Genomic DNA, 101263 nt, shown 5'->3' on the forward strand with positions numbered 1-101263 from the left:
TTCATTTCCATGAGCAAGTTCTCCACTGACTCCCAGGACTCTGGTGTCAGGTGCTATCTAGAAGGCATAATCCATCTTCTGAGAGCAGAATGGTTACCTAACATGCAGGAAGCTCTGGGTTCAATCCTACAATAGAATAACAACCTCTCTTTAGGAATGCTGGCTATGAAGTTCCCAGAGACCCCAAACCATACAGGTCATGCTATTGCTATGGGTTACCACCAGGACCAGAGGGTAAGACCCTATAACAAAACACACCACGTCTTGGTTTCATGATAGAGAGAAACCATGCTCCAGCTTAGCTAGAGACTTCCTTTCTAACTATAGTTCTAAGCTGCTCTGCAGGCAGCTGCAGGACTGTTGTGTCTTGGATAAAATGTCCCTTTGTAGTTTGGGTGTTTGAACACTTGTATTCTAGTTGATGGCTGGACTTGCTGGAGGAAGTATGCCACTGGAGGCAGGGTTTGATGTTGATTATTATTATTATTATTTTGTTGTTGTTGAGACGGACAGGGTCTCTATATGTAACAGCCCTGGCTGTCCTGGCACTTGCTATGTAGAGCAGGCCTCAAACTCACAGAGATCTGCCTGCCTCTGCCTCCTGAGAGCTGGGATTAAAGGTGTACACCAACACCTAGCTTGGCTTTGATGTTTTAAAAGGCTCCTGCCATTTCTAATTTGCTCCCTCTCTTTTTTCCCTACCTATAGTTTGAGATGCAAGTCCTCAGTTTTTTATTCTGCCATGCTGGCAGCATTTTCCCGCTGTCATGTGATGGCCTGTATCCCGCTAATACTACCAACTCCAAATAAACCCTTCCTTCTGTAAATTGCCTCAATCATGGAGTTTTATCATAGTAACTAAAACAAAGAGAAAAGTCAGCAGTCTGCTCTCCAAGTCAGACCTTTCCACGGCGTGGTGATGAAAGACATAGAGAAATCCAGACCCTCCCCCCACCAGCAGGAAAAAATAGAGCCAAAAATCTAAGCAGGGAGAGAAGAATCAGAAATCTAGGATTAGCCGGTTCAGTTTCAGGAACTAGCTGAAGATAAAGTTAGATTGTAATCTTGAGTATAATCTTGAGAAACAGGGAGTTGCCCCCCTTGTGATCATCACTGGTATTTTCGTAATTTTCTGTGACGCCCTCCCTGCCCCTTTCAGATTACTGGGCTGTGGCTTCTTCCTTTAAAAACCCCTCTCCCAGTTACTCAGGGTCGAACTCCTCCTCTGTGTGGGTTATGAGTCTTGGCCCCAGTACACTGGTACCTGTCAATAAACCTCGTGTGATTGCAGCAAGGATGGTCTCTCGTGAGTTACATGGGGGGGGGGGCGGTCATGTTATCCCGAGACTTGAGTGAGAGTCTCCCCACACTGGGGGGTCTTTCATTTGGGGGCTTGTCCCGGGATTGGCGACCACCCTCGTCTCCAAAGACCCACTTGGAGGTGAGACATTGTCTGTGTGTCTTTGTGTTTTTGTGCCTGTTGAATTCAGGTTCAGTTTCTGTACATTCGGGTTTACAGTCCTGCCTTTGTGTTCCCGTGCTGGTTGAATTCAGGTTCAGGTTCTGTATCTTCGGTTTTGCAGTTGCTCGTGTCTCGGGAGGAGATGGAGGCAGTGATCAGCAGACATGCTAGATCACTGACTGCCGCCCTGGAAGATGTTCCGGGAGGTGAGAAGGGACCCAGGGACGCCTGGGAGATTCCCATCTGGGTGCTGGTGAGGATATGGAAGTTCTCCTGGATTGGAGGAACTATGTCCTCTCAGCTGTCTGTATTTCTGGAATGGTTTTGTCTGTCTTGGTAGAGACAGACATTTGTTTGCGTGTCTTGTGTCTTCGGTGTTTTGTCTTACTTGTGACTTTGACGATTGGGACAGACTGTGACGTTGACTCTGGATCAGTGGTTTTGTCTTTCTAAGTTTTGTTAGCCTTTGTCTGTATATCTTTGGTCTCTGTTTTGTCTTACAGGCAGGTAGCGTGTTCAGTTCTCCGGTGAGATACGTGGGTGGCGTTTCCCAGTTCTGTGGTGTGACACTTGAGTGGCGTGGTCAGTTCTCTATAGAGACGTGTGGATAGCGGTCTCATTTAGAAAGTGGGGCAGCCCACACCCATGAAGCAGCTTGAAGCTGTGTCTTTGGTTTGTTTGGCGCCTTTGTCCTGTATGTCTGTGAAATGTGTGTTGTGCTTTTGTCCTGACTTAGACTGACGCTGACGTACTTAAATCATGACTTCTTTGACTTTGATATTGTGACCACTTACAACACTTTAGAGATAGGACCACAAACATAGGGGTATATTTCATAAAAAAGAGTCAGCCTCGGCCCCAAGCACGTGGCTGCGGGCAGCGTGCTTGTATGGATGGCGGGGCTATTCAGCCTTGCTGTTACAAGGTATTGAGGCTGCCAGGCAGTTGTAGAAGGCAGATTACCCCAATAGGATTTCAAACACTAAACAAAAAAAATCTGAGGGTAATTGCTATGGCCTAAAGAGGTTAACAATTTTTCCCCCAGTGCTGCCCCGCCCCATGCTGATGGACAAGTTCCCTCCGCTGCCCTGGGAGCCGCACGCCTCAAACCTCTGGTCAAAGCTGACCAAGGCTTGGCTCCACCAGTTTAGAACTCTTTCAGATCCTATGGGTTATAAGTATTATAAGTATCTGTCATCATTTATAGGGGCTGGTTACAAATTATTGTTGGTTAATGTTAAATAAAAAAAAAAACCATTGCTCATCTCAAATGTTTCACATTGGTGCAGGATTTTACATGCTGCTGTTTACAAATTATTGTTGGTTAATGTTAAAAAAAAACTATTGTTGGTTTCAAATGTTTCACACTGGTACAGGATTTTATGTGCTGTTCTTATTTAAAATGTAGCCATACATCCCCACTGAGAAAAACCACAAGAAAGTGTAAGACTTTAAGACAATCCTGAAGCCATTTTTGACAATTCTGAATCCTCTCAGCCTCTGTGCCATAGTGCTTCCCCTCCTCCCCTGGGAACCAAGGACCTAACAGCTACACTCGCACGTACTCAGTTCCTGAACAATTACCCATATACGTATGTTTTGATTCAGTCCCCTGGGAAACGGGATCAAAATGACCTCTTACCTCATCTGATCTGGCAACAGCTCTCCAGTCAATTATTGGTAATAGCCCTTTCGAATAAGCCAATCAGAATAGTCAAAGAACAACCCCCCTTGCTTCTTTGGCCCCTTTAAAAGTAGACTGTACCAGCTATTCGAGGTCTCTCGGCTTCCCGAATGCTGGGGGACCCTGTCATGACAGAATTAAAATCCTCATGCTTTTGCATCGGCTGTGGTGTGTGAGATGGTCTCTGGGGGCGACTTCTTCTCGGTGTTTCGACGCTAGAGTCCAACAAAAGACTTTGGTAAGAGTTTTTATGTTGTCTAAAAGGCAAGAGAGATTTTTGATGTGTTGTTTAAAAAGCAAGAGAAAATTTTGGTGTGTTGTCTAAAAAGCAAGAGAGATTTTGGTTAAAAAATGTGTAAACAGATGTGGGCCTTCTCTAGTTCCCTGTGTCTGTTTTCAAGGTCAAACTTAAAGCAGGTAGGTAGCAGCTGACAGTCAATCACCCGCAGGGCTCCGCCATCTGTGTTTCTTAAACATTTAAAGGAGGCTTACACGCGTTATACTCCCTTTGACCCAAGCTCTGAGGGTCAGCAGTAGCTATGGCCTTCATAGGACAGTCAGCATCAGATATTAAGAAAAGTTACAGTGGTTAGAAGGGTTGCAGGATTATATTTTGCAGGATTTGGTTAAGGAGGCAGAAAAAGTGTTTCATAAGCGAGAGACTGAAGAAGAGAAGCAAGAGAGAGAGAGAGAGAGAGAGAGAGAGAGAGAGAGAGAGAGAGAGAGAGAGAGAGGCAGGCAGAAGAAAGAGAGGACCGGAGGGATTATAGACAAGAGAGAAATTTGATAGAATTTTGGCCGCAGTGGTAGGAGAGAAAGGGAAGACAGGACCTAGACAGATAGAACCTGGGCAACAGAAGACCAACGATGAGTGAAGACGGACAGAGGCACCCCTTGGACAAAGACCGATGTGCTTATTGCAAAGAAAAAGGACATTGGGCAAGAGAATGCCCAAAGAAGAAAGGAAGGACCTCTGAAGTACTAGCCCTAGAAGAAGATGATTAGAGGGGACAGGGCTTGGATCCCCTCCCCTGCACCTAGAGTAACCTTGACTGTGGAGGGAACCCCTATGGATTTTCTAGTGGACATAGAGACTGAGCACTCTGCTAAAACAACCATTGGGGAAGCTAAAGAATAAAAAGACTATAGTAATTGGAGCAACTAGACAGAAACAATATCTGTGGACCACCTTACGAACTTGGATTTGGGGGAAGGACAAGTGACTCATTCCTTCCTGGTTTTCCCTGAGTGTCCCATGCCTTTATTAGAAAGAGACTTGTTAACAAAGTTGAAGGCCCACATCAGGTTTACTCGAACCAGCCAGAGGTGATTAAAGCCTTTTGTTGACTGAACCAGTGACCTTTGCTCCCTCTGCTGTCCTCAATCCTGCTACCCTACTGCCTGAGACTTAAGACACCTCATCTACCCATCACTGCACTGACATTTTGGCAGAAGAAGCTGGTACCCGAAATGATCTAAAGGATCAGCCTTGGCCTGGAAGTCCGAGCTGGTATACGAACGGCAGCAGTTTTGTGGTTGAAGGTAAGTGGAAGGCGGGGGCAGCAGTGGTGGATGGGAAGCAAGTAGTCTGGGCATAGCCTCCCTGAAGGACGTTGGCGCAGAAAGTTGAACTTGTGGCTTTGATACCAGCTCTACGAATAGCAGAGGGAAAAGTCTCAACATCTACACTGACAGCAGATATGCTTTTGCCACTGCCCATATACATGGGGCACTATACAAAGAGGACTGTTGACATCTGCAGGAAAAGACATAAAAAATAAAGAAGAAATTTTGAGCCTCCTCGAGGCCATACATTTGCCAAAGAAGGTAGTCATCATACATTGTCCAGGACACCAAAAAGCTCGAGATGCTGTGGCTAAAGGAAATCAGATGGCAGACCTAACTGCTAAACAGGTGGCCCAGGGAGCAATGATCCTGGCAGTCAAAGAGCCTAAAGATTATCATGATATCAGTGAAACCAACGTTAGATACACCCCCGAGGACTATCAAGTTATGGGCAAATTAGGACTGGTAAAGAAAACCCCATAGGCCGGGCGATGGTGGTGCACGCCTTTAATCCCAGCACAGAGGCAGAGGCAGGCAGGTCTCTGTGAGTTCAAGGCCAGCCTGGTCTACAGAGCTAGTTCCAGGACAGGCTCCAAAGCCACGGAAAAACCCTGTCTCAAAAAATCAAAAAAAAAAAAAAAAAGAAAACCCCATATGGGGCAGTAGAGACAGAAGGAGGAAAACTAGTCCTCCCACAAAAAAAAAAGGGCACAAGTATGTTACCAACTTACATTACCTGACCCACTTGGGGGCCGAGAAACTAAAAGATGTAGTTAGGTCCTCCGACTATTATGTTATGGGACTCTCTGACTTGGCAGAAGAAGTAGTCAAAAGCTGCAAGGCCTGTGCTATAATGAATGCAGGACACTCCATATATACAGAGGCTCAGGGGCGACCGGCCTGGGGCCTACTGGGAAATAGATTTTACAGAAATTAAGCCAGCCAGATATGGTAACAAGTACTTATTAGTTTTTATAGATACCTTTTCAAGCTGGGTAGAAGCTTTTCCTAAGACAGCCAATGTGGTGGCTAATAAGATCATATAAGAAATCTTCCGGCGCTGGGTCCTAACCCAAAGCGGAGGGTAAAGGGGAGCTCGGTAGCTCCTTTGTCCCCATAGCCTGCCTGCAGCAAGCAGGGTGGGCCCTTTGTTTGCGAGCGAACCAAGCAGCACGGAGTTTCGATCAGGGCACCTAGTGAACCGTCATTGTGGTGAGTGAGTGCTGCGGCAACCGGGAACAGCCCGCCTACACTTCCTGATCAACCTACGGGGCTCTACTGCCTGGTACCTCCTCTCTCTTCCTATCCCATCCAGCTTACATCCAGATCCCCCCACCCCTGTCTCCCTCCCCCCCTCCCTTCCTTGGTGGCAGAGCGCCTCCATGCTCTGCCTGCTTGGGCGCTGGGTCCTAACCCAAAGCGGAGGGTATAGGGGAGCTCGGTAGCTCCTTTGTCCCCATAGCCTGCCTGCAGCAAGCAGGGTGGGCCCTTTGTTTGCAAGCGAACCAAGCAGCACGGAGTTTCGATCAGGGCACCTAGTGAACCGTCATTGTGGTGAGTGAGTGCTGCGGCAACCGGGAACAGCCCGCCTACACTTCCTGATCAACCTACGGGGCTCTACTGCCTGGTACCTCCTCTCTCTTCCTAGCCCATCCAGCTTACATCCAGATCCCCCCACCCCTGTCTCCCTCCCCCCTCCCTTCCTTGGTGGCAGAGCGCCTCCCTGCTCTGCCTGCTTGGGCGCTGGGTCCTAACCCAAAGCAGAGGGTAAAGGGGAGCTCGGTAGCTCCTTTGTCCCCATAGCCTGCCTGCAGCAAGCAGGGTGGGCCCTTTGTTTGCGAGCGAACCAAGCAGCAAAGAGATCCGAACTGGACTCCAGGAGAAACATCACTGGGGAGTGACATCACTGGGAAGGTACATCAGTCAGCAAGAAGACCTGATCCTGTAAAAGAAGATCCATAGGAGAATTTTGGGAGGAAGAGATGGGGAGATGCCAATGCAAGAATTCACCCAACAATCTGAAAAACAACACGAAACCACCAGAAGCCAGCGACCTCACAACAGGAGGACATGAACACCTTAATCAAGAAGAAGTAGAAAAAACTGACTTCATGACAGTGATTGACACCCTTAAACAGCATATAAAAAACGCCCTTATAGAAATGGATGAGAAGTATAACAGAAAGTTCGAGGAATTGAGTAAATCAGTGAATGATACCCTAGGAAAGCAAGGAAAAACAATCAGGCAGATAATGGAAACAGTTCATGACTTGAAAACTGAAATGGAGGCAAAGAAGAAAACACAAACAGAGGGCCGGCTGGACATGGAAAATCTAGGTAAACGAATAGAGACTACAGAAACAAGCATAACCAGCAGAATACAAGAGATAGAAGAAAGAATCTCAGATTCTGAGGATAACATAGAGAAAATAAACGCACTGATCAAAGAAAACAGCAAACTCTCATCACAAAACATTCAGGAAATATGGGACACAATAAAAAGACCAAACCTAAGAATAATTGGAGTAGAAGAAGGAGAAGAAGTGCAGCTCAACGGTCCAGAAAATATACTTAATAAAATTATAGAAGAAAACTTTCCCAACCTGAAGAAGGACGTACCTATGAAGGTTCAAGAAACATACAGAACACCAAATAGGCTGGATCAAAAAAAAACATCCCCTCACCATATAATAATCAAAACACAAAATATACAGAATAAAGAAAGAATATTAAGAGCCGCAAAGGAAAAAGGCCAACTTACTTATAAAGGTAAACCTATCAGACTTACACCTGACTTCTCTATGGAAACCATGAAAGCCAGAAGGTCCTGGATAGATGTACTGCAAAAACTAAGAGACCATGGATGCAAGCCCAGACTACTATATCCAGCCAAGCTTTTGTTCACTATAAATGGAGAAAACAAAATTTTCCAGGATAAAAACAAATTTAAGCAATACGTAGCCACAAATCCAGCCTTACAGAAAATAATAGAAGGAAAATCACTAACCAAGGAGTCCAACAAAGACCTCAATAACTCAGACATCTAGAGACCCTTCACCAGCGCAACTCAAAGAAGGGAAACACACAAACCCTACTACTAAAAAAGTGACCGGAGTTAACAACCACTGGTCATTAATATCACTTAATGTCAATGGGCTCAACTCACCTATAAAAAGGCACAGGCTAAGAGATTGGATACGAAAACAGGATCCAACATTCTGCTGTCTACAAGAAACACACCTCAACCACAAAGACAGGCACCTACTCAGAGTAAAGGGCTGGGAAAAGGCTTATCAAGCAAATGGAACTAAGAAACAAGCAGGTGTGGCCATACTAATTTCTAACAAAGTTGACTTCAAACTTAAATCTATCAGAAGAGATGGAGAGGGACATTTTATACTCATAACAGGAACAATTCATCAGGAAGAAGTCTCAATCCTGAATATCTATGCCCCTAATATAAAGGCACCCACGTACGTAAAAGAAACATTGCTAAAACTCAAGGCAGCCATCAAACCGCACACACTAATAGTAGGAGACTTCAACACTCCTCTCTCACCAATGGACAGGTCAATCAGACAGAAACCTAACAGAGAAATTAGAGAATTAATGGAGGTAATGAAGCAAATGGACTTAACAGACATCTATAGATTATTCTACCCAAAGAGGAAAGAATATACCTTTTTCTCTGCAGCTCATGGAACCTTCTCGAAAATTGACCACATACTCGGTAACAAAGCTAACTTACACAGCTACAAAAAAATATTACTAACCACCTGTGTCTTATCAGACCACCATGGATTAAAGTTAGAATTCAACAACAATGCTACCCCCAGAAAGCCTACAAACTCATGGAAACTGAACAGTCAACTACTGAACCATACCTGGATTAAGGAAGAAATAAAGAAAGAAATTAAAGTCTTCCTGGAATTCAATGAAAATAAAGAAACAACATACTCGAACTTATGGGACACTATGAAATCAGTCCTAAGAGGAAAGTTCATAGCACTAAGTGCCCACTTAAAGAAAACAGAGAAAGCTCACATTGGAGACTTAACAGCCCACCTGAAAGCTCTAGAAAAAAAAGAAGCAGACTCACCTAGGAGGAGTAGAAGACTGGAAATAATCAAACTGAGGGCTGAAATCAGCAAAATAGAAACACAGAAAACAATCCAAAGAATCAATGAATCAAGAAGCTGGTTCCTGGAGAAAATCAACAAGATTGACAAACCCCTATCCAAACTAGTCAAACGGCAGAGAGAAAATCTGCAAATTAATAAGATCAGAAATGAAAAGGGGGACATAACCACAAACACAGAGGAAATTCAGAGAGTCATTAGATCTTACTACAAAAGCCTGTATGCCACTAAACTGGAAAATGTAAAAGAAATGGACACTTTTTTAGATAAATACCATTTACCAAAATTAAACCAGGACCAGGTGAACAATCTAAACAGACCTGTCAGTCGCGAAGAATTAGAAGCTGTTATCAAAAACCTCCCTACCAAAAAGAGCCCAGGACCAGATGGGTTCAATGCGGAATTCTACCAGAACTTCCAAGAAGACCTAATACCTATACTCCTCAATGTATTCCACAATATAGAAACAGAAGGGTCATTAACAAATTCCTTTTATGAAGCTACAGTTACTCTGATACCAAAACCACACAAAGACTCAACCAGGAAAGATAATTACAGGCCGATCTCACTCATGAATATCGACGCAAAAATCCTCAACAAAATACTGGCAAACCGAATCCAAGAACACATCAGAAAAATTATCCATTATGATCAAGTAGGCTTCGTTCCTGAGATGCAGGGCTGGTTCAACATACGCAAATCTATCAATGTAATCCAGCATATAAATAAACTGAAAGAAAAAAACCATATGATCATTTCATTAGATGCTGAAAAAGCATTTGACAAAATTCAACATCCATTTATGTTAAAAGTATTGGAGAGATTAGGGAAATAAGGGTCATACCTAAATATAATAAAAGCTATATACTGCAAACCGACAGCTAACATCAAATTAAACGGAGAGAAACTCAAAGCCATCCCACTAAACTCAGGAACACGACAAGGCTGTCCACTTTCGCCATACCTCTTCAATCTAGTGCTGGAAGTTCTAGCAATAGCAATAAGACAACATAATGGGATCAAGGGGATTCGAATTGGAAAGGAAGAAGTTAAACTTTCGTTATTCGCAGATGATATGATAGTGTACCTAAGCGACCCCCAAAACTCCACCAAAGAACTTTTACAGCTGATAAACAGCTTTAGTAATGTGGCAGGATACAAGATCAACTCCAAAAAATCAGTCGCCCTCTTATACACAAAGGATATGGAAGCAGTGAGGGAAATCAGAGAAGCTTCACATTTCACGATAGCCACAAACAGCATAAAATATCTTGGGGTAACTTAACCAAGGAAGTGAAATATCTATTTGACAAGAACTTTAAGGCATTGAAGAAAGAAATTGAGGAGGATACCAGAAAATGGAAGGACCTCCCTTGCGGGATTGGGAGGATCAACATAGTAAAAATGGCAATTCTACCAAAGGCAATTTATAGATTCAATGCAATCCCCATCAAGGTCCCATCAAAATTCTTCACAGATCTTGATAGGACAATAATCAACTTTATATGGAAAAACAAAAAACCCAGGATAGCCAAAACAATCCTATACAATAAAGGATTGTCTGGAGGCATTACCATCCCTGACTTCAAACTCTATTACAGAGGTACAGTAATGAAAACAGGGTGGTACTGGCATAAAAACAGAGAAGTCGACCAATGGAATCATATAGAAGACCCGGACTTTATCCCACAAACCTATGAACACCTCATTTTCGATAAAGGAGCTAAAAGTATACAATGGAAGAAAGAAAGCATCTTCAACAAATGGTGCTGGCACAACTGGATGTCAACCTGTAGAAGAATGAAAATAGACCCATATCTATCACCGTGCACAAAACTCAAGTCCAAATGGATTAAAGACCTCAATATCAGCCCGAAAACACTGAACCTGATAGAAGAGAAAGTGGGAAGTACCCTACAACAGATGGGCACAGGTGATCGCTTCTTAGGTATAACCCCAGAAGCACAGACATCAAGGGCAACATTGAATAAATGGGACTTACTAAAACTGAGAAGCTTCTGTAAAGCAAAGGACACTGTCACTAAGACACAAAGGCAACCTACTGACTAGGAGAAGATCTTCACCAACCCCGCAACAGACAAAGGTCTGATCTCCAAAATATATAGAGAACTCAAGAAACTAGACTTTAAAATGCTAATTAACCCAATTAAAAAATGGGGCACTGAACTGAACAGAGAATTCTCAACAGAAGAAGTTCAAATGGCCAAAAGACACTTAAGGTCGTGCTCAATTTCCTTAGCAATCAGGGAAATGCAAATCAAAACAACTTTGAGATATCATCTTACACCTGTCAGAATGGCTAAAGTAAAAAACACCAAGGATAGCCTTTGCTGGAGAGGCTGTGGAGGAAGGGGTACCCTCATCCATTGCTGGTGGGAATGCAATCTTGTGCAACCACTTTGGAAATCAGTGTTTCGGTTTCTCAGGAAATTCGGGATCAACCTACCCCTGGACCCAGCAATACCACTCTTGGGAATTTACCCAAGAGATGCTCTATCACATGTCAAAAGCATTTGTTTAACTATGTTCATAGCAGTATTATTTGTAATAGCTAGAACCTGGAAACAACCTAGATGCCCTTCAATGGAAGAATGGATGAAGAAAGTGTGGAATATCTACACACTAGAGTACTACGCTGCGGTAAAAAACAATGACTTCTCGAATTTTGCATGCAAATGGATGGAAATAGAAAACACTATCCTGAGTGAGGTATCCCAGACCCAAAAAGATGAATATGGGATGTACTCACTCATAATTGGTTTCTAGCCATAAATAAGGGTCACGGAGTCTACAATTGGTGATCCTAAAGAACCTAATTAAGAAGGTGAACCCAAGGAAAAACATATAGTTATCCTCTTGGATAAGGGAAGTAGACAAAATTACCGGGGAGAAAAGTGGGATGTTGGGGGTGGGGTGGGATGGGGGTAAGGGGCGATGGGGAGAGAAAAGGTAGAAGGGAAGGAGGGGAGACTTGGGGAAACAGGAGGATCGGGATAAAGGAAGGTTGGATAGGGGAGCACGGAACCACAATTCTTAGTTAAGGGACCCACTTTAGGGTGGGCAGGAGACTTGACCCTAGAGGGGCTCCCAGGTGCCCAAGCTGAGGTCCCCAGTTAGTTCCTTGGGCAGCTGAGGATAGGGAACCTGAAATGACCCTATCCTAGAGCAATACTGACGAATATCTTGCATATCATCCTAGAACTTTCATCTGGCGATGGATGGAGATAGAGACAGAAACCCACACTGGAGCACTGGACTGAGCTCCCAAGGTCCCAACGAGGAGCAGAAGGAGGGAGAACATGAGCAAAGAAGTCGGGACCACGAGGGGTGCACCCACCCACTGAGACAGTGGAGCTGATCTACTGGGAGCTCACCAAGGCCAGCTGGACTGTTACCAAAAAAGCATGGGATAAAACTGGACTCTCTGAACATGGCGAACAATGAGGGCTGATGAGACGCCAAGGACAATGGCACGCGGTTTTGATCCTATGCAATGTGCTGGCTTGGTGGGAGCCTAGCCAGTCTGGATGTTCACCTTCCTAGATATGGACGGAGGGGGGAGGACCTAGGACTTACCACAGGGCAGGGAACCCTGACTGCTCTTTGGACTGGAGAGGGAGGGGGAGAAAAGTGGGGGGAAGGGGAGAGGGGTGGGAGAAGGGGGAGAAGAGTGGGAGGAGGGGGAGGAAAATGGGAGGCTGGGAGGAGGTGGAAATTTGTTTTTTTTCTTTTCTTTATTCTCCTTTTATCAATAAAAAAAGAAAAAAAAGAAAAAAAAAAAGAAAAAAAAAAGAAATCTTCCCAAGGTTTGGGATACCCAAGGGTCTGATAATGGACCTGCCTTTGTTGCCCAGGTAAGTCAGGGATTGGCCACCCAACTGGGATCAATTGGAAATTACATTGTGCTTACCGACCCCAGAGTCAGGTCAGGTAGAAAGGATGAATAGAATTCTAAAAGAGACCTTTACAAAATTGGTGCATGGGCCGGGAAGAGACCCGCGGGAATGACTGGACAGTCCTCCTTCCCTTTGCCCTGTTCCAGGTTTGGAACACCCCAGGGCGATTTAAACTCACCCCTTATGAGATCCTATGTGGAGAACCGCCACTGCTCACTGAGTCGGGTGGAATGTATAATCCTGATGCTATTCTTTCTGGACCTTTATTTTCCCGCCTAAAGGCCCTTGAAGTGGTGAGACGCCAGACTGGGGAACAACTGAAAGAAGCATGCATCTCTGCCTGGATCCACGCCTCCCACGTGAAGCGAGCTCCTGAACTACCCAAATCGCAGTATCTGGGGCTTTTGACAACACTACCAGTCAAGAGGCTTGTGTTTGGGGGACTAGTCAGTAAGGCTGACTCTTACTGAGGTTATGTAATGAGACTCTTAAGAGCCCTAAGACTCCTGACACCAGGTACTAGGTTCCCGGTTTAGCTAAATGGTGGGCATGTAGTACAGGCTTGACACCTTGCGTGTCGACATTGGTTTTTTTTTTTTATTTTTTATTTTTTTGGTTTTTTCGAGACAGGGTTTCTCTGTGGCTTTGGAGCCTGTCCTGGAACTAGCTCTGTAGACCAGGCTGGTCTCGAACTCACAGAGATCCGCCTACCTCTGCCTCCCGAGTGCTGGGATTAAAGGTGTGCGCCACCATCGCCCGGCTCGACATTGGTTTTTAATGACACCAAAGATTACTGTGTGCTTGTACAACTGGTACCTAGGGTCTTTTATCATCCAGCTAACACGCTTGAAGATGAGTTTGACAAGCACCCAACTCGCTTTTGACGAGAAACTATTTCTCTGACATTAGCAGTAATCCTGGGCCTCAGGGTAGCTGCCCTAATACAGGCCCCTCAGTACTTTAATGAATTAAAACTAATTACCTTCATTAGAGAAGGAATAAGTGCTGTTCAGATTTTGATGTTACGCCACCAATATAGTGCTTTACAAGGTCAAGAAGATACTGAAATCTAGTTCTATGATTAGAACTAGGTACTAGAAGAAATGGGGAGATGAAAGACCTGGATAACTCCAGATCCACCTAGCAGGAAAAAATAGAGCCAAAAATCTAAGCAGGGAGAGAAGAATCAGAAATCTAGGATTCAGGAACTAGCTGAAGATAAAGTTAGATTGTAATCTTGAGTATAATCTTGAGAAACAGAGAGTTGCCCCCCTTGTGATCATCACTGGTATTTTCGTAATTTTCTGTGACGCCCTCCCTGCCCCTTTCAGATTACTGGGCTGTGGCTTCTTCCTTTAAAAACCCCTTCTCCTAGTTACTCGGAGTCGAACTCCTTCTCTGTGTGGGTTATGAGCCCCAGTGCACTGGTACCTGTCAATAAACCTCGTGTGATTGCAGCAAGGATGGTCTCTCGTGAGTTACATGGGGGGGGGGTTGTTCCTTTGCCGAACTACAGTTCCCAGCATTCTCCTGGATACGGACATTTCCCAGAAGCCTTTGCATTCCCCGTTAAAAGCGAAGGTCTTTACGAGTTCGCCCCTTTTCCCTTCCCCCTTTTGCTCTCCTAGTGTATTACACACCTGTCCCTGCCTGTTGCCCCTCCCCCCATTAAAGTGCACCCACGTGGGACCGCCGCGTGTCTGTGTCTTTTCCTCGCATAACAGTCTTCGCCTTTTACCTTTGCAGCCAGAATTAATTAACAACAGGGTGGTCATGTTATCCCGAGACTTGAGTGAGAGTCTCCCCACACTGGGGGTCTTTCAGTAACAACAAACTCACTGGTACAATAGCGGCAGCACTCTTTGGGGGTAACCAGCTGATGTTGAATTAGATCTGATGCACGCCCTGAAGGAGTAAGATCATTCCAGTTCTGTGGACCTGGTCAAAAGCCATTGGATGGGGAGGTCACAGGACCTAAGGACACCTCCTACGCTTCATTTTATTAAATGGACATGTTGTAAACTGTCTGACAAATTTGTTTACACTCACAGGTTCGTGCTGTCCTCAGCCTTGATCAAAGCAGTTTCTCTTTGCAGCACAACGTCTTGTGAGAGACACTGTCAAGGTGTTGAGGATTAATGGGACACTGGCATCACTCCCTCCAAGGATCCTAGCATATCACAGAAGGGCCTGAAAGAATTTAAGAGCCCAAATGGATGGTCATAACATGGTTGAAGTGCTCAGAACTCAAACTAGCTGCAGTTACCCAAAGAGAGTTTGACCAAGTGTGAGGTAGTTAACATTATAGATAGGGGAGGTACTTATGTGGCCCATCCCACTCAGAGAAGCTCATGGCTGTGGGAGGAGAGGAAGCCATTGTCTTCAGTGATGCAGCCACTGGTGAGTTACCTATGCTCCAGTGGATAGCATTTCATACGTGCTCACAGGACAAGCCCTGGTTAAACCTAGTGGGTCTGAGTCACAAAGCAAATACAAAACAAAAAGACATGAACTGAGGATGAGGACCTGATGGAGGAAGGATGTGGGGACTGGCGGGGTAGGAAGAGGGAAAGAGGATGGAGGGTGAGTGTGACCAGAATATTATATTCATACATAAAACTGTCAAAGAATTAGTTGAAAAGCTAACAAAGAAAACTGGGTGTGGTGATGTGTGTCTGATTCCAGATCCTAGGTTGTGAAGAAAAGATAATCCTGAGCTACAAGAGACCTGGTTTCAAAAGGGGTGGTGGTGGCTGGAGAGATGGCTCAGAGGTTAAGAGCACTGGTTGTTCTTCCAGGGGTCCTGAGTTCAATTCACAGCAACCACATAGTGGCTCACAACCATCTGTAATGAGATCTGGTGCCCTTTTCTGGCCTGGAGGTATACATGCATACAGAACACTGTATAGACAATAAATAAATAATATTTTTTTTAAAAAGGCAAGGAACCAGTATAAAAATAGATACAGAGACAAATTAAATGGACAGAAAGGCACACACAAAATTAGCACACATGGTTAAGACACCCACAAGATTCCTTCCTTGAGGCTTTGTTATGGTGAGCACATTACAAAGAACAGCAGGCTGACCAGTCATAAAAATACTGCTTTCAGGCCACCAGCATGACATCTGATAAGGTGCCAAGAACAAGCAGCAGAAAAGACAGTCCCACCAATAGACACTGCTGGCAAAACTGGATAAACTTATGTGAGAGAATTATGCTGAATTATACCCTCTAAACATATGCAGAAATCAACTCAAAATGAGCCAAAAAGACTAAACAGGGCCTGATGTGCGGCTCAGGTGGTACAGTGCTCACCTAGCATGCATGCACGAAGCTCAAGGGCTTGATCTCTGGCACCAAATAAACTGGTTGTGGTGGTGCACACCCATGACCCTAACACTTGGAAGACAGAGGTACAAAGACTACAAGCTCATAGTGGATTCCAGGCCATTCTGGGATACAGGAGTTCCTGTGAAGAAAGCAAAAGAAAGAGAGGGAGAATGGAAGAAAAAGAGGGGCAAGCTGAAATGTAAAACCTGAAACCTGCCAGGTTACTGGTGGTGCACACCTTTAATCCCACTCTGGAGGCAAAGGCAGGCAGATCTCTGTAAGTTCCAGGCCAGCCTGGTCTACAGAATGAGTTCCAGGAGGGCCAAGACTACACAGAGAAACCCTGTCTCAAAAAACAAAAACAAAACAACAACAACAGAACCCCTGAAACACTGAGCAGCAGGACGACACGGGGAAACACTTCAAGGCATTGGCGTGGAGCGGCAGGTCTCAGCCAGTGGGTCAGGAACCCTCTGGGGTCAAATGACCCTTTTACAAGGTTGCATTTTAGATATCCGCAGTATCAGGTATATTTACATCACAACTCATAGCAGTAGCAAAATTACAGTTATGAAGTAGCAATGAAATAATTTTATGGTTGGGGTCACCACAACATGAGGAACTGTATTAAAGGGTCACAGCATTGGGAAGGTTGAGAAACTCTGCTCTGGACAATGATTTCTTTCCTAAGAAGCCTTCTCAAAGACTTGGGTGAGTAAAAATAGAACAAGTGTCTATCAAACTACAGAGGCAAGACAAAGACTGTGGAACCTGAAAAAGAGACCTGTAAACCATTCATTTGATAAGGGCTTAAATTTTGAAAACATGATGATCATACAATGCTGAACACTAAAACCAAATTAATCCAAATTTTACAATGGGCTAAGGAATCCAAGAGACACTTCTCCAGAGAACACACAGTTGTGTGTGTAGCTCTGAGGCAGTGTTTGCACAGCACATACAAAACATACATTTGATTTTCAGTATGAAGGGCCTGGAGGAGTAAAAGAAGGAGCTAGGGCACATGGTAATGGGCCAGAGACTGTAGTGCCTGAAACCTCAGCACTTGAGGCACAAGCAGGGGGCCAGGGGATATTTTTCCTTTTCTTTCTTTCTTTTTTTCTTTCTTTCTTTTTCTTTCTTTCTTTTCTTCCTTCCTTCCTTCTTTCCTTCCTTCCTTCCTTTTTTCCTTCTCTCCCTCCCTTCCTTCTGCCTTTCTTTTTCTTTTTCTTTTGTTGCTTTTCAAGACAGGGGTCCTCTGTGTAGCCCTGGCTGTCCTGGAACTCACTTGCTCTGTAGGGCAGAACGGCACCAACTTACAGGGATGCACCAGTCTGTGCCTCCTGAGTGTTGGGATTAAAGGAATGTGCCACCACCCCTGGCTGAAGCAGGGGGATTTCTAATTGGAAGACACCCTGGACCACAATGGTTATTTCCAGGCTAACCTGTAATTCATCCTGAGATATCTCAAAAGACAAACATTCTACCCAACAAAACCTTCAATCACCAATAAATGTATGAAACAGTGCCCAACCACAGTGGTTATTGAGACGTTAGAGATCAAATCAGGAGACCAAAACCAAATACTCACGTAACGGGAAGGGAACTCGTACATGCTGTTGAAGGGGATGTGACTAGCACTGCCGTTACAGAAAACCCTATGTAGAGTCCTCACAAAACACAAGGATAGGATCTATAAAAGATCTAGCAACTCCACAATTGGCTGTATTTCTGAAGGTAGACGATTATACCTTAGATATACAGCCAGCCTACTCATCTGCTATAATGTAGAGGGAACTGGAAGTCACACCAAGTGAAGTAAGTCAGACAGCAAGGGAAATAACGTGTGTTAATCCTCTGCAGAAACTGAAAAGTTTAATTTTGCTAAAGAGCAGAGTGAGTGGTGGTCACCTGAGGCTGGGTGGTGGTCACCCGAGGCTGGGTGGTCACCTGAGGCTGGGTGGTGGTCACCTGAGGCTGGGTGGTGGTCACCTGAGGCTGGGTGGTGGTCACCTGAGGCTGGGTGGTGGTCACCTGAGGCTGGGTGGTCACCTGAGGCTGGGTGGTCACCTGAGGCTGGGTGGTGGTCACCTGAGGCTGGGTGGTCACCTGAGGCTGGGTGGTGGTCACCTGAGGCTGGGTGGTGGTCACCTGAGGCTGGGTGGTGGTCACCTGAGGCTGGGTGGCGGTCACCTGAGGCTGGGTGGTCACCTGAGGCTGGGTGGTGGTCACCTGAGGCTGGGTGGTGGTCACCTGAGGCTGGGTGGTGGTCACCTGAGGCTGGGTGGTGGTCACCTGAGGCTGGGTGGAGGAAAGGGAGTAGAAAACAGTTCAGTAAGATTCACAAACACAGAGAATTGCTTCTAGTTTCGTTCCAGGTTTTGGCAGCACTGTGGGTAAACTGTTAAAACAATGTAATACTCTCCAAAGTTAGTCAAGAAGTATGATATCCCTGACATATACCGGCTAGAAATATTCCCCACTTTAATTACTGTGCATTGTTTACACATACAGAATGAATGCAATGCATCCCCTAGGGATACACAGATATATCGTGTGAAAACTTAGTGTGTGTCTGTACGCATACTTGCATGAGATCACGGGACTCTTGTGCATAGAGGCTAGAAGAAAGGCTCACACAGGTAATCCCATCAAATGTCAGGACCAGGAGGAAGATTAAGAGTTTCAGGATAGCCGGGGCTATCTGCAACACCCTGCCACATAAACAAAGAAGCACATACAATTCACACATAACCCTAGAGGATCAATGTATCAGGTGACTATCAAGAGGGTGACGCCTTAGAGATGCCAGCCACTGTGGACACAAACACACATATGGGGAGGGTACCATGCCATTGTCCACGGCCTCTGAGAAGCCAAATCTAGAGATAGGAAGGGTGACTACTGTCTTCCCCACAGGCTGAAACACACAGTTAAGGGAGTCAGCTCACTGGCCTGATCTAACAGCCTGGTCTCCCCTCTCTGAGTGCGTTAGGATGCGCCTGTCGATTGAACAAGGGCTTTAGAGGTCAGGACACAGATAACAGTGTGTGCACCTAAGGTATCTCCAGGATACTTGATCTGGAACATCTGGGGTTGGCTGAGCAACTGACAACAGGAAGGGTGGGAGAGCCGTGGGGGAGGGGTGTTCCGTATGGCCCTGCTGAGTGAGCCGTGGAGATGTTATATCCTCTTTTCAAGGTAGTCTCATGTTATAGAGTTCAGAGTCTGTCACGGTACATCTCTCCATCTTGTCAAAGGAACTGATCGATGGAGCACTAGAGCTGACTCTGAAAGAAGCCACCAATAATGGAAGCGATCTGAAAGGGCACAGAGGTCAGAGACACCAGGATGAGACCCAGTTAGCAAACTAAGTTCACAGAGGTGGGAAGTAACCACTACTTAACTACCCAGTGTAGCTGGGGGGTAATAGCAGGGGCTCAGTGTCGGGGAGAGTGGCTGCCACCACTGCTGCTTAATACACAGGCCCATAGCATCAACCGATTCAGGAGAGCCATGGTAGACAGGTCACAGTGATATACTCAGCCTCCTCTTTCACTTCCAAGTAAACCCTAGGTAGCTTTGTATAAAGGTTGCAGGAGCACTTTAGACTTGGGCTCCCAGATGGAGAGGCTAAGGCTAGGACAAATGTCAGAACATTTGTGTGTCAGGCTGGTGGCCATGTTGCTCCTGGTTCTGTTAATTTTTCTTCCAAGTACATTCTGTGACATAGGATCTGTATATTACTCTTCCTATGAAACGGTCATCCCCAAGAGACTGCCAGTCAAGGGGAGTGAAGATCCCGGAGGAAGGGTGTCCTACATGCTGTTGATGCAGGGCCGGCAGCAGCTGCTTCACCTGGAGGTAAAGGGAGACCATTCTGCGAGTAACTTCCCAGTCTACAGTTACCACAATGGCGTCCTGGGGCAAGAAATACCTCTCCTCTTACAGGGCTGCCACTATGAAGGTTACATGGAAGGGGTGCCAGGCTCCTTTGTCTCTGTCAACATCTGCTCAGGCCTCAGGGGCATCCTGATCAAGGAGGAAACATCCTACAGCATCGAGCCTGTGCTCTCCTCCAAAGAGTTCGAACACATCCTGTACACTGTGGCACATCAGCCTCGCGTCTCCTGCAGTGTCATTCCCAAAGACAGCCCAGGGGACACTGGCCAGCAACAGAGGAGCAGGAGACCCGATGACCTGCGGGAGCTGTCTGACTTGTGGTCACACACCAAGTACGTGGAGATGTTCATCGTGGTCAACCACCAGCGGTTCCAGATGTGGGGCAGCAACGTCACCGAGACGGTCCGGGCAGTGGTGGACATCATTGCTCTGGCCAACAGCTTCACTAGGGGACTAAACACAGAGATGGTGCTGGTGGGCGTGGAAGTCTGGACAGAGGGGGACCTGATAGAGGCCCCGGTGGACCTGCAGGCTACACTGAGGAATTTCAACCGCTGGAGACAGGAGGAGCTCCTGGGCCGTGTCAGGCATGATGTGGCACACTTGATCGTCGGGCACCACCCAGGAGAGAACGAGGGCCAGGCGTTTCTCGATGGTGCCTGTTCTGGTGGGTTTGCAGCGGCTGTGGAGGCCTTCCATCATGAAGATGTCCTGCTGTTTGCGGCGCTCGTGGCCCACGAGCTGGGGCACAACCTGGGAATCCAGCACGACCACCCAGCCTGCGCCTGTGACCCTAAGCACTTCTGCCTCATGCACGAGGATATCACCAAGGACAGTGGCTTCAGCAACTGCAGCTCTGACGACTTCTACCGTTTCCTCCATGACCACAGAGGGGCCTGCCTGCTTGACAGGCCTTGGCACCAAAGCCGCAAGCGCAGAGCTGCCCGTTGTGGAAACGGTGTGGTGGAGGAGTCGGAAGAGTGTGACTGTGGTAACAGCTGCCACAGTAACCAATGTTGTGATGAAAACTGTAAATTTAAGCAGGATGCAGAGTGTAATAATGAGCTTTGCTGTTTTCAATGTAAATTTAAAAAGAAGGGACAGGTTTGTCGTCCTGCTGATGGAATTTGTGACCTGGCAGAATACTGTAATGGGACCTCTGCAATATGTCCCGAGAACAGGATAGTGAAAGATGGCTCTGTATGTCATGAAGCTTACTTCTGCTTTGAGGGTCAGTGCCTGGACCCTAGCTCTCAATGCTCACGCATTTTTGGGTTTGGTGCAAAATCTGCCTCTGATGAATGCTACAGTTCCCTGAACAGCAGAGGGAACCGGTTTGGAAATTGTGGGCCTTCTTCTGAGTCTCCAGGAACATATATCAATTGTTCAGATCAAAACAGTCTGTGTGGGAAACTTATATGTACAAAGTTACAGTTCTTACCACCAATCAAACAGAAACATACACTGATCCAAATCCCTCACAAAGTGAACTGGTGCTGGAGCATGGATGCTCCTGGTGATGAGACAGACATCCCTGGCAGAGGCTATGTGAAGAACCTGACCAACTGTGGCTCAAATAAGGTGTGTCAGAATTTCATCTGTGAAGACAGCGACATGTTCTCCACCTCCCCTTCCTGCAGTAAGGAACTGTGTAGTGAACATGGAGTTTGTAATGATTTAGGGCACTGCCATTGTTCATACGGCTTTGCACCCCCTGACTGCAGACATAAAGGAACTGGAGGCAGTGTGGACAGCGGTCCCACTCCCGAACTATCAGATGAAAATCTTCCAGAAGCTGAGAGTCAAAATCTTGAAGATGAAGGTAAAGAGTTGGTACTTAACTTAAAACTGATAGTTCTTTCTGCTATTTTGATACTCACAATACTCTTTATAATTGTATGCATCATGATTGCGTACAGCAAGTCAGAGACTCCTTATGAAGTAGAGCCTTCAGTGTTAGAAAAGGTTCCGGAAGAGGCTGAGGAAGAGGAAGAGAAGGAAGAGGAAGAGAAGGAAGAGGAAGAGAAGGAAGAGGAAGAGAAGGAAGAGGAAGAAGAGGAGAAAGAAACAGAAGAGGAAGAAGAGGATGAGGGAGAGGAATAAGTAGGGGGAACATAAAGCCAACAGCCAAGCCTCTTGCAGCCCTGAGAATGAGAGGCTCAGTTAAGCAAAGGCTGCGCAAACTGCCAGCTGTGATCCCTCCTACGGATACACTTGCAAGTGAGGCAGGAGGCTCTGTCTTTACCATTTAGCTGATGGGTGTTTCCACAGTCAATATTTCAGGACTCTAGTTTTCATGTTTCATTTGAACTTGTCACATATATCTTTGGACATTCAGGTTCTTGTATCTTTGGGCTAATTCTTTTGGTCACCAGAAACTGTATTTTAGGACATGCTTTCTTCCACATTGATTGTCTGGTGCTCCTGAATTTATCACTATCTCCAGGATTTTTATTCCAACTAACAACTACCTATTATGTAAGGGCAATTTCCACAAGATTCAGTGTTCTGACTTGCCCAAAAATATATTCAATGGATGAATCTTTAAATAAAACTCTTAACATTAGATATGCCTTCGGGTTCCATGTAATGTATTTATTGAGTATGTTCAGTTCTGTAGCTGTGTGGTAAAGGCTGTACCTCCTCATAAGGAAGAAGGCCTAACTTTGAATCTTGAGTTAAGAAGTCAGCATTACAGACATCAGCCACATCCCCAGGACAAAGAGTGCTTGCTGTACAGTCATTAAGTTCAGATTCCCGCACTCACCTGACAAGAGACAAGACAGGGATCTTGCACATGCCCATAATCCAAACTGGAAAGACCAGGAGGTTCACTGGGGTTTGATGGTTTCTAGCCCAGAGAATGCAAGCTCTAGGTTTAGGGAAAGAATAGACCAAGAATCATAGAGAAGGACACTAAACACCTCTTCTACCCTGTATGTAGATGCATAGGCACCCCCATCCGCACATACATGAGCACTACACAATAAACAAACCATCGTATATTGAAGAGGAAGCAGCAGCAACCAGCACTAAGTAAGTATTGATGGTGCTGTTTGCCATATTGCCAGCTTTCTTCAGAAGGCTTAGCAAGGAGACTGAAAGTGTAAGGCCAGCCTGGGTTACTTAGCAAGACTTATCCTAAAGACAAAATGAAGCTGAACAGAATTACTTTGTGCTCTGACTGTAGAAAGGACAGCCTTTCTCATAAGTCATCCTGCCATGTGTTTGTAGCATCATGAGGAAGAAGTTCAGTAATTGATGCGTTGATGCTCCTATAGGACCACACTCCTCAACAGAGTCTGGCCATGTCCTGCCACCTTCTCCCTGCCGCTCTGGGCGCCTCCGGCTAGCCAAGACCCCAGCGCTTTCCTTAGTTTCCTAAAGCCAGTTCCAGATTCTAGATTTGTCTTCAGACTTGAGAGGAACAAAGGGAAGTTACAGTGTGGAAGAGATGCTGCAGTTAGTGATGCTCTCATGCCCAGGGGTCATGTTGTCCTTGGGGGTCCAGGAGCAGACCCGTCTCTCCTCAGGCTGACCTCACATCTTTTCTCACCCCATTAGTCAAGCTGAGCTCCCTTGTTTGGAGTTCAGTTGAAAAAAATAAATAAAATAAGGTAACCCCAAGTTGATACAATTCTGTGCTTGATGAAAACAAAGTGTTACTTTTGTTTGTTTTTGATATAGTGGTTCACACATGTAGCCAAGGGACTGACTTCCAACTACATAGCCCAGGTCAGCCTCAACCTCAAAGTAATCTAACTCAGCCTCTGGAGTCCTGAGATGACAGGTGTAAGATATCACATGGAGATAAAAGTGCTACATTTATTTGAAAAGGAACATGGCTTACTGTTTATCCAGATTTCTTCTGAAATGGAATTTTGTCATTATGATTGAGTGGGGAACAGCTTAGTCAAGTGTTTTTTCAAAGGGGAAAAACCATTCTTTTTCCATCAATAGAAAAGAAGTAAAAATAAGCTTTCACCCTGCTTTGAGAACCAGCTTCAAAATTCCCCATATCCTATCAATCATGGCTTCCCTGTGTGTGGGGAGAGGAGTCTTCCACTTCTCTATCCCATAAGCAAATGCCCTGCACCATCTAGAGTGTTATTCTAGAAGATGTCATCACTTCTGCAGGGGAAGCACTCCAACACCAGCCTTGATTCTGGGTCTTTGAAGTTTATGGACATAATGAAAGGATGAACTGTAATTAGAGGCATTTCAAAGGCTTATTTGTTTAATCAGAGCTACAGGCAAAAATTGTCTTTAAATATGAGAACATCTTTTTTTGTGATTTCACTTCATATGAAGGCAAATCTCAAACACTTCACTTTCCTAGAATGGAGAAGACAGGATTTCTAGACTTGACTCAGATTACAGCTGAACTGTTTTTAATGTGGATAGGTAAAATCCATACTTTGTTATGATGTTTACCTGCATTAAAAAAGAAAAGGATTTTAAGCTGGGTGGTGGTGGTGCATGCCTTTAATCCCAGCACTTGGGAGGCAGACGGGAGGATCTCAGTGAGTTCAAGGACATCCTGGTTTATAAAGTGAGTTCTAGGATAGCCAAGGCTACACAGAGAAACCCTGTCTTGAAAAAAAAAGAAAGGAAGGAAAGAAAAGAAAGGATTTTAATGTCACAAACGTTGGGAAGACAATGAGGTTAAAAGAATGTGGTTTAAGAATGCTGGAAGGCAACCTCATCTGGAGGGACATGGCCTAGGAAGTGTGCTCAGACCAACCACGAGCGTACCTTGTTAAGCCCGCACTGAGAACGCACACTCTTATAACACTGGTCTCACCTCTGTGCTCCTTGGATTCTGGATGCTCATCCCTTTATCAAAAGATATCTTCATTTCTCTTGCTTCCCTTCTGTATTGGCTATAGGTCTCTGAACCCTTGTTCTGCAAATCTCTGTGAACCTATTTCCACATTTTACAAATCCTTTCCATGTTCATATAAATATATATTTGAGGACCATCTTTTATAAATAAGCCTACTATTTTTTCTAAAGTGGGCAACTCACTAAGCCTTATATATCAATGATTTTTTTTCTTGTTTTGTTTTTTGAGACTGGGTTTCTCTATAGCTTTGGAGCCTGTCCTGAAACTAGCTCTTGTAGACCAGGCTGGCCTCAAACTCAGAGAGACCTGCCTGCCTATACCTCCCAAGTGCGGGATTAAAGGTCTTTGCCACCACTGCCCAGATGTTTTTTTTTCATATATTATTCTTTATTACTGGAGTTCCAAGGCATATTAGTATATCCATAGTTATTTACACCATGTTCTTATAAATAGATATGCATTCTGTTTTGACTTTAGCTATTACAGACTGAATGCAGACAAAGCCCACAAGTCAAGGCAAAGGGCTTTCTTTTGGGTTCTGTTCCATGCTGTCGGCTGGTACATTTCCCACCACTCCCTGTGGCAGAATTTTTGACCTGGGTGTGCTCAGGAAACTCACTTTAGGTCACTTCTGTTCATTATATAAGGCGGCTTCTTCTGACCTAAATCCTGGAGAGCTTCTGGTCTCACTGTTACCCATAAAACACTACCAGTATGTCTGCGAAAGAAGTGTTAGGAAACTGTTTAGATGCTGGACTGACAGTCAATGTTGTGGAGAAAGCAGAAAGCTGCCTTGAGCTTGGTGTAGGGCTCAAGGAATAATGATGTTGGGAACACTAAGAATCCTAGGGCTGGCTGAGCTGTGGTGACTACTGCCACTGTCCTGGGAGCCACGGCTCTAACTATGGGGCCTCTGTGGTTTTCATAGCAACTGTAACCAATTCCTCTCACCACGTATAGGACATACAATTCTGCCACCATAGCTCTATTGGTCACTAAAGAAGCTTTGCTTAGTCATAAATATTTCAGATGGATACAGCCACCAAATCTACTTATATTTTTAGATAAAGTTTAAAAAAAAATCGAGCCGGTGGTGGTGACACATGCCTTTAATCCCAGCACTCGGGAGGCAGAGGCAGGCGGATCTCTGAGTTCGAGGAAGGCCTGGTCTACAAGAGCTAGTTCCAGGACAGGAACCAAAGCCACAAGTCTCGAAAACCAAAAAAAAAAAGTTTTAAAAATTCTATATAAAATTTTTATAATAAACAACTTGAAAAACACTAAAATACTACAAATGAGGGATACGGCAGAGCATTTTGGCTGTGTGAGCATTCTCAGGTCTCCATGAAACCTCACTGCAAGAGCCCCAACTGCACACCTGCAAGTTGTTGCATGGCTTCCTACTTTCCTTGTTTTTGTGGAGCAGAGTTTGCAAACGACACACATATATGTGAACCTGAAATTTATTTTTTCTTGAAGAGATGTAAATAAATCTAGTATTTGAAAAAGTAATGAATCTCTTAGATAGAAAGTAGCTATACCTCCCTGAATGAGCACCTGGAGAGATCCTTCCTAATTCACTCAGAACCGTTACTGACCACAGCTTACATTCACTTTTAGTTCTCCAGTCTGGGGTATGCCAGAAAAGATGGGAGTGTTCCCTGCAGAATCCACTCACATGAAACATTCACTTCCGGGATGTTCTAGTTCCATAGTTTCAAAGAATGGTGGAAGAGCTGGAAGCAAAAGCAAGAGAAAACTCCGGTGGGTCTAGGCTCCTGCTATAGATTCTCTTCTGTGAGCACAGCAATGGGGTCTGAGTATCTGCATCACGGCGAGGCTCACGCTTTAGCTGCTGGAACTTGCACTGTGTCCAGCCATATATGCCACAGTTGATCAGACCCTGGGATGCTGCTGTGAGAGCCTGGAAGAGACGAAGAACGGTGGAGCCCAACCCTCTGTGCAGCGTCGTCACTGGAGCTGCTGAACTGTGCACAAGCTCATCTAAACTCTTCACATTGTGTCCTGCTGCGGACAGCTGACGGCTGTTATACTTTTTAGTATTTATGAGGACAAGAAAATGGCTTCAACTGCCAACTGTTCTAAAAAGTTTTCTTCTGATAATGGAGGAAAGTGGAAAAGCAAAAAATTCCCTTCCTGCTTATCACTCACTACACACAGGTAATTTGTGCCATTTGATTCACTCTGGATGGGAGAGCATCACCATCAGTGTCTCACAAGAATATATACCCTGGGAGACCTTATTCTACCAACCATATCTTCAATATATCAAAACAAAGTTGCCCAGAGATAAATGTGCTCCAAACTGGACCCAGAAACACTTAGACTAGCTTTCAGCAAATGGTTATATTCTTCATTAGTAACCATAAACATTAGATGTTCTCTTTTGCAACGCACAAATGAATATACTGAAGGGGGAAAACCTGTGTGCCCTCTAAATGGCAGTGTGAGAGAACCAGGCACAAAGGTGCAAGACAAAAGATTCTGGCTTTGGAAGGGGTTACCTGGAGCACAGAGAAAGCCATGTGCAGGGAGGTGTCCTGGGGCTTGGTCAGCTCTATGATCAACAGTGTGGCAGCTGCAAACACACAACGTGTAAACTGCTGTCAGCTCTCAGTGCACACGCCTGCACATCCCGTCAACAGAAGCTACAGGGAACTGAAGATCAGCACTGAGATTAACCAATTATGTAAACCACTGAGACTTTGGCCTTCATTTCTGGTCTGTACTGATTAAAACTTGCAGATTAATGCCAGGTGGACTTGTACATGTCTTTAATCCCAGCATTGAGGCAGAGGCTGTAGGTATACCTCTGGTGAGTTTGAGGCCATTGCCATTGGGGTCTACATAATGAGACCTTGTCTTAAAAAATAAAGCAATAAGAAATAAAATTTACAAGCTAGATAGGAATATGCAGTCATGATTTTAGTGAGATCATTTTGTTTGATGAAACCCATAGCCACCTCCTTCACCTCCAATTCCTTTTACTAAGATACCAACCTGGGCCCCAGCAGCATACAAAGGCCACCGGGAAGAAGCGCACTCGCTGGCCCACAATGTAAATCACTGCCCACTGCTCACTCTCCAGAAAGCCTGTCGATTTCACAAACTTCTTATACAATGACTGGGCATGGATGAGCAAGACCTAAACATGAGTGTAGCAGTGAGTAGTAGGCCTGTGGCTTAGTCAAATTTCCCAGCATCTTAGAAGGCTCACTCTGCAAGGAATGCCTGCCGGGAAAAGTCACTCTCCTTCTTTACCATGAGAGCAGACTTTGGAGAATTACCCAGTGGGAATTTTCATGTAGACAAACAGATACTAACCAAACTTTTAGTTATTATGTTCAGTGTGTGAACATCATCAACCCCGGGCTTTCCCAACCTTAAACAAATCACAATATATATGGGAAGGTGTGTTGTTTTCTTGTGGAAGTGGGAATCAAATCTACAGTTTAATAATAGGCAAGCATTGTACTAATAACTTGCATTCCCATCCAGGAAGTTAAAGTGAGTTCTAATTAATCCATCTCTTAAAATATCTTATTAGTGATTCTTTGAGACTATGTTTTATACTTCATGCCCTGAAGTTTATCAGTACAAAGGCTAATACTAAATTCTCAACTCTGAGTAAAAGAGGAGTTTTAAAAAAAATCTCTTCTTGCCGGGCAGTGGTGGCGCACGCCTTTAATCCCAGCACTCGGGAGGCAGAGGCAGGTGGATCTCTGTGAGTTCGAGACCAGCCTGGTCTACAAGAGCTAGTTCCAGGACAGGCTCCAAAACCACAGAGAAACCCTGTCTCGAAAAACCAAAAAAAAAAATTTAAAAAGAAAATCTCTTCTCGCTGGGCAGTAACTGCGCACGCCTATAATCCCAGCAATCAGGAGGCAGAGGCAGGCAGATCTCTGTGAGTTCGAGGCCAACCTGGTCTACAAGAGCTAGTTCCAGGTCAGGCTCCAAAGCTACAGAAAAACCCTGTTTTGAAAAAACAAAAGAGAGAGAGAGAGGGAGGGAGGAGTGAGGGAGGGAGGGAGAGAGAGAGAGAGAGAGAGAGAGAGAGAGAGAGAGAGAGAGAATATCTCTTCTCAGTCAACCAATGGTGGTGCACACCTTTCACCCCAGCACTTGAAGACAGAGGCAGGAGGATCTCTGAGTTTGAGGCCAGCCTGGTCTACAGAGTGAGTTCCAGGACAGCCAGGACTAAATAAATTGTCTCCTAGGTAAAAAAAAAAAAAAAGAAAGAAAGAAAAAAAGAAAAACCCATGTTTTCATTATCTGGGAAATTAAATCAAAGCACAGGTTCTATGTCACAGAATGTCACTTACATAAAGGATACATCATGTCGTGTGATCTTTCTACTCTGGGTCCTCATGGGAATCAAAGAAACACATTAATTCTAGAGTGAACATGATTGTCACCTAACTAATATAAGCTTTTTTTCCTGCTTATCATGTGATTTTGGGAAGTCCAAAAAAACAAAGGCAGTAATTACACTGTCAACAAATCCTTGTCACTTCCTTCCTTTCTTCCTTTTTTTTTTTTTGAAAGAATTTCATATACAGCCCAGACTGGCTATATGAAACTAAGGATGACTTTGAACTTCTGATTCCCATGCTCTCATGCATTCTAGGGAAGTGTTCTACCAGCTGAACTATATCCTCACAGTCATGGTCACTTCCCTGGTGCTGGACCATGGGAAACACCTCTTTTATATATATATATATATATATTATTTATTTATTATATATACAATATTCTGTCTGTGTGTATCCCTACAGGCCAGAAGAGGGCACCAGACCTCATTACAGATGGTTGTAAGCCACCATGTGGTTGCTGGGAATTGAACTCAGGACCTTTGGAAGAGCAGGTAATGCCCTTAACCTCTGAGCCATCTCTCCAGCTCCCGGGAAACACCTCTTGTAGTGTTCCAGTCTTGGAACACTGCCTATCTCTCTCTGTCCATCCTTTCAGCAGTAACAAACAGGTGGTACCATACCGTGATGAGGAGGAGGCTGAAGAAAAAGCTGGCCAGGAAAACAGTGACGCCATAAAAATAGAGCACACTGCAGACAGACGTGTTGGTGGAAGGCAGGGGTTCAATCATGGCTGATGGAGGCGAGTGCATTAGGAGACACCTGGGAAGAAAACCAATGGGCAGGATGTTACGACAATGACAACACAAGAGAAACAAAGCCAAACCTGAATGTCAGTGAGGTCACTACTGCTGTGATAAACACATGATCAGCAAGCGGGGATGAAAGGCTTTATTTGGTCTACTCTTCCACATCTTAGTCCATCACTGAAGTAAGTCAGGGCAGCAGCCTGGAGGCAGCAGCTGATGCAGAGGCCATGGAAAGGTGCTGCTTACCAGCTTGTTCCTCATGGCTTGCTCAGCCTGATTTGTTATAGAACCATGGGCCAACAGCTCAGCGGTGGCCCCACTCACAATTGACTAGTCCCCCCAACATCAATCACTAATGAAGAAAATGTCCTATAGGCTTGCCTGCAGCCCAATCTTATGGAGGCCCTTTCTCAATTGAGGCTCCCTCCAATCTGAGGCCATTAGTTTGTGTCAGGTTGACAGGAAACTACCCAGCACAGTGAGTAATGGGCTCTTACCTATAACTATAACACCCTATTCCTTCCCACAGATGAAATACCTTGAGTCACTCTGGACTGTCTATTTCCTTGTGTTTCTTCAGCCTGACTACATCATATTATATCTAGAACCCATTTCCAAAACAAGTAATTTTTTTTTTTTTTTTTGGTTTTTTGAGACAGGGTTTCTCTGTGGTTTTGGAGCCTGTCCTGGAACTAGCTCTTTTAGACCAGGCTGGTCTCGAACTCACAGAGATCCGCCTGCCTCTGCCTCCCGAGTGCTGGGATTAAAGGCGTGCGCCACCACCGCCCGGCCAAAACAAGTAATTTTTTGAGATAGGGTATGATGTAGTCCAGGCTAGCCTCAAACTAGTAAGTAGTTCAGATTGGCTTCAAAACTCTGACCTCCTGTCTCTATCTCCTATGTGCTGAGGTCACAAGTATGCACCACCACACATACTATATGCAGCTCTGGGGATCCAACCCAAGACTTTGTGTAAGCCCAGCAAACATTCTACTGCCTGGGCTAGCTACCTCCACAAGTAAAACAAATGGTTATGGCTAAAGAAGCTCCATTTTATGCTAGGTATTCATTTTGGTACCCACCAGTTTTCTGTTGATGACTCCAGTCCCTGGAAGATAAGTTCCCAGTATAAGAAGGAACCAAACTGAAGCCATTTTGAATAAAAATTCCATCTTGAAAAGCAAAGTGAAATAAAGTTTAAGTTTCCAAGACTTCCCTGGAGAACTGACATCACTAGCATCCTGGCTAGCAAGGTGAGACACGAATGGTGGGCACGCTGCTCCACCACACTTGAGTAGAACAACCAACGAGAACAAGGCAAGTGAACCAAAGAACAGTGTCCTTAGGAAAGTCCCCAATCCTTTCATCCAGGTTGGTGGGAAATATAAGTGCAACTTGGTACAGACGTTTGTGGTTTTTCTGTTTAAATACTTGCTGATCACATAGCAGAGACAGTACAAAAAAAGAAAAAAAGAAAAGAAAAAGAAAAAAAATCAATCATGCCACAAGGACACGTGCTCAACTATGTTCATAGCAGCTTTGTTTGTCATAGCCAGAACCTGGAAACAACCTAAATGTTCCTCAATCGAAGAAGAATGGATAAGGAAAATATGGTACATTTACACAATGGAGTATTACACAGCAGAAAAAAACAACAGCTTGAATTTTGCAGGAAAATATGTGGAGCTAGAAAACGTTTTTTTGAGTGAGGTAACCCATACACAGAAAGACAATTATCACATGTACTCACTCATAGGTGGTTTTTAATCATAAAGCAAAGAAAGCCAGCCTACAAACTACAATCCCAAAGAACTTAGACAACAATGTGGACACTAAGAGAGACTTACATAGATCTAATCTACATGGGAAGTAGAAAGTAGAAAAAGACAAGATCTCCTGAGTAAATTGGGAGCATGGGGACCTTGGGGGAGGATTGAAGGGGGAAGGGGGAGATAGGGAGGGGAACAGAGAAAAACGTAGAGCTCAATAAATATCAATAAAAAAATAAAATTAAAAACAATACTTGCTGAAATGAATGCTCAGTGACACAGTCAGCTCCCAAGTCTGTACTGCTGGATCTTGCTTTGAATGAGTTCTTGTGTATTTGGGTTGTTTGGGTCTTCTTGGACCCTACCAGTACCCCTGATTCAGTGATAGCTACCCAAAAATGTACAGCCATTGCTTTGTTGTTGTTGTTTCTGTAACTTACTTATGCAGACACCCACAGATTGTTCTGAGGTGCTTTAACCACTTAACTTGGCAGAACAAAGCATTCTTATTTGCTTACATAGATAGTGAAGGTGTTCATGTGGTTTCCTCTTTAATAATCTTCCTCATAACCCTCCTGCATGGCAACCTAAAATTTGCTTCAGAGATTGTTCACCCTGCTAGCAATTAAACAATACATATTTTAATTATAGTGGGATTGAATCTATGATCTTTTCCCAGAAGTCATAAACACCAAAGCAAAACATGTTGGCTAGAAAGTATGTAGAACAAATGAAAAGCTGAGTTAGTCCTTGCTCACCTGTAGCTCTGGCTAAAGTTGTGGAAGCATTCATTGACATTGCCCAGACAAAACACAGGTGTCATCAGCAGCAGAGGTAGCAGGCTGATAGGAGAAAATGGATTATGCCATTATCCAGAAATGTTCATGCCCTTCTTCCTTTTGTAAAATAGTCTCCTCCTCTGACTAGATTACCCCACCAACTCCCTATACCTGACCTACATGAAGAAAAACATCTCAAATACCATAGCTATACTTATTTTCTATTTCCCAAAGAACTTCATTGTAAAGTGGACTTTATATCTAACTTGACCTCTTAATAGTTTCTTGAGAATCTTTGGAATTATAGCCAGATAAAAATCTGCTAGGTCAGGCAGTAGTGGAAAGATGTTAAGAGCATTGCCTGCTCTTCCAAAGGTCCTGAGTTCAATTCCCAGCAACCACATGGTGGCTCATAATCATCTGTAATAGGGTCTGGTGCCTTCTTCTGGCCTGCAAGCATACACACAGAATATTGTATACAATGATAAATAAATAAATATTTTTTTATAAAGAAAACAAATCAGAATCTAAGCGATGTTGGCTTAGTGGTGCAGGCTTGTAATCTTAGCATGCAGGAAATTGAGGCAGGAGGATCTTGATTTTGAGGCCAGTCTGAGCTACATAGCAAAACTTTGTCACAAAAAAGCAAAACAAAACAAAATTTACATGAAAAAATCTACATGAAAGAAAACAATGGAACTGCCACGAGGTGGTGGTGCACACCTTCAATCCCAGCACTCAGGAGGCAAGAGGCAGGATCTCTGTGAATTTGAGAGGTCAGCCTGGTCTACAGATTGAGTTCCAGAAGAGCCAGGGCTACACAGAGAAACCGTCTCAAAAAACAAACAAACACAAAAACAAACAAACAAAACTATGGAACAGCTCTGCATGGTCTCCTTCACTCTGCAGTGGCCAGATTAATTCCTGTCCTTACCTTTCCTGTGTGCTTACTCTTTAAACAGACAATTGTTTATCCACTTAAAATACAGCCACTGACCTAGAAGGGATTTGGGAGCAAAGTTATAAAGTCTAAAACCAATGTGACCGCTTCTTTGTGTGGATCTGGATTCTTTCTGGACTAGGATTCTCACACAAAGGTGGACTGATCTTGAGAGCTGGGCTCAGCAGGTAAAGCCTGAGGACTGGAGTGGGGTACAGTGGGATGCCCAGACCCACATAAAAAACTGATAGCTCTTGAGGTCAGCCTGTTGTCTAGCATACTGGAAACAGAGATGTGAATCACCAGGATAAGGTAGCTTGGTCCGATGAGCAGGTATGCTAAGTTCTGGGTTCCATGAGAAAATCTCTTGGTGTATAAGAGAGAGTGATAAATGAAAGGAGCTGACATCAAGCTTCCTTCATACGCAAGCATAGAAAGTATTCACCCGAAACATAAGCATATATATACTCACATATATACAAATGCAAGAAAGAGGTTTGTTCAAAGCCACAAAGAATTGGTGTTATAGAGTTGGAGCTAAAACCCAGCTCTCTAATATCAAACTAGGGAAAGGAAGAAAGTAATCAATAATTATGTTTTTTGCTTCCTATCATTTAATGCTCTATAAAGACACAGGAGTGACAGTGGAAATGAAGAGTAACAGGCGTTTGTTCCTTACCAGCAAGAAAAAAATCTTACCTTGACAAAATGAACACTATGTGACTACTTTGACAAGTATGATTTATCACCTATGAAAAGATGAGAAGTGAAAAATGTTAGGACCAGTGTCAAAGTCACCAGTAAACATTCACACACATTTCCAGTAGCCCCATTGCTTTGTCAGTCATATTGTTTATAGAACCCATCAAAGTCAGTTCCTTTAATATAGATAAAACATGACAGTGTATAGATAAAACACGCCTTTAATCCCAGCACTTGGAGGCAGAGGCAGGCGGATCTCTGTGAGTTCGAGACCAGCATGGTCTACAAGAGCTAGTTCCAGGACAGGCTCCAAAGCAACACAGAGAAACTCTGTCTCGAAAAACCAAAAATAAATAAATAAATAAAATAAAAAGAAACAACAATAATAAACCCAAAAGACTACAGAAAGTAATTTAATCCAAAGCTCGAGTGCTGAAACAAATTCTTTTAGGCATAAAGGCATATTTGAAGTCATAGGATGTTTTTTTCTTTTAGCCCCAGAAAGGCACAAATGAATAAAGCCATGTATAAGTTGACCAGCACAAAGTATTAATTGGCCAGTATTGACATGAGAGAGTCAGAGGAGCCCTTGGATATAAGACTATGCTAGAGTATGGAACATTTAAAATCTGGAGACTTAGGAGACAGTTCAGTAGATAAAGTGGTTTTTGAGCAAGCATAGGAACCTAAGTTCATATCCCTAGCACCCACACAAGAAACCAGGCATAAGCAGCACTTGTCAGCAACCCTAACACTGTAGAGGAGGCAAGGGAAGACAGACAGACCCTAAGGGCTTCACAGGCCAATCAGACTAGCACAAATGGCAAATACAAGGTTCAGTAAGAAATATCTCAAAAACGAAAAAGGTGGAGAAAGTTAAGTGGTGGTGGCACGCACCTTTAATCCCAGCACTCAGTAGGCAGTGGCAGGCGGATCTCTGTGAATTCAAGGCCAGCCTTGTCTACAGAGCAAGTTCCAGGACAGCCAAGACTGTTACATAGAGAAACCTTGTCTTGAAAAACAAAACAAAACAAAGACGGTGAAGATCAACAGAGGAAAGCAGCTGGTGTTGACTACTGATCTCTACACACTGATGCACAGGCACACACACTACACACACAGACACACACACTACACACACACTACACACAGAGTGTGCTGCATTACACAGGGTGATGGAATATGTATTTATCATAGATAAGTCTTGGGTTCAAATCCATAACACTCCCAGACAGACAGATGAATACTCCCCACTTGCATCAGAGCCTAAACAATCTGCAGCAGCATAACTGCTATCATGATAAGCATAACTTGGTATCATGATGGAAAGTTCATGGCCTATGGGGTTTGCTTTTCACACTTGGCCAGTGGAGCCCCAGCTCAAGCCCAGGGCTTTGAGTGAAGTCGTGGGCAAAGCTCTGGGAGCTGCTGTGCTTTGAGGCACTTATCGCCCAAAGAGAAGAAAACAAACTCCCAGCTCTTTGCTTCCCTACAAACAAGCATAGAAAGGGGTAAGTAGCCACAGGCCCTTCCTAACCGGAGAGATCATGCAAGGTTAAGGTGCAGAAGACACCTATGCCTGTGGAATGCCCAGAGTGGGCAAGATTAAATGGCAGCAGAGAGAGTGGAGTTTTTGTTGTACACAGCAGCTACTATCCGCATATAGCTACTTACAGTAAAACTAAATAAAATGAAAATGTCAACTCCTGCCATGCATGATGGCATATGCCTCCAAAACCAGAATTTGAAAGGCAGAGGCAGTAGGATGGCTGCAAGTTAGAAGCCAGCCTAAAGTACATGGCAAGTTCTAATACTGCCCCAATCAGGGCTAGAGAGTAAGAGACTCTGGTTCAAAGCCTGAGTTCCCCAGTCAGTTCCTTCATTTTGCAGTTACATGACAAGCGCTCAGTGGCCACTGCGGCCAGTAACTACGGATACAAACACACTTGCTACCAGGTGTGGTGGCTACTCTGTTAGTCCCAGCACTTGGAGGGCAAAGGCAAGCATCTCCCTGTGAGTTCAAGGCCAGCCTGGTCTATATAGTAAAATCCTGCCTCCAAGAAGTTTCATTGAATGCTTTTGTAAAGACTGTAGTATCTTGTTTATGATGCTGCTTATGGGTACTTTTCATGTTTCATTTTCATTTATTTTTTTTTTTACCATGTTCTCTAGGAAGTGGGGACCAGAGGAAAAAAAGAGAGAACATTATTTGTTCCTACCCTTTCTTACCAGTGACTGTCTCAAACAAAGCTAAAAAAAAAAAAAAGAAAAGCCGGGTGGTGGTGGTGCATGCAGAGGTAGGCGGATCTCTGGGAGTTCGAGGCCAGCCTGGTCTACAAGAGCTAGTTCCGGGACAGGCACCAAAGCTACAGAGAAACCCTGTCTCGAAAAACCAAAAAAAGAAAAAAGAAAAAAGAAAGAAAGAAAGAAAGAAAGAAAGAAAGAAAGAAAGAAAGAAAGAAAGAAAGAAAGAGGAAGAAATGACATTTTCACGATCGCAGCATTTTGGTGTTGAAGAGGCAGCATGGATTATAGAGATTAATACTGAACTTTATGATGAAAACTTGATGCCTGTCTTGGCTACATACTGAGCTGTGGGCCAGCATGGGCTACATAGCAAGAGCCTTTTCAACAAACAAAACATGAGAGATGATGTACCCACGGCTATAAATCAGACAGTGACCCAGCCAGGCAGTAGTGGCATGCTCCTTTAATTCCAGCACTCGGGAAGCAAAGGCGGGTGGATCTCTGTAAATTCAAGGCCAACCTGGTCTACAAGAGTGAGTTCCAGGACAGGCTCCAAAGTTATACAGAGAAACCTTGTCTCAAACAAAACAAAACAAAACAACAACAACAACAACAAAAAACCAGACAAGTGACCCAGAACAATGCATATACATCATTTTGTGAAAACAAAATATATAGAAATTGGAAGCAACCTTCTAAAATTAATATTCACCATAAATATTGAACTCAATATTTGAATATTAGTTGATAATGAATAATGTTTGTGGGACTAGGAAGATTTCTCAGTGAATAAGAACACTGACTACTCTTCCGGAGGACCCTAGTTAAATTTCCAGCACCCACATGGCAGCTCCCAACTATAACTCCAGTTCCAGGGGATCAACACCCTTGTACAGTTAGACATGCAAGCAAAACACCAATGTACATGAAATACAAAAAAGAATAATGTTTGTTATCTGGGTCAGTTGGAGACAGTGACTTCAGCCCTTGTAAAGTCCTATTAAAGATCCTGTAACATTCCCACCCTGCCTCCTTAGGTGATACTTCTGTGCTGTTCGCTAAGAAGACATGGAAAGCCCTAAAGGAGGGACAGACAGACACAGGGGCAGAGTTACAAGACAGCCTCAGGCAGGCCCAAATTCAGACATACAACAGTCAGGACAGAAGGCACAGAAATCGTGAAGTAGAGAATTCAAATCTGGACTCACTCTTGTTCAAATGACTCCAAAGGGAAGTGCTTTTGTTTCTACCCTTAATGCAACACTGATGCGCTGCTGATGATTCTGACATTTCATCCACACGCTCTTCCACTTACTCAAAAAACAAACAGTCACTGGGCTACTCCCTGTGTCCACTGAGAAGCAATCTGCAGGTCCTAGGGAAGGGTGGGGCAGCTTTCCAGACTGTTTATCATCCTCCTAACAGAATTTTACTTTAAAAAAACATAAAGTGATAAATATTGCAGAAGTTAAGGTTAGAATATTTAGTAAGATGTGTAAGATGAAAACGGGCCTGTGTCCTGTAGCACAATTGGTGGAGTGTTTCCTAGCATTCTAGAGGTCCTGGGTCTAATCCCAGCACCACATAAACTGGGTTTAGTGGTCCACACCAAGAATCCCAGCATTTAGGAAGTAGAAGAAAGAAGATCAGAAGTTCAAGATCATCCTCGATTATGTAATCTGAGATAGCCTGGGCTACATGGGACCCTTTTTCAAAAACAAACCAACAACAATAACAAAAATATTAAGTCTAATGTGGTAGTGCATGCTTTTAACCCCAGTACTTGGGAGGCAGAGGCAGGTGGATCTTTTGAGTTCAAAGCCAACATGGTCTACAGAATGAATTCCAGGACAGCCAGGGCTATACAGAGAAACCCTGTCTCGGAAAAAAAAAAAAAACCAAAACAAAAAAAAATGTAAAGACATTTAGAAATAAAGACTGAGAAATCACCAACATATTACCCATCAGAATCAGTGATGTTCTCAAAGCATCAGAAACAAGAAACTCACTGGTCTATGAGCACACATACATAACTCCAGCACTTGGGAGGTACAGGCACAAGGGCCAGAAGTTGAAAGCCAGCTGCAGCTGGTTCAAAGCCAGCCTAAGCGCCTAAGCTACGTGGAACACAGTCTCAAAAAGAAAAAACAACAACAAAAAAACCCTACTAGAGTAAAAAAGTAAGACACTCGGGGGCTGGAGAGATGGCTCAGAGGCTCTTCCAGAAGTCCTGAGTTCAATTCCGAGCAACCACATGGTGCCTCACAACCATCTATAATGAGATCTGGTGCCCTCTTCTGCCCTGCAGTGATACATGCAGACAGAACACTGTATACATAATAAACAAACAAATCTTTTTTAAAAAAAGTAAGACACTCAGTTTACTACACAATGAAGTGCTACTTATTCGGCAGTAAAAAGACTGAGTGGTTTGCACATGTGAAAACGATGACCTTTACAGCACTGTGCTGCTCTTTGCTTTCTGCGTCCTTTGCTCTCCTTCCCACTCCTTGTACTCGCTCTCCAGTCTACACTTTCCCTGCTCTGGACTCTTCCAGTTGCCTTTGGCTGTTCTCTCCCTCATATCTATAATAAAATCTTTACCTTCAACCATAGTAAAAATAAAAATAACTAAAAGCACTGTTATAAATGAAAGCAAACATACATATACATGCACACACATACAGTATTATTGTTACATGAAGTATTCTGAAAAGCAGGTCTATAGAAAGGCACATACATCCAGGTGGTGGTGATGCACGCCTTTAATTCCAGCACTCGGGAGGCAGAAACAGGAGAATCTCTGTGAGTTCGAGGCCAGCCTGGTCTACAGAGCAAGTTCCAGGAATAAAGAAGAAAGGCACATATATTTGAACGCGTAGAGCAGAGAGTGTAAAGGACTTAATGGTAAATAGCACGAGAGATACCATTGGGGAAAGAAAACATCCTAAAATGATATGCTGATTGCACAACTTGACAGATTACTAAAATGTGGATCCAAATACTCAGAAGGAATGGACTGTGTGCTGTGTGGAATACACACACACACACACACACACACAAACACACACACACACACTAAGAACCCAGAAACACTGTGGGTTTGGCATTCTATCTTTTACTGTAATACTGTGCAGTGAAAAGTGTTCTCTGGATGCTTCCTGGCTTCTGACTGTCACATAAGCAACCTTTTGCCCTTCTGCAAAACAATAGCTCCCACTCACACATACTGAAGCACAGCAGAGAACATTCTCCCTTGACACCTGTCACTCTAAAACTCATGTCAGCAGACATAGCACCTTCCCTAACTCTTCTTCATGGCCTGTATTTTACTGACAGTGATGGGTGACACGGAGCCAACGCTTTCCCTTTGGCTGAATCAAGCTAAGCAAGAATGGCAGTAGCATCAACAATGTTCCTACATTAAAACATATTGTGTGACAGGAGCAGTGGTGATGCATGCCTTTAATTCCAGCACTCAGGAGGCAGAGACAGGCAGATCTCTGTGAGTTCAAGACCAGCCTGGTCTACAGAGCAAGTTCCACAACAGCCAGAGCTACACCTTGAATTAAAAACAAAACAGCAACCAACCAAACAAACCTTTTATGTGTCAAAGGAGGAGAGGAAGTGATAAAAACAGATGGAAACTATGGGAACATTATTCCCATCCGCTTCCACACACTCACTCAGTCAGTGCTGAGCACTTGCATGACTTACTGAGAACCTCCAGGAGTCCATCTCTGCTTACCTGAGCAGCTGTGCTCCGTCCACTCTGGCTGTCTCTCATCCTCAGCTCTGCGTACAGATACCAGATGTAACTGACGGTGCAGAAGAGGGAGGCAATGAATAGTATCTAGGTGAAAGTCAAGACAGCCCATCAAATTTGCCCCATTCCTATTTTCTTAAATTTACTCCGTTATTCTCAAGATGAGATCTAGCTTACCTAAACCACCCATCTTCATCTTACCCTGTGGACTGCTCAGAACCACAGATATCCACCTTCTCTACCTAACTGATCCACTTTTCTGAAGATTTTTCTATTATATTTTTAATTTATCATCATCATCATCATTGTGTGTGTATGTGCATCACAGCTCATATGAGGTGAGAGGACAGCTGTGGGTTAGGTTCTCTCCCTTCCCCTTGACTTGGGTTCTAGGGATGTAACTACTCAGGTCACCAGGTTTATGTGGAAAATGCTGTCACCTTCTGAACCATTTCATGGGCTCTGTGCTCTTTTTGAAATAGAAAAGGTAGTTAGAAGAATTTCAACTTTCAATAATAGTTAATATATTATTCCTTTTTCATTACTGTAACAAAAGATTAGAGGCAGGTTACTTTTGAGAGAGAGGGTATTGGCTCAAAGTTCTGGAGGTACAGGGTTTAGGGGGTCTCATCTTGTGAAGCTGTCTTGATGTTTGAATCCTGGGGTGGTGTTGATTACCTCAGCAGAGGATGAAGAACATGTATGCTTATCTGTACCTGTGTGTCTTTCATGATAAAGCCCCCAGAACCAACTCATGTGCTTTTAATAGTCTTACAGTTCTCATCATCGCCTGAAGATCCCCTCTAAACAGAAGAGCAAGTCTCCAACCTTCCAATGCCATGCTTATGAATGTACGTATGTAACATGGAAAAGTCAGTGTCTGTGCGTGTGTTCACACATACATATCTGCAAGATTTGAGTAATTAAAACTCTACACAAATTTTATGTGGACAAAATGTATTTAAGACACAGAAATGGCCTATGTTATTTTAACTAAACCTTTCATTCAAAACTTGGACTACACAGGCAAGATCACTTTAAAAAGAAAAAAGGGACCTTCAGGTATCCCATCCTGGACTTGAACTTTTTATGTAATCAAAAATGGTCCTTTATTTGGTTTTCTTGAGGAAGGGTATCTCTATGTAGTTCTGGCTGTTCTAAAGCTCACTATATAGACCAGGTAGGCCTCTTGATTTCACACAGATCCTCCTGCCTCTTAAGGGCTGGGATTAAAGATGTGGTTATCACATCTTTAATGATCTTCAAAACTGATCTTAAAACTCTTGATTCTCTTGCCTCCACCTCTCAGGTTTATGGAGTGTTGTGACTGAAGCCAGGGCATCAGATATACAAAAGCAAGTGTTCTATCAATTGATGCGTCCCCAGCACTGATGTTTAAAAGAGCTTTCAGAGAAGCAGGTGCTAGACGTGCTCACCAGGGAAAGTATTTACTGCCAACCCTGGTACTGGAGCTGAATTTGATCCACAGGACCCGTAAAGCAGAGAGAATAGATTCCTGAAATTGTTCTATGATCTCCACACACACACACAATCTGTGTATTGCCACATGGCTGTGGCTTACTGGCTAAAGTTCTGACCAGCATCTGTCTCCAGTGGCTCTATGTTGTCTCTCTGACTCCACTATTCTTTCTCCCAGCATTCAGTCCAGTCCTCCCCACCTACCTAAGTTCTGCCCTATCAACAGGCCAAGGAAGTTTCTTTATTCACTAATGGTAATCACAGCACACAGAAGGGACTACCACATCACTTTCTCTTTTCTGTTTAAATAAAAGAAAGGCTTTAACTTTAACATAGTAAAATTACATATAACAAAACAGTTATCAAGCAAGAATTACAGTTACAATGTTTATATCTACTTTATCTGTTGTCATAACTAAGGAAAACTATAACTATAACTTCTTCAACTTCATCAAAGACTCCAGAAGGGCACAATATTACCTAAGTAAACTGGAAGTACATTGTTAGCAACTTCCAAAACTCTAGAATTGACAGAGACATCTCGCTGCCTGGACAGTCACCCAAAGTTCTTTTGTAACACTGGGGCATCCAATCTTCAGCCTACAGGCCTCTAGTATCCAGCAGACTTTTTCACGAAGCAGAAAATTTCAAAGACTGTTCCACCTATACTGGCAGTTTGTTTGTCACATTTTTCTGTGTCCTGCAGAATATCTAGCAGACTCTTTCATGAAGCAGGAACCCCAAAGGATCATCTCACCTTTAGGAAAGTTTAGCAGTCATTTCTCTGTGGGTCTTGCATGTACAGTTAAGCAGTTCAGGCAAGAGAAGTTTCTTGCCCAAATGGCTAAGAAGCCTCTTTGATGCCCATCTTCCTCTAGAAGTAATTGGTACTGCCAGGAGCAGACGTGTCTCATTGTCATGAAAAGTCCTAATTTATTAAAACATTTTAAATGCCATATTCTGAAGGTCTCTGAATTATTTGAAGAACACCTATTTAACTGAAATGCATCTCTGTACATCTAGAAAATCTAACTAGCATGAATATAAGCTTGACTATTATAGATGATTATCTATTAACTAATATTACTTAATTATACCTTACATTTTTAAATGAGCTACACAAACACAATACCTTAATCAAGAACAGAAATACATATACATATAACAAAACTGACCTTAAATAATAATCAATAAACCAAGATCCATACCAATGCAAATTATTCATATCATATCTCCCTTTAATGTAAACAAACATTTATAGACAATATGGGGATATGGGCATAATTTTTTTCTCTCCAAACTGCTTCCTGCTGTTTTTTTGGGCAAAGTAATTTTTTGAGGGCACTTTTGAGGTGTTCATGGCAACCTTTTAGGGCATCTTGGTCCATCAAACCATATTAGCCTGGAATGAATCCACAGGTTCTCATTCTCTGTGGAGACAAAAGAAAAACCTCTTTTCCAAAGCACCATATCCTTAGACCCAAATTCTTAAGTCAAGATACCTTTATAATATACATTCTGGTTTAGCTTAGCAGCCCATAAAATGAAATGTCTCTCTGTACTTGGCTCCTTCACAGTCAAAAATTTCAAAGAAAACACAATATACATAATCCAGACTCTCTGTGTATAGTCCATCTTTACGTAGCTTATTTTTCTTTACTCCCTTTAATCTATGACAGTCTTTACTCTGTCTCTGTCTCTCTTTGGTTGTTCGAGATAGGCTTTCTTTGTAGCTTTGTAGCCTGTCCTGGAACTAGCTCTTGTAGACCAGGCTGGTCTCTAACCCACAGAGATCTGCCTGCCTCTCCCTCCCAAGTGCTGGGATTAAAGGCATGTGCCACCACCACCCGGCTTGTACTCGGTCTCTTTAAAGACTTTTTTTTTCTTTATGGTACCTGGAGGGACAGCTGTAGGGGTTGAAAACCAAGCTCTTATAGTTTTGGTTGTGTGTCTCGCCTTTAATGGCTGAACCACCCCTCCAGGCCTAAAGACTTTTTTTAAAAAACAATTTACTTCTTTCCAACTCTCTGTACTTTTTCTACTCTTTCCCAAACCTATGTACATCTATCCAACACTTTTATACATCCTTTTTATCTGGATTTTTCTTTATTGAATATCTATAATTATTTACTGTCCAGGAGTGCTTTTTATAATGCTAAGCACTTCTTTTTTTTTCTTTTTCTTTTTTTTAAAAAATATTTATTTATTATGCATACAATATTCTGTCTGTGTGTATGTCTGTCGGCCAGAAGAGGGCACCAGACCTCATTACAGATCGTTGTGAGTTACCATGTGGTTGCTGAGAATTGAACTCAGGACCTTTGGAAGAGCAGGCAATGCTCTTAACCACTGAGCCATCTCTCCAGCCCTGCTAAGCACTTCTTAAAACTTAAGTTGTGCCATTACTATGACATATACGGTACTTCCTGCTCCCTCAGCACAGTCCAGCATGGTGGAGCTGCTCACCATCTCTGAGACATGCACAGTGCCCCATCTCTAGGCACACAGCCTGTCCATGCCGTCATTAAGAAAGCTGCAGCAAGTATTATTTGTAATAGCCAGAACCTGGAAACAACCTAGATGCCCTTCAATGGAAGAATGGATGAAGAAAGTATGGAATATATACACACTAGAGTACTACGCTGCGGTAAAAAACAATGACTTCTCGAATTTTGCATGCAAATGGATGGAAATAGAAAACACTATCCTGAGTGAGGTATCCCAGACCCAAAAAGAAGAACATGGGATGTACTCACTCATAATTGGTTTCTAGCCATAAATAGGGGTCACAGAATCTACAATTGGCGAACCTAAAGAAGCTAAGTAAGAAGGTGAACACAAGGAAAAACATATCGTTATCCTCTTGGATAAGGGAAGTAGACAAAATTGCCGGGGAGAAAAGTGGGATCTTGGGGGTGGGGTGGGAAGGGGGTAAGGGGAGATGGGGAGAGAAAAGGTAGAAGGGAAGGAAGGGGGACTTGGGGAAATAGGAGGATCGGGATAAAGGAAGGTTGGATAGGGGAGCACGGAACCACAATTCTTAGTTAAGGGACCCACTTTAGGGTGGGCAGGAGAATTGACCCCAGAGGGGCTCCCAGGTGCCCAAGCTGAGGTCCCCAGTTAGTTCCTTGGGCAGCTGAGGATAGGGAACCTGAAATGACCCCATCCTAGCGCAATACTGACGAATATCTTGCATATCATCTTAGAACTTTCATCTGGTGATGGATGGAGATAGAGACAGAGACCGAGACCCACACTGGAGCACTGGACTGAGCTCCCAAGGTCCCAATGAGGAGCAGAAGGAGGGAGAACATGAGCAAAGAAGTCGGGACCGCGAGGGGTGCACCCACCCACTGAGACAGTGGAGCTGATCTACTGGGAGCTCACGAAGGCCAGCTGGACTATTACCAAAAAAAGCATGGGATAAAACTGAACTCTCTGATCATGACGAACAATGAGGGCTGATGAGACGCCAAGGACAATGGCACGCAGTTTTGATCCTACGCAATCTGCTGGCTTGGTGGGAGCCTAGCCAGTTTGGATGTTCACCTTCCTAGATATGGACGGAGGGGGGAGGACCTAGGACTTACCACAGGGCAGGGAACCCTGACTGCTCTTTGGACTGGAGAGGGAGGGGGAGAGGAGTGGGGAGAAGGGGAGAGGGGTGGGAGGAGGGGGAGAAGAGTGGGAGGAGGGGGAGGGAAAGGGGAGGCTGGGAGGAGGTGGAAATTTGTTTTTTTTCCTTTATTCTTTTATCAATAAAAAAAATAATCAAAAAAAAATTAAAAAAAAAAAAAAAGAAAGCTGCAGCAGTCTGCTTACAAGCCCCACTCAAATGCTCCATCTCCCAAGAGTAAGAAGTTGTGCTGGCAGCGTAGCCCAGAAAGCTGGCATTTTAAAATGGCTGTGGCTTTTTTCCTGCTATGGCTGAATCAGGAAAATCTCTCTTAAAGGAGCTGTGACATGCTGCCAGCAAACAGCAAGAAGCTGTGTTAAACTCTGTATTTTTGTGTCTAGAATTCCTTTTCAAACTCCCTCAGGTTTTAAGTGGATGTAGCTGGCCATGTGAGCTTTGGTTCAGTTCCCAGCACCCGCAGCAGACTACTCAAAACTGCCTGTAACTCCAGCTCTAAGGAGTTCTGATACCCTCTTCCGGACTGCATAAGCACCCTCATGCATGTGTACATAGACACATATTCATAAATAAAATAAAATGTATAGTTTTCCTTTAAAGGAACCAAAGAGCTAACTCATACAATAAAAAAGAAACCACATAATATCATGTAAGGGATGAATTCCTGCTCCTACACAGTTATGGTAACAGGATTTACTCTTCATCCTCATGTAAGCAAAAGCTGGAGCTGGGCAGACAGTTCACTGTATGAAACACTTACCACACCAATGAGGGAAATTCAAATCCCCAGCACCCACAGATAAAAGTCAGGCATAGGCCAGAAAGATGGTTCATCAGACAGAGGCACTGGTTGCCAAGCTTGAAAATCTGAGTTCAATCCTTGAATCCTTGGGATTCTCCCTCCTGCTCCCTTCTCTCATACACACACACACACACACACACACACACACACACACACACACACAATATATATATATATAATTGTGCATATATATTTATATAATTATAAACATTATATATTTGTATAAATAGAAGTATTTTGTATATACAGTTATATATTACATATGAATATATTGTATATATGTTTATAATTATATATACATTATTATATATATATGCAATTAAAAAAGAAGTCAGGCTCTGCTGCATGTGTTTGTGCTTCCAACACTGGAGGGCAAGGACAGGTGAATCCTAGAACCTTATTGGCCAGTCTGCCTAGTCACAGCGATGAGCTTCAGAGAAAATGAGAAACCCTGTCCCAAGAAATATGGCATAAAGCTATAAAGAAAGACAGCCATCATCTTCCTCTAGCCTCCACATACATGCTCACGAATGCATGCACATACCGTATGTGCATATGCACAGACCACGCACACAGATGTAACTAACCTAAGTGATTTTCGGAAACAGTATTTTGTCCATATATTAAAAGGCAAAAAGGGACTGGAGAGATGGCTCAGTGGTTAAGAGCACTGACTGCTCTTCCAGAGGACCCGGGTTCAATTCCCAGCACCCAGATGGCAGCTTACAACTGTCTGTAATTCCAGTTTCAGGGAATCTGACACCTTCACACCAATGGACATCAAATAAATTTCTTTTTAAAAAAGGCAAAAAGAACTGTAACAACACAAAAAGACAATTACTACATATAGAGCTTAGAGAGCCAGACCGGAGTGTGGTCTAGAGTAGTGGTTGATAGGGGCAAGGGGGAAGGGAGTATCTGTCCACCAATTCACTTTGGAGAGTGATGGGATAGGCCGCACAGGATTTGGGTAAGATTGTAATGTCTAAAATTAATTGGGGTAGTGTGTACTTGGGGTCTATACCTTATGAAAAGGTTAGTTGATGACAACCAAAAGAAGGGATGAAAATAGAGCTCTATTGCAGTAGGATGGTACTATTTTGTGAGTCAAACCCACAGAAATCAAGGTTAAAATGGATCCTCCACCACCAAAAAGAGAGATAAACTTAATATAACTATAAACATGCTGTGTCTTTCATTCTTTTCTTAGCTTCTTTAAAAACACATTATAAGCCGGGTTGTGGTAGCACACATTTAATTCCAGCACTTGGGAACCAGAACTCACTCTGTAGACCAGGCTGGCTTCAAACTCAGAGATCTACCTACCTCTGCCCAGTTACCACTGTTTTTTTTTTTAAAGTCTGTGGTTGTATTTTGTTTGTGCTATAACAAATAAAGCTTGCCTGAAGATCAAAGCAAAGAACTAAGCCACTAGTTAGCCATAGGGGCCGGGCAGTGGTGGCACATACCTTTAATGCCAGCACTACAGAGGTTATGGCTGGGAGGAGAGAAGAGCACACACAGCATTCAGTCTGAGGATTCGTGGAGACAGGATCTTGTCCACTTTGGTCTGAGGATTGGGTAGAGATAAAAGGTCTCTCCTTTACTTTTCTGATCTTTCAGCATCTACCCCAATATCTGACTCAGGGTTTTTATTATTTAGAACAACTGGAATTCATGCTACACATGTCCCCAGTAAAATGTGCAATATGATCTAGTCGACTGTTCTTCCCTTTTGCTGACCTAGAGAATGATCTTCTGTGATAAAAAATAAATAAATAAGCAACAAATCAGACTGCCAACGGTTACCAGGTATCAGGTCTGTCACCCCAGCACGTGGAAAGACAGGACAATCATGAGTTAAGGTCATCCTAGGCTGTACCGTGAAGAAACACGCACACACTTAGAGATTAACAAAGGAAACAATCTTTCACAATAGCACATGACCACTGTTCTGCTGGAACCTCCAGATCATTCCTGCTAGATTCCTCCCTCTCTCTCTCTCTCTCTCTTCAAATCCCACCCTCTCAGAGAAACTGCAAGAAAGAAAAGGTGCCAAAAACACAGTTCCACATTCTTGATGGTTAGGGCGGCTCCTCCCCTAAAGTTGCCAGCAGTCTAAGGTCCCGCCCAAGCATTCCAGCTTTTGACCAGACTTGGGCACAAACCTAGCTTGTGACACACTTACTTTATCATCTCTCACCTACAGGCTATATAAGCTTCCTGCTTTAGTTCTGGCATGTAACTTCTACCTTGATTTCTGGAGTTGCTTTGCTCAAATTAAACCTGTTCTTTTACTTTTTCAGTTCGGCTTGATCTGGCTTTCTGTGTGGGTGGAGAAACCTTTATCAGGTTATGGAAAACCTATTAACTACTAGTTTTGGCTAACACACAAGGAGAAACCATCTCAAACAGAGAACTGTGGCCCAAGGCTTATGGCCTTACCCTTAAATCTCTTTCATGTCTTGGCCTCTGGTCACACTTTGAACAATTTAAACAAAGACAGTAGACTCCAAGTCAGGCCACTTAAGCAGATGTGAGACTTACACAGCAAAGATATTGTCAGGGTTACTTAAGTACACCAAGAAATGTTGTTCTTGGGCTGGAGAGATGGCTCAGAGGTTAAGAGCATTGCCTGCTCTTCCAAATGTCCTGAGTTCAATTCCCAGCAACCACATGGTGGCTCACAACCATCTGTAATGAGGTCTGGTGCCCTCTTCTGGCCTGCAAGCATACACACAGAAAGAATATTGTATACATAATAAATAATAAATAAATATTAAAAAAAGAAGTGTTGTTCTTTTCAAATAGTTATTACCCAGGGTCATCTTGCCTGCAGGAACTATGCTTCTCCTGTTAAAGACTTAATGACAATAATAACCTTGCACTGGCCCTCTGAGCTGCCTATTGGAAGCCTGTTCTTTGATATAAAAGGGCCTAATGGGCTGGCTGTAAATCAGGGCTATCTCCTTTTGTTATAGAAATAGTACCTAATCAGAGGTCAATCTTGGTAAATAAACATTAGCAGAAACTTTCTCAAGTTCAGAGAGAGAACTCAAAAGAATGGGGTGGAGAAGACGTGAAGACACTGGATGCCCTTTTCTATACATACACACTCTCCAAATAGTACAAACACACACATGCAAACATGAGCATGCACGCACACACCACACACACACTCACACACGCCATAAGTGTTTGTATACACATAAACGTACACACATGCATGCACACTTATGCAAACACACACACCACACACATAGGCAAACACACATCCCAAAGTGGGAAGAGGATGAGGAGAAAAATAAACAGGATGAAGAAGAGAAACAGGTAAGCCAGTATGGTGGTTTATGCCTGTAATCCCAGTGCTTAAGAGGTTGAGGCAGGAGGATGGCTGTGAGTGCAAAAAATTACCTGGGATAAATACTGAGTTTCATTCTAACCTGTGTTGGAGTGAGAAAATATAAAGAATAGGTAATTTCACTTAAGGCCAGTAGAGGGAGCCAGGATATCATGAAACAGATTCCTGAATGGACTCGGGCACAATAAACCATCTTCTTTCATGTTCTTATAAGGAAAAGGAGAGGAATCTGATCAGGCCTGGGGGAAAAATTGATTAATTTTAAAAAATTAAAAATTTGGCTGTGCGGCGGTGATGCACACCTTTAATCCCAGCACTTGGGAGGCAGTGCCAAGCAGATCTCTGAGTTCGAGGCCAGCCTGGTCTACATAGGGACAGCCAGGAGAAAGCCTATTTTGAAAAAAATAATAATAATAAAGTTAAAAACCTAAAAAAATATTCTAAAAGCCTGAAAGGCAGTGTCATATTGTTTACTATTAACATTATTGTAGTTAATCTTTTTCTTGTTTTTGTTGTTGCTGCTATTGTTCATTTATTTGAAACAGGGTTTCTTGGACTCAAGAGAGATTCTCCTGACTCTGCCTCAGAGTGCTGAGATTAAAGGCATGTGACTCCCCTCCCACCCCCAGCAATGTTTACATTTTCGACATCAACGAGAACTAATGCAAGTCTATTATTCTACTTTGTCTTTTCTTATTTTATTTTATTTTTTTTGGATTTTTGAGAAAGGGTTTCTCTGTGGCTTTGGAGCCTGTCCTGGAACTAGCTCTTGTAGACCAGGCTGGTCTCGAACTCACAGAGATCCGCCTGCCTTACGTTGTCTTTTCTTAAGAGACTCAGAAATCATCTTTATTCTTCTGAATCAGGCAAGGGCCCATTTAATTACTATCACTTGGGGAAGGGAAGCAGGAGAGTCTCCTGCTCTCCTGCTCAAATCTGCATTTGGACTTTCAGTCCTTCAAATTAAACAGAGTGTAGGCTAATATTTCTCCGGATCTTATAAGAAGAGTAAAGCTTTTTATTTATTTATTTTTATTTTATGTGCATTGGTGTTTCGCCCGCATCCATGTCTATATCACTTTGAGCTGGATCAACAGACAATTGTGAGCTGACATTTAGGTGCCGGGAACTGAACCTGGGTCCCCTGAAAGAGCAGCCAGGTCCCAACCACTGAGCCATTTCTAGAGCCCCAGTAAAGCTTTTTAAACGGCTCTTTAAAAGGCTCATTACTTTTCACTTAGTATTAAATGAACATGCTAGACTAAGGAGATGAGGGATGAGCTATTAACCATATCTTCCCCCACACTCAATACAGTATGTGCAAACAGCCAATCCCAGAGTCTTGGTTTTCTTTATCTTTTGTTGGTTTTGTTTTTGAGGCAGGATCTCCTGTCACTTAGGCTGACCTTAAGATCACTATATCGGTGAGCATGACGCTGAACTATTACTCCTCCTGCCTCTACCTCCACAGTGCTGGCTACATACAGAACCCATAAAACCCAGTTCATAACCCTGATATTCAGTCAGAACTAAAAGATCTGAAATGTCACGTTGGTGGCACAGACCTGAAATCCTCACCCCTGAAAGTTGAGACAGGAGGACTGCCACACCTTTGAGGCTAGTCTGAGTCTCACAGTAAGTTCTATGTCAGCAAGGTAATGAGGTCCTGTCAAACAAATCTTGATATTTTTTTTTTGGTTTTTCGAGACAGGGTTTCTCTGTGGCTTTGGTGCCTATCCCGGAACTAGCTCTTGTAGACCAGGCTGGTCTCGAACTCCCAGAGATCTGCCTGTCTCTGCCTCCCGAGTGCTGGGATTAAAGGCGTGTGCCACCACTGCCAGGCTAAATCTTGATATTCTTACTAGCTTATTTACAAGATGAATGCACCTAAAATTCTTAGTAGAAATAAATAAATAGGTCAGGGTTATTACAGGGAATAGTTTTAAATTTATTCTTAAATTTTTGTTAGTTATTTCAATAATCTGAGTATCACGTTTTCAATATTGAAAAAATTATTTGTAGCCAGGCGGTGGTGGCGCACGCCTTTAATCCCAGCTCTTGGGAGGCAGAGGCAGGCGGATCTCTGTGAGTTCGAGACCAGCCTGACCTACAGAGCTAGTTCCAGGACAGGCTCCAAAGCCACAGAGAAACCGTGTCTCGAAAAACCCCCCCAAAAAATTATTTGTAATCCTTAATATTTAAACAATTGGAGGATCAAACAATCACCCAATGATCATGTTACCTAGCCCCTGACAGGTAGAGGGCATAAGGTCCTTATATTCACAATCACTGGAGAAATTAGGAATGTTACACACACAGGGTTATCGTCTCAATAGAGGTAATGGATACCTGATTTCCACCCTGAAGGCTGGATCTGGATGTAGTTCATAGTTTGGTGACCCCTGCCGACTGTAGGGCCAGGTCACATCTGAATCCCCCTAGACTATTATGTTTATCCCAGACTCTTCTTAGACCTTTCTTTATCTTGAGCATTGTTTCAAGTCAATAAAACCAATCTATATGGGAGATATCACTTACACTTTATAACAATTTAGGTAACATCTATGTTATCTGTAGGACCAGGCCCCTCCCAACTCCCAGTCTTTCTCCTAGACCCTTATCTTGAGCATTGTTGTGGTAGTTTGAACATAACTGGCCCCCATAATCTCATAAGGAATGGCACTCTAAAGAGGTGTGCATTTGTTGGAATGGGTATGCCCTTGTTAGAGGAAGTGTGTCACTGTGAGGGTGGGCTGTGGGTTTCCTATGCTCAGGATACTGCCCAGTGTCTCAGTTGACTTCCTGTTGCCCACAAGATGTAGGGCTCTCAGCTACTAGCACGATGTCTACCTGCGTGCTGTCACATACCACCATGGTGATAACAGACTGAACCTCTGAAACTGTGAGCAAAATCACCCAAATTAAATGCATTCCTTTATAAAAATTGCCATGGTCAAAAGGAGAGATGGCTCAGCAGTTGAAAGCATTGGCTGCTCTTCAAGAGAACTGAAGTTCAATTCCCAGTACACACATGGCAACTCAGAAGTATCTCTAACACCAGAATCCAACACCCTCACACAGACATACATGCAGGCAAAACATTAACAAAATAAAATAAAAACAGATAAATAAATAAAAGAGTTGCCATGGTCATGGTGTTTCTTCACAACAATAAAAACGCTAAGTTTCTGAGTCAGAGAACCTGTCTTTTAAGGAAGAGGTCATATGGACTCTATAAAAGAATTTCAGTGTAAATATGTCTTAAGCTTAGTTGAACACATAGGATTGAGTTAATTATCATTAGAAAACTCTTTTTCAAGATGGTGCCATGCTTAAACATGGCTAAAGTAAACTGCCTGAGATGAGGCCGTAGACGTTTGCCGCCGCACCTGTTGCTGAGGCATGCTGAACAGGATTACCTTCTTGCCTGTCAAGGAGCAGCACTCTGGGGCCCTGAGATCTGCAGAGACCTGCACACAAACTATTCTAAATTGTAGGGCTTAGAGTTAGGAGAGGTAAGCCCAAGGGGTCAGACAGGCGCTAGAACAAGCAAAGATCATTAACTCTCCAGCTTTTGTCTAACTTCACTGCTACCCTAAGAATCTATCATTTCTCCTCTAGTAAGTATGAAAACTATGACTCAGAGATTTTAGAATGACTAGAAAGTGCATGGCTACTTGTCATCATGAAGGTTTTTTAAAAAAAAAAAACTTAATTTCTGCTGTTTTGTGATGAGGCTTCTCCATGTAGCCATAGCTGTCCTGGACCTTATTCTGTAGACCAGGGTGGCCTCAACCTCAGAGATCTGCCTGCCTCTGCCTCTCGAGGCTATGTAGCTGAAGACTCTAAACCTTAACTCTAACCAACAAACATCATGTCATTTGCAACCCAAACTGACATGTCTACAGTATGTGACAGGCATGTTCTTTCAGGAAATAGAAACTGGACATTTCAGTCCAGTATACCCAAGAATAAAGACACGCCGCAAGGCATTTCTGACGTTATCACTGTTCCCTGCTCCTGTTTCTAACGGCAGCTGTTTCTGCCAAACAGAAGTCTGAGCAGAGCAGCACTCTGAGACCCTTTGGGAAAAGACACAGAATTTGTTCCTGATTCTAGCTTGAACAAGCAAGCAGCTATCTAGTGAGAACCCTTCAGTATCACAGACCATGAAACAGTAGAAGCTGCAGGTAAGGACAAGGACTCACTCATATGTGACTTTGGCACGATAAAACCTGTTTACTGCTTTTATATTATATTAGGGGCATAGATGTTCAGGATTGAGACTTCATCCTGATGAACTGTTCCTGTTATGAGTATAAAATGCCCCAATGATCCAACATTCTGCTGTTTACAAGAAACACACCTCAACCACAAAGACAGGCACCTACTCAGAGTAAAGGACTGGGAAAAGGCTTATCAAGCAAATGGACCTAAGAAACAAGCAGGTGTGGCCATACTAATCTCTAACAAAGTTGACTTCAAACTTAAATCAATCAGAAGAGATGGAGAGGGACATTTTATACTCATAACAGGAACAGTTCATCAGGATGAAGTCTCAATCCTGAATATCTATGCCCCTAATATAAAAGCACCCACGTACATAAAAGAAACATTGCTAAAACTCAAGGCAGCCATCAAACCGCACACACTAATAGTAGGAGACTTCAACACTCCTCTCTCACCAATGGACAGGTCAATCAGACAGAAACCTAACAGAGAAATAAGAGAATTAATGGAGGTAATGAATCAAATGGACTTAACAGACATCTATAGAACATTCCACCCAAATAGGAAAGAATATACCTTCTTCTCTGCAGCTCATGGAACTTTCTCAAAAATTGACCACATAGTCGGTAACAAAGCAAACATCCACAGTTACAAAAAATATTAGTAACCACCTGTGTCTTATCAGATCACCATGGATTAAAGTTAGAATTCAACAACAATGCTACCCCCAGAAAGCCTACAAATTCATGGAAACTGAACAGTCAACTACTGAACCATACCTGGATTAAGGAAGAAATAAAGAAAGAAATTAAAGTCTTCCTGGAATTCAATGAAAATAAAGAAACAACATACTCAAACTTATGGGACACTATGAAATCAGTCCTAAGAGGAAAGTTCATAGCACTAAGTGCCCACTTAAAGAAAACAGAGAAAGCTCACATTGGAGACTTAACAGCCCACCTGAAAGCTCTAGAAAAAAAAGAAGCAGACTCACCTAGGAGGAGTAGAAGACTGGAAATAATCAAACTGAGGGCTGAAATCAACAAAATAGAAACACAGAAAACAATACAAAGGATCAATGAAACAAAAAGCTGGTTCCTGGAGAAAATCAACAAGATTGACAAACCCCTATTCAAACTAATCAAACGGCAGAGAGGAAATTTGCAAATTAATAAGATCAGAAATGAAAAGGGGGACATAACCACAGACACAGAGGAAATTCAGAGAATCATTAGAGCTTACTACAAAAGCCTATATGCCACAAAACTGGAAAATGTAAAGGAAATGGACACTTTTTTAGATAAATACCATATACCAAAGTTAAACCAGGACCAGGTGAACAATCTAAATAGACCTGTTGGTCGCGAAGAATTAGAAGAGGTTATCAAAAACCTCCCTACCAAAAAAAGCCCAGGACCAGATGGTTTCAATGCGGAATTCTACCAGAACTTCCAAGAAGACCTAATACCTATACTCCTTAATGTATTTCACAATATAGAAACAGAAGAGGCATTGCCAAATTCCTTTTATGAAGCTACAGTTACTCTGATACCAAAACCGCACAAAGACTCAACCAAGAAAGAGAATTATAGACCAGTCTCACTCATGAACATCGATGCAAAAATCCTCAACAAAATACTGGCAAACTGAATCCAAGAACACATCAGAAAAATTATCCATTATGATCAAGTAGGCTTCATCCCAGGGAGGCAGGGCTGGTTCAACATACAAAAATCTATCAATGTAATCCATCATATAAATAAACTGAAAGAAAAAAACCATATGATAATTTCATTAGATGCTGAAAAAGCATTTGACAAAATTCAACATCCCTTTATGATAAAAGTATTGGAGAGATTAGGGATACAACGGTCATACCTAAATATAATAAAAGCTATATACAGCAAACCGACAGCTAACATCAAATTAAATGGAGAGACACTCAAAGCCATCCCACTAAACTCAGGAACACGACAAGGCTGTCCACTCTCGCCATACCTCTTCAATATAGTGCTTGAAGTTCTAGCAATAGCAATAAGACAACATAATGGGATCAAGGGGATTCGAATTGGAAAGGAAGAAGTGAAACTTTCGTTATTTGCAGATGATATGATAGTGTACATAAGCGACCCCCAAAACTCCACCAAAGAACTTTTACAGCTGATAAACACCTTAGTAATGTGGCAGGATACAAGATCAACTCCAAAAAATCAGTCGCTCTCTTATACACAAAGGATATGGAAGCAGAGAGGGAAATCAGAGAAGCTTCACATTTCACGATAGCCACAAACAGCATAAAATATCTTGGGGTAACTCTAACCAAGGAAGTGAAATATCTATTTGACAAGAACTTTAAGGCATTGAAGAAAGAAATTGAGGAGGATACCAGAAAATGGAAGGACCTCCCTTGCTCTTGGATTGGGAGGATCAACATAGTAAAAATGGCAATTCTACCAAAGGCAATTTATAGATTCAATGCAATCCCCATCAAGGTCCCATCAAAATTCTTCACAGATCTTGATAGGACAATAATCAACTTTATATGGAAAAACAAAAAACCCAGGATAGCCAAAACAATCCTATACAATAAAGGATTGTCTGGAGGCATTACCATCCCTGACTTCAAACTCTATTACAGAGCTACAGTGATGAAAACAGTCATAAAAACATAAAAACAGAGAAGTCGACCAATGGAATTGTATAGAAGGCCCGAATTTTAACCCACAAACCTATGAACACCTCATTTTTGATAAAGGAGCCAAAAGTATACAATGGAAGAAAGAAAGTATCTTCAACAAATGGTGCTGGCATAACTGGATGTCAACCTGTAGAAGAATGAAAATAGACCCATATCTATCACCATGCACAAAACTCAAGTCCAAATGGATTAAAGACCTGACTATCTGTCAGAACACATTGAACCTAATAGAAGAGAAAGTGGGAAGTACCCTACAACAGATGGGCACAGGAGATCGCTTCCTATGTGTAACCCCAACAGCACAGACATTAAGGGCAACATTGAATAAATGGGACCTACTAAAGCTGAGAAGTTTCTGTAAAGCAAAGGACACTGTCACCAAGACAAAAAGGCAACCTTCTGACTGGGAGAAGATCTTCACCAACCCCGCAACGGACAAAGGTCTGATCTCCAAAATATATAGAGAACTCAGGAAACTAGACTCTAAAATGCTAATTAACCCAATTAAAAAATGGGGCACTGAACTGAACAGAGCATTCTCAGCAGAGGAAGTTCAAATGGCCAAAAGACACTTAAGGTCATGCGCAACCTCCTTAGCGATCAGGGAAATGCAAATCAAAACAACTTTGAGATATCATCTTACACCTGTCAGAATGGCTAAAATAAAAAACACCAATGATAGCCTTTGCTGGAGAGGCTGTGGAGGAAGGGGTACCCTCATCCATTGCTGGTGGGAATGCAATCTTGTGCAACCACTTTGGAAATCAGTGTTTCGGTTTCTCAGGAAATTCGGGATCAACCTACCCCTGGACCCAGCAGTACCACTCCTGGGAATATACCCAAGAGATGCCCTATCATATGACAAGAGCATTTGTTCAATCATGTTCATAGCAGTATTATTTGTAATAGCCAGAACCTGGAAACAACCTAGATGCCCCTCAATGGAAGAATGGATGAAGAAAGTGTGGAATATCTACACATTAGAGTACTACGCTGCGGTAAAAAACAATGACTTCTTGAATTTTGCATGCAAATGGATGGAAATAGAAAACACTATTCTGAGTGAGGTAACCCAGACCCAAAAAGATGAATATGGGATGTACTCACTCATAATTGGTTTCTAGCCATAAATAAGGGTCACGGAGTCTACAATTGGTGATCCTAAAGAACTAAGTAAGAAGGTGAACCAAAGGAAAAACATATAGTTACCCTCTTGGCTATGGGAAAAATTGCCAGGGAGAAAACTGGGATGTTGGGGGTGGGGTGGGATGGGGGTAAGGGGAGATGGGGAGAGAAAAGGGAGAAGGGGAGGATGGGGGGAACTTGGGGAAAAAGGAGGATTGGGATAAAGGAAGGTTGGATAGGGGAGCACGGAAGCACAATTCTTAGTTAAGGGAGCCACCTTAGGGTTGGCAAGAGACTTGAACCTAGAGTGGCTCCCAGGAGCCCAAGCCGAGGTCCCCAGTTAGTTCCTTGGGCAGCTGAGGATAGGGAACCTGAAATGACCCTAGCCTATAGCAATACTGACGAATATCTTGCATATCATCATAGAACCTTCATCTGGCGATGGATGGAGATAGAGACAGAGACCCACACTGGAGCACTGGACTGAGCTCCCAAGGTCCCAACGAGGAGCAGAAGGAAGGAGAACATGAGCAAAGAAGTCGGGACCACGAGGGGTGAACCCACCCACTGAGACAGTGGAGCTGATCTACTGGGAGCTCACCAAGGCCAGCTGGACTGTGACTGAAAAAGCATGGGTTAAAACTGGACTCTCTGGCCGGGCGGTGGTGGCGCACGCCTTTAATCCCAGCACTCGGGAGGCAGAGGCAGGCGGATCTCTGTGAGTTCGAGACCAGCCTGGTCTACAGAGCTAGTTCCAGGACAGGCTCCAAAGCCACAGAGAAACCCTGTCTCAAAAAAAAAAAACAAAAAAACAAAAACAAAAACAAACAAACTGGACTCTCTGTGAACATGGCGAACAATGAGGGCTGATGAGAAGCCAAGGACAATGGCATGTGGTTTTGATCTTACGCAATGTGCTGGCTTTGTGGGAGCCTAGCCAGTTTGGATGTTCACCTTCCTAGATATAGACAGAGGGGGGAGGACCTAGGACTTACCACAGGGCAGAGAACCCTGACTGCTCTTTGGACTGGAGAGGGAGGGGGAGAGGAGTGGGAGGAGGGGGAGAAGGGTGGGAGGAGGGGGAGGGAAATGGGAGGCTGGGAGGAGGTGGAAACTTGTTTTTCTTTCTTTTCTCAATGAAAAAATAAATAAATAAAAAACCTGTTTACTGATTGGCTAGGCTGACAAAAGAAATAACCCTTTAAAAACCCCAAATATTCTATTAAGCAAAAACAAAGGTTATTCCTGATGGCTTGGTTATCTGATCCATTTTGCTTCCTAGTAAGATCTGGAACGGAAGCCCAGGTCTGAGTAAATGTCAACTTCTTCTATTCCAGCTCGGGTGAAGTGGCCTCAGGTACTCCAGCTTGGCCAAGCACATACCCTCACAGCTCTGAGCTCCATTACAGCCTTCCACTACGGCAGTCAAGTTCAGGAACAGCAGTCATATGATTGAGCTATGCAAACACAAGATGAACAAGTCTATTTTTCTTTTTTCTTTCCTTTTATTCATTTTTTTATAAAAAGAAAACAAACTTTTTTTCATTATACATACCAATCCAAGTTCCCATTCCCTATCCTCTTCCCATTTCCTCCACATACCCTCCCGCCCCACCCCCATCGAATCATAAAGAGGGTAAGGCACATTGCTTTGTGGAAGGCCCAAGGCACTCCCTACTATATCTAGGCTGAGCAAGGTTTCCATCCAAAGAGAATAGGTTCTCGAAAAGCCAGTACATGCAGTAGGGATAAATCCTGGTGTTGCTGCCAGTGGCCCCTCAGTCTGTCCCAGCCATGTAAGTGACAACCACATTCAGAAGGACCAGTTTAGTCTTATGCTTGTTCCTTCCCAGTTTGGCTGGTGTTGATGAGCTCCCATTAGCTCAGGCAAACTGGTCTTGACCTCTTTGTTTATATTTTCACTCCTCCTACTCTTCAATTGGACGTCGGGAGCTTAGCCCAGTGCTCTGATGCAGGTCTCAACCCTTGTTCATCCAGGCAGAGAAGGAAAATCAAGGAAGAAACTTCTTGAAGCTTCAGCAGTCTAGCCCAAGAACAACATTCATTGGCTGATAATGAAGCCGGTCTAAGAACACACAGAAAGGCGTCCACAATAATAATGGGTTTCTGATAGGGCTAAGTTTACTATTTATTTTTTAGAGATTTATTTTTATTTATGTGTATGTGTGTTTTTTGCCTTCACTCTGCATGCACCACATTTGTGCTTGATCCCTGAGAAGCCAAAACAGAGTATCAGACCCCCTGGAGCAGGAGTTATAGGTTGAGAGCCACCATGTGTTGAGAATGGAACCTGGTCCTCTGCAAGAATAAGTGCTCTCCCCCCTGAGTTGTCTCTTCAGCACTTTTTTTAAAGGGTTTATTTATTCATTATGCGTACAGTGTCCTGCCCAGAAGAGGGTACCAGATCTTATTACCGGTGGCTGTGAGCCACCATGTAGTTGCTGGGAATTGAACTCAGGAACTCTGAAAGAGCAGCCAGTGCTCTTAACCGCTGAGCCATCTCTCCAGCCTAAGAACCACTATCTTTGAGGTTATATTTTTACCAAGTTTCTCTTTCTCTTTTCTTTTTTTGAGACAGGGTTTCTCTGTAGTTTTGGAGCCTGTCCTGGAACTAGCTCTTGTAGACCAGGCTGGCCTCGAACTCACAGAGATCCGCCTGCCTCTGCCTCCCAAGTGCTGGGATTAAAGGCATGCGCCACCACCAAGTAGCAAGTTTCTCTTTTTCAAATGACATTTATCTTATAAATAATATTTTTTCCCCTTTTTGGCTTTTTGAGACAGGTTTCTCTATGCAATGGCCCTGGTTGTCCTGAAACTCACTTTGTAGACCAGGCTGGCCTCAAATTCATAGAAATCCACCTGCCTCTGCCTTTCTAGTGCTGGGATTAAAGACATGTCCAGCTTTTTAAAATGTTTTTAACTCACCAAAACAAGAAGTAGATGACATTATATCACCTCCAAGGGATTTTATTTTATTTTTATTTGTGTGGGGTGGGGTTTTTTTGTTTTTGTTTTTGTTTTTTTCGAGACATGGTATCTCTGTAGCTTTGGAGCCTATTTTAGAACTCTCTCTGCAGATGAGGCTGGTCCAATCTGACAGAAATCCTCCTGCCTCTGCCTCCCTAGTGCTGGGATTAAAGGTGTATGCCACCATTGCCTGGAGGGATTTTATTCTTATTCATCTGCAAAATTATAAAGTCTAAGAACCACCGAGTTCTTTGGCATGTCACATAGCTTTCCTAGAAAAGCAGCACTTTCCTTTTTTTTTGTTTTTGTTTTTTTTTTTTTTGAGACAGGGTTTCTCTGTGGTTTTGGAGCCTGTCCTGGAACTAGCTCTTGTAGACCAGGCTGGTCTTGAACTCTGCCTCCCAAGTGCTGGGATTAAAGGCGTGTGCCACCACCGCCCAGCTGAAAAGCAGCACTTTCAACAGTGGAAATCGAGTGTACATTTGGCAGGCAGATCTCTGGGAGTGGGAGGTCAGCCTGGCCTACAAAGCAAGTTTTAGGACAGCCAGAGCTGCTACACAGAGAAAACCTGTTTTGAAAAAAAAATAACAAGCAAACAAACAAATGGTTCCCATAGGCCCATAGGGAGTGGAACTATTAGGAGGTGTGGCCTTGTTGGTGGAAGTGTGTCACTGGGGATGGGCTTTGAGGTTTCAAATGCTCAAGTCTTTAATACCAGCATTTGGTAAGCAGAGGCAGGTGGATCTGAGTTCCAGGGAGGTTTGGTCTACAAAGGAAGTTTAAGGATGGCCAGAGCAACACGGAGAAACTATTTTGAAAAAAAAAAAGTCAAAAAATGCTCAAGCCAGGCTCAGTATCTATCTCTCTCTCTCTCTCTCTCTCTCTCTCTCTCTCTCTCTCTCTCTCTCTCTCTCTCTCTCTCTCTCTCTCTCTCTCTCTCTCTCTCTCTCTCTCCTGCCTATGAATCTGGATGTAGAACTCTCAGCTCCTTCTCCAGCACCATGTCTGCCTGCACACCACCATGTCCTGCCATGCTGATAATGGACTGAACCTCTAAACTGTAAGCTACCCCAATTGAACACTTTCTTTTAGAGGTGTTCTTGTTGTCTCATCACAGCAACAGAACACTAAGACAATGGGCAAGGATGGAAGGAAAGAAAGAAATTCAGGTAAATTTCAACATTATATCTCCCTGGCATTATGAGAACAAGCTGTCTTCGAGCTCACGCTGCTGCAGCAACCATGTTCTTTTAAGAAACCCATCAAGGTAGAAAAGACCCAACTCCTGAATATGGTTCTCTGACTTCTACATATGCAACACTGCATATGCACATGAGAGCATGTGCACACACGCACACACACATAGAACATGATCTAGAAATATTATAAAAAATGGAGACCAGAAGGTGGATTGTGGATGGAAGTCAGAGATGGAGAAGTGAACTGTCCAGAAGTTAGTCTCTCAACCTACATGGTCTCAAGTGTGTGCCTTGATGTAACAGGTAATGTTGTTAACTTGTTGGATGTAGAATCATATAGGAGCTGGTGAGGTGTACTTATCTGAGTGGAGAAGACTCATCCTGCATGTGTGCGTCACTGTCCCATGGGCAAGGATGGAAGAAAGAGGGGGAGGGAGAAAGCCAGTATTGAGTAGCAGCATTGTCCCGCCCTGACATGGTGTCATCTAGATCATGTTCCTGCTGCCATCACATTCTGCATAAATGTATGGAGCCAATGTTACACATCAGGACTGTTTATCATGAGCTAGTGTGGGTCACGACAAAATTATAACTTACAGCAATGGAGGGCTGGAGAGATAGCTCAGTGGTTAAGAGCACTGTCTGCTCTTCCAGAGGTCATGAGTTCGATTCCCAGAAACCACATGGTGGCTCACAAACATCTGTAATGAGATCTGGCGCCCTCCTTTGGCATGTGGGCATACATGGAGGCAGAATGTTGTGTACATAATAAATAAATAAATCTTTTTAAAAAAACTTACAGCAATGGATAATTCAGATGTCAACCCACCTGAGAAATTACTCTCAGATGGAGGAACCCTGCCTGGTAAAGCCAACAGGGCCACTGACTCAGAAAACTGTGGCTTTCATCTGTAATTTTGCTTTTGCAATAACAGCTGTGGTATCTCCCCATTACCAATCATTTTCATATAATATGTACATGTAGACCTAGGACGGAGAGGGCCTGAGGAAACAAGCTGCACCAGGAGCAGAAGATGTAAGCAAATTCAGTCCCAGGAACCAACCCAGCCCCAGAACACTGGCAGATCAGGACTGAAGGAGGGACCAGATCCAGAGTCAGCGATCTCCACCAGAACAGATCCAACTCCAAGCCAAGGACTTCTGCAGGGAGATCCAGACCAGGATTTACAGAAAGAGATCAAAGCCAATGTCCTAGGCCAAAGTAGGCCAGAGACGGCAAACTCCAAGGGAGCAGAGCAAGTACAGGAGCACTGAGCTCTCTGGAACAGGAGTAACCAATGGGGTAACTAGAACTGTGACTCTGACTGAACCATGAGGAACAACCATCTGAGCTTTGGAATCACTGGCACAGAGAAGATTATTCAACAGAATCTCAGACAGCCCCAACCACATCTATTAGAGGGAAATATGAGTAGAAAAGGCAAGACCACATGCTACACCACAAGGAGCAACCAGTAAAAACCTAAAGACCCTACAACAGCAAGACCTGAACAACCAAATATGGATGAACCAGAAAAAAATGAGCTAAGAAATAACTTCAAGAGAATGTTTAGAATTCTTAAAGATGAAATGAGAAATTCCCTTAAAGAAATTGAGGAAAAGACAAACAAAAAAATTGGAAGATATTAGTAAGTCACTTAAAGAAAACCAAGAAAAAGAAATCAAACATAGAAAAGAAACTATCCAGGATTTGAAAACTGAAATAGAAACAATAAAGAAAACACAAGCCAAAGAAATTACAGAAACAGAAAATGTGAGAAAAAGATAAGGAACCACTTATGCAAGCATGAACAGCAGAATATAAGAAATGGAAGAGAGAATCTCAAGTGCTGAAGATACAATAGAGGAAATAGACTCATCACTTAAAGAAAACATTAAATCTAACAAAAGCTGAACCCACAACATCCATGAAATATGGGACACCATGAAAAGGCCAAATCTTAGAATAATAAGTATAGAAGAAGGAGAAGTTCAACTCAAAGGCACAGAAAATTTATTTATCAAAATCATAGTAGAAAACTTTCCCTACCTAAAGAAAGATATGTCTATGAAGATGCAAGAAACTTACAAAACATCAAATAGACTAGCTGCAAAAAAAAAGTCCTCTCACCACATAATCATGAAAACACTAAACATACAGAGTAAAGAAAGAATATTAAGAACTGCAAAGGAAAAAGGCCAAGTAACATATAAAGGTAGACCTATCAGAATTACACCTGACTTCTCAGTGGAGACAATGAAAGCTAAAAGGTCAGAGTCAAGTATTATGCAAACATTAAGAGATCACAGATGCCAGCCCAGACTACTATACCCAGCAAAACTGTCAATCACCATAAAAGGACAAAACAAGAGATTCCATGACAAATCTAGATTTCACTAATACCTAGCAACAAACACAGCCCTACACAAAATACTAGAAGGAAAACTCCTACCCAAGGAAGATGGCTACACCAACAAAAACACAGACAATTGATGATCTCATTACAGCAAATCCCAAAGAAGAAAAAAAATACACAAGTTAACATCACCAATTAACAGGAGATAGCAACCACTGGTTATTAATATCCCTTAATGTAAATGGACTCAACTCACCTATTAAAAAGCCACAGGCTAACAGACTGGATACAAAAACAGAATCCATCCTTCTTCTGCATACAAGAAACGCATCTCTACCTCAAAGACAGACATCGTCTCAGAGTAAAAAGTTGGGAAAAAATATACCAATCAAATGGACCCAAGAAACAAGCTGGTGTAGCTATCCCAATACCTAACAAAATAGACTTCAAGCTAAAATCAGTCAAAAGAGACAACGAAGGTTATTTCATATTAGTCACAGGAAAAATCCATCAAAAGGAAATTTCAATACTGAACATCTATGCCCCAAATACAAGGGCACCCTCATATATCAAAGAAACACTTCTAAAGCTTAAATAATACACTAAACTCCACACACTAATAGTGAGAGACTTCAATACTCCCCTCTCACCACTGGACAGGTCAATCAGACAAAAAATGAACAGAGAAATAAGAGAACTAACAGATGTTATGACTCAAATGGACTTAACAGATATCTATAGAATATTCCATCCAAACAGAAAAGAATATACCTTCTCAGCACCTCATGGAACTGTCTCAAAAATTGACCACATACTCGATAACAAAACAAACCTCAACAAATACAAAAAAATTGGAATAACCCTATGTACCTTATCAGATCACCATGCTTTAAAACTAGAAGTCAACAGCAATACCAATTCCAGAAAACCCACAAACACATGGAAATTAAACAATGCTCACCTGAATCATCCATGGGTCAAGGAAGAAATAAAGGGGAAAATTAAAGACTTACTAAAATTCAATGAAAATGACCACACAACATACCCAAATTTATGGGACACAATGAAAGCAGTGTTAAGAGGCAAGTTCAAAGCACTAAACGCCTACATACAGAAGCTGGAAAATCACATACTAGTGATTTAACAGAATATTTGAAAACTTTAGAACAAAAAGAAGCAAACTCACCTAAGAGAACTAGATGGCAGAAAATAATCAAATTGGGAGCTGAAATAAACAAAATAGAAACAAAAAAAAAACAATACATAAAATCAATGAGACAAAAGCTGAGCTGGGCGGTGATGGCGCACACCTTTAATCCCAGCACTTGGGAGGCAGAGGCAGGCAGATCTCTGTTAGTTCGAGACCAGCCTGGTCTACAGAGCTAGTTCCAAGACAGGCTCCAAAGCCACAGAGAAACCCTGTCTCGAAAAACAAAACAAAACAAAACAAAACAAAACAAAAAAATCTGGCTCTTCGAGAAAATCAACAAAATAGCCAAACCTTTATCCAAACTAACCAAAAGGCAGAAAGAGAATATCCAAACTAACAAAATCAGAAATGAAAAGGGGGATATAACAACAGACACGGAGGAAATACAGAGGATCATCAGGTCATATTTTGAAAACCAGTCCTCCACAAAATTGGAAAATGTAAAGGCAATGGACAACTTTCTGGATAAATATCACTTACCAAAATTAAATCAAGACCAGATAAGCAAATTAAACAGACCTATAACTGCTGAAGAAATAGAAACAGTCATCAAAAGTCTCCCAACCAAAAAAAGCCCAGGACCAGATGGTTTCAGCTCAGAATTCTACAAGACTTTCAAAGAAGAACTAATACCAATACACCTCAAATTATTCCACAAAATACAAACAAAAGGAACATTGCCAGACTCTTTTTATGAGGCTACAATTACACTGATACCCAAACCACAGAAAGACATTACTAAGAAAGAGAATTACAGACCAATCTCACTCATAAACATTGATGCTAAAATACTGGCAAATCCAAGAACTCATCAGAACCATCATCCACTATTATCAAGTAGGCTTCATCCCACAGATGCAGGGATGGTTCAACATACGAAAATCTGTCAACGTAATCCACCATATAAACAAGCTGAAAAATAAAAACCACATGATCATCTCATTAGATGCCGAAAAAGCTTTTGACAAAATACAACATCCCTTCATGATAAAGACCTTGGAGAGAGCAGGGATACAAGGAACATATCTAAACATAATTAAGGCAATATACAGTAAGCCAACAGCCAACATCAAACTAAATGGAGAGAAACTTCCAGCAATTCCACTAAAATCAGGAACAAGACAAGGTTGTCCACTCTCTCCATATCTATTCAATATAGTTCTTGAGGTCCTAGCTAGAGCAATAAGACAGCAAAGAGAGATCAAGGGGATACAAATTGGAAAAGAAGAAGTCAAACTCTCACTGTTTGCTGATGATATGATAGTTTACATAAGTGATCCCAAAAATTCTACCAAGGAAATTCTACAACTCATAAACACTTTCAGCAATGTAGCAGGATACAAGCTTAACTCAAAAAAATCAGTAGCCCTCCTGTACACAAATGATAAAAAGGCTGGAGAAGCTGGGCAGTGGTGGCGCACACCTTTAATCCCAGCAATCAGGGGGCAAAGGCAGGTGGATCTCTGTGAGTTCGTGGTCAGCCTGGTCTACAAGAGCTAGTTCCAGGACAGGCTCCAATGCTACTGAGAAACCTTGTCTTAAAAAAAAAACCAAAAGGGGGGGGGCTGGGGAAGAAATCAGAGAATCAACACCCTTCACAATAGCAACAAACAGCATAAAATATCTCAGAGTAACTCTAACCAAACAAGTAGAAGACTTGTATGACAAGAACTTTAAATATTTGAAGAAAGAAATTAAAGAAGACACCGGTAGCCGGGCGGTGGTGGCACACGCCTTTAATCCCAGCACTCGGGAGGCAGAGGCAGGCGGATCTCTGTGAGTTCGAGACCAGCCTGGTCTACAGAGCTAGTTCCAGGACAGGCTCCAAAGCCACAGAGAAACCCTGTCTCGAAAAACCAAAAAAAAAAAAAAAAAAAAAGACACCGGTAGTTGGAAAGCTATCCCATGCCCTTGGGTAGGCAGAATTAACATAGTAAAAATGGCAATCTTATCAAAAGCAATCTACAGATTCAATGCAATATTCATCAAAATCCCAGCAAAATTCTTCAAAGACCTCGAAAGAATGGCACTCAACTTCATATGGAAAAGAAAAAAACCCAGGATAGCCAAAACAATCCTGCACAATAAAAGAACTTCTGGAGGCATCACAATCCCTGACTTCAAACTCTACTACAGAGCTACAATTCATAAATTAATACAATTAATAAATGGGACTCCGGAAACTGAAAAGCTTCTATAAAGCAAAGGATACGGTCAACAAGACAAAACAACAGCCTACAGAATGGGAAAATATCTTCACTAACCCCACATCAGACAGAGGTCTGATCTCCAAAATATACAAAGAACTCAAGAAATTGGTCACAGAGAACTCTCAACAGAGGAATCTAAAATGGCTGAAAGACACTTAAAGAAATGTTCAACATCCTTAGTCATCAGAGAAATGCAAATCAAAACAACTCTGAGATTCCATCTTACACCTGTAAGAATGGCCAAGATAAAAAACACTGATGACAACTTATGCTGGAGAGGTTGTGGGGAAAAGGGAACACTTCTGCATTGCTGGTGGGAATGCAAAGTGGTACAACCCCTTTGGATGTCAGTGTGGAGATTTCTCAGAAAATTAGGAACCAACCTTCCTCAAGACCCAGTAATACTACTTTTGGGTATATATCCAAAGGATGCTCAATCGTGCCACAAGGACATGTGCTCAACCATGTTCATAGCAGCTTTGTCTGTCATAGCCAGAACCTGGAAACAACCTAAATGCCCCTTGATCGAAGAATGGATAAGGAAAATGTGGTACATTTACACAATGGAGTACTACACAGCAGAAAAAAATAACAACATCTTGAATTTTGCAGGAAACTGGATGGAGCTAGAAGACATTATTTTGAGTGAAATAACCCAGACACAGAAAGACAATTATCACATGTACTCACTCATAGGTGGTTTTTAATCATAAAGCAAAGAAAGCCAGCCTACAAACCACAGTCCCAGAGAACTTAGACAACAATGCAGACACTAAGCGAGACTTACATAGATATAATCTACATGGGAAGCAGAAAGTAGAAAAAGACAAGATCTCCTGAGTAAATTGGGAGCATGGGAGCAACCCTTCGGGAAGGGTTGAAGTGGGGAGGGAAGAGGCAGGGAGGGGAGTAGAGAAAAAAATGCAGAGCTCAATAAATATCAATAAAAAATGTATAAAGAGAATTTTAAGAAAATGGTTGACAGACAAACCTCTATGGGTTAAGCAATGACCTTTAAAAATAGAGAAAATGCAGGCTTTAAAATAGCTGGTGGAGGAGCAACAAGATGGTCAACATATTAAAGAATCAACTAGCCCTTGGAATTATCCCATATTTGGTATTAAAAAGAAATCTGGAAAATGGAGAATGGTAACAGACCTAAAAACTGTTAATAAGGTGATTCAGCCAATGGGCTCTCTACAGTCTGGCATTCCTTTGCCTTCTCTGTTGCCGAAAGGATGGCCCTTATATTTTTTTTAATATTTATTTATTATGTATACAATATTCTGTTTGCATGTATGCCTACAGGCCAGAAGACAGCACCAGACCTCATTACAGATGTTTGTGAGCCACCATGTGGTTGCTGGGAATTGAACTCAGGACCTTTGGAAGAGCAGGCAATGCTCTTAACCGCTGAGCCATCTCTCCAGCCCAGATGGCCCTTATATTAATTGATTTAAAAGACTGCTTCTTCACTATATCTTTACAAGAAAAAACAAAAATTTGCCTTCACAGTGCCTACTTGTAATAATTCTCAGCCTGCTTAATTATATCAATGAGAGATTCTCCCACAGAGAATGTTAAATAGCCCCACCCTGTGCCAATATTTTGTAAGTCAGTCATTTGAAATATGTAAGCATTTTCCTGAATCTATAGTTTACCATTACATGAATGCCATTTTGATATCTGATTCAAATGTAAATACTACAGAGAGAATGCTTGAAGAAGTAAAGAAAATTTTGCCTTGCTGGGGATTACAAATTGCTCTTGAAAAATACAAAGAAGAGATTCTATTCAATATGTAGACTATAAAATAGGTTTACAAAAAATTAGACTCTGAAAGGTGAAAATTAGGAGAGATTGACTGCAGACTCTTAATGACTTCCAAACATTTCTAAGGAACATTTCCCATCTACAGTGCACTATTGGGATAGATCCTGATGACCTGGTTAATTTAAACAAAAGCTTAGATGGTGACAATGACTTAAAGAGACCCAGAGAATTATCAGCTGAAGTTCAGAGAGAGAACTGACTTTGATTGAAGAGAAATTACAGAAGGCACATGTGGATCATGTGAAACCAAATCTTAACTGCATTCTGGTCATATTACCCTCCAAACATTCTCCTATATGAATTTTAATGCAGAGGAAAGATATTATCTTAGAAGGATCCTTTTACCACATAAACCAAGTGAAACTTATAAACGTATGTGGAAAATGTCTCTGAGTTAAATATAAAAGGAAAATTGAGACTTTGCCAATTAGCAGGAATAGACCTAGCAGAAATTATAGTACCTTTTACTAGTGATGAAATTGACAAATTATGGGAAGGAAGAGAACACTGGCAGAGATCTTCTAGTAACTTTTTGGGAGACACTGACAACAACTATCCCAAAAGCGAGAGAATTTGACTTATTAAGAGAACTAATTGGACACTTTCTCACATTTTACAGGACACACCAATAACTGGAGCCCCTACATTCTATACTAAAGAAAATAAACCAGGAAAGGTAGGTTACAAATCATAAAATTTAAGTAAAGTGGAAAAAGCGCCTTATGATTCTGTCCAAAAGGCAGCATTATATGCTATTCTCATGGTACTAAGGGATTTTAAAGAATCTCTCAACATAATTACTGATTTGCAATATGAAGAAAGAGTTGTTTAGCATATTGAGACTGCTGAATTTATACCAGGTGATACAGAATTGACTTCATTATTCATTCAGGTACAAGATATAATCAGGAATAGGCATCAACCCATATCCGATCCCATACGGGTCTGCCAGGTCCTCTAGCACAAGGTAATGCAGAAATTAATCAATTATTGATTGGAAATGTGCTGAAGGCCTCAGAATTTCATAAAAACATCATGTCAACAGCAAAGATTTTTTTTAAAAAAAGACTTCTCCATCACATGGCAACACGACAAGGAAATTATAACAAAATGTCCTATTTGTTCTTTATACAACCAAACACCACACCCTGCAGGAAGTAACCCAAAGGGTACTCAGAGAAATAAAATCTGACAGATGGATGTATTCCATTTTGTAGAATTTGGAAAACAAAAATATGTATACCACAACATTGATATCAATTTAGGTTTTCAATGGGCAACTGCTTTGAGTTTGGAAAAGGCTAATTCAGTATTTGCTAGAAGTTATGGTCATCATGAGTATACCTGTACAAATAAAGACAGACAATGATAATATAAAGCACATTACATCTATAACACACAATACTACAGAGTAGGCAGTTTTAGAAAGACCAAATCAAACCCTAAAGGATATGTCAAACAGAAAGGGATGATGAAGACCCCAGAAATAGATTGCACAATAGTTTGTTACCTTTGAATTTTCTAACTGCTAATGAGAAAGGAACAACAGCTGCAGAGAGACATTGGATAGTAGAAAAAACTACGGAATTAAATCATCCAATATACTTGAAAGATGTATTGACCTCAGAATGGAAACCAGGACATGTGTATGTTGGCAAAGGGGTTTTACTTTAGTTTTTATAAGAGAAAAAAAGTTATGGATACCACCAAACATAAACATTTGATTTGAACAAGAGACACTGCTTAAGTAGAAGAGATGATAGTTCATCAAACATCTTGGCCTTTTAATCTGTACTATCCTATAAAACTAACAAATGGTTTTCATTTTATCAGATATAACTCGCTGAAAGAGAATCTCCCCAAAGTTCAGGCTGGGGAAGGGTTTTGTTTTCTGTCTTTTTTAAAAAGATTTCTTTATTAATTATGTATATACACACCCACCAGAAGAGGGCATCAGACCCCATTACAGATAGTTATGAGCCACCATGTGGTTGCTGGGGATTGAATTTAGGACCTCTGGAAGAACAGCCAGTGGTTTTAACCTCTGAGCCATCTCTCCAGCCCCCGTTTTCTGTCTTTTCAAGAGAATAAATGTACCCAGCTAAGGAATCTGAAGACTACTGGACAAACCAGACATCTGAAGAAAAGGGACAAATCATCGAGAACTGTTTCAAGAAAAAGAGTAAGTTGGCCTATTGGTATATCACATTTCTAAAAACTTTGTAAATCTTCCCAAATGTTTGTTTCTGCTGTTCTCTACAGACATATATACAAATGGTCTTTTGTAGTCTCAGTCCAGTTAAAGATTAAAGCTGGCTTTGGAGTTGTATTGTGGCTCTCTCCTTCTCTAAAACCAAGTATGCTTTATTAAAGTGAAATCCAAAATCTCCATCTCTTATCAGAAGAGCCACCCGATATGGGACAGAAGAAAAGCAAAATTTTAAGGACTTTTTTTATTGCTACTAATCTCATAATTCTTTGGTTTTATATTGACTCTTTAACAGCTTTTCTTAAGGTATAAGATTATATATATATATATATATGTTATGATATTAATGGTCATATAGAATACTACCTAATTCTAGAAAAAGATTTCGTCTACCTTCCTGTACATGATTATTTCGGGTTTCAGTCTCTATCAGTTTTCTACATTGAACCATGAGCATGCCTAACCGTGACCTTTGACTCCTCTAGGAATACGTTGACACCACTAAGCTGAAAAACAGCACCTAAAGATCAGCTTCTGGAATACAAACTGGTCAGAACAATTTCAAGATGGCTAGCTAAAATGATCGAGATTAACAGACTACTCTAGCCAGGACTAGGCAAGCCCTGCACTTTCGCATTATGCAGAGACTGGAGAACAAATAATAAAGCTATCTCTCTTAGAATCTTACAATTAACCAAAAATTTTCAGTATCCCCTAAAGATGCTGCCACCCCCAGACAGCAGGAAATAAATTTAAGAATATGGCACCCACATTCCCAAGAGGTGGGGTGGGTGGTTTTTGGTCATTCATTGGATTATGAATATTTGTCACTGTTTAGGGGGGTTGGTTACCAGTTGTTATTGTTATTATTGTTTATGATCAGGAGGAAATTTGAACAAAGGAGATTAGATGCAGAGTTCTTGTTTTGAAAAGAAAAACAAGATACAGATATGATAGAATAAAAGGGTAGAATCTACTTTGAAAAGAAAAAATGGGCCGGGCGGTGGTGGCACACACCTTTAATCCCAGCACTCGGGAGGCAGAGGCAGGCAGATCTCTGTGAGTTCGAGGCCAGCCTGGTCTACAAGAGCTAGTTCCAGGACAGGAACCAAAAAGCTATGGAGAAACCCTATCTCGAAAAATCCAAAAAAAAAAAAAAAAAAAGAAAAGAAAAGAAAAAATGGGTAATATAGATAAGATAAAAAGACGGATTATTGAATCTACTTTTAGAAAGCAACTACTAATTTTAAATGTTTTATATTGGATTGAACTTGATATACTGTATACTAATTTTGTATATTGATAGAAATTTGAGATTAATTTTGTTAAAACAGACTGCACATACGTTTCTTTTTTTTAATATTTATTTATTTAGTATGTATACAATATTCTGTCTGTGTGTATGCCTGTAGGCCAGAAGAGGGCACCAGACCCCATTACAGATGGTTGTGAGCCACCATGTGGTTGCTGGGAATTGAACTCAGGACCTTTGGAAGAGCAGACAATGCTCTTAACCTCTGAGCCATCTCTCCAGCCCCTGCACATACGTTTCTAATTCAAGGTATTATACCTACAGAGCTCATTTAACAATGTAATGCAATTTTCTAGTCCTTGGAAGTTATTATTACCAACTATTTAGGAAAATAAGAAATGTAGGTTAGCAATTAGTCACCGGTTACAATCAAACTTGTAGTCATATTAAGTATGCTTTCAAGGTCAAACAAAGATATATATTAAATAGATAGGTCATCTTCAACCACTTCACAGATATACAGAATATGACATTTAAGATATTTTAATAACATTGATTATTTTTTCTCTTTTTGAGACAATGAGACATGTCTGATCCTGGCAGCACCAATCTACTTCAGAGAAGATGATGGACATCGAAGAAACACCACATGGAATTTACTTTCTTTGTGGCAAAAGTAAGTCACTGGGCAAGAAAAATGTCCTTTCCTCAATTGCTGACAGATACTGTCCTAATGGGACAAGCAGAACACAAAAGAAGAGTGACTGCCAACCCTTGCTCAGACAAGCTGGTCCTTCAAAAACCCTGCTTCATAGAAAAGTCTTTCAGATAGTCTAGGCCTATAGGCCAAAGATGGATGCCCCAACATTGCAGAGGAACACTAGGTGACTGTTCAGGCAACCAGATGTTTCTGTCACTGCTCACATTTTTTAGAAGTCTCTTGCTTACACTTCCTGTTTACTCATTTAATATTATTTGCTTCTTGGGTCTCTGAGGGAGTTGAAGACTAGATAGTTTTAGTTATAGTTTTAATTGTTTACGAATATCAGAAAAGAAATTTGCTAAAGAAATATAAAGTATATAAAATTGAGAGATATCAAAAGATAATTTTGGATGATAATGCAAGTTATGATACAAAGTAAATTAGGTACAAGGTTTTGGACTCACCAAGATAGGATAGATATGGAGTATTTTCTCTAAATTTGTCAAATGCCATTGTTAATGTATTTATTATCTGTATATATTGTATACAATTATTGTACCTACTGTATATAGTTTTTCTTATATTAGTTAAAGCCTTTTTATTTTAGAGAAAAAGTGGAAATATAGTGATTTTTTTTTGGATTTTCTTTTTTTTTTTTTAAATATTTGTTTATTTATTATGTATACAATATTCTGTGTGTATGCCTGCAAGCCAGAAGAGGGCACCAGACCTCATTCCAGATGGTTGTGAGCCACCATGTGGTTGCTGGGAATTGAACTCAGGACCTTTGGAAGAGCAGTCAGTGCTCTTAACCACTGAGCCATCTCTCCAGCCCTTTTTTTTTGGATTTTCGAGACAGGGTTTCTCCATAGCTTTTGGTTCCTGTCCTGGAACTAGCTCTTGTAGACCAGGCTGACCTCGAACTCACAGAGATCCACCTGCCTCTGCCTCCCGAGTGCTGGGATTAAAGGTGTGCGCCACCACCGCCCGGCTAATATAGTGATATTTTATTTATTTATTTATTTATTTTGGTTTTTCGAGACAGGGTTTCTCTGTAGCTTTGGAGCCTGTCCTGGAACTCCCTTTGTAGACCTGGCTGGCCTCGAACTCACAGAGATCTGCCTGCCTCTGCTTCCCGAGTGCTGGGTTTACAGGCGTGTGCCACCACCGCCCGGCTACTTTATTTATGTTTTATAAATAAAGCTTTCCTGAAGACCAGAACGTAAAACTAAGGCACTAGAGAATAGGCAATGGTGGTACACAGATTTAATTACAAGATTTGAGAGACTGAGGCAGATGGAGCTCTGTGATTTCAAAACTATCCTGAGCTACACAAGATCAATGCAGAAACAGATCCAGGTGGTGGTGGCTCATACCTTTAATCCCAGTACTAGGGAGTCACGTGCCTTTAATTCCAGCACTAGAGAGGAATATAAGGCAGGATGAGGCAGAAACTTGCTCTCTTTTCAGTTAGAGGATTTCTCAGAGGTAGGAACTATCTACCTCTCTTTGGTTTGGCTGCTTTGCCTTTTCTGATCTTTAGGTTAAACCCCAATCATCTTTCTCTGGGTTTTTATTATTTGTGCTACATATCAAAGTGTAACAGTGGATGATGTGTCTGTATTTCCATAATGGATCATCTCTGATCTGAATGGTACTTATCTGAATCCACCATCCTTGCACAGTGTTGGTGGAGTCTAAGAATGCTCACCTCTCCGACTGTCTGCAGGTTATAGCAGATGCTGTCCTTGTGGGGTGCTGAAGTTCCATAGAGAAGTGCTTTTATAAGCCAGCAAATCCCCAGGAGCAGGTCAGAAAAGCTCAGATAAAAGAGTGGTTTTATCTGTCAAAAATCACAAAATCTTAATTCAGTAAGTGATGTAGCTAGGAAAAAAAATATAAGTTACCTTTATGTTTTATGCTTTGAGTTGAAAATTGGTGCCAAGGCCTCTGCAACTGTTTGTCTATTGATAATGTAAAGAAAGTTTCCCGATAGGAAGGGATCTCTAACCAGATCTTCAAAGTCCTGGAGTAAGAGAGCTTGTGAATAGCTCAGCACTCTCACTCAGAGGGACACTCCTTCCTCAGCCACAGGGGCCAAAGCTAGAACGGAGAGATGAAAGATTTACAGTAGAGCTGTAGCAAAAGCACTATGGATACACAGCCGACATATTCTAAAGTTAGAAAATGATGTCATGAGCTACGTGTTTACACATGTAGTCGAGGACTTAAAAGTGAGAGAAATCCAGTATGATCGATGTGCTTTCTTCTGCCTTCTGACTATACTGATGAAGTCTCCATATTTTCTTGGTTTTGTACGTATCTGTGTGAGTGTGGCATGTATTACATGTGCTCTGTGCATGGACATGAAGACAGAGGAGGGCTGCTCTACCAACTCTCCATGTTCCTCTGAGACAGGGTCTTCCACTGAATCTATGAGAGACTGATAGCCAGCAACTCCAGTGGTCCTCGTCTCCGCCTACACAGCATTGTGCACAGCCATGCACATGGCCAAGCACACCCTTTACCTGAGTGCTAGGATCTGAACTCAAGGCTTCATTCTTGCATGTGCTCTTATTCACTGAGCCCCTGACTGCTTATGTTTTGGTATCTTTGTGCCTCCATGGTTCCAATTACTTTTTTTCCACTCTATTTTATTATTTAGTTAATTTTTGAGACAGGATCTTACTCTGTAGACCAGGCTGGCTTCCACCTGCCTCTGCCTCCTGAGTGCAGGGATTAAAGACAGGCACCACCACACCCAGTTCTTTTCTGATTATTCTACAGAAGAAATATGTTTATTGAGATACAGCAGAGAAAATCTAAGAAATATGTAGTAATCATGGATGTAAGATACTATAATATGGCAGTTCTCTCTAAATGGATGTATAAATTAAATGCATCTTATTCTCTACTGATTTCCCCGTGGAACTTAACAAGCTAACTTACAATCTGAAACATGTATTAACCACGTGCAGCAGAACAGGCTGGTGATCATGGTGCTCAGCAGACACAGGCAGAGAACCAAGAATCTGAAGCTACCTGGACTACAGCAAGACTACCTGGGATTCATAACAAGATTATCAAAGAAATATTTAGAGTTTAAAGCACCGAGAGAATATACCTAGACTATAAAAAAATATTGTATATGCTCACTTCGGAGAGACTTGGTCTTCTGAAAAGCCTGGCTCTGCTACTTGGTGTGTAACTTAATCTTGGGCCTCTGCAGTTTCCTCAAGTGTGAACTGTGCCAAACCACAATCTTGATGGTTTTCCAGATCCAACAGCTCTCCAGCATACACATTAAACCACACTGTGGCTAATTCTGAGCCATTCAGTCTGATTACAGCAATAATTTCTCCCTGTCCTTTAAAGTCTTTATTGAGCTGGCAAGTAGACCACTCTTGCTAGCACTTCATGAGTGCAGTGGGGGGAGGGGGAAGGCACCAGCGCACATGTTGGCATGTATGTGTCTTATTCTGAGATGGAGTCTCACTGTGTTGAACATTTTGGTGTGATTATTTTTATAAAGGATGTATTTTTTTTTCGAAATGAAACTATAATTGCTGAGGAGGATGGGACCAGCAAACAAGTATGTTTCAAGCAAACAAGACTTGGAACTGCCTCTTGGCCACTCCAGTGTTCTCACAAGTCATGATCAGAAAGCTCACCTAGCCTGGCCGTGGTGGTGTACACCTTTAATCCCAGCACTGGGGAGGCAGAGGCAGGTAGCTCTGAGTTTGAGGACAGCCTGGTTTATAGAGTGAGCTCCAGGACATGTAGGGCTATATAGAGAGACCCTATCTTGAAAAAAAAAAAACAAGAAAAGAAAAAAAAGAATCATAGAAAAGGAAAAGAAAAAGAAAGACAGCTGCTCACCTGGAAGGAGGGCCTTACCACACTTAGCATCAAGACAGGCCCCAGGCTTCAGACAGCAGCTTCCTTAACCTTAACAATTTACAGTACAAAGAGGGTCACACTTAATAGTTAATCTCTAGAAACTGAAGGTACAGCTTGCAGTCTTGGCCAGAGGACTGCCCATCTATTATAATTAGGGACGTATTAGTAAATCACAGAACTCTCCACTGTGCACAGTTGGTGCTTTCCTGGCACTTACTTTAGAGGCTAAATCACCAGCAGTTCAAACTTAATGGAAAGACACTCTCACCTCTGCAGACATCTGTGGGTTCTGGAACACAGCGTAAGTGATAAGCGAACTTGAACCTATAACACTGAGAGACACAGACAACTGGCTATTACAATACAGTGATAAGACTCTGGTTTTATTATTTATTTGCATAACTGATATAAAATATACCACACATATTTTTAAATTTAGAGTATTTCATGAATTTTCATGCTCTCCTTGTCTAGATGCATGCCAATCTTTTCATTATCATTCCAATTTCTCTCACTAGGTAGCCTCTGATGGCCTGGAACCCACTCTGTACACCAGGCTGGCCTCAAATTCACAGTGATCCTCCTGCCTCAGTCCCCTAAGTGCTGGGCTTAGATGCGAGCAGCCATGTTCACTTTCCTCGCAGCATTTAACACATGCAGTGCTGAGGTGTGTGCTGATGCTGGTCTGCACCAGTCCTGCTGACAGGCTGCCCACTCATTTCAGATGAGTGGCCTCCCTCCTTCTTGTTACTCCAATTCTTGCTTCCACTGGGAATGGGAGTAGGTGTGGTGACCCAGCAGAGGAGGGCAGCCAGAGGTCAATGTCAGCGTCTTCCTCTATCACTCTCCACCTTATTTTTTGAGACATGCTCTCTCACTGAACCTGGAGCTCCCAGATTCTGCTGGATCAGCTAGTCAGCAGCCCCCCAAGAGCTTCTGTCTCTGTCTCTCACGTCTGAGACAACAGGCAGGTAACACACAGCTGGCTTTTCATGAGAGTGCTGGGGATTCCAACTCAGCTTCTCATGCTTAGGAAGCAAGAACTTTATCTACTAAGCCATCTTCCTAGCCCCTGGACCTTTTACTAGTGAGAAAATATCAACATAGGAAAGAATTTCTAACTAAAAAGTCAAATGTAACCCTCAGGAGCTAGACATAGAAAGCTGCACAGCTCTCTAGTCTGCCAAGTCATGTGATATGAGACTCAAAAAACATACCTCAGAGTAGCTGTGACAAACTGTATCCACTGTATTGCAGGAAAAAACTAAACAAGAGAGAGGAGAGAGGAGAGAGGAGAGAGGAGAGAGGAGAGAGAGAGAGAGAGAGAGAGAGAGAGAGAGAGAGAGAGAGAGAGAGAGAGAGAGATATCAATATCCTACATTTAATGTTCAACCTGACTTCCGTTCCAGTGTTTATTAACAGACCCTCAAATCCACTCCAGGTCTGGGAAGGAGTGAAATCTGAGCAGACCTGTGGGAAGGCAGGACCTTGTTGCTCCCAACCCAACTCCTTAAACAGTAAAATTTTAAAGGAAACAGAGCAATGAACGGGAAGTGACTGACTGCGAAAGCAAAGTTGAAAAAACTACAAGAACAAGATGACAAAGAGAGAGGAAAGGCTAAGGTCTAAGGGAAGACAAACAGATGGCAGGAAGAGAATGCTAACTGAAGCTGACTGACAAAGTTGAAGAGAGACAAGGAGGAAATGATGACGAGGGAAAAGGTTATTAGTATGGAGAGAGCCACTGTGAATAAGACATGGAACAGACTGGAAGAAAGGAGCAAAAAGCGGGGGAGGACGACCAGTTTTGACCTTACAGGGTCCCATCTGCCTTCCAGACGGCCAATCTCCAGTGGAAGGTCCATAAGGACTTCAGTCCCAGCAACTCTCCAGTCCAGGCCCTTCTCAGCCAGGCTCCTAACAAGTAGCTCCACCCCTGTTTCAGCTGGGCTCCACCCCATCTAATCCTGCCCTGAATCTTAAGGGCAGGAGGTAGAAGGGCAAAGGAGGACAAAAACAGAAAAAGCAGGTGACATAAGAAACCAGGTTGTAAGAAACATTAGAAATTTTAAGAAGGAGCAAGAAGCAGGAGCAATACAAAGCAGAGAGAGTATATTTTATAGTAAAAAGATAAAATTTCAAAAAAGAAATAGAATAGGAAAAAAGAAAAAGGAAAAATGGAGTCAAACAGAGGCCTGTTAAAACTTACCCATTTAGGGACAGAATGACGAAAAAGGTGGCAGGCACACTTGATTAACAAAGTTTTAGTAATAGTGAAAATCAAGAAGAGAATAGTTTTTTTTTTCTTGGAGACAGGGTTTGTCTATATAGACCTGGCTGTCATTGAACTCACTCTGAAGAGTAGGCTGGCCTCGAACTTACAGAGATCCTCCTGCCTGTGCCTCTTGAGTGCTGGGATTAAAGGCGTGCGCCACTGCCACCACCACTGTCCAGTGAGAGAAGACATTATATTTGTTATATTCAATATTAACATATTAAATACTATTCTATATCATGCCATTTACTTAGCATGTGTAATCAATTTTGTATAAGTCAATGTATTATAGGAAACAAAAAGATAAAAAAAAAGAATCTAGATAGAGCTTTCCAGGAGCTTATAACACAGGGGGAAATGTTTGAGCACCAAGAAACAGTCTGAATAGGACAACGATGTATAGAACAGCATGTGGACAGTATTTGGGAGGATTCTGACAGAGCCTGGGAGAGAGAAATCACAAGAACGCCCACTGCTTTATCTATACTTTCATGTGCTCAGCAAACACCTCTTGTGTCTAAGGGCTGGGACCGAGTCTACAGCCTGCCAAATGTCACACAAGCATGCTGACCACTGAGCTACATCCTAGCTCTTGCATACTGTAACAAACACTTGCATGGCTGAAACTATTTAAATAAATGGTGTTCATATTAGAGTGAGAGTATAGTCTAGCATGGAAAACCAGACATTTTAAGTGGATGATTGCACAGAATAACTTGTCTTAAACAAGTAAAAATCGGTAGTGAAGAAAGAGTCTTGGGAACATTTGGAGGTCTTTGATCATGTCTCCCTACTGAGGGTGAAGAGACTAATGACAGCGTCATTGCGTGATAAGAAAATGCTCTTGAACAAAAGACACTTCTGTTACTCAAGACAAATCTCAGATTGTTCAGAGAACTTTTCCCTTTGGCATATTGCTAAAGTATCTATGCCACCTTTCTGCACACAAGCCTGTGTGCCTGTGTGTGCTTATATGTGTGCTTGTACACTTTCTCCTTGGAGTTCCTTTGTAAATAGAACTATGCCTTCTGTTGCTACAAGGCTAACCCAAACTCAATGATATCAGTCATATTCAGTTTTTGCCTCTGTATTTAAGTTCTGCTGCTGACTTGTGTTTATCTTCGTGTGTGGTTCTGAGATTGAACCCAGGAGTTTGTACATGACAGACAGCTGCCCCAGCCAAGCCCCATTCTTTTTTCTAAGAAGCTCTATAACAAGTTCAGGTGTATGTATGTTCAATGACCATGATAGGTACTGCATGTTACATATCCATCTACATAACAGAAGTCATTAAACTAACAAATGTCCATGATGTTTTGTTGCTGTTAGTGTTTTTGTCCTTGTTTTGAAATAATATCTCATTGTGACTGCAGTCCTGCCTTGCCTGAATTTGCTATGTAGCCTAGGATGACCTTGAATTTGTAACAATCCTGCCTCCAGAGTGCTGAAATTACAGATTTGAGCCACAATACCTAGCCTGAAAGCTTTACAGTGGTGATGATGGCCAAATTTTAAGTGATTTCTATGTATAAACATCTATGCTATGGTAATTTGAATGTAACTGGTTCCCATAATCTTATAGGATGCAGAATGTGGTGGTTCAAGAGAAAATGGTCCCCCAAGGTAGTAGTACTATTAGGAGTACTATTAGGTGGCCTTGTTGGAGGAAGTGTGTCACTGTGGGAGTGGGCTTTGAGTTCTCCTATGCTCAAGCTACTCCTAGTGTCACAGACTACTTCCTGATGCCTTCTGATCAAGATGTAGCTAGCACCATGTCTGCCTGCATGCTACATGTCCTGCCACAATCATAATAGATGAAACCTCTGAACTGTGAGTCACTACCTCAATTAAATGTTTCCTTTATAGGAGTTGCTGTGGTCATGATGTCTCTTCACAGCAACAGAAACCCTAACAAACACATATGTTAACATTTTAGTCTTTTCCACATTTTTTTGTTTTTGTTTTTCAAGACAGGGTTTCTCTGTATAGTTCTGGCTATCCTGAAACTCACTCTGTAAACCAGGCTGGCCTTGAATTTACAGAGATATGCCTGCTTCTGTCTTCTGCATGCTGGGATTAAAGGTGTGTGTTACCACTGCCCAGGGAGGTTTTTTTTTTACTTAAAAATTTCCACCTCCTCCCCTCCTCCCATTTCCCTCCCTTTCTCCTCATCCCCCCCATCCCCTTCCCCCTCCCTCTCCAGTCCAAAGAGCAGTCAGGGTTCCCTGCCCTGTGGGAAGTCCAAGGTCCTCCCCCTCCATCCAGGTCTAAGAAGGTGAGCATCCAAACAGACTAGGCTCCCACAAAGCCAATACATGCAGTAGGATCAAAACCCAGTGCCATTGCTCTTGGCTTCTCAGCCCTCCTTGTCCAACACATTCAGAGAGTCCAGTTTGATCACATGCTCCATCAGTCCCAGTCCAGCTTGCTTTGGTGGGCTCCCATTAGATCAGCCCCACCCTCTCAGTGGGTGGGCGCACCCCTTGCGGTCCTGACTTCCTTGCTCATGTTCTCCCTCCTTCTGCTCCTCATTTGGACCTTGGGAGCTCGGTCCAGTGCTCCAATGTGGGTCTCTGTCTCTAGCTTCATCCATCGCCAGGTGTCCATGGGGATGTCCCCAGCTAGATCCTTGGGCAGCTGAGGAGAGGGAGCCTGAAATGGCCCTATCCTATAGCCACACTGATGAATATCTTGCATATCACCAGGGAGGTATTTTTAAAAGTCATACCAGGCTAAAATATTCTTTTTGGACAGAATAACTATACTGAGTGTATCTGGGATTTGGGCAGAGTAGCCTGTGAGAAATTTCATGATATAAAAATAACAACCTTTGCCAGGCATGGTGACATACATCTTAAACCTAGCACTCTGGAGGCAGAGGCAGGCAGGTATCTGTGAGTTCAAGCTAGCCTGGTCTACACAGTGAGTTCCAGGACAGCCAGGGCTACCTATAAAGATCCTGTCTCAAAAAACAACAACACTTTATATTATATTACAATGAAGGTCATTTCTTGCACAAATAAACTCTGGCCAGCATCTACATTCATGTTCTTCAGTAACACTGGTGAGAAGTAGAATTCTTCAGCCACCTCCTTTCCACAGGCTAAAGCAGGCTTGTTTCCAAGAGCTTCTGCCACTAGTGAAAACAGCGTGATCTGTTTGTGTCCTTGACATGGTGCATAGACAAGTCAATCTCCAGGCCTGGCTATAGCTCAGTGCTCTCCTAGGAGACATCAGCCTAACCAGGACCCATACAATTTGGTCAGCACATGATTTGAAGAATTCACTGGGGTCACATGAATCTTTTTTTTTTTGTAGCCAGAAAATAACTTTATTTGTTCCAGGTAAGAACTTTTGGAACTGTTTCTTGGTGCCAGCAGTCTTGGTGACCTTGAGCATGTTGAAACACGCGGTCTTGCTCAGGGGCCTACACTCTCCCCCAGTGATGATGTCGCCGATCTGTACATCCCTGAAACAGGGGGACAGGTGCACAGACATGTTCTTGTGGCGTTTCTCAAAGCGATTGTACTTTCGGATGTAATATAGTCCCGGCGGATGACAATGGTCCTCTGCATCTTCACCTTGGTCACGACACCGGACAGGATCCGACCTCGGATGGAGACGTTGCCAGTGAACGGGCATTTCTTGTCAATGTAGGTGCCCTCGATGGCCTCCTTGGGTGTCTTGAAGCCTAGACCGATGTTCTTGTAGTACCAAGGGAGTTTTTCCTTGCCAGTTTCTCCAAGCAGAACACGCTTCTTGTTTTGGAAGATCGTGGGCTGCTTTTGGTACGCTCGTTTGGTCTGAATGTCTGCCATCTTCCCGGCAGCCTGAGAAAAAGAGAGGTGGGCCAACTCCCGGGTTTCCTTCTTCACCATGAATCTTTACAGTATGGGGATTCTGGGTACACCTGACCTGTGGGCAAAACTAAACTATCTATCTGTGTGCATTTTCACTTCCTGGTTCTGAATCAGCATAAATGAGGCCCAGGCAGTGAACATGATTCTCATCCTCGCCAGTGGATATGTTATTCTGCATCAGGACCCTTCCTGCAGTCACTGTCAGCACTTCAACAAATAGAAACCTTCAACAAACAAAACAAACCACCACTGTCTTAGTTATGTTTCTATTGTCTTTTTTTGTTTGTTTGTTTTGGTTTGGTTTTCGAGACAGGATTTCTCTGTGGCTTTGGAGCCTGTCCTGGAACTAACTCTTGTAGACCAGGCTGGCTTCGAACTCCCAGAGATCCGCCTGCCTCTGCCTCCTGAGTGCTGGGATTAAAGGCGTGCACCACCACTGGCTGGCTAGGTTTCTATTGTCATAATGGTGGGAAGCATGGCAGCACTCAGGCATATATGGTGCTAGAGAGGGAGCTTAGAGTTCTATATCTGGATCCCAAGGCGTCAGGAACAGACTAAGACACACTCCCTCCAACAATGCCACACCACTAATAGTGCTACTCCCTATGAGCCTATGGGGTCTATTTTTATTCAAACCACCACCAATAAAAACCCAAACATTAGCAATGACTGCAATTATTCCCAATTCAAACTCATTTGTTTCTAGAGTCACATAGCTACTAAGAAAGTCCAAGGAAAAAACACTGCAAAACTCAAACTTCAGTAGAACCACAAAACTACATCCACAACCTCCCCAGAAAATAAAACCTTATACCATTATGGTGCTCCACCATCTGTATTTGGACTTAGTATTACAGCATCCATTAGCATGCCCCTTCCTTTTAACCTCCACGGAATAGCCAGGGTGAGCCTTTAGGTTTTCCACATCAGGGCAACACTCAAAGTAGTTACAACAATTACTTTTGCAATGTAATTTATAATAAAGGTGTCAATATACCACCTCCAACCAATGTACTTCCTTCCCTTCTTCCAAAATCAAATTCTATCAGAGTATAGTGGTACATGTCACTAATTTCAGAACTTGGGAGATAGAGGAAGGCAGATCTCTGGGTTCTCTGTGAGTTTGAGCCAGCCTGGTCTACATAATGAGTTCTAAGGATATCAAGAGGTGGGGGGGAAATCTACTTCTATAGCTGAGGAGGCTCAGTAAGTAAAGAGCTCACTTCACAAGTCTTAATAACCAATATTCAGACTCCCAGAACCCACCTAAATGCCAGGTGTGCATGTCAGCCTGCCTATAGTTCCAGCAGATGGACACAGGGAATCCTTAGAGCAAACTGGTTAACAAGATTGGCCTTATCAGCGAGCTCTAGGTTAGAGTGAGAGACCCTGCTTCAGTGCATAGGATAGAGATGGAATATGACTGCTGACGTCAAGATCAGGCCTCTGCATGCACACCCACATGTGCTTACATAAATATGAATACACTTCTCTCTCTCTCTCTCTCTACACACACACACACACACACACACTTATGAAAATGGAAAAAATATTAAGTCTTCCATACTAACCACAACCAGAAAAGCACTTTTGGATAGCCATTCTAATGGGGCATACCCAGAGCATTCATATACTCAGAAATGAGCAATGTCAAAAATGTCAATGTTTTGCTGGGCACTGGTGGTGTACACCATTAATCCCAGCACTTGGGAGGCAGAGGCAGGTGTATCTCTGTAGGAGGAGACTGCTTGTTCATTTCCCAGCCACCCTGCTCCAAATAATCACACCAAAATTATATTAATTATAACACCGTTTTGCCAACAGGTAGACATATTTCTAGCTAGTTCTTATATTTTAAATTAAAACATTTGTATTATTTTATATTTTACCAAGAGGCTTGTGGTTTATTACCTCTTGCTTCCTGGGAAGCTACATGGCATCTCTTTGATTCAACCTTCTCTATATATATCTCTGTTAAAATTTCCTGCCTGGCTTTACTCTGCTAAGCCACTGACCAAAATAGTTTCTTTATTAACCACTTATTCATAGCATACAGAGGGGAACCCCCCATCATCTCACCTTTTCTGTCTAAATAAAAAGGGATGTTTTATCTTTAACATAGTAAAATTACATATAACAAAATAGGTATCAAGCAAGAATTAGTTACAATATTTCTTTGTGAATCTAAAGTTTCATATCTAATTTATCTTTTCTCATAACTAAAAAAAACTGTAACTATCTTCACTCTTCAAAGACCCCAGAAGGATATAATATTACCTAAGTAAATAGGAGGTGCATTGTAAGCAACTTCCAAAACTCAAGAATTGACAGAGACATCTTGCTGCCTGGACAGTCACTCAAAGTTCTTCTGTAACACTGGGACATCCATCTTCAACCTGCAGGCCTATAATACCTGGTAGACTTTCCAGTGAAGAAGAAAATTTGAAGATTTGTTTCACCTTGTACTGGCAAAGTTTGTCAGTTGCTTTCTTCTGTGTCCTTCAGAATGTCTGGCAGCTTCTTCGGTAAAGCAGGAGCCCTGAAGGATCATCACGTCTTTTGGAAAATTCAGTAGTCACTTATCTGTAGGTCCTGCATGTCTAATTCATACAGCATACCATCAAGTAGTCTAGGCAAGAGCAGTTTCTTGCCCAATTGGCTAGCCTTGTCACATTGAAGGCAAATTCCATAACGAGTTTCTTCAATGTCCATCAACCTCTCTGAATTGGTTGTGCCAGAAGCAGATATGTCTCACTACTAAGAAAAGTCTAAGTTCTTAAAACAGTTTAAATGCCATATTTGTAATTCTTTGAAGTGTTGAAGATTATCTAACTTAAATATATCTCTATGTATCTAGAAAAATCTATCATGACTAAAAGTTTGGCTATTATAGGATGACCACCTATTAATCTGTATTTCTTAACTATACATTACATTTTTTAAATGAGCTGCATAAACACAATACCTTAAACAAGAGCAGAAATATATATATTCAAATGAAAACATTTAAAGCAATAATTTTTGGAATTTGGGGATAGTTTTCTACAAACATAACTTTCTCCTGTTGTTTGTTGGACAAAGTATTTTTAGGGCTCATGGAAACCTTTCAGGGAGATCTTGCCCCATTAAACCACATTAGCCTGGAAGGGACCTACAGGTTCTAATCTGTAGAAACAAAAGCAGAACCTCTTTTCCAAAGCAACATATCCTTAGACCCAAATTTTGAAGTCAAGATACCTTTATGTTTGTTTAACATAGCAGCCCCCAGAATCAAATGTCTCTCTGCAGTCAAAAAAATTCAAAGAAAACACGATAATATACATAATCCAGACTATCTGTGTATATTCCATCTTTACATGGCTTATTTTTCTTTACTCCTTTAATCTATGACTGTCCTCTTTTATATTACTTTTACTGTCTCTTTAAAGACTTTATTTTTTTAAACTTTTTTACAACTGTCTATACTCTTTTTCTTCTCTCTTCCAAGCCCATGTACATTTTTAAAACACAATATGACCACCCATTCAGAGGTTTATTTCTGTCTAAATCTGTCTTTATTGTGTGTCCAATCATTTCCTGACTAAGAGCACCTTTTTTTTTTTCTAAATGCTAAGTGGACATGACTAGGATCAATTCCACGCCTCTGCCTGTTGCCTCTGCCCTGTCCAACATGGCAGAGGTATGTTCACCTCCTCTGTGGGCCATGCTCACCCCACCAGCTCCAGGGACACAGCAGGTCTATATTGCCATTAAGCAATTAGTAGCATGCTCCTTACAACCCCACTTAAGTGCAGGACCTCCTGAAAGAGCCAGAGTTCATGCTGTTAGCATGAGCCAAGAATCTGGCTCTTAAAGAAGCCACACAAGTTTTGCTGCTAATGCTCAATCAGGAAGCCTTTTCTTAAAGGAATTGTGCTTCTGCTTGCTTCTAGCAAACAAAGCCCACCCAAGAAAATGCTGCTACCAAGAAGCCACACTTAGCTCCTGTTTTTTTGTGGGTCTATTAGTCCTCTTTTTTTCTTAAGCTTCTTTTAGGTCTTATGTGAATCCATGCCTGAGATGGTGGGTAACATTTTGTAATAAAACTTATTCATAGCATATAGAAGGGAATCCCATATCAGATCTCTGAATTCGAGCTCAGCTTGGTCTACAGAGTGAGTTTCAGGACAGTCAGGACTGTCACATGGAGAAACTCTATCTCAAACACCCCTCCGCCCAAAAGAAAGAAAACTGAAAAAAGGTAAACGTTTTACAAAGAGTTTTCAAATTTTTTTTCTTTCTTCCTCAAAGAGACAGGGTTTCTCTGTGTAGCTGTAGCTGACTTACAGAGCTGTGGCGTTGAACTTCCGGAGATCCACTTCTCTCTCCCTCCCTCCCTTGCTCCCTACAGAATTCTCATCCTATGGGTTGGGGGAGTCTAAACAATGTCCTACCCCTTCCTCATAAGGTCCAAATGACAAAGTTTGATTCCATCAAAGTCTACCCTGGCTAACTAAGGAGTTTATTAGGGTTACTTACAAAGCATGAATGAAGAGTTAAAAGCAGGAGCCTCGGTGACCCTAAAACAGCCACATTGGGAGGTCTGTACCCAGCATGGATGAAAACTAGCCCACAGGCTGCATGGCTAGTGCTTCCTTCCTAGTCCTTCACAGCCTGGATACTCTACCTCCTCCCTAAATTAGGAGGAATTGCACAATTAGGGCAGAATTGCATATAGTCAGTTGGGAGGAGTGGCTGGATTCTCAGATGAGGGTCCTTTAGCCCTCTCATCTCTCCTAGAAGGGAATGTTAACAATCAACAAGCTTAGTTGTGATGGTCTTTTGGAACTGGGCACATCTGATCTGAAGATGGTGGCAGTTAGGCTTGGGGGATAACCCTATATAATATACACATTGAGTTCTTTTTCTCAAATTTACCAAAGATTAGGTCCTGCTATTTTATGACATACACTTTTTGGATATATACAATAATTGTAGTGCTAACTTTTTGTTTTGTTTTTTGAGACAGGGTTTCTGTGTGTAGCTTTAGAGCCTGCCCTGGCTCTGTAGACCAGGCTGGTCTCAAACTCAACAGAGATCCACCTGCCTCTGCCTCCTGAGTACTGGGATTTAATGGTGTGAGCCACCACCACCTGGCTCCAAAGTCTCTTAATGGTAAGTATAACTCTTTTTTTTCACTATCACGAGCTTATTGTGCCAGAAACAAACATCATCTGTGTCTTTTCACATCAGAACTTATTGACTAACAATCCATTCACAAAGTTATTTGTTAGATTTGCTGCAACTTACCAAGAAATCTTGAATTCAAGTATGTGGATCCTAGCAGTCATAGGTCCTTTTATTCCAGAATTAGTTACTGGCATTAACTCTTAGCTCATACATTACCCTGTCGTATGTTTACACAGATTACATAATGGCCATAAGAGAGGAACAGATGCTGCAGAGTTCTGAGAGGCTGTCCTCAAGTTGAACTGATACAATCTTAATTCAAATCCTGCAGGGGCCATAAAAGTCATACTAGGCACAGGTTCAGGGTTGTCAGCACAGGCCCAGGCGTCTGGCCATTTCAAATGCTGAAGTGGAGAGAGCAGCATAAGATGAAGAAGCTGGAGGCTTTCGCTTTAGCCAGTGTCTTACACGAGGCTCACGACAAGTGGTGGGTCAAAATGGAGGAACTCTATACAGTTCCCCGTGTGGGTGTATCTGATGCAACATATGTAGAGTTCATACGTAGAGTCTCTGCTTTGATTTGATATAGTCACAGGCAATGTTGTTTATTCGCACAAATCAAATGATTTGTCAGTTGGTACAAGCTGGTGCCCTGACAGACAACAGTTAATGACTTGTGTGAACACAACATAGTCATTTTTCCTTGGCACTTGGCTTCAAAATGTGGTCTATGTGTTGCACAGCCTGACATCAGCAATTGTACACAACAGAGTAAGCTACCATCCAGACCCAACTTATTCTGTTTTTCTAAAAAAGCAGTTTTTAGTTGTTTGAGAATTTCATATAACATGTTTTGATGCTATTACCCTCCTTCTCCAACTCTTTCTAGATTCATACCCCCATTTCCTTCCTACCCAACTTTGTAAAACTAAGTAGACCAGGGTGGTTTCCCATTCAAAGAGATCCACCTGTCCTAGCCAGAGCGCTGTAGCTATTAAGCCTGTCCTGGAACTAGCTCTTGTAGACCAGGCCTGCCTCTGCCTCCCAAGTGCTGGGATTAAAGGCGTGTGCCTCCATTGCCTGGGTTGTAATCTCTTTTTTCTTAAAGGAGCATCAGGCCCCATGGGTTGGGGCCCACCTGTATGATTTCATTTAGCTTTAATTATTTCTGTAAGTATTATAATAACTACCTCTCCAAATGCAATCAGAGTGCACATGAGGCACACAACTTAATCCACGACTAAGACAGTGCTTAGTCCAAACTCTTCCTGAGATTTTTTTCCAGTCCCCATTGCTCTCCTTCCCAGGAAGATTAAGCCAGATTAGGATTAAAGGTGTGTCCTTCCATGCCCAGTTTTCCCTCCATGCTTGGGTGATATTTTCACACACAGATCTGACAACATTTCAGTTAAAATCTCTGGTGGCTTTGAACCCTTCAGATTAGTGAGTCTTTATTTTGCTCCCTAGTTTGCCATTTCACAGATTCCTGGCCACTGACTGGTCACTGCTTAACCAATGCTTCCTCCCTTTCAAGGTCATGCTCTAAATCATCTCCGGGATACGATTCTGACACTTCTAAGCAGGACTGACTTTTAATACAGGATCTTTCAAGGTGTATAAATACCCTTGCAGTGATTAGGAAAGAGATGAAATAGGATTAAAGATTTTAATATGGACTGGGGAGATAGCAGCCCTGGAGACTTCACACAGAATTCAAGACGTGTAAGTGAGGAAGACATAGGTCTTTCTTAGGACACAGCAATGTCCAAATATGTTTCCTGGGGAGAGTTTCCTGGGTAGGCATGAATCCCAGCAAGTCACACTGTGACTGAGCATTCAGTGTGATATGAAGGTAAGCATGGCCAGTCAAATGGAGGGCAGCTAGCTATTAGAGGGGTGGGCATTGGGCAGCAAGTGTAGAACCCCCATACTGAAAACCACTGAGTGGCTGGAGAGATGATTCAGGGGGGTAAGAGCACTAGCTGCTCTTCCAGAAGACCTGGATTCGATTACCAGCACCCACATAGCAGCTTACAACTGTCTGTAACTCCAGTCCCAGGGGGATATGATGGCCTCTTCTGGCGTCCTCAGTATATACATGGTACTCACATAGTACACTGACATATATACACAAACAAAAATCCATACACATAAAAATAACAGGAGATCGAGAGTGGAAGAGGAAGACGGACTCCTGAAGGAGGGCTGCAGAGCTGGCTCAGTGGTTAAGAGCACTTGACTGGTGTGGGTCCATGGTCTGTATTCTGGCAATTATATTTTAAATAAACGCTGATTGGCCAGTAGCCAGGCAGGAATTATAGGCAGGACAACCAGACAGGAAGCAGAGGGGGGTCAAGGAGAATAGGAGAATGTTGGAAAGAAGGAAGCCTATTCCTCTGCAGTCCTGACCCAACCACAGAAGAAGCAAAATGTGACTGCCTCACTGAATAAGATACAAATGGCTAACACAGATAAGAATACTGGGCTAATAATGGGGCTATATAAATTATAAGAGTTAATAAGAAGCCTGAGCTAATGGGCCAATCAGTTTATAACTAATGTAGACCTCTGTGTGATTTCTTTAGGACTTAATGATTGTGGGAACTGGGCAGGACAGAAACCCCTACAACACTTGGTTGCTCTCCTAAAGGACCAGGGCTTAATTCCCAACATCCACATGAAGGCTTAAAACCATACCTAACTGTGGTTTCACAGCCAACACACCCTTTTGGCCTTCTCTGGCACCAGACACATACACAGTACATACACATACAGTCAACTATAACATTCATGTGCATAAAATAAATAAAACTTTTTAGTGGTGACTACTGAACCCTATTTCTAGCATGAGAAAGTACAATTTATGGTCAACATAGATGCCAAGCAACATACAATTGTAAAGACTTACTACATTAGCTAGGTGTGGTGATGGACACAGTACGTGGGAGGCCATGGTAGGAAGATTCTCAACTAGAATGCAGCCCAGGCTACACAGAGACCTTGCCTCAAAAAAGGGGGTGCGGCTGGTAATATGGTCCATTTCCCATACTAACGCACTTGCTGAGCTGAATTCCCAGGAATATATGGGGTGTGTGTGTGTGTGTGTGAATGTCCATGTATGTATGTAGAGGCCAGTGGCCAACCTCACTGTCTTCCTCAATGATACAACCATCTTTTTTGAAAAGCTCTCTTAATCTGGAACTCACTGATTCAACTAGGCTTGATTTGGGAACCTTCCTGTCTCTGCCTACCCAGTACTGCTAAGTGTGCCACAACTTTTTTGTTTTGCTTTGTTTTTTAAAACAGGATCTCACTAGGTTTACTCTGGATGGCCTAGAACTCACCATGTGGCCCAGGCTGGCCTTGAATTCAGGTTCACAGCCTTGGTCTCAGGAGTGGTGTGACTGAAGATGCGTGCCAACACACCAGGCCCAGATCCTTGAGTGCCGAGGATGGAACTTGGGGGGGGGAGCATAAGATAGCCACTCAAAACGAATGCTTGTTTTCTCACTATACATCCGAGCACGCTCTTGCCACACCTGACCACAAGCAGGATACCAACAGGCCTTTCCCCGAGCTTCTGGGGTAGGGAGGGCCACAGCACCTAAGTACCCGGTGGGCCTGACCAGGGCTGCAGCCTAAGGGGCCTGCGGCCTACACGGGGAGGACGACGACTACCAGTGACAGACAGGTGACTAACCAAGGAGACGGCGGATTCCAACAGTCAGCATGACGCCCCAGCGCAGGCAAGGTGGGGGCAGCAGCCTCATCTTCTTCCAAGGCGAGAGAAGGCAGCTCGGGAATTGTTGAAGCTTCGCTTCGCGCCTCTCCTCACCCTAGAAGAGCCAGCCTAGCCAGTCTCACGTCAGCGTCTCGTCCGTCACGTGACCGCGTCCATGAGCTTCGCGGGCCACGCATGCGCAGTTGTCTCTCGTTGCCCCGCCCCTCAAGCGGCCTGTCCCTTCCACCCTAAAGGGAGCTCTAGCCGCCTGGAGTGGCCACGTGTGCGCCTGCGCGCTCCGAGACCGCCCTCCAAGTGACGTGAGAGCTCACTCGGAGCGCTCGGCCGCGTCTCTCATCTCCGGCTCCCGTAATCGCTGTGATGGCTGCCGCGGTCCCTGGCGCCGTTTCCCTCTCCCCACTGCTGTCTATTCTCCTGGGCCTGTTGCTCCTCTCTGCTCCTCATGGCGGCAGCGGCCTGCACACGAAGGGCGCCCTTCCCTTGGACACAGTCACTTTCTACAAGGTAATGAGGACTGGGGGAGTCGTGCGCAGGTGCAGCTAGACTCCCGTGGGCGCGTGCGCTCATGAGGACGTTGGTCCCCGAGGGGTGGCAAGCAGGCACTCTATAGGGACCATCCCTAGATATCCCACCATCCTATAGGCCCAGTGTTGGCAGAATAAGGGCGCACGCTAATCACTCGGAACCCTTGCCTTTGCTTTGCAAGCCGGCTACTCGCTACCTCCTTCTACAAAAGAGCTATACAGTCAAGGGACCTAAATGTTCCTTCCCTTTATCTATAGGGAAAAGACAATGCCGGGAAAGATCCAATCCACGAGTCCCAAGTGGAAGATTGAAGGGCGGGGCGAGGTCGACGCTCTTGGGTTCCTTGATGGGTGGGGGTGGCGAAGAAAATTAAGCACGTTAACATGCAAGTGTGCTCCCTCTCTTCTCTGAGGATGGATGCCTGCTTGACAATGTGCCAATGTGCAAACCATATGATAGAGCGCGGACCCCTACAAAGTGCAAGGGTTAAAAAGGTGCACTTCTGACACCTGTAGAAAGCATGTTCGGGCAGAGAAAGAAATGAACAAAAACCAGGTCAAAGCACGGAAGAAGCGCCACTAGCCCTAGCGCCTCCCCCCACCCCCCCAAATGTGGTATCCAGGTCTGGGTAAATGAATGGTGGCAATGTTGGAAGCTGAATGCAGTGGACGGTGTGGACCCAACCTTTTCCTCACGCATCTGTCCCAGACCCCAGCAGTTCTCACTTCCTCTATTGGGCAATCTAAGTGTGGAGAGAAGTAGTCATTTTCTTATTTTGTTTTCATAGTGAGGAACTGAAAATCAAAAGAGAACTAAATGAGCCTGTCTCGAGTGGTTGGACACGTCCGTTTTGGACAGGGTTGCTGTTTGAAAAGGATCCTGCACATGTAGCCCATTCAATGTTGTCCTTAGGAATTAAAAAAAAAATGTCTGCCGTATTATTAATCACCCACTCAACCCTACATAGCAATCTACTCTTGATACAGCAGTCCAAGTGTGAACAAGGCATTTAGCACCGTAAGTTTAACTTGTCAGTGTTTACCATCTTTACCAACTGCTTCCCTGCACTCATCACTGGACCCCAATGGCCCCTGACTGCACCTTGAGATTCCACAATAGAATCCCCTTCTTACCTCTCACTTCCTAGCCATTTGCCCCCTTGTCCAATCTCTCCAGCCAGTACAAGCCTGACTTCCTAGCTCACAGCTGTTAGGACTTCGGCACTGTTCCTTGTGACTGGAACACTCCTTGCCAGTCTTTGAAACAAGTTACTTCACATTATTCTGTCTTAGGTTAAATATTACCCGCTTGGGGCCTTGCCTTGCTTTCTTGGGCCCCCGTGACGGTCCCCCTCATTCATTTCTGTTGCTCCGTCACTATTTTCTTTAAACTTGTCAGTTTCAAATCTCCCATAGAACATTACAAGCATATGAAGCAGCTGATTTGTTTCTCTGACTCTCTACACGGCACACCAGATTATTCATTGAGCATCTGACAGTGGATCTGGTATGTTGTCTTCACGTCAATCAACAGGTGCCTCCTCTATTGCTTCCAAATTTTTGCCAGGAATCTTGTTACATGTTTTGTCTTTCAGTGATTTCCAACTAGAATGGGTTTTCTTCACAGTGTTATTTTTGACCATCACTAAAAGGCTTCATTAGATGAAAGCCCCTATGCTGTTCATTGCTGTGTTCATTTAGAATGATGTCTGGGACATGATGGGCTTTTAACAGCTTCTTATATAGTGAAGAAATAAATAAAACCAGCCAGGCAAAGGTGTCAACACACAGAACTGAGGAGGCAGAGGCAGAAAGGTCATGAGTTCAAGGCCAGTATGGGTAACTTGATGAGATCTTGTTTTAAAAATCCCAGTGAAGGGGCCATAAGATGACTCAGCAGGAAGGCACTTCCACCAAGCCTGACCACTAGAGTTGGTGAAAGAAGAAAACTGACTCCCACACACATAACACATACATAACAGCACTATTGCATCCTGTTAGCTAAATCTCCTTTTTACTCCAGTGTCCAGCCACCCTATGATTATTGGTACTCGGTATTCTAAATGAGGTCCCCTGGTAGGGAGCCTGTGCTGTGCTTTTGAAACACCATCCCGCTTCTACTCACCTTGATTCCCAGCCATGCAGCATCAGCTCCCCAAGCCTGTGAGAGCTCTCTTCAGAACATTTTTCAGTGTGTCTGCCATGAGACACTGGGACTCAAGAACAGGCGCATGGTCCTTATCCTTAGAAATCCAAGTGGGAAAGACAGAAAATGAGCAAATAATAAGGTTTCAGAGTGAGATGGGAGAGGGTTAAGGAAATGAAGTAATAGGAGATTGGATCTTCCTATTCACTAGAAGAGGACATTTAAACTGACCCTGGAATGACAGAGGCAGACGAAGAGGCTTCCAGGCAGCAGAGTGGGACTAGTGTTGAGCAGAAACAAGGGCAGCTGGGCCACGGGGATATGAGCCGATTTATATTTTCAGTCTTCCCTGCTGCTGGGCCCTTGGAGCTCTGACTTTTTAGTGTCAGTGACCTGTTCCCGATGGCTTATGTCTTTGATGTCCCTAGGCAGTTTTAATATCCTTAAATAGGTAAAATAAAGTGAATGTTAAAAATAATAAGGCCTTTTCACCACCAGCGATTGCCTGTGATGAAAATATGACAGTCTGGGACTGTGTGAAAGGCTGATGGAGGAGGCTGGAGAGAGGGCTTAGTGGTTGAGAACAAACACTGCTCTTGCACCCATGTCATGCAGCTTATAGCCTGTCATTCTCTAGCTCAAGGTTGATCAGGCATCCTTTTCTGGCCTTCTTAGGTACCTGTACTCAGATGCACATAGCCACACATATATAACTAAAAATAATAAAAATAAGTTGTTTTTTAATTTGAAAATGGGTAGGCAGTATTATTGACCAAAGGTAATTAGATAAAATGTATACATTGAACGAAGCCACCAAAAGGAAGTCTTGGGCTCATCAGTAAGTTAAATGTAGACTGACCATTATGATTCCCTGAAGCTCCATTCCCAGCAAACCAAAGGAATGGAATTTTGTGTGTTCAAACATAACATGTATGTTAACGCTTTTATTCCCAGCACTCAGGAGGCAGAGACAGATCCACTTCATTAAATTAACTACCACAATTAAAATTCTGGCTTTGACAGTTTAAGACAGATGTAGCTAAAGGGAATGCTGGCCTTAGGAGATGGCATGGACTCAAGTATGGCCTCTTCATCAACCTTCTGACCTGAAATTGCTCAGTTCAGTTCAAACTCTGGCCTCTATGGCCAAAGCATCCTGAGTATTTGGTGTTTACTGACAAAGACCCTGGAAGGGAAGGCCTTAGGTATTTATGCACTATTCTATCTTTTGTGGATGTGAACACATGCACACCCAGTGTGATACCCACAAAGGAATCATATTCTAAGCTTTGGGGGAATCAGTGCATTCACACAGCTTGTCTCCTGTGTAGGCTCGTTTTCACTGTTTCTTAAACAGGGGCCCCTTGGGAAGGGGAATTAGCTCTAAAAGTCCCTGAACACCTGACTTGCTCAGCTCTATGCGCCCACAGGTCATCCCCAAAAGCAAGTTTGTATTGGTGAAGTTCGACACCCAGTACCCCTACGGTGAGAAGCAGGATGAATTCAAACGGCTGGCTGAGAATTCGGCCTCCAGCGATGATCTTTTGGTGGCAGAGGTGGGGATCTCAGGTACGGACAAGTCCAGGATGACTGGGGAGGGGCTTGGGATGAAGGAAGGTGGGGCTCATTTCCCTGGTGGGTGGGGGAGTAATGCGCCTGAGCCATTCACTTGGAGAAATTGGTTGTGTAGTCTGTCAGGACCTAGTGCCTGCAGCAAGCTTAAGCGGAGCAGGTGCTGCCCATGGAACCAGAGATGATCCTATAGCTGCCTGAAGGAACAACTCCTCTTCCCAAACCTTCACCTCTCTGACTTCCCTTAAGAACTGAGCACCTCCTGAAATGAGCCAGTGCCAACACTAATCGATGGGCAGTCTCTACGGCCATAGTCATAGGAAGACCTGGGAGGTCCTAGGGAATTTCTGGCAGTCTGGTAGCAGAGCTGGCTAGAACACTTCTCCAGGGCAATTAGTGGTGAGTTTACTCAATTTCCAGTCAGTTCCCTCAGAGCTTGGTGAATAATAACTGCAACAGAGCCAGCTTTCATCCTGTATCTACTATGTGCCAGGCCACTGTGCTGCTTTCCATGAGTTCTGTCCCAATACCTCTCTGAAAGAAGTACTATGGAACTATCACCTGTGTCTCAGACCAGTGGACTGATGCACAAGACTTAATGGTGCAGTTAAATGCCAGACCTAGGGGGCTGGAGAGATGGCTCAGCAATTAAGAGCACTGACTGCTCATCCAGAGGACCTGGGTTCAATTTCAGGCATTCACATGGCAGCTCGCAACTGTCTGTAATTCAGCTCCAAGTGATTTGACACCTGAGATATATATACAGTCAAAACACCAATGCACATAAAGTAAAAATAAATCATTTTTAAAAAAGACTAGGAGGAGCTCCTGGCAGCCATCACCACCCTTTAGCCTTGGAGGCCACTAGGCCCACTGGGGGCAGTGTCAGAGCCACCACATAGTGAGCACTTCATTCCTCCACATGACGGGTTTCCTCACTGGTCTTCCTCCAGTTTTGGTGAGGCAGGGTCTGCATTCACTAAATGCTCTCCTTTTCTATAATGCTGCAGTGAGGGTGGCTGTATTAGCTCATGAACTCCCAAGTTCAGTCCCTGCCCAGGTCTTTGTCCACTACCCCCAGATCTTCATGTGGCTGATCCCAGTTGTGTTCATAGTGTGGATCATGGGCTTCCTCACCCCCAAACTATTTGTTAAGATACGAGTTATTTTATTAAGATACTGTGAGCCGGGCGGTGGTGGCGCGCGCCTTTAATCCCAGCACTCGGGAGGCAGAGGCAGGCGAATCTTTGTGAGTTCGAGACCAGCCTGGTCTACAAGAGCTAGTTCCAGGACAGGCTCCAAAACCAGAGAAACCCTTTCTCGAAAAACCAAAAAAAAAAAAACAAAGATACTGTGAATGTAGCGTCAGACCTTGACATCTGAACTGTGACTAGGCCCTCACACACATAACATAGCACATAGTGGATACAATATTCAGAAGATCAATGTTTCCCCAAAAACAAAATACCACCCCCAAAAGACTCAGTGAATGACACAGTAAAACTACAAAGCTAAGGCATGTTGGGAAAACATTTAGACACAGGACTCTGGTGAAACTTCACACTAGACTGTGTACAGGCAATCTTTCTATTTCTCTGTCTGCTCAGCAGGCCCCCGTAGCAATGTTCTGCTAGTTCCTCATATTTGGTTTCTATTCACAGACTATGGTGATAAGCTGAACATGGAGCTGAGTGAGAAATATAAGCTGGACAAAGAGAATTACCCAGTCTTCTACCTCTTTCGGGATGGGGACTTTGAGAATCCTGTCCCATACAGTGGGGCAATTAAGGTTGGCGCTATCCAGCGCTGGCTAAAGGGTCAGGGGGTCTACCTAGGCATGCCTGGTTGCCTGCCTGCCTACGATGCCCTGGCGGGCGAGTTCATCAAGGCTTCCAGCATAGAGGCCCGCCAGGCCATCTTGAAAAGGGGGCAGGATGGCCTCTCAGGTGTGAAGGAGACAGAGAAGAAGTGGGCCAGCCAGTACCTGAAGATCATGGGGAAAATCTTGGACCAAGGTGAAGACTTCCCAGCCTCAGAAATGACTCGGATCAGCAAGCTGATTGAGAACAAGATGAGCGACAGCAAAAAAGAAGAGCTGCACAAGAGCTTAAACATCCTGACTGCCTTCCGGAAGAAGGGGGCTGACAAGGAGGAGCTGTGACAGGGCACAAGGGTTTCCAGGGTTTGCTGGGGTTGGGAAAGGGAGAGCCACCTGCTGGCTGTGAGGCCCCTATGGAGTACAAGGTTGTGGAACAAAGCAGTCCTGAGCCAGAAACCTAAACCCTGAGTATGCCTGGACATTCATGTTGCTGAGATCATACTTAGGACATCCCTAGAAGCCAGTGTGTGTGTGGAGAGCCTGTCAAGGCTGGTGAGCTGCCCCAGCAGAGGAATTGGTGCTACAGAGGAGTTAATGCTGAACAAATAAAAGTCTTGTTTTGGTTAGATGGTTTTCTTTTCAGATTGTACTTTTTTGGCGTATAATTTGAGTCTCAGCTATTGTGGATTTCTTTCTATCCCAGGCATCACCCTCTGAAGAACCATGAATGGTGAGGTAGAGAATGCTGTCTGCTGACTTTATGCCCTCTGTAATCTATCATGCTTTCTTTCTATAGAGCAAGTTCTTAGTTGTACTAATGCATTCTTTTTAGAATTTATACAATCAAGGCCATATGTGGTGACACACATCTGTAATCTGACAGAGTAGAGGTACAAGGATCACTTTCAGGGGCTGGAGAGATGGCTCAGAGGTTAAGAGCATTGCCTGCTCTTTCAAAGGTCCTGAGTTCAATTCCCAGCAACCACATGGTGGCTCACAACCATCTGTAATGAGGTCTGGTGCCCTCTTCTGGCCTGCAGGCATACACACAGACAGAATATTGTATACATAATAAATAAATAAATATTTTTAAAAAAAGGATCACTTTCAGCTACATAATCAATTTGAGGACCAGCCTAGGGTACATGAGACTATTAAAAAAAAAAAGGTACACAACCAGATGAACAATCACTCCAAAGATTTAAATGATAAATTACTTTCCAACAGTATCACTGGAAGTTACTTAGTCAACACTAAATTTTTATGGTTTTGGCTTTTGAGTCAAGGTTTTTTGTCTTCTTACAGCTCTGGCTGTCCTGGGACTCACTGTAAATCAGACCGCCCTTAAACTCAGACAGATCTGCCTCCTGTGTGCTGGGATTACAGGTGTGTGCCACCACTGCCTGGCAAAACCAACACTTAATAAACAACCTGACTCCACTCCACCCAGTGTTCAGCTGGATCAAGCAGAACATACAGCTGCTTTGTACTTGGGTGTGAACCAACCCCACGCCCTAAGTGCCCTTGCTCACAAGGCAAGGCTGACATTCTCAGCAATGAACTTGACATCTAAAGGATCTAGTACTTTTTATTTTAAATGATTTTTCTAATTTTATATTTCTGAGTGCTTGCCTGCAGTATATACGTGCACAATGTGCATGCAATGACCACAAAGGCCAGAAGAGGGTGTTGGGTTTTCTGGAACTAAAGTGGTAAATGGTTGTGAGCCACTTTATAGGTTCTGTGAACCAAACACAGGTCTCTGAGGGCTCTTAACTAATGAGCAAGCCATCTCTCTAACTGCTAATATCATTTTTATCAAAGTTCTTTCTAATCTCCTTGGGTGCTTCTGAAATACACACTTGCCTGAGGTGTTCTAGTTTATGCCCCTATCTAGGCCAGGCCAACTCCAAAGGACAAAATATTGGCCATTTTATAGAAAGCAGAGCACCCAGTCTCTTCAGCCTTTGTGAAAGAAGTGGGACAGTGGCAGTCTACCCTGGGTCTTCCCAGGATGGACTCAGCTTGGTTGCTATGGTTTCTAACCTTAGGAGCTCTGGAGGGGGACTAAATTGCCATGTCTATTTTAAGTTGAATCTGCTTAAGAGATATACCACAGAAATGCAATCTCCCCTCATACTGCCAGATGACTTTGTCCAGCAACACTGGCCCAGGGCAGTAAGCATGCTCTAATGATGGTTACCTAGAGTCTGGCGTCTTAGGGTTGGTCACACAGCTGCATTCTGTTTCTGTTTAAGGGAATTAATTCTTCAATAATCTGATGCAGTAAACAATAGATCCAACATAACAAACTTTATTCTAAAGAACCTGTACATTTTCTCAAATAGTGTCAAGAGGAACTTTTTAATTAAGGAGCATTTCTTAGTAATGAATGCCATTAAAAAGGGTGGAGTGAGACAATTCAAGAAAGTCCATGGGTGTATAGAGAAGCACTGTCTCACAAAGAATCTAGCTTTTAACTCTTATGCGTGTCCCTGGCATCTACAGAATCCACATGTTGCATAAAGTTGTGCCCCTCAAGCATGAACTGCAATGGCAAGCCCAAAATAACATTGTGTGATTACAGGACTCGCTCTGTACTCAGCACTGTAAGGTTGGCATCAATCAGTAATAGCACCTGCAAAGTTGAATCATGTTGGAAAAGAGGTTCAGGCAAGCATTCTTTTTATTCAGATAAAGTTAATTCCTCCCTGAAGAAACACGCAAGACCTGCTAAGGGCATGCGCTATCAGGGAAAAAAAGGAACCAGGA

At 42.9% G+C, this 101263-nt stretch overlaps 3 protein-coding genes and 1 pseudogene across 17 annotated transcripts; 2 read left to right on the top strand and 2 right to left on the bottom strand.

The window, feature by feature from the left end:
• The first annotated feature begins 19726 nt into the window (after positions 1–19726).
• LOC142851611 (disintegrin and metalloproteinase domain-containing protein 1b-like) lies at positions 19727–22108 on the top strand. The gene has a single exon (XM_075975477.1). It carries the CDS (start codon positions 19727–19729, stop codon positions 22106–22108), a length of 2382 nt encoding a protein of 793 aa, XP_075831592.1.
• Positions 22109–24224: 2116 nt separating this feature from the next.
• Positions 24225–92606, bottom strand: Tmem116 (transmembrane protein 116). 15 transcript variants are annotated; one of them, XM_075980515.1, is made up of 14 exons: positions 92389–92606; positions 79738–79830; positions 79202–79362; positions 78602–78648; positions 77653–77716; positions 75196–75327; positions 40177–40281; positions 34179–34228; positions 32519–32602; positions 29866–30004; positions 27873–28017; positions 27377–27450; positions 26530–26775; positions 24225–24340 (listed from the first exon to the last, which is right to left on the bottom strand). In XM_075980515.1, exons 3-13 carry the CDS (start codon positions 79343–79345, stop codon positions 26569–26571), a joined length of 1191 nt encoding a protein of 396 aa, XP_075836630.1. In that variant the 5' UTR covers positions 79346–79362; positions 79738–79830; positions 92389–92606; the 3' UTR covers positions 24225–24340; positions 26530–26568. The 15 variants fall into 15 exon arrangements, with proteins under 15 accessions (XP_075836630.1, XP_075836611.1, XP_075836640.1 ...); XM_075980496.1 differs by having other exon boundaries at positions 24334–24439; XM_075980504.1 differs by lacking the exon at positions 24225–24340 and adding an exon at positions 24464–25569.
• LOC142851660 (small ribosomal subunit protein uS17-like) lies at positions 82883–83580 on the bottom strand (annotated as a pseudogene).
• A 95-nt stretch (positions 92607–92701) lies between the features above and the next one.
• On the top strand, positions 92702–99117 carry Erp29 (endoplasmic reticulum protein 29). Its single transcript, XM_075980631.1, has 3 exons — positions 92702–92934; positions 96531–96669; positions 98334–99117. The coding sequence occupies exons 1-3, from the start codon at positions 92791–92793 to the stop codon at positions 98831–98833; spliced, it is 783 nt and encodes a 260-aa protein (XP_075836746.1). The 5' UTR covers positions 92702–92790; the 3' UTR covers positions 98834–99117.
• Positions 99118–101263: the final 2146 nt, after the last annotated feature.

The sequence above is a fragment of the Microtus pennsylvanicus genome, chromosome 1 (genome assembly GCF_037038515.1).
Source record: "Microtus pennsylvanicus isolate mMicPen1 chromosome 1, mMicPen1.hap1, whole genome shotgun sequence".
NCBI lineage: Eukaryota > Metazoa > Chordata > Mammalia > Rodentia > Cricetidae > Microtus > Microtus pennsylvanicus.

Excerpts from the sequence above, each read along its gene's own strand:
- LOC142851611 (XM_075975477.1), top strand. The coding sequence starts at position 19,727 with ATGGAGAGGCTAAGGCTAGGACAAATGTCAGAACATTTGTGTGTCAGG.
- Tmem116 (XM_075980515.1), bottom strand. The coding sequence starts at position 79,345 with ATGGGGTGGAGCCCAGCTGAAACAGGGGTGGAGCTACTTGTTAGGAGC. Across the intron at positions 40,282-75,195 it reads ACCTGCAGACAGTCGGAGAG|ATACTATTCATTGCCTCCCT; the intron begins GTGAGCATTCTT and ends ACTTTCACCTAG. Across the intron at positions 32,603-34,178 it reads ATAGTGTTCATTTTGTCAAG|CCTGCTACCTCTGCTGCTGA; the intron begins GTAAGATTTTTT and ends TTCTCCTATCAG.
- Erp29 (XM_075980631.1), top strand. The coding sequence starts at position 92,791 with ATGGCTGCCGCGGTCCCTGGCGCCGTTTCCCTCTCCCCACTGCTGTCT. Across the intron at positions 92,935-96,530 it reads ACACAGTCACTTTCTACAAG|GTCATCCCCAAAAGCAAGTT; the intron begins GTAATGAGGACT and ends ATGCGCCCACAG. Across the intron at positions 96,670-98,333 it reads GGCAGAGGTGGGGATCTCAG|ACTATGGTGATAAGCTGAAC; the intron begins GTACGGACAAGT and ends TTCTATTCACAG.